Below are 105,959 nucleotides of genomic sequence, written 5' to 3' on the forward strand. Positions count from 1 at the left end.
AGATTTAATTCTGAAGTCTGCAGAAAGTGTTCTTTTGGTCCTTCTGGGTTTCCCAAGACAGAAGATAACATGAAGGTGTTCAGTAGTTATGTACATAAAACATCCAAGTACAATGGACATAACAAATTAGGGATGGGGAGTTAACACTTTAATGGTTTACTTCATATCAATCAGCAGTTCAAGTCACCTTGCATACATATACATATACATGGATTGTCCGTGCTTTTATTACTTGTTTAAAAGATCAGAAGAAGTTTTAGTTATGTAATTGTTGCATTTTGTACATTGACATTTACAAATTTAAATGAAAAAAAATTACCAATAGCCTCTCAGATAGAAATGTCCCTATTATGGGTGTATTTGTACATATTGGGTGCATTTTTTTTTCTTCTGTAATGGGCACACTTACATTTACCTATTACAGGTATTTCTGGGAATGTCTGTTAAAGGTAAATCTGCCTATGTTTGTGAGGCTTATACCTGTACTTATTTTTGAGGAATATGCCTGCTCTTAAGTGTGGCAGAAGTACTTATATATGTCTGTGAAGAACGTATATACTGGATATTGGCAGGTATATTTATAATTGTAGTAATAAGTATTTTAGCATGTATCTGTAATGGATAGCTTTGATAATTTTCAGTGGACAACATACCTGGAATTTTCTGTTATCTGTACACTGCATTTGCCAGACATGTGTACTGTACATCTATAAGATTAACATATTATATACCTGTGTATGTTTATGATATTTGTTTGTAGATGTCTTTTATAAGTGTACCTGTATTTATCTGTGTTGGATGTAGTTACATTTGTTGACTCCAAGTCTGCCTGCATATTTCTTTGATGTTTGTACCAGTACTGTATTGTCTATGACACATGCACCTGCCTTTGTTTGTGATGGGTATTTCTGTTTTTTGACTGTGACAGGTAAACCTGTGTTTGTGCATAATATGTGTACCTCCATTGTTTGTTACAGGTTGACCTCTATTTGTCAATGGGTGGGGGGAGGGGGGTGTTCCTGTATTTCTTGTAATGAAATGTGTTCCCTCATCTGCCTGTTATGTGTGTATCTCTAGTTGTGATGTGATGGATATATTCTTCTGTGACATTTGCATCTGTAATGATGATGACATTCTGTCCTATAATTGCCTATGACATGTATTTTGTGTGATGGCTTTACTTGTTTTTGTTCCGTAATGTTATACCTGTATTTGTCTATGACATGTGTCCCTGTACAGGTGTACTTGCATTTTCCAAGATGTTTGTACCTGTATTTGCTGCTATATTTGTATTTATATTTTCCCATCAGTGTACCTGTAGTTTCTTGCTAATGGCGTAATTGTATATGCATTTAATCAATATAATTGTACTTGTTGTCTAATTTTCAAAGTAACATTATATTACTTTTGTTCTTTGTTGGCTGGAATCAGGTTGTTCTCAATCTCTCTATAAGACAGATGTCAACTCAAGCTTTTCAGCAGAGCAAACAAGAGTCTTTTTGCAAAATACTGACAGAACTTTACCACTTAGCACAGTAAAGACAAGTCCGTGAACAAAGAATATATTGACTTTCTTCTTGAGACAGGGAATTTAGTCTTTAGTTTGATAAAATCAGAGTACAATCTATACATTTACTGATCTAGTACTTTCCTGTATGAATAAGGTGTCAGGAACTAAAGTCAATTATAAAGCCTGGTTTCTTATTACAAGCAGCTGCCGTGCATTTTAGAGATACTTTTCAAAGGAGATAAGTCTGGAATGTTTGACAAGACAGGCGGTGAGTGAAAGAGAATTCATACTGCTGACAGTCTGATGGCTGATGACAGCTTGGTCAAGAACAGTGAAGGCGATGGATGACTGCTTTTCACAGCCACAGACACTATGTACAAGGTTCAGTTAAATGCATCAGCGTTTTTTTAAAAAAGAAAACCTGTGTTGCTGAACAGAATAACAACAAAATTTATAACAGAAAGATAAGCACAAGTTACTTCATATAAAATATAGATCATTGATAAGTCAAAATCTTCTTTATTTTAATTATTCATGAGATGTGAGCATGTATAGCAAGTTCAACATTTATACCCATCCTTAATTGTGCTGGGGAAAAATGGTGGTGAGCTGATTTTTTGAATACCAAGTACCTGTGGTTTAGGTAAATCCATGTACCTTTAGGAAAATAGTCACAGGCCCTTGGCTAAGGATCAGTAAAGGAACACTGAGAAATTTACATGTCAGTATCGTGTGTCGCCTAGAATACAACCTGCATGTGGTGGTATTCCCATGTACATGTTGCTGTGGTTGCAAAGGTGATGGGAATTTCCAAATTAAGATTTGGAAAATGTTGAGGGAGCTTTGGTAATTGCTTCATTATTTGAAGAGTTGTGAATGGCATTATAACAGTACTATCATCATTCCATCTCTAATCTTACGGTTGAGGAAAAGCCATTGCTGAAGCGGCTGAACACAATTCGGCCTGGGATATTAATGTCCTTCATCAGGATAGTGTCCTTCTTTTGAAATACTCCAACAACTACAACTATCTTGCTGTGCTGGGCATAGCTACAATCATTTGGGTTTTCTCTGATTCCTATTGACACCAGCTCCTTGATGCCACACTCAGTCGAATTAGATGAGCAAAGGAGATACCCTCAAATCTCTGGAACTAACTTCTTTTCTCTGTGTGTGCCTTGAGAGCTGGAGGCCCCATTATCATGTAATGAAAACAGAAAGTATTGGAGAAACTCAGGAGGTATGTCATCATCTATGGAGATAGAAAAATAGAGTTAACGTTTTGAGTTCAATAACTCTTCCTTGCAGCAGAGAAATTCCAGCGTAAACATTCGTTCTGTACTACAGCATGGTCTCTTTTTCTTTCAGAATTCCAACATTAGCAGTATTTTGCTTTCATTTGCACATTTCAACCTGAATGAGCTTGCATAACGAATTGATGAAGTGACAGTGTGACTATACCTTGAACCAGTGGCTCTGAGCTGGTGTCTCAAGTGTTCTTTGCTATGAGTGCTTTGTAGGAGGTAACTTTTGAGCAAAAAGGAACAACTTTATTTCCTCGTATACTGTAAACCTTTCACTGCTAGCCTCACACCCAAACCGTAGTCGTATTAATCTGTGGTTGTGGTTTTCTTAAATGTTTCTTGGACTTCGAACATTTGTAGATTTAGTCAAATGGCTTTGCCTCATAACGTGAAGATTTCAAACTTCCCCAATCCAGCTCAGAACGTGGAATGTTCGCTGGCTTGCTTCGCAAGTTACTGAGGGAAAGATTCGTCCTGTGTAATATACCTGGTAGCATCCCTTTCTCAATATTTCTTTCAACGTGTTTGGGTATTGTTCGACATCACCTTTCTCTAAAATACTCAGAAAGCGGTTGGCCCGTTTGGTCTGATTGGTTCGTTTGCAGGTGGAAAGAACAACGTCTTTTAGAGGATGAAATGTAATCCTTCTCCTGATGGAAGTTGTTAGTTTATCTGATATTGGTGTCGTCGTCAGCACCTTCAGCAGATCCGTGCGGAAAGACCGAGAAAGGGTACGGAAAAGATCACAGCATCAGTATTAAACTAGCGATACAGCGAGATTAAACGCGTAGTTCATGGAGCTAGCCAGAAAGCGAGATGTATACGGAATCATTATTAATGTCTGCAAAACATGTACATAAAGCACAAATCTACAACAGAAACATACACTGTCAGTACTGTAGTACCTCCTTGGCTTTGAGACAGCTTTTGTGTAGATATATTCATAACATCCCTCGTTTTACCTGACTGCTTCCGGTGATTAATTGCTGTATTCATGACCACCAACAATTGGTAAATCGAGAGGAAACATCTTTCAGTTGCTCTGGACAGCTTCGAGGAAAAGAGACAGTTTGTCTTTAAAGAAGGGGTGGGGCTTATTTCTAGTATTTGGAGCGCAGAAGAAACCAATTAACCCAAAGGAAAAACAGCCAATTGAGGTTTTCTTGAGAGAAAACGGCAAGATCCATCTCATGCTGTTTTAACGCGATAGTGGGGAGCCAATCGTGAGTGAGTACCACTCTGTGAGTGCTTCGGATGAAACCTGAAGGAGACGCCAGTTCAGAAGGTTGTACAAGAACACATGGCACAATCTCACAAATAAACGGTGTCATGTTCAATATTCACGCCTTCATCAACATCGCAAAAAAACAGATCATTTGATCAATATCACATTGTTAACCACAATCCAAATATTTTTATTAAGAAGTTAGTGAGATGCGGATGTTAGTCTGCAATGGATCACCGTTCTGTAATTACTAAGGTTGTCCCTACTCCCCTTCTTGAACAAGGGGACACCATTTGCTATCTTCCAGTCTTCTGGCATTATTCCTACAGATAATTACGACATAAAGATAAAAGCCAAAGATTGTACAATCTCCTCCCTAATTTCACAGAGAATCCTTGGATAAATCCCATCTGGCCCAGGGGTCTTATCTAGTTTTACACTTTCCAGAACACTCTGTGGGAAGCTAGGGAAGTAATTGCTGGGCCCCTTGTTGAAATATTTGTCTCATGGATAGTCACAGGTAATGTGCTGGAAAACTGGAAGTTGGCTAAAGTGATGCCACTATTTAATAAAAGTGGTAAGGACGAGCCAGGGAAGTATAGACCAGTGAGCCTGACATCGGTGGTGGGCAATTTGTTGAAGGGAATCCTGAGGGACAGGATGCACATGTTTTTGGAAAGGCAAGGACTGATGAGGGATGGTTAACATGACATTGTGCATGGGAAATCATGTCTCACAAACTTGACTGAGTTTTCTGAAGAAGTAACAAGAGGATTGACAAGGGCAGAGCGTTCGACATGATCTATATGGACTTCAGTAAGGTGTTCGGCAAAGTTCTCCATGGGAGACTGGTTGACAAGTTTAGATATCATGGAATACAAGGGGAACTAGCCATTTGGATACAGGACTGGCTCAAAGATAAAAGACAGAGGGTGGTGGTGGAGGGTTGTTTTTCAAACTGGAGGCCTGTGACCAGTGGAGTGTCACAAGGATCAGTGCTGGGTCCACTACATTTCATTATTTATATAAATGATTTGGATGTGAGCATAAGAGGTATAGCCAGTAAGTTTGCAGATGACAACAAAATCGGAGGTGTAGTGGACAGCAAAAAAGATTACCTCAGATTACAACAGGATCTTGATCAGATGGGCTGAGAAGTGGCAGATGGAGTTTAATTTAGAAAAATGCAAGATGCTGCATTTTGGGAAAGCAAATCTTAGCAGGAATTATACACTTAGTGGTCAGATCCTAAGGAGTGTTGCTAAACAAAGAGACCTTGGAGTGGAGGTTCATAGTCCCTTGAAAGTGGAGTCGCAGGTAGATCAAATAGTGAAGAAGGCGTTTAGTATGCTTTCCTTTATTGGTCAGAGTATTGAGTACAGGAGTTGGGAGGTGATGTTGCAGCTGTACAGGATAGTGGTTTAGCCACTTTTGGAATATTTGCATGCAATTCTGGTCTCCTTCTTATCGGAAAAATGTTGTGAAAATTGGAAGGGTTCAGAAAAGATTTACAAGGATGTTGCCAGGGTTGGAGGATTTGAGCTATAGGAAGATGTTGAATAGGCTAGGGTTGTTTTCCCTGGAGCATTGGAGGTTGAGGGGTGACCTTATAGAGGTTTATAAAATCATAAGGGACATGGACAGGATAAATAGACAAAGTCTCTTCCCTGTGGGAGTCCAGAACTAGAGGGGCAAAAGTTTAGGGTGAGAGGGGAAAGATATAAAAGAGACCTAAGGGGCAGCTTTTTCATGCAGAGGGTGGTACGTAGATGGGATGAACTTCAGAGGAAGTGGTGGAGGCTAGTGCAATTGCAACATTTAAAAGACATCTGGTTGGGTATATGAATAGGAAGAATTTGGAGGGATATGGGCTGGGTGCTGGCAGGTGTGAATAGATTAGGTTGGGATATCTGGTCTGCATGGATGAGTTGAACCAAAGGGTCTGTTTCCGTGCTGTACATCTCTATGACTCTATGATTCCAATTGCTAACACCTCCACCTTGTGAACCTCATTCTGTCTATCTAGTAGCCTGTATCTCAGTATTCTCCTCAACAACGCTGTCTTTTTCCAGTGAGAATACTGATGAAAAGTATTCATTTAGAGATTCACCTATCTCTTCGGACTCCATGCACAACTTCCCGTTACTGTCCTTGATTAGTCCTAATCTTATTCTAGGTATTTGTTTATTGCTGATATGCCTATAGAAAGCTGTAGGGTTTTCCTTTATCCTATCTGCCAATGACTTCTCATGTCCCCTTCTTACTCTTCTTAGTTCTCTTTTTAGGTGTTTCCTGGGCTAGCTTGTAACTCTCAAGCACCCTAACTTAGCTTTCATGTCTCAACCTAACATTCTTCTTCCTCTTGACAAGAGATTCAATTTCCTTCGTTAACCAAGGTTCCCTCACTTGACCACTTCCTCCCTGCCTGACAGGTACATATTTATCAAGTACACATGGTAGCTGTTCCTTGAACAAGCTCCAAATTTCAATTGTACCCCTTCCCAGCAGTTTCCTTCCCCATCCTATGCATCCTAAATTTTGCCTAATCACATCATAATTGCCTTTTCCCCAATTATAACTCTTGCCTTGCAGTATATACCTATCGCTTTCCATCATTGAGTAAACATAGCTGAATTATGGTCACTATCATCAAAGTGCTCACCTACCTCCAAATCTGTCACCTGGCCAGGTTCATTACCCAGTACCAAATCCAACGTGGCCTTGCCCCTTGTTGGCCTGTCTACATACTGTGTCAGGAAACCATCCTGCACACATTGGACAAAAACTGATCCATCTAATGTACTCGAACTATAGTATTTCCAGTCAATATTTGGAAAGTTAAAGACATCCATGACAACTACCTTCTTACTCTCGCTTCTATCCAGAATCATCTTTGCAATTCTTATCTTTATATCTCTGGAACTATACAGAGGCCTATAGAAAAATCCCAGCAGGGTGACTCTCCTTTCCTGTTTCTAACCTCAGCCCATACTATCTCAGTAGACAAATCCTCAAATGTCCTTTCTGCCACCATAATATGTCCTTGACTTACAATGCCACACCTCCCCCTCTATCACCATCTTTTCTGTTCTTACTGAAACATCTAAATCCTGGAACCTGCAACAACCATTCCTGTCTCTTCTCCATCCATGTCTCTGAAATGGCCACAGCATCAAGGTCCTAGGTACAAACCTATGCCACAAGTTCACCCACCTTATTCCAGAATCTCCTAGTATTGAAGTATACACACTTCAAACCAGCTTCCTGCTTGCCAGTGCACTCTTACGACCTTGAAACAATATTTTTGACCTCATTACTCTCAACCTCCTGGATACCGGAATGACAATTTAGGTTGCCATCTCCTTATCGAATTAGTTTAAACCCTCCCAAGGAGAATAGGCAAATGCACCCCCCCTTCCACCACTCACCCCCACCAGCACCCCATCCCCCCAACTCCCACCCCCAGGATTTTGGTACCCCTCTGGTTCAGGTGTAGACCATCATGTTTGTAGAGGCCCCATCTACCCTAGAATAAGCCCCAATCATCCAAGTATCTGAAACCGTCCCTCCTGTTCCATCCCTGTAGCCATGTGTTCGACTCCTCTTTCTCCCTATTCCTCACCTCGCTAGCATGTGGCATGAGTAACAAACCAGAGGTAACAACTCTGTTTGTTCTAGCACTAAGTTTCCACCCTAGCTCCCTGATTTTCTGCCTTAAGTCCCAACTCTTTTCCTACCTATGTTGTTAGTACTTATGTGGACCACAACTTGGGGCTGCTACCCCACCCTCCAAGGATCCCGAAAACACAATCCAAGACATCATGAACCCTGGCTCCTAGGAGGCATGACACAAGTCCCGTTCCTACAGAATCTCCCATCTGGCCCCCTAACTATGGAGTCCCCAGTGACTAATGCTCTGCTCCTCTCTCCCCTTCTGAGCAATAGGGACAGATTCTGCACCAGAGACCTGTGCCCCATTGCTTACACCTGGTAAGTCACACCACCCACCCCCACCCCCTAACAGTATCCAAAACAGTATACTTGTTTTCGTGGGGAACAGCCACAGGGGATCCCTGCACTGTCTGCCAGCTCCCTTTCCATTACTCAACTGTAACCCATGTGTATTTTTCTTGTACCTGATGTGTGACTACTTTTCTATAACTCCTCTCAATAACCATCTCCGCCTCCCGACTGATCTGAAGTTCATCCAGCTCCAGCTCCAGTTCCCTAACGCGATTTTTGAGGAGCTGGAGTTGGGTGCAATTCCTGCAGTTCAAGTCAGCAGGGACAGTAGTGGTTACCCTTGCCTCCCATGTTCTGCAAGAGGAATATTTAACTGCCCTAACCGCCATTCCCACTATTCTAAATTCCCAAAGAGACTATTGAAAAATAAAGAACATAGACAAAAAACTAGTTACCTGACCAATACCAGAGCCTTTCTTTGGCTTAGAGGAGGAGGATAGGTGGGAGACACTACCTAAGTAGTGTTTCAGGTAAAGAAACCACCCAAATATATTATTTCACTGACTCACCAGTCCCGTGTCCACACCTGCTCAGCATGCACTCTACCTATTCGTGAGGTAAGTTTTTAAAGCAGTTACTTACCTTCCTGGCAGCCCCAGCTCCTCTCTCCCTCTCTCCTCGCTGCGCCCAAGACAATGGAGGTCTGACTCTCGAGGTAACTCCCTTTTAAGTGGGACATTTACCTTCCCAGCAGCTCCTGCTCCTCGCTCCCTCTCTCCTCGCTTCTCCTGAAACAATGGAGGTGTTGGAAAGAATGTAGAAAAGAACTACTGGGATAATTCACATGTAAGCCATCTGATTTTAAGAAAGCCGAGAAGTAAGGACTCTATGTTTTAGAAAAGCGTAAATTTAGTGCTCAAAGTTTCAAATATGGGGAAAGGAATAGGTTGGTTTCCAGCTGACAGGTTGTTTTAGTGAAATAGACTAAGGAGAAATCAGGAGTCAAAATTTTATATTAGTCCAGCTCAAATCCAGCTGTTAAAGGAGGACCGTTGGGATAGGCTGCCAGGTCATGAGGTAGCCATCAATTCACTCAGTTCTTTCAAGGGAAAACTAGGTCTGTTTCTGACTGGATCAGCCAACACTTCTTTTCAACAATTAGCAATTGTAGAGAATTTTGGTATAAGACCACCCCCTTCAATAAGTTTGATGAGACATAAATATTGCCAATCATGCCCCATTTTACCAATTCAGAAGGACAATGCTAATATTGTCATAAACAAGGCATTGTAATATTATGAGTTGAAAAGTTTGGCACTGGAAAAAGCACATCAGGTCAGGCAGCATTCGAGAAGTAGGAGAGTCGATGTTCCAGGCATAAGCATTTCATCAGAAATGTGGAGGGAAAAGATGGCTGAGAGACAAATTGGGGTTGGGGACGGGACTGTGGGGAAGGTTGGTGGAATGGTGATAGGTGGATTCTGGATTAGTGGTGCTGGAAGAGCACAGCAGTTCAGGCAGCATCCAAGTAGCTTCGAATCTGAACTGCTGTGCTCTTCCAGCACCACTAATCCAGAATCTGGTTTCCAGCATCTGCAGTCATTGTTTTTACCTTGGTGATAGGTGGATGCAGGCAAGAGGTGATTGTAATAGGTCAGTAGGGAGGGTGGAGAGAATCAGTGGGAAAGAAGATGGGCAAGTAGGTCAGGTCAAGTGGGTGGTGAAGAGTTGCAGGGTTGGATCTGGGATGAGGTGGGGGCTGGAGAGATTTTAAAACTGGTGAAGTCAATATTGAAGAAGATGCTGAGGAAGAAGATGAGGGCTGTCATAGTGAGACTGCTTTGCAACGTGGTTGAAAAGCTACAAGGCAGAGAGGATGTCATTGGGGGCTGCAGTGAGTGAGAGATACGGTGAGATTCTTATGGAGGGAGGAGGAGAACTTCTACAAAGTGGGCATGCTTGGAAAAGGTTTTGCAGTATGGTTTTCAGCAACCAGAAGAAAGTGAGAACTGCAGATTCTGTAATATTATGGCACAGCTTTCCCTTTTGTTAAAGTTAATGTGGTCTTTTTCAGCATATTTGTGGGGAGATGATAATATCAAGTGTTCAGGTTGTACAACAACAAAGTGATGCATTCATTCCAATAGTCCTCAAAACATAAAAGAAGATTATACACAAAAGAGATCATTCAGTTCATCATATATGTATTGTCTGAACTCTCCATTTTCATTTTTCAGTTTTGGACTGAAATTAAGATGTATAGCAATCTCAACCGCAAACCATTATAACAACAGATATATTAAACTTCAATACAAGAAGTTTACACATAAGTGTTTAACATTAAATAAGATATAATAGACAGAAATGTCATGACAATGTTAGGTTTTTGATTACATATCAATAATATTCAGGGCAAATAATATAAAAGCAAAATGCAGCAGATGCTAAAAATAAAAAAAATCATGAAATACTAGAAATGCTCTGTTACTCAGGTGGCATCCCTGGAGAAAAGAAGCAAGACTAATTTTTCTGTGTAATTACTTTCTATACAAATGAGATGGACAGCTTTTATGTATCATTTGGAGATGTTAGTGTTGGACTGGGGTGTATAAAGTTAAAAATCACACCACACCAGATTATAGTCCAACCAGCTTATTCAGAACCACAAGCTTTCAGAGTGCTGCTCCTTCCTCAGTACTCCACAACCACCTCATGAAGGAGCTGTGCTCCGAAAGCTAGTGCTTCCAAATGATCCTGTTGGACTGTAACCTAGTGTGGTGTGATTTTTAGTTTTTAAATAAACAGAAAGCCAGTGAAAGTTGGAAAAGAAAATAGCAAAAAAAGGAAGGGATTTGAGAGAAGGGAAGTTAAGAGTGATTAAGTGACAAAAGGGATGGTGAAGACATGACAGCACAAGGCAATCTGGGCAAAACTGGCACCCACACGTGAACAAAAGAGCAATTTGGAGGAAGCTTCACAACTGGTAAGTGTTGATTTTTAAATTTCATACATATGAAATATTCAAAGATATTGAGGTTGAGCAGGGTAGAGTCAATAACACCTGTATGACAACAGACTTCTGTGGCTGAATTTAGACTCCAGCGCTTGGTTAGAAAGATATAGCTTCAGTTCTTACCTTATCAAATGGTGAAAGGTCATTACCCTAATACATTCACTTGCTATCTCCATACATGCTGCCAGACCATTTACAGCATTTTCTGTTTTCAACACCTTGTTCACACAGGTTGGATGGAACTGCAATTCTACTAATGAAGATATAACTGCACTTTGTTTTTTGCACAACTGCAAAAAGCCCCACCTTCTGATATTTGCACGTTCAATGCTTAGATACTGTTATGGTTGCATCTGCACAATCCAGACAAGAGAAATAGTTGAATGTAGGTTTTTTAAATGCCTGGACTTCATCTGGATTCTGATATGACAGTTTGATACCACAATAGAGTTACACCCTGCATACTGTCAATTGTGTTTCCAAAAATATACTTCATTCATAAAACTTGTAAATGTACATTCCAAAACATTTTGAATTAGAAAATTATAGGAAGTGCAATAAAATTCCACCTGTCTTTCGGTGCTTCAATACAATTGTAGTACTCTTAATATGTACAAAATATATTTTGTGTCAGGCATCCAACCTGGGAGCATAACATTTCAGATTCAAATTTACAACAAATTCAGTAGAGTCAATTCTTCCCTGTACAGTGTCTTCCAATCTGAGATGAATATAAGTTCAAAAATGTTGATGTACATTTTTTGTCAGGCATGCAGTCCTGGACGTTTGAGAATTGATAAGTTTTAGACAACATATGAGACTACTTCATCCTAGCCACACTAACGACATCGTCATCAAAAATGCATTCCAGCTTGTGGATTATACAACTCGTGGGTGAGTATTAGTAGCCTGAATGATAATTTATTGTCCTTTAGAACTTTCAGGAAAAGGTTACTATCCACTCATATAAGAAATGGCGGTCTGACCAATAGATTATTAAAACAAAATAACCAAGTTACAAAAATTAGGACTTCAAATTTGAATCCGGATAAATCAGAGGAGACAGAACCCAGGCTAATGATTGGTGGACACATCCTCAAATCCCCAAGGGCAGCTGGAGGTATTTAAATTAAGTTCATAAAATCTGGAATTGAGTGCTGCTGTGGTGCTGTCCTACCTCTAGTGCAGAAGTCCAAAGTGCTATGGAGGTTTGACACAACACATCTGAGCAGGTTGATTTAAACTATCAACAACATCTGAAATTAAAAGCCAGTTTTGGTAATGGTGGCTGTGGCAATTGTCACTGCTGGTTGGACTAACATATCTGGTTCAACAATGCCCTTCAGGGGGAGGAAAACTGCCATCCTTACCCAAGACTGGTCTACATGTGACTCCAGACCCAGAGCAATGTGGTTAATTGACTCTTAACTGCCCTCTGAAATGGCCTAGAAGAAAGCGAGGACTGCAGATGCTGGAGATCAGAGCGGAAAAGTGCAGCGCTGGAAAAGCACAGCCGGTCAGGCAGCAACCCAGGAGCAGGAGAGTCGACGTTTCCAGCATAAACTCTTCTTCAGGAATCCTGATAAAGAGCTGATGCTCGAAACGTCAACTCTCCTGCTCATCTGAAATGGCCGAGCAAACTGCTCAGTTCAGAGGCAATTAGGGATGAGCAGCAAACGCTGGCTTTACCAGCGACACTCAAATCCTACAACAGAATAAAGATAATTATTCGAATGAGGTGCTTGATTAGTAAGCTGCAGGCCAAATTGCCTGCCAATTGGACCCAGACTGGGAAGGATTACTGTGTGTTAAGCCACTGAACCAGATGCCTTCCTTTTTGGGAATGTCTAAGATTAGATTTGAAGATCTCGAAGATTTCTGTGAGAGTCTCGAGTGTTACACATAGCATCTCAAGACTGCGCTCAGCCGCTGCAGATGTCATTGCACGGGGCACTTGCCTGTCTCCCTATATGGTAACACAGAGGAGCGTTCAGTTAAAAATAAATAACCCAGATATATCGTTTCTGCTGAGGCAGCACCTTCTGTCGTGTGAACCCGCGGAATAAAACGGGCCGAGTAATGCTGTTTTTGGGAAGCAAGGTTACCAAATGTAAGGCACATCCCCCTGAGAAATTCACCGAAATGAGTCCCAGTAATCAAACGAAATATCATCCCCTAAAACAGGTTGAAATGAGCATTAACGGCGAAGACAGACTTTGCGTAACTGATTTGCTACTGCACTTCAAAAAAATTGCCTGTTAAGTCCGAACTCCAAAAAAAAGGACGGCAGTAGAGTAAAATTGACGGTGGAGTTTGTGTTAGTTTCGACAGAGCTAGCATGCTCATAATTTCCCTCCATTTATTCAATGGGCAACTGGTCCATGAAACATAAAACAGCGCATATCAGCCGGAAATGATCAACTTCATAAGCAGGAGTGACAAATCCATCAGGAGAGACTGGAAGGGTTGGTTCTGTAGCGGATTGAGGGTCACTTTCACTGCCTGAGGATTTCATTGATAGAGTAGGCCTTGGTGATTTGGATTAACCGAATACTGTGCACTGAATTGTCATTACTTTCACAAATTAAAAAAAACATTGCTTGTGCTGGAAATGTGACAACTAAAACAGGAGTTGCTGCCGATCTGGCCGTATTGATGAAGAGAAAAAGAGGGTTGAAGCTTTAGGTCAAAAATCCCGCAGAAAGAAGGATCGTTAAATATGTTTCTCTCTCCACAGATATTGCCATGCATGTTGGCTATGCTCCATTGTTTCTGTTTCTATTTAATTATTTCCCATTTCTGATAAGTGCAGACATAATGACTGTACAAAATACGTTGTACTACTAAACTCTCAGGTACCTTTCGCTTTCTGAAAGGCATAAGAAAAGAATATAAACAGAGTCCTTAGGGCCAGTGACCGCATTACCCCAGTATTCAATACCTTCTTGACTAACCCTTTCCTTTCAATTCCACTATCCTGCCTTCTGCTAGACATCTTAGTTCCCCAAAAGAACATCGGCCTGGCTCAACTTTGAATATGGTTGGTGATGGAGCATCTATAATTCTCTTGGATAGAGAACTTTAAAGATTGACAACACTCTCAGTGAAGAAGTGTCTCCTTTCAGTCTGAAATGATTAACTGTGCCTCTCCAAATGTTCTAAACTCCCAAGCCAGTTTCTCAGTGACTACCTAGCCCAACCTCTTCAGAACCGTTTGTTTCAATGAGACTGCCTTTCATTCTTCTAAACAGGTCAAATTCACTCAGTTTCCATTCACAGCCCAGACCATTCATGTCATGAACCAACCTTGTGAATATTCGGTGCTGCTTTCAGTACAAGATCCTTTAAAATTGACAATGAGACAGAGCACAATATTCCAGGTATGATCTCATCAAACCCTTATACAATTGAATGTCATCAGTTCAAGGAAGGAGTAGATAAAGCTCATGTGGCTTAAGGGATCAAGGGAGATGGGGAGGGCGTGGGACTGATCTAGATGATCAGCCATGAGCAGGCTTGAGGGGTCAAATAGCTGACTCTTGCTCCTATATTCTATATTACAATGAATCAAGACCATTCTTATACTCTAGGCTCCTTGCAGTGGAGGGGCAACATACCATTCACCTCTCTTGTAGGTGTACACCAAAGTCTCTTGGAGCATCTGCAAAATGTTTTCCTTTTTAATCCTTACTGTCAAACCTCACACTTCCCCACATTTAGCTCATCTTCCACCTTGTTGTCCATTCAATAACATGTGTAAGACTTTTGGCAGCCTGGGTGTCCTCATCACTTCTTATGTTTCTTCCCAGCTTTGTATTATTACTCTCAGCATCTCAGCCTAATTCATGAATATAGATTGTAAATATCAGAGGCGCCAGCACTAATCCTTGTGACATTCCACCAGTTGCAGCTTGCTAACTTGAAAATGCCCAGTTTATCCCTTACTTTATTTATTCTTCCACAGTATGTGGGCAACAGCAAGGTCAACATTTGCTGCCCACCCTTAATTATAGCTTCACAGTCACCAGTACTGAGATGACCCTTCAATTCTATTCAATTTCAATTTCAATTCCATCCATGTCTTCAGAGCTTTACCTTTGGGAACTTAGAGTCATATTGTTATAAAGATGTACAGCATGGAAACAGACCCTTCAGTTCAACTTGTCCATGCTGACCAGATATCCTAAACTAATCTAATCCTGTTTGCCAGCACATGGCCCATATCACTTTAAACCCTTTCTACTCATATCCCCATCCAGATGCCTTTTAAATGCTGTTATTGTACCAGCCTCCACCACTTCCACTGGCAGCTCATTCCATACATACACTACCCTCTGTGTGAAAAAGTTGCCCCTAAGGTCCCTTTTATATCTTTCCCTCTCACCCTAAAGCTATGTCCTCTAGTTCTGGACTCCCCCACTCCAGGGAAAAGACCTTGTCTACTTATCCTATCCATGCCCCTTTTGATTTTATAAACCTCTATAAGGTCATGCTTCAGCCTTGGAAACTCCAGGGAAAACAGCTCCAGCCTATTCAGCCTCTCCTTGTAACTCAAATCCTCCAATCCTAGCAACATCCTTGTAAATCATCTCTGAACCCTTTAAAGTTTCACAACATCCTTCCGATAGGAATGAGATCAAAATTGCATGCATATTCCAACATTGGCCTAACCAATGTCCTTCACAGCTGCAATGTGACCTCCCAACTCGTATATTCAATACTCTGACCAATAAAGGAAAGCATACCAAACACCTTCTTCACTATCCTATCTACCTGTGACTCTACTTTCAAGGAACTATGAACCTGCACTCCAAGGTCTCTTTGTTCAGGAACACTCCCCAGAACCTTACCATTAAGTGTATAAGTCCTACTCTGATTTGCTTTTCCAAAATGCAGCACCTCATATTTATCTAAATTAAACTCTATCTGCCAGCTCTCAGCCCATTGGCCCATCTGATCAAGATCTCATTGTAGTCTGAGGTAACCTTCTTCACTGTCCACTACACCTCCAATTTTGGTGTCATCTGCAAACTTACTAACTATACCTCCTACGTTCACATCCATTGTTTAATGATGTCACTACAATATTGCCATGTCCTCCACTCTTGGCTTCCTAACCATCAGACAATCTCCATAAATGCCAATATATTAGTCTTAACTCTGTGAGCTCTCCTTTGATCACAGGTAAGTGGTCAGCCACTTCTGAAGTGCTCTTTATAGAAATGAAATGCCAAAATCCATGCAACTGTTAGCTCCTGATACACTGTGAGTTTTGACAGTTAAAAATAAAACTTGTATTCGCGTGTCATACCTTTTGCACCACAAGACATTTCAAAGCACTTCAAAGACAAATCTTTTGAAGGGCAGGAGTATGTAACTTGGCACAAAACATATCTCCCACATACAACATTGAGGAAATGCCCAGGTAATTTGTTTAAATGATATTGGTTGAGGGCTAAATAATGACCAGCACAGTCAGCAGAATTCTAAAGAAGTCACGCGCTCTTTTTCAAATTCATTTGAAAGTGTAATTTGAGTCTTAATTTAATATTCAAATCAACATTGCTTATCTACTGTGGGACATGAATCTGTAAAGTTCTGACTTAAGACAGTTCTACTATTCCCAATGTGCTGATATCTTAAGTATATGAATATTTAAGATTCCAAAAACAATAAATAAGTTGTGATTGTGGATGTTTCTGTTGTCATGCAGCTTGAAAAATGGTGCAGTATTTTTGTAGCAAAAAAGAAGCTTTTCATTTTTCATGATTTTGAGATCTGTCAATAAGGTACTTTTGAAATGTCACTGTTCTACAGAATTTATATTGCATTCATTTTCATTACAGGGAGAATTTGTTGTAATCAGTCATAAGGTCAGATTAAGTTTATTTAAATTAATTATCAAGGTGTATGCATTGCTGACAAAGCCAGCATTTATCATCAGTTTATAAGTTGCTATGAGATGTCATTGTTGGCCACCTTCTTGAATCGTGGAAGATACTCCCGTATTCTGTTACAAAGTTCCAAACGTGTGGCTGAAGAACAATGGTAAAGTAATATATATTCAAATGATAATAACATGACATTAAAACAATAATGTTCCCATATGACCCCTGCCCTTGCTCTTACAGGTGGCAGCAGATTAGAATTTCATAAGAATTGCTGGTGGTTAGTTGCTGTGGCATTTCCAATGGTTAATGCACGATGTGCTAGTAGTGGAAGGTGTAAATATTTAGACCAGTGCATGTCATAGCAATCATGCTAATCATTTGTCCTGAAATTTGCCAGGCTTTTTGATTGTTGTTGCAGCTGCAGTCAAATAGACAGGAGGAGACTATTCATGCATACCACTGAATGGTCTCCTGCTCCTCAGATTTTGCCTGACCAGCTGAGCTTTTCCAGCACCACACTCTTGACTCTGATCTCCAGCAGCTGCAGTCCTCACTTTCTTCCTGCCACTGAATAGTTGTTGATAGGCGGTGGAGAGGATCTGCACAGTCAGAGGTGACTGTATTTGTTTTGTATCTTCACCAAGGTGTTTTATTTCTTTGGAGCATGGTAGAAAGATGTTGCAAGTTCAGGATGATTATCAACCTGTTTAAACCTTATCATGAATGTTCTTCCACGACCAACAGCTCCTTGAGTGGGACTTGAACTCAAGAGATTCTGGCTCAATGCAAGGAACATTATCTCCTGAACCAAGGACATCCACCAGGGGGTTGAGTTAATCACTGTGGAATCCACTGCTTGATTTCTTAATCAATGGTGACTCCTTCATATTTTGATGGTGGGAGAATCACCAATAGTAATGTAATTAAACATAATTAAGAGAACACAATGAAATAAATTATACCACTTAATTAATTTGGCCTATTCACTTAATGTTGCAGTTTAGATTGTTCTATATCAAGAGAGTTTATGTTATGTTAATTCTATGTCACTACTACAAAATATGTCATTCTGAATTCATTACCAGTTTATAAATTGTTTTCTGGCAAAAAAGTTGTCATCTCAGATGTTATTAAACTGGAAAGGGTGCAAAATGATTTACAAGGACATTACTGAGACCGGGAGGTTTGAGTTAAAAGGAAAGGCTATTACTTTTTTCCCTAAAGCGTAGGAGGTTGAGGGGTGATCTTATAGAGGTCTATAAAATCATGATGGATATGGATAAAGCACCCAGGATAGGGGAGTTCTAAATCAAAGGACATAGATTTAAGGTGACAGGGGAAAGATTTAATAGGGACCAGAGGGGCAACTTTTTGACACAGAGAGCAGTGCATGTATGTGGAATGAGCTGCCAGAGGAAGTGGTAAAGAAGAGTACAATTACAATGTTTAAAAGACAATTGAACAGATACATGAAAAGGAAAGGTTTAGAGGGATATAGGCCAAACACAGACAAGTGGGACGAGTTCAGTTAGGTAACCTGGTCGACATGGACAAGTTAGGCCGGAGGCCTGTTTCTATTTCAATACTGTATACCTCTATGACTTTATGACTCCATAACTCAGTAACCGTTGATATTGCAGTTTTATTTTATATCGCATTTGGCAACTGGTTTAGTTCAGTTGGTTGGATTGTTTGTTTGCAGAGTAGTGTGATGCAAACAGCATGGGTTCAATTCCCATCATTGGTTTGAGGTTACCATGAAGGACTCTGCTTTTCAACCTCTCCCCTTTGGTGGCTCTCCTGTTAAATTACCACCAGTAACTTCTCTCTAATGAGAGAGCAGCCCCTATAATCTGATAAGACTATGGTGACACAACAAATATTGTGTTCAGTTTAGAAATTCAACTATTGCAACATCCGAAGTCTGCATCCTAATTATTTGACCAGATCATTATATGTCTAGATATATTCATACTTTTGTGTATTCTGAAACAAAAAATACAGCATTTATATATATTTCCCTCCTCTAGTTTTTCTACATTATTGCAATGAGTGGAGGACAGACTGAAGACTGGAGGATAGCAAATGCTGTTCCCTTGTTCAAGGAGAGTAGAGACAACCATAGCAATTTTAGACTAGTGAGCCTTACTTCCATCATGGGTGAAGTGTTGGAAAAGATTATAAGAGATAGGATTTATAATCATCTAGAAAGGAATAAGTTGATTAGGGATAGTCAATACAGTTTTGTGAAGGGTATGTTGTGCCTCACAAACCTTGTTGAGTTCTTTGAGAAGGTGCCAAAACAGTGGATGAGGGTAAAGTGGTTGATGTGGTGTATATGGATAAGGTGTTTGATAAGGTTCTCCATGGTAGGCTATAGCACAAAATATGGAGGCATGGGATTGAGGTTGATTTAGCAATTTGGATCAGAAATTGGCCAGCTGAAAGAAAACAGAGGGTGGTGGTTGATGGGAAATGTTCATCCTGGGGTTCAGTTACTAGTGGTATACCACAAGGATCTGTTTTTGGGTCCATTACTGTTCGTCATTTTTATAAATTACCTGGATGAGGGCAGAGAAGGATGGGTTAGTAAATTTGCGGATGACATTAAGGTCAGAGGAGATGTAGACAGTGCCAAAGGATGTTGCAAGTTACAGAGGGACAGAGACAAGTGCAGAGCTGGGCTGAGAGGTGGCAAATGGTGTTTAATGTGGAAAGGTGTGAGGTGAGCAACAGGAATAAAGAGTACTGGCTAATGGTATGGTTCTTGGCAGTGTAGATGAGAAGACAGCTCTCAGTATTCATGGACAAAGATCCTGAAAGTTACCAACCAAGTTGATAGGGTTGTTAAGAAGGCATACGATGTGTTAGCTTTTATTGGTAGAGGGATTTTGCTTTGGAGGCATGAGGTCATGTTGCAGCTGTCCAAAATTCTGGTGTGACCACACTTGGAGAATTGAGTATAGTTCTGGTCACTGCATTATAGGAAGGATGTAGAAGCTTTGGAAAGGGATCCGAGGTGTTTTACTAGGATGTTGCCTGGTATGGAGGGAAAGTTTTATGAGGAAAGGCTGAGGAACCTGACCCTGTTTTCATTAAAGTGCAGAAGTTTGAGAGGTGACTTAATTGAGACATTTAAGATAATCAGAGAGTTACAGAGGGTGGACAGTGAGAGCCTTTTTTCCTCAGATGGTGCTGGCTAGCACTATGGGACGTAGCTTTAGGACAGATGTCAGAGGTGGTTTCTTTACTCAAAGAGTAGTAGGGGTGTGGAACACCCTGCCAGCAATGCAGTAGACTCGCCAATGTTTTAATTGAGCATTGGATAAACATATGGATGAAAATGGAATAGTGTAGGATAGATGGGCTTGAGATTGGTTCCACAGGTCAGCACAACATCAAGGACTGAAGGGTCTGTAATGCGCTGTAATTTTCTATGTTCTACATAATATCACCCATCATGTGATGAGATCAAAATTAAACATAATGGTACAAGTGAAGCCCGACAAATGTTATGCATAAGGATAAAATAATGCTCAAATCATAATTAATTAGGTTTTGAATCCACCATTCCATTTGTTCTTGTTGTCACTTCAAGGCACTGTTCCTATTCCCTCAAGAAATCTTTATGGTCGAATACTCAAAGCTCTTTTATTCTCCCCTCCTACTGTCAGAGCAATGGGTCAGACATCTTTAGCCCTTAATTCCAAAATAGTTTTTCTGAACATAAAGGCCTGCGATAGAGGCAAGAGAACTACAGGTGTAAAAATTCCACCTGGGGACTGATTTATTGTAACATAGTGAGTTTTGTGAAGATTTATAGTTCAGGTTAAGGTTTTGGATGTAGGTTTGCTCACTGAGCGGAAAGGTTCATTTCCAGACGTTTTGTTACCTTACTAGGTAACATCTTTAGTGGACCTCACGTGAAGCAATGCTGAAAATTCCTGCTTTCTATTTATATGTTTGGGTTTCTTTGGGTTGGTGATGTTATTTCCTGTGGTGATGTTATTTCCTGTGGTGAAGTCACTTCCTGTTCCTTTTCTCAGGGTATGGTAGATGGGATCTAACTCCATGTGTTTGTTGATAGAGTTCCAGTTGGAATGCCATGCTTCTAGGAATTCTCGTGAGTGTCTTTGTTTGGCTTGGCCTAGGATGGATGTATTGTCCCAGTCGAAATGGTGTCCTTCCTCATCCATATGTGAGGACACTAGTGAGAGAGGGTCATGTCTTTTTGTGGCTAGTTGGTGTTCATGCATCCTGGTGGCTAGTTTTCTGCCTGTTTGTCCAATGTGGTGTTTTGTAACATATTAGGGAAACATCAAATAGATTAGACTGTCATCTTTCGGCAGTACAAAGACAATAAGGGACAGATAACCCCTGCTCATCAGCAAGTGCTGCATGTTTACTGGAATGGATCAGTGGGACTTAATACTTCCATGTGTACCATTCAAGCATCAGCATGTGAAAGGACCTTCCTCTTGTCACCCTGTGTTACAGGTAAATCAGAAAGTCTCTCACTTTGAGTGTAACAAACAGTTAAAGAAATAATCAGGACAAAAGTATTTCCATCAGCCTGCAAAACCAAGAATCTCGAAAATCGACCATGCAACTGCAATAGTCATTGTTTCTGGTACAGCCTGCTAACAACATCATACCTGGACCTCACACAGTACAAATACTGATCTGTATAAATTTTCATTTTTACTATTTTTGGACTCACCTCATTTCGTGTGTGTGTGTGTGTTTGTGTGTGTCAAACCTGTGAAAGCAGTGTGTGTGCATGTTGCATTAGCATTTCTTTTTGAATGTGGTAATTAATACATTCATTCTTTTTATTAATTCAAGAAATACTGGTTAAAAATTGGGTCCTTTTAAACCATTTACATATTTGGGTCTGGAGGAAAGAAGTCCAGAATGCAAAGGATCTTTTGAAAATTAACCTTGTTGCAATCAACCATGGGATGAGTGAGTAAAGAAGGGGGCCAGTTTATCCTTCTCCACCCAGTAGTTTGTCTATAACCATAAGGAATCAGGGAACATGAACTGAGTCAGGTAATAACACTACAAAGCTTTCTTTGAAGAGTATATGAATATTTACTTACACCAATGGATTTTTGCAATGGATTTGTGCTTCCACAAGTGTACAGAGCTTTGCTCTTTCTGTTTCCATTGTTCAGTGCTGGAAGACATGAACTATGTTTAATGAAAACTAAAATGGCAACCTTGAGTTCTTTTTAAGTTGTGACTTTCCATATGATCTAAGTTATACTGTAACTGATACAAGCTAATCTATTGCATGCTGTTCATGTACACAATCATTATATTGCTGACAAACTCAAAACTTTATTGCCATGATCACATTCATGTCCAAGCAAACTCTTCCCATTGTTGAGAAAGTAGTCACGTAGCAGGCAAATGGAACTTTTTACATGTACTTTATGTCCATAGAAAGAAGAAGCTTCCATGCATATATACATATATATAGATCATTTCTTCATCTTGGGATGTCTCAGTGTAATCTGCAGCCAAGAAAACACTTTTGAAGAGCAGTCACTACTGTTTTTATAAGAAACACACAGCCAATTTTCAGTCAGTGACATCCCACAAACAACTATGAGATTAATGACTAGTTAAGCTATTTTAAGAAATGCTGGATAAGTGACACCAATAGAACATTCCTGCTCCTCTCCTTATAGTATTAATGGATACACCTCCAACAAAATGGCACTCCTCTGAAGCTGTAATTCAGTGTCAACCCAGATTTCGTGCTCAAATCCCTGTTAATTAAGATGTAGCAGCAAAAGTAAGCCATTCAGCCCATCAAGTCTGCTTTACCATTCAGTGAGGTCATAACTGATCTAATAATCCTTAATTTTACTTTCTTGCTTTTTCCCCATAACCCTTGATTCCCTTACTGATTAAAAATCTGTCTATCTCAGCCTTGAATATTCTCAATGATCCAGCCTCAACAGCCCACAGGCTCATTACCTTCTGAGAGAAGAAAATCCCCCTCTCCCTGTTTGAAATATATGACTCCTTACTCTGAGATTATGCTGTCTGATCCTACACTCTTCAACAAGGGGAAACAACCTTTCCACATCTACCCTGTCAAGTCCCCTAAGATTCTTGTATGTTCAATAAGGTTTCCTCTCATTCATCTAAATTCCAATGGGTATGGGCTTGAACTGCATGTTACCTTGGTAACTCACAAGGCCATGGTTCCTTGGGGTAACTTGTGTACAATATTAATATAGTACATATTAGTAATATAAAGGGGTAGAAATGAGGGGAGGCTGAAAGTTCAATGAGAATGGAGGGGTAATGTCGAGAACGTGGAGCTCAAACCGTACAACTTTTTTGCCAAATTCAACTGCTCAACAGTGAGATCTCAAATGGCTGCCACTTCATGTAGTCTGTTGCTGTTTTTCCTACCAGGGTGTGGGTAAGAGAAAGAGATGTTGGGAATATAAATCTTTACAAGCGAGGTCCTGCTGGGGGCAATTGTATGCATTGTGCATTCACAGATTAATGAATTTTGTTCTTTGTGGATCTTCAGTGTTGTCCTTGATACATTCAATCTGGTTTCCAAGAGTTGATTTGCATATCTTCTCCATACTACATCATCTCACATCTGTACCAGTCCAGTCTGTGTGACAATGATGCCTGGTGCTAACTTCCCACCCATGTTGTAATCCTTCATCGTTACTTCTTTCTTTTGAAAACTTAGCATTTGGCCTTGTTCTCTCATTGTAAAACTCTCTCATTCTCTCAATTGTTTCCTGTCATCAAAGTAATTTGTCATGGGGGGTTCAGCAAATTAAATATTGTATGCAACTGATGCTTTATCGTGAACAATGCTGGAGAACTTTGAGTTGTTGAGTAGATTGTTTCCGATACGTTAATAAAAATGAGATCAATCTTTTGGATTGCGATCTTTGTTCTCAAGTTACCCTTAAGGAATATTTCATTATCTGAACCAACCTATCTACCAAATTGTTTGTGACTGGGTGGTAATGAGCTGGATACCTTTCTGCTTTAGTCTGTAAACTCTTGTGATGTACGTTATGTGCACTTATCACTAACTATTCATTCTGGATGACCAAACATCACAAAAATGTCCCCCAATCTTTCAATGATTTTCTCTGAACGTGTCATCTTCATGACGGTGATTTCAGACCTTTCATGAACGTATCATTCACTTTGATAAACATTCATCCTTGAAAGGTCCAGTGTAGTCAATATAGATTCTTTGTCATGGTCTTTCTGGCCATTGTCATGGTGTAATGGTGTAATGGTGTGAATGGAGGTAGGTTGCGAACTCTTGCATAATCTGCAGATACACCTTCTCCTCAATTATGGAGTCAAGCCCTGGCCACCAAAAATAACTTCTGCTATCACCTTCATCTAGTTGATTTAACACATGTTGCCTTAGCTGTGGTGGAACAATGACCCTCATTCCCTCTAGGAAACATCTTGCTTGTATAGATTGTTTTAATTTCCATGTGGCATTTGGTGTCCATTCTGGGTCCATTTCTATAATTTTGCCATGTAGTATCATGTCCACCACTTTTGATAGTAGTGGATTATTTCTTGTGTATTTATTAACTTTGCTATCACGCATATGCTCTCTATTTGGTTGAAGTAGAAAATATCTACATAACGACTGTTTGTAGTTCTCATTTCATAAAGGTTATCTAGGAAGACTATCAACATTCCCATGTAAGTTGTATTGCCAATACTTAACCGAATAAATGTGAATCGATAGCAATAACGCCCACCTGTGTTGGTGCAGACTCGTTGGGTCAAAGGGCCTTTTCTGTGTTGTATGTCTCTATCTTCACATTTAGCTATTTTGTGGAGATATGAAGATTATATGTCAGAGTGAGAAAGGTAAATGTGATTTATTAAATCTTCCATTAAACATTTAGGCCATATCATTGATGCTAAAGACTATACAAATCATCTAAAAAAGGAAAAACCATATCACAATGAGGCATAACAACTATCATTTTTGGACTTGCTAAATTACTATGGCAGTTTTGTTCCAAATCTTACCAACCTCAGTGCTTCCTGTAAGTAATGTACAAAATGGGTGAGTGCTGATTCATGAGTCAGGATGGAGGGTGTTGGTGCTGTCTTGGCACATTGTAGTGACAGGGAGGTTCACTGGTCAATGTTTAAGCTCCTGTCATGAGACTTAATTGGGTCCAAAATGAATGTTGAGGATTCCCATGGCAACTCCCTCAATTTCTGGACTCCACACATGTGCAGACCAACAAGGGAGTCCAAAAGTTACCATCAACTACTCTGCATTGTTGACTTCAATTAACTACAAATCAATTGATTAGATTTTCCACTATGATGCTGTAGGATTCACTAATTACACCTTGTTGAATTAACTATTAGAATTTTAATGGTGTTCTCCTAATTATAACTAGGTACCCTCATTGACTCCAAAACATTTATTTTGTATTTTTAAAATGACACATTTCTCCATAATATTAAGAATCCCTCTTTGTAAAATGTTTACTATTATTTTAGTTGCCATGTTAATCCAATCATAACCATTGACTTCACTATCCAAAAATTCAAAAGCAAATTTTACATATTAACTGTTTTTAAGATCCTGGTTGCTTACATGTAAATGCTTCAAAGTGATTGGCTGTCTATATACTGGCAGACAGCTTGTGGACCAAGATATGTCTTTGACTTGAGAGAAAAGGAAACCATTTCACAGGGTAGCTTTTTTTGAGGCCAGTAGTGAATACAGTTTATTTCACTTTTGGTTATAAAATCTGGTTACAAATGCAATTTTTGGGAGTTGATTAGCTCAGTTGGCTGGAAGGCTGGTTTGTGATATGGATTGATACCAGCAATGTGGGTCCCATTCACATACTGCCCAAGATCACCATGGAACTCTACCTTCTCATGGTTGCCCTTTGCCTGAGGTATGGTGATCCTCAGATTAAACTCACGACGAGCCATCACTAATTGGAAATGAGCCTATGGTCCTCTATGGGACTATGCTAACATGTGATTGTTCTGATTTTGAACCATAATTTCATAGCCAGAGTTGATGAACAATGGAATAAATCAAGCTACGGAAAGCTATTTTTTCCAATTCATCTATCATCTGGAAAATTCACATGCAAGTTACTAAAGCTCAAGAAGGGTTTCTGTGGAAATCAGAGACACCTTGCTATGTAGAATTATGCATCTCTAAACAGTTTGATAGGTTGATCTCAGGATAAAACTGGAATGTATTATCATTCGTTAATACTCCTTTTATTTTAAAATAGGTTTCTATTTAGTTTGACTTTTGACATTTGATATGAGCCTTAACTTCATAGTTTGGCAATGTAGTGTTTTCTGATCAGTTCAGAATGGTCTGGAAATTATGAAGGCATGCAGCACTATTTGCAGTGTATACTTGATGGGTTAGAGGTTCACTGATAGTTACCACTATCCCAGACATTTCACACGAGATCACATTTCAGCTCATAGGCTTGGCTGTGAACGCTCCCTCTATGGGTGGGTTACGCTTCGGCGGGGCGGTGTGGACTTGTTGGGCCGAAGGGCCTGTTTCCACACTGTAAGTAATCTAATCTAATCTAATCTAATCTAAACACGCTGGATAAATAGCAATGGGAAATTGCAATATTATGAATTATCACAGTAAAGCTGAACATTTTGTAAGGAACAGCTAAATAAGAGTAGCTGAATTTTTAATCTGGAGCTGATCTATTTGAGCATAATTAACTACAGATAAACAACAGTTTCTTCCAACAATTTGCACTTGCTTCTTAATAATATTAATGCAAATTTATTCTGTTCAATGTTTCTGGGGGGCTTGTAAACTTTTACCATCTGTTGGAATTGAGATTTGAAAAATGTATTCTGTAATTTTTTTTAAAAAAATCAAATTTATACAATTAAGAATGAAAATACTGATCATTCCATTACCAACCATATATTAACTCGGTGTAATCTGCATGAAATACTTCACAACATGAATTAAATGAGGCTTATAAATTAATCTAATTAACCACTTAAAAATGTATCAGGAATATTTTGCACTTAACTAAGTCCCTGAAATCCTATAAACTTTAATGAGTGGTATATTTTTGCATGTCTATCCAAAAGTTATTTTTCACTCTGTCTTAACACAGCTCTGTTGATGGCACCTAAATGTGTGCAAATTGCCTCCTATATTTCCATCTGCACTTAATAAAAACTTAATTGGCTGTAATGCACTTTGGGGAACCCTGATAGCATGCTCAGCAATATTTAAATGCAAGTCTTTCTTTCCCTCTTACTTTGGTTGATCACATTCATGTGTTTACAAAATAAATAAAATGTGATAAGCCCACAGTACAAAGACATTTAGCAGCTATAGCCACGGCCGGCACTGGACGTACGACTCAACTCTGGAAACTGGCTTATTCTGAGAATTGAACAGGGCTCCAGTAGATGGTCTCGCTTTATAAGTGCCACCTCAATGCTTGTGAGTTCTATAATGTTGCCTATTCATTTACTATTGCAGTTAATCTACACTATTTTATATTCAATTCCTGGATAATTTCACACATCTGACTCAAAAAGGATTTGCCCCCTATCAGAATCGCTTCTGCAAGCAACGTATACACTCATTCTCTGACAACTTTTTTGCTGAGTGAATCCACAGTTGGTTTCTAAATTGATCTGGAATTTGAAAGCAGAATTTTTTCTGGATCCCTGAGATTATCCTCGACTGAGGAGAGCGAGGCAGCACTTTGTGATCAGGCACAGCGATGAAAAAGCAGTACAGGCCATAGGTTTTCAGTGTCATGTAAGAAATGATGGGCAAGTTGATGCCGAGTTCAATTATAATGAATCCGACAAACTTACAAATAATGTAGCGATTAATATGCTGGATAGAGAATATTATGTGGATTGCACCAGTTGAAATTTGATATGTCTTGCCCTGGGCTGCATTTCTGACCCTTGGGATGCATTTGCTAAACATGAAGGCTGTGTAAAACAAATCCTGAAATACTTAAATCAAATTGTTTTGTAATGTTTTTGTTTGCAAATTTTATGAATAAAGTATAGTTTTGAAAAAAGAAACAAATGTGAAGCAACATTTGCAACTGCTGGAAATTTGAAACACAAATAAATTTGTTAGAAATACAATGGGCTAGAATTGAAAATTATACTCTCATCTATACTGTATTTTGATTAGGTGTTTTAATGGTGTTTCTCTTTCAATGAATAAATAGAGCAGAACGTTTTGTAGTTTTCACAGCATTCATATATCCTCCTTCAACTACATAAACAGTTTCCATTCCCTGTCCAGTAAAGGGGAGCTGATTGCAGTCAAGCCAGACTTCAATAATGTTTCTCAATCTAACTTGATTATTCCAAAGATGTTTTCTAACTAACCTTTTCACAGACGTTATTACACAACTCTAGAAGAGATGGGAATTGAACCCAACCTCCTGTCTGCTACTGCAACACAAGAACCCTTCCAATGATTATTGCATATTAAAATTCCATGATGTTATACAGTTGCATTGAAACAGTGAGGGAATGATTGGAACTTTAATCATCTGCCTGTATTGTCCTTACATGTATGTATCTTTGAAAAATGCAGTCCAGAAATATATTATTTTCTCAGACAAATTGTCAGACCAGTTGAAGGATGGTAAGCAATCCTGGTGTAGATCATATGCCAGCATGAAATTTCAATTCATAACTTTGCCATTCAGTGTAAGAGTGATATTACTGAATTCAACTGGTATCAAATCATCATTTCATATGTATAAAAACAAGGTGCATGGTAAAATGATGATTACAGACAATCTTTTATATATATCATTGTGGTATTTTTCTAAACCACTAATAGAGATGACATGCTAGTGAAATGTAAGGTCTGTTACTTCTTGGTTCAGAGAGATCAACCACGACAGGCATAGGTAAAATACCAATCACTTAATTGATCAGACGCCTGTGAAAAACATTTGTCTGCAGATACAATTTCACAGAGACATAGTATGAAAACATGGTACAAATATCACTCAACGCCTAAGGTCAAATTTCATCTATGAAATCAAACACATCTCGACAATGTATACGTATCAGCTTAATTTTGTTCAACCCTTGAGTAAATGAACAAATACAAATATGCATTGTATAAATTAAGGTTATGTGTGTACAGTGGGCTGCACTCATTGAATAATTACATAGGCATATATAAAATGAAACTTAGGTACCTTGGTAATATGTTAAACAATTATAATGTCTTATTTTGAGAATAAATCTACATGTGAGCAGCATTTGACTTCTGGTCTCCTCCTTCATCAGAGACCTTTCACAGGTTTAACAGCAAATGTCTCAGTTTTCATGTTGTACGATAAAGCGATGCAATTGGTGTGTGCGAGCACATGTTAGCTCACTATCAATAAAGCAAACACTGGATTTTGCATACACTATGCTGCAGAGTGATAGCATTTGGCATGTGTTCATGATGTCCCCCACTTTGCTTTTGACTCGACTGAAGGATAATTTGTATCTGACTTTCAAACATCTAACAATGTGTGGTGTGGAAACTAAGAAGTTAAAAGCACCTCATTACCCTACACTGTTAATTGACATTTATTTCATTCGGAAACTTCACAAATGTATGAAAATACAAACTAAAGTAAGAATAAGTAGAACTTTAAAAAGTTCTCCTTTCCACATTTTTGAACAAAAATTGTTAAGACATAATATTCCACAATTATAACATTAGCTTTTCTGGAATAGTAAGGATGTTTCACAAGAATAATGAAATTAGCACATTATTAAAAACTAGCATGAGGCAAAACTCTGTCAAGGCTTTTATAACAAGTCTTACAATAAAAGCAGAAGTTTTCATCAATTCATGATTGCAATGGAGAAAATATTCTAGGAAGACCTCAACCATGCACACTATGAAGGATATTGTCAGCTTGAATGGTGTGATAACAAATGCCTCTATTACCAAGCAATAAAATTGGGCAATTGTTTAACAGAGCACATTTAATGTGCGGAGGAACCAAGAAAATCTTCAAAGAAAAGCTGACTTGAGTGAGAGAATGAATAAATTACTCTCATGCAGTTATCATTGGAAGGTTATGAAATATGTTCAGCAAAGACAACGAGACCAGAGATCAGAAAGACTTTTAACAACTTGGCTCATTTTATCCACAACTAGCCCTTTCTTTCAACAATGAGATCTCTCTCCACAATGTTGCAAGGCCATGCTGAATTTCTCAAGCATTCCCTATGTTCCTTTCAGATCCACTGTATTTGTTTTTATTTTGAGATATGTTGTGCAAACAATTTGGATCTGCCTACAGACAAATGTTTCACAATTTCTTTTGACAGAAGCAGGATCAATTCATTCCTGCTGAGTAAAGTAAAATCTTTCCCCATAATGATGATTCATACATGCTGCCTAAATTTTACTATTTATATTCAACCCTGCTGTGTATACATAGAACCATGTACTGTCTGCATGAAGAGTTCTTGTCAGCTGCAATTCATTGATAATACAGGTCACCAATTCACTGAGCAGAAAATCTAACCTGACACTTTAATGGATCATTAAGGAGCTGCTGCCTTTCAGATTGAGACACCATCCACCCTCCCCATCTTTATTTTAATTTTAATCCCTCAGTACCTTAGCAGCTTTTTTTATACTCTTCAGCAAATCAACAAAACAATTAAACAAATTCACTGATTAACAGCCCAGTAAAAGAGTACTGTAATAAAAATTAAATATTTGACCAACAAATCATTACACGGTACTAAATCCCAAATTTCTCACCACAACCACAAACCTCATGGTCACACTGCTCAAAAGAATGAGAAGGTCTTATGCTATGATTCTGAAGTAGAATAGAGCAGTTCCCCTGGTTCCATGACTAATATTTTACCTCAATAAATAAAACAGAGAGATTATCTGTCCATTTTCATGTTGCTGTCTGTAGAAGCATGCTTTGTGCAGATTGGTTACAAATTTTCCTACATTATAGCACTGAATGCACCTTAAAATTATTTCATTGGAAGTGAAATTATGTGGGATGTGCTGAGGTCATGAAAGATGCAATGGAAATCTTTTTTTGTGGTGTTTCTAATATCAATACAAAATGCCTTACAGATCATTACACAACCAGAAAAATGTACTTCTCATGTATTTATTCATTTAACCAACATTTAGCACTACTCAGTAATCAACGAAATAATGCACGCATAATGATCTAAAACCAATCCTACAATCGGTTTTCCATATTTTCATGCTCCAAATGGACACAAGGGTTAAAGTTCATTTATGGCCTGCGGATATAAATATTGAAAACAAATGGTCAACAAGAGTGTGTACGGTGTTCATTTGTAACATGCTGATAAATATACAATCAGCCACATCGAGACCCTCAATTCACCAAATGTGACTGATGACTGATGCGTTTGATAACACTGAGTAAGTGTAGCAAAGTAATTGTTCGCCAGCAAATAAGAACTACCGCTGGATGGCAGCAAAAAACATTCGAATTTTCATCTATTTTATGTACTAATATTTATTTGTATCATTGGCAATGACAGCAAATTCATAACAATGTTACCTCCAGCCACATGAGCACAACCAAGAAAAAAATCTAGGTCAGTCTCTCAGATTTAGTGGGGATCAATGGCACTTTTGGCTTTACTTTAACAAAATATTGTTATGGCCCAACCCCAGGAAATTTATTACAGCAATAGAAAAGATACCCCAAACTATTAAGGCCCCTGTTAGGGGCAATGGGAATGAACTGGCCCCATAGTTATTCCTCTGCACTCTCAGTTGGTTGCAATATGGTTAATTCATAAAGGATCCCTTTTGTTGTAATAACTTTTTACTCGATCTAACTGAAATTTCAATATTCATACATTTCAAAAATATACTTTATTCATTAAAGTATCTTTGTATACATATAGTCACTAAAGCAACTCAGTTCTGTACGGTAACACATGAAGAAACAAACATAAAATATTTTAAAGCAAACCTATCCTTACTGCCTGAACAGTTACATTTTTAAAACCTTCATTGAAGGTCAGAGGACATGACCAACTTTTCAAGCAAGCTGACAGAGTCATTGAGATGTACAGCACGGAAACAGGCTCTTTGGTCCAACTCGTCCATGCTAACCAGATATCCTAAATAAATCTAGTTCCATATCCCTCTAAACCCTTACGATTCGTGTACCCATCCAGCCTCCACCACCCCTTGCATGAAAAAGTTGCCTGTTAGGTCCATGTTCTAAATCAGTGCATAAAGGCTGCAAAAACACCACTTGTGCAGTAAGCAATTTGTGCTAAAAATATGCCATCTTTTGCATCAGCTGTGCTGATTTTGGTTGAAATGGGCTATCTGTTGAAATCTGTTGTGTCACAAACAATGGGCACTGGGAATGAGAAACATAACCCACCTTCAATTGTTCCAAGAGGAGGAAGAAGAAATGGAACAAATTCTGTCAGCAATATCAAAATATCTCAACAAACTATCAAATAGTATGCCACAAATGATAAACTTGGCTCAATATTAACACTCTTGCCACCAGATTAGAGAGCTTTTCATTCAAACCTCATCCTAGAGATTTTTGGATAACCAGTATTGAATGAATGCAGCACTGTTAGAGATGCCGTCTTTCAGATGAGATAATAAGGCAAGGCAATATTTGACCTAAAACAAACAAAAGCAGAAATAGCTGAAGAAACACAGCAAGTCTGGCAGCACCCATAGAGAGAAAAACAGAGTTACGATTTCGATCCTGTGACCCTTCCTCCACAAGGTTCTGAGGAGGGTCACTGGATTCGAAACGTCAGCTCCATTTTCACTCAACAGATGCCATCAGACCTGTTGTGCTTTTCCAGCAATTTATGTTTTTTGTTTGTTTCCAGTATTCACAATTCTGCTTGATTTCAGTGACCTCTCAGGTAAATGATCTCACAACATGATTTGAAAAGCAGAGGAAAATTGGTGTCCTGCTCACTATTTGCACATCAACACCGTAATGTTAGGTAAGGGGTAAATGTAGGGGAATGAGTGGGTTGTACTTCGGCGGGTCGGTGTGGACTTGTTGGGCCAAAGGACCTGTTTCCACACTGTAATGTAATCTAAACACCTAATTAAACATTGTATGGAGATGCTCAATTGGTTTATTTTCATTTTGTAAGTAAGACTTTACAGCATGTAAACAGGTTGCAGGATTTCTAACAATGTCTACTCTTCAAAAGCAATTAATTGACTGCAAAGTACTTTGGGATATCCTGAAGTTGTGAAAGCTGCTAAATGAATAAGTTATTGCTTCCAACTTTCGGAAACATCTGCCAAATGTATAGTTGGAGATGTGTCTCTAGGACCCGGCTCATCAGCCACACAAAGGCCCACAGAACCCATGACCAGTTAAGCAGAATTTCCAAGGCGGACATTTGTTAACAAGTGATTGCTAACATACAGAATTTATTTATACACATATATAGGTGAACAGTAGGGTGGTATTTAGTTTTTAAGTGCACCCCCGAGAATTTTTCTGCACTTTTAAAAATAGCATATTAGCAATGACAACAGGAAATGGATCTTTGGTATATCCATTCTGTTTTCTGTCTCTGTGATACACTGTGTACTGTAGCAGTGTAATAGAGATCTGTGTAATGGCAGGTCCTCTGTTTATTTCTCCATACCTTGTGGTCTTTTATTTTCCCTTTCAATTGTTTGTTGAAGTAGCCCATTAAGTCTGCACCGGCCCTCCAAAAAGCATCCCATCCATACCCCTACTCGATCCCCTCAATCCCACGTTTACCATGGTCAATCCACATCATCAGCATACGCTTGGACTGTGGGAGGAAACCGGAGCACCTAGAGGAAAGGCATGCAGGCAAGGGACAAAAATGAAAACTTCAGACAGACAGTTGCCCAAGACTGGAGTTGAATCTGGATCCAGCAATATTGAGCAACCATGCTGCCCCAACTAGTCCCTCCAACCTTCTCCAGTGAGCCTGTGGAGTTATATTTGGCAGAGGTCTTTTGAGGCTGAGCCTTGAGTATACTTAATGGCCAAGATAGACAGATTTTTAATCAGTAATGGAATCAAGGGTAATGGGGAAAAGATAAGAAAGTGAAGCAAAGAATTATCAAATCAGTCATGATCTCATTGAATGACAGAACAGACTAGATGGGCTAAATGGCGAACAAATACTTCAAAATCTTATGATCTTACAGAAACATGTTTGGCAAATTTCTAGTCTTTAGATATCTGCTTTTTCTTAAGATCAACATTTCAGGCCCAAATGAAAAGGTACACAGCTTTGATAATTATTTTTTTCAGGAGTTTTACTCATTCATGTTCTGTGCAATTCTTTATTTACAGAATATATTCTTTGCCATTGGTGTTCCAGCCCCCTTTCCTTGATGGTCTTCTGACAAGGTGCTTCCCAATACCTATCCCAACTACTGACCATTGATCTTGCTCTCTGATTTCCCACTATTGTTCTTCCAATATTCATGATTATTCCGACATATGGGTTGAATGGCCTCTTTGTACACCTTCTGTGGTTATGTTTTATATGTTCCTTTCAAACAGTAAACATTCCCTGATTTGGTTCTTCTGCCTGTATCTATGGTAGACCACGAAGGAACAATGCAGTGAAACCCAAGCTTGAGCTCACAATCATCAGGTGTTTTGTGAATGTGGAGAGACACCAAGAAATCCCAAACACTACAGATTCGCAAGAACACTGAGCAGAATCAAAGTGAATTCCCAAGAGCTGTGGCACACCTTGGTTTAGTCTCAGTTCCTGACAGATACAGGGAGATACTTGGAGTTGAAATATAAATAGAACATGGAATGATCTATTGATAATTTTGGCCTTAAATCACATAGGTTTATGAACTACAGTGTTAAGAACTTGCTACTTTTAATTCTTGTCCAGAACCTCTTGTTAACATGCAAAACCTAGTGGAGTAATTCTTTCAGTTAATAACTGAGAGATCCAATTGCTTTTTAAAAGCTAATGGTCTCTCTTGAGGTTATAACACTGCAGATCTTCTGCACTACTGACCACAGAAAAAGTTCCAGCTCTTGCTTTAAGGTATGCAATAGGTCCATTGTACATGGCCATAATTTGTACCAGAGTTTCATTATACTCAGCAGAAGGGAATCACATTGTGACCTTTAAGTCTAGTCTTATACAACTATGGGGAGATGATGGCCTAATGATATCATTGCTAGGCTATTCATCCAGAAACTCAACCAATACTCTGGAAACCCACGATGGCAAAATTTGGAATTAAGAATCATTGTCAATTGTCAAGAAAAACCTAACTGATTCACGAATGTCCTTTCAGGGAGGAAATCTGTTATCCTTATCTGGACTTGTCCATATGTTAATCCAGGTCCACACCCAACCCCCAATGTGATTGACTTTCAACTGCCCAATGAAATAGCAAGCCATTTAGTTATATTAATTGCTATAAAGTCTCAACAAATAAATGAAACCAGACATATCACTTCACATCGACCTAAGTACCAAATGATCCTTGAGCTAAAGCCAGAAACATCCCTGTCAACCTTGCACAGTCCTCTTTCCTAACATCTGGGGGTTTGTACCTACATTGGGAGATGAGTTTCAGACAAGGCGAGCAACAGCCTGACATAGACATACTCATAGAATCTTACCTTAGTGATAGTGTCCCAGACACCATCATCATTATCCCTGGACATGCCCTGTCCTACAGACCTAGTTGAGATGGCAACACAGTGGTGTACAGTGGGAAGCAGTTGCCCAGGGAGCCCTCAACATTGACCCCCAGACCACTTGAAGCCTTATTGCTTCAGGTTAAACATGGGCAAGGAAATCTCCTGTTTACCACATTTCGATCTCCCTCAGCTGATGAAATCAGTACTCCTGAATATTGAACAATGCTTGGAGGAAGTGCTAAGAGTAACAAGGGCACAAAATGTGCTCTGGATGGGGATTTCAACATCCACCATCGAGAATAGCTGGGCAGCAGCCCTACAGATTGACCTGGTCAGCTACTAACGGATGTAACTGCTAGGCTGGGTTGGCAGCAGGAGGTGAGGGAACCAACAAGAGGGGAAAACATACTTGACCTCATCCTTACCAATCTATCAGCTGCAGACATATCTGTCCATGACAGTATCGGTAAGAGCGACCACCACTCATTTCTTGTTGAGGTGAAGTTCTGTCTTCTAATTGAGAATAACTGCCATTGTGTTGTGTGACTTTATCACCGTGCTAAATGGGACAAACATCAAACAGATTTAGCAACTCAAAGTTGGGCATCCAAGAGATGCTGTGGGCCACCAACAGCAGTAGAATTTAACTCCAGCACAATCTGTAACCTCTTGGCCTGCCATATGCCCCACTCAACCATTACCATCAAGCCATGGGGATCAACTCTTACTCAATAGAGAGTGTGAGAGGGCATGACAGGAGCAATACCAGGTATACCTGAAAATGAGGTGTTCACCTGGTGAAGCTACCAAACAGGATTATTTGCATGTCAACAGCATAGGCAGCAAGTGATAGTCAGAACTAAGTGATTCTACACCAGTGGGTGGGATGTAAGCTCTGCAGTCCTGCTAATTACAGTCAGGAGTGGTGGTGGACCTTTAAACAACTCACTGGAAGATGAGGCTCCACACATATCTCTAATGATTGTGGAGCCCAACATATCAGTGCAAAAGATAAGGCTGAAGTTTTTGCAGCATTGTTCAGCCAGAAATGCAGACTGGATAATCCATTTTGGCCTCCTGCAATAGTCCTCAGTATTACATGTGCCATTCTTCAGCCAATCAGATTCACTCCACACTAACAGTTGGAGACACTGTATCCTGCAAAGGCTAAAGGCCCTAACAACATTTTGGCAATAGCACTAAAGACTTGTGCACCAGAACTTATCGTTCCAGGAGCCACAATAACACTAGTATCTACATGACAGTGTGGAAAATTGCCCAAGGATGCCCTGTACACAAAAATCCAACAAGGACAACTATTGACCCATCAGTTTATTTGCAATCATCAATAAAGTGATGGAAGGTGTCATCAACAATGTTACCAAGCAGCACCTGCTCAGCAATAACTTGCTCAGTGACGCGCAGTTTTGGGTTCTACCAGGGCCTCTCAGCTCCTGATCTCATTACATCATTGGTTCAAACTCAAGCAAAAGAGCTGAACTCCAGGGGTGAGGTGAGAGTGACAGCCTTTGGCATCAAGGCTGCATTCTACCAACTGTGACATGAAGCAATCCCAGTAAATCTGGAATGAATGAGAATCCAGAGAAAACTCTTTGGTGGTTGGAATCATACCTGGGTCATATGAAAATGGTCATGGTTGCTAAAGGTCAGTAAGCTCAGCTCAAGGACATCTCTGTAGGTGTTCCACGGGGTAATGACTTCAGCCCAACCATCTTCAGCTGATTCATTTAAGACCTTCCCTCCATCCTAAGGTATCTACAGCACATGGACCACAGTTTCAGAGAGTCACAGAGTCATAGAGATGTACAGCATGGAAACAGACCCTTCGGTCCAACCCGTCCATGCCGACCAGATATCCCAACCCAATCCAGTTCCACCTGCCAGCACCCGGCCCAAATCCCTCCAAACCCTTCCTATTCATATACCCATCCAAATGCCTCTTAAATGTTGCAATTGTACCAACCTCACCACTTCCTCTGGCAGCTCATTCCATACACATACCACCCTCTGCGTGAAAAAGTTCCCCTTAGGTCTCTTTTATATCTTTTCCCTCTCATCCTAAACCTATGCCCTTTAGTTCTGGACTCCCCGATCCCAGGGAAAACACTTTGCCTATTTACCCCATCCATACCCCTCATAATTTTGTAAACCCCTATAAGATCACCCCTCAGACTCTGACGCTCCAGGGAAAACAGCCCCAGCCTGTTCAGCCTCTCCCTATAGCTCAAATTCTCCAACCCTAGCAACATCCTTGTAAATCTATTCTGAACGCTTTCAAGTTTCACAATATTTTTCCAATAGGAAGGAGACCAGAATTGCATGCAATATTCCAACAGTGGCCTAACCAATGTCTTGTACAGCCGCAACATGATCTCCCAACTCCTGTACTCAATACTCTGACCAATAAAGGAAAGAATACCAAATGCCTTCTTCACTATCCTATCTAACTGCGACTCCACTTTCATGGAGCTATGAACCTGCACTCCAAGGTCTCTTTGTTCAGCAACACTCCCTAGGACCTTACCATTAAGAGTATAAGTCCTGCTAAGATTTGCTTTCCCAAAATGCAGCACCTCACATTTATCTAAATTAAACTCTGTCTGCCAGTTCTCAGCCCATTGGCCCACTGGTCAAGATCCTTTTGTAATCTGAGGTATCCCTCTTCGCTGTCCACTACACCTCCAATTTTGGTGTCATCTGCAAAATTACTAACTGTATCTCTTATGCTCACATCCAAATCATTTATGTAAATGACAAAAAGTAGAGGACCCAGCACCGATCCTTGTGGCACTCCACTGGTCACAGGCCTCCAGTCTGAAAAACAACCCTCCACCACCACCCTTTGTCTTCTACCTTTGAGCCAGTTCTGTATCCAAATGGCTAGTTCTCCCTGTATTCCATGAGATCTAACCTTGCTAATCAGTCTCCCATTGGGAGAATGCCTTACTAAAGTCCATATAGACCATGCCCTGCCCTCATCAATCTTCTTTGTTACTTCTTCAAAAAACTCAAGCAAGTTTGTCAGATATGATTTCCCCACACACAAAGCCATGTTGACTATCCCTAATTAGTCCTTCCCTTTCCAAATACAAGTACATCCTGTCCCTCAGGATTCCGTCCAACAACTTGCCCACCACTGAGGTCAGGCTCACCGGTCTACAGTCCCCTGGCCTGTCCTTACTGCCCTTCTTAAACAGTGGCACCACGTTTGCCAACCTCCAGTCTTCCGGCATCTCACCTGTGACTATCAATGATACAAATATCTCAGCAAGAGGCCCAGCAATCACTTCTCTAGCTTCCCACAGAGTTCTCAGGTACACCTGATCAGGTCCTGGGGATTTATCCACCTTTACCCATTTCAAGACATCCAGCACTTCCTCCTCTGTAATCTGGACATTTTGCAAGATGTCATCATCTATTTCCCTACAGTCTATATCTTCCTTATCCTTTTCTACAGAAAATACTGATGCAAATACTCGTTTATTATCTCCCCCATTTTCTGCGGCTCCTTGCTGATCTTTGAGGGGTCCTATTCTCTCCTTAGTTACACTTTTGTCCTTAATATATTTGTAAAAGCCCTTAATTCTATTTGACAAAGCTATCTCATGTCCCCCTTTTGCCCTCCTGATTTCCCTCTTAAGTATACTCCTACTTTATTTATACTCTTCTAAGGATTCACTCGATCTATCCTGTCCATAACTTACATATGCTTCCTTCTTATTCTTAACCAAACCCTCAATTTCTTTAGTCATCCAGCATTCCCTATACATACCAGCCTTTCCTTTCACCCTGACAGGAATATACTTTCTCTGGATTCTTGTTATCTCATTTCTGAAGACTTCCCATTTTCCAGCCGTCCCTTTACCTGCGAACATCTGCCTCCAATCAGCTTTCGAAAGTTCTTGCCTAATACCATCAAAATTGGCCTTTCTCCAATTTAGAACTTCAACTTTTAGATCTGGCCTATCCTCTTCTATCACTATTTTTAAACTAATAAAATTATGGTCACTGGCCCCAAAGTGCTCCCCCACTGACACCTCAGTCACCTGCCCTGCCTTATTTCCCAAGAGTAGGTCAGGTTTTGCACCTTCTCTCATTGGTACATCCACATACTGAATCAGAAAATTGTCTTGTATGCACTTAACAAATTCCTCTCCATTTAAACCTTTAACACTATGGCAGTCCCAGTCTATGTTTGGAAAGTTAAAATCCCCTACCATAACCACCCTATTATTCTTACAGACAGCTGAGATCTCCTTACAAGTTTGTTTCTCAATTTCCCTCTGACTATTAGGGGGTCTATAATACAATCCCAATAAGGTGATCATCCTTTCTTATTTCTCAGTTGCACCCAAATAACTTCCCTGGATGTATTTCCAGGAATATCCTCCCTCAGCACAGCTGTAATGCTATCCCTGATCAAAAAAGCCACTCCCCCTCCTCTCTTGCCTCCCTTTCTATCTTTCCTGTAGCATTTGTATCCTGGAACATTAAACTGCCAGTCCTGCCCACCCCTGAGCCATGTTTCTGTAATTGCTATGATATCCCAGTCCCATGTTCCTAACCATGCCCTGAGTTCATCTGCTTTCCCTGTTAGGCCCCTTGCATTGAAATAAATGCAGTTTAATTTATTCGTCCTACCTTGCCCCTGCCTGCCCTGACTGTTTGACTCACTTCTGTTCTCAACTGTACCTGTTTCAGATTGATCTCTTTCCTCACTATCTCCCTGGGTCCCACCGCCCCACCTTACTAGTTTAAATCCTCCCGAGCAGCTCTAGCAAATTTCCCTGCCAGTATATTATTCCCCTTCCAATTCAGGTGCAATCCGTCCTTCTTGTACAGGTCACTTCTACCCCAAAAAAGATTCCAATGATCCGAAAATGTGAATCCTTCTCCCACACACCAGCTCCTCAGCCATGCATTCATCTGCTCTATCCTCCTATTCCTACCCTCACTAGCTCATAGCACTGGGAGTAATCCAGATATTACTACCCTTGCGAACTTCCTTTTTAAACTTTTGCCTAACTCTCTGTAATCTCCCTTCAGAATCTCAATCTTATTCCCTTCCTATATCATTGGTTCCAATGTAGACAATGACCTCATGCTGGCCCCTCTCCCCCACGAGAACATTCTGCACCTTCTCTGAGACATCCTTGATCCTGGCACCAGGGAAACAACACACCATTCTGCTTTTTCACTGCTGGCCACAGAAACGTCTATCTGTACCTCAGACTAGAGAATCCCCTAACACCATTGATCTCTTGGAACTTGATCTACCCCTCATTGCATTAGAGCCAGTCTCAATACCAGAAACTTGGCTGTTCGTGCTACGTTCCCCTGAGAATCCATCACCCTCTACATTCACAAAAGACTCCTGCACTGGGTGCCTACCTCTCTTACCCTTCCTGGAGTTAACCCATCTATGTGACTGTATCTGAGACTTTCCCCCCTTCCAATAACTGACATCTACCACATGTTGTTGCTGTTGCAAATTCCTCATCGCTTCTGTATCTCCAACCGATCCATTCAATCTGAGAAGATTCGCATCCAGCAGCATTTATGGCAGATATAATCCACAGTAACCCTTAAACTCTCTTTAAACTCCCACATCTGACAAGAATTATATATCACAGTGGTTCAAGAAGGCAGCTCACCACCACCTTTCTCAAGGGCAACTAGGGGCGGGCAATCAATTCTAGCCTAGTTCACAAAGTCAAAATTGGACACAGTTTTTTTTAACCTCAGGAGAGACCAAGGCTTATTTTGTTTCAAAACACCTCGCCTTGGGCTGGATAGCACATAGAATCAAAAATGTTCTTACCGAGCTGCAGTTAGCAAAGTTCACCATGATATGGCATTTACTGGATTAGTGGTGCTGGAAGAGCACAGCAGTTCAGGTAGCATCCAACGAGCAGTGAAATCGACGTTTCGGGCAAAAGCCCTTCATCAGGAATAAAGGCAGTGAGCCTGAAGTGTGGAGAGGTAAGCTAGAGGAGGGTGGGGGTGGGGAGAGAGTAGCATAGAGTACAATGGGTGAGTGGGGGAGGAGATGAAGGTGATAGGTCAAGGAGGAGAGGGTGGAGTGGATAGGTGGAAAAGGAGATAGGCAGGTCGGACAAGTCAAGGAGACAGTGCTGAGCTGGAAGTTTGAAACTAGGATGAGGTGGGGGAAGGGGAAATGAGGAAGCTGTTGAAGTTCACATTGATGCCCTGGGGTTGAAGTGGTCCGAGGCGGAAGATGAGGCGTTCTTCCTCCAGGCGTCTGGTGGTGAGGGAGCGGCGGTGAAGGAGGCCCTGGACCTCCATGTCCTCGGCAGAGTGGGAGGGGGAGTTGAAATGTTGGGCCACGGGGCGGTTTGGTTGATTGGTGCCGGTGTCCCTGAGATGTTCCCTAAAGCGCTCTGCTAGGAGACGCCCAGTCTCCCCAATGTAGAGGAGACCACATCGGGAGCAACGGATACAGTAAATGATATTAGTGGATGTGCAGGTAAAACTTTGATGGATGTGGAAGGCTCCTTTAGGGCCTTGGATAGAAGTGAGGGAGGAGGTGTGGGCGCAGGTTTTATAGTTCCTGCGGTGGCAGGGGAAAGTGCCAGAATGGGAGGGTGGGTCGTAGGGGGGTGTGGACCTGACCAGGTAGTCACAGAGGGAACGGTCTTTGCAGAAGGCGGAAAGGGGTGGGGAGGGAAATATATCCCTGGTGGTGGGATCTTTTTGGAGGTGGCGGAAATGTTGGCGGATGATTTGGTTTATGCGAAGGTTTGTAGGGTGGAAGGTGAGCACCATTGCATAGTGACAAGCTTACTGACTGGTTGCCCGTGCAGAATCTGGGCTGAAGCGTTTAATTTGGTCCTGGCTTTACTGTCTGCTTGCGTTATTCGAATTGTTATATTCACGAGAGTAAGCCACATTGCGTCTGAAAAATGTGGTTTGAAAAACAGAACCAGTTGAGGGACCTTGATTGGCCTGGAACTTTCAGATCCATGCCACTGCCCCCGCCCGCCCTCCCTCTCAAAAACGAGCCCCCAAAGAAAGGTCTAGTGAACGTGTCGTGCTTGAAGCCTGGAGCGACACCGCGTACTTCTCTGCATAAATCATTTTCACCATTGGCAAAGCAAAGTTCACTAGTCCGCTTAAAAGGTTTGGGTTTGACCGTGTATCGCCTGTGCTGTTTTGTCATGTGAAAAGGCAGAAGAGGGAGTCAGAACCAATCCTACCTATATTGCACTTACAATGTGTGGAAACGTCCAGGACCCGAGCTAATTGTTGTTCACCAATTTGCTCGGTCCCAGCCTTCACTCTCATACAAGTTGTCGCTCTGGATTGGTTTTAAAATTCTCCATGTTACACCCGCGCAGCTTTTTCTCTTGTGTGCCTCCTGTTCTTGCTTCCTTTCTCTCTCCCTCACGATCTCTGCTGGGGTCTTCTTCCCTGGAGATTTCCCCCCTCTCTCCCTGTCCTGCCCTGCCCTGCCTCCCACGGGCCAGTTGGTGGCAGTGCGGGTCAGGGGAGGATCAGGGAGGGACTGAGTTCAGGAACAGCCCCATTCCCGGGAAGTGGACGGGCCCGCCCTCAGCACTCACTGGGAAAGCTCAGCTCAGCGCCAGTGCAGGCAAATAAAGTTAAAAGTTGCGTTCTTGCAAGTTCCTGCACGTTGTTGATTCTTACTCCAATTTGTTTCTGGATATCTTGAGAATCCCGGAGGAACTGTGTGGGATTGTGCAATTACAACACGAGCCGAGAGACGCCATCAACGAACAGTGTCGCGGGGTTAGCATTGTAAAGTTTGAGTGTGTTCCCAACTTCCAGGCTGCAGCAGCCCCTCGCTGTTCAAGGGCCTCGCTGGCTGAAGCATGTTCAGCAGCAAGTTCTATCTCGAGACCTAAAACCAGGCAAAAGCCCAGGCTACTTGATAATTGATTGACATATCCACGTTCGAGGTACATTACTGCCTTCATGGCTATGTGTTTTTGAGTTTGGAGACAGTCGCTGGTTTATGTTTACTGTTCCAAGCTGCCACTTTTGGGATTTGTGTCGTTTTGTTTGTTCACCCGTGGATGACAAATCGGGCTGGGGAATATTCAGAGAGAAAAAGTGTGTTGCTGGAAAAGTACAGCCGGGCAGGCAGCGTCCGAGGAGCAGGAGAGTCGACATTTCGAGCATCAACTCTTCATCGGGAAAATTCATTCCAGAGACGGTCTTCCTTTCTTCTAAAGTAGTTCTTTTCAAATAAGGTACTTGCGGCCCCCTCCCAAACTGGGTTTGTGGTTCAGTGAGTCACAGCATTAAAGCTCTCCGGCGGCAAATTAATTATTCACTGGAACTACCACCTCATTGCCCTGACTTCAAACCGAGCCCAGTGAAATCTGGGCACTGAGCGGACCACTTTCCTGGTTGATAAGCAGGTTCTCCTGTTGGGACCTCGTGAGATTTCTGCAGCATGTCACTGTGGACCCCTCCAGGATTGAATGATATCATTGTAATTTCTCGCCCCACATGTACGCCATGTTACTCTGATTCTGTCGGCGTCTATTGTACATAACTGATTTCTCTTCTCCCCCCCCCCCCCCCCACATCCAACCCTGTCAAGAAGGGTGCAGTATATCACTCTAGTCTTTTCAAAGTGTTTTGGTCTGTAACTGCTATATTTCAATTGTGAAGTGGAATATATGATATTCACCCAGAGTTTTATGTCACAATAACCTTTCTCAACAGCCAATGTCTTTTCCTGTGTTTTATGTTTGAATTACTAATGCATGGTTTATGTCATACCATCCCACTGTGTGGGCAGTGACCTGGACACAGTGTTTTACTTTGTTTCTGATGTAATTTTCAGCATATGATGTGGCATGGCCTCGAAAATTCTACACAAGTTTAGAAGGAAGGTTAAAAAACACAATACAACTGAGGAAACGGTGGAAGATTTTCCAGAAAGATCAGAACTCGATGATGACACAGAGGGGTTGTCAGCGCGTCTGAGTGGGACATTGAGTTTTGGAGATGTCGATGTGGCAGATGAGGAGTGTACCCAAGCAGACGCAGCGAACAGTGACTCTGACTTTTTACAAAGTTTTGAAAGTGGTGGGACGGAATGCACAGGTAAACATTGCTTTGAAAGATATCAGGATAAATTCTTAACATTCTAATTTTGATGTGACTGTTATTCTTACTGCTGAAGAATATGACATATATGGTTTACATCGATATTTAATTTGTGTTCAAACTTGCTACTGTGAACGAAACTACTGGAATAGTTGATGGTGGAAATTCTGAAAATAGCTATTTTGTAGTTTCAGAGGGTTCATATGTAGAAAAATTGGAAATAGTGCAGTAAATATAGCTTCAGAAGATGCAACAGAAACAGACATTGCTGGAGAAACTCAGCAAGGTCTAGCAGCATTTGTGGAAAGAAAACAAAGTTTTCCGAGTCTCTTTAGGATCACTGGACTGGAGATGTTAACTGCTTTCTCTCCGCAGATGCTGTCAGACCTGATGAGCTTCTCCTGCAGTTTCACTGTTCATGTTTCAGATTTTTAGCATCTGCAGTTTTTTTGTTTTATTTCAGAAGATGCAGTTGATCTAAGTGGCAGGTTGAACTATTGGCTCTGATTTTGCAGAGTGAATAATGAATGGCTTGGTGCTTACAATTCTCTGAAGCAATTCACAAAACTCTGGCATTTGCACATATGTAGTTTGACATTGAAATCAAGGTATTGCTGTTCTAGCTTTTCTGCAATCTGGTTGAAGGTGCACATTGTTGTTTATTCCTGCTCAGAGATACCCCAACTTCACTGACGAGAAGGTCTACTAATATGGCTCTTCAATTCGCATAACACGTGGTACTAAAACCCATTCAAATTCTGCTACTGACCAAGAGATCCCATTCGATATACATTCCATTTAAGCAATGATTGGATAATTTGTAACGCCTAAAGTTACTGATTTGAAATTGTGGTATACTGTTTTCGTTGCATAATGATCTACAGTGATATTGTCTTTTTTTTAGTTTTTGTTTATGTTGTGTGGTCATCTCTGGCAAGGCCAATATTTGCTGTCCATCTTGAATTGATCCTGAACTGAGTGGTTTGTTAAACCATTTCAGACAGCAGTTAAGGGTCATTGCTCATTGCTAAGAGTCTGCAATCACGTATGGGCCAGACTGGGTAACGATGGTGGATTTCCTTTCTTAGTTCCATCTGATTCACTAATGGAATTTATCAGTGATCATTATCACACTTACCATGACAGAGACTAGCTTTATATTCCAGATTTATTAATGGAGTTTAACTTCCACCATCTGCTATGGGTGGATAAGTGTTTTAGCCTGGGGCTGTGGGTGGTTTGTCCAATGACAACACCTTTGTGCTAACATTTCTCAAAAGAAAAAGCAGAAGTCTAATTTCAGTTATGTTAGATTTGCATTGCTAGTGTGTACCTACAACAAAAGTTTCCTTCCAGGTAAACTAGGCTGAAATATTGATTTACAATTATGGTGGAGACAGACATGGCTTCTAAACAGCAGGATTAATAGTTAAAATTCTCCTAAGGGTAACACATTGGATGCACAACAGAAATGCCAGTTGCTGTTCAAGCTCCTTCAGCTGTCAACACTTCCTGTTTTTTGTAAATATATTTATTAGTAAATTTTTTTAACTTTACAAACATATAAAATTATTGAAAAATACAATCAATAACAAATATCAGTATAATAAAAAGAAAAAAAAACATAAATTACAGTACAGCTACTGTCTATTAACTACTAATCTACCTTATAGTACAAAACAAGCCCTAACACTGTGCAAAGCAACACCAAAAACCCCCCACAAAATACAGAACAGCTATGTGCAAAGCTCCCAAACAAAGGAATGGGAGCTTAATATACCCGTATTAACTCAGGAGACACCCCCCCCTCCCCCCCAACACCCAGGGTGCATAGCTTGACAAATCTGACCATCTTGGTTAAACAAAAGCCCTAGTTAAGATCACTGACAAATAACAAATAATCAATAATCCAAATAACTCAAGTAAGGCTGCCATGTCTTATAAAAATGGTCTGTTGTGTGGTGCACCATGTTTGTAAACAAGTCCAAGGGAATGTGCTCCATAATTAATTTCTGCCATCCCAGCAAGCCCGGCGGGTTCTCAGACACCCAATTCATCAGAATATTCTTCCGTGCACAGTATGCAAAAATATTTAGTAGTTTCTTCCCATGCCTGTCTAAAGATGGTAAATTCAGGAGACCTAAGAGAGAGATATCGAGTCTACTTTGACTTCAGTCCTCAATACCCTCCCTATCTCTCCTGCCACAGTGCTCCAATAAACGTGGAGCCTGTGGCATGTCTAGAAGCAATGGGTAAGAATACCTACACTTATTTTACATTTGGAGCACACTGATGATTTTAAACTTTGCCAGATGAGCCATGTGCAGAACTTTTAATTGCATAGCGCATGTCCTATTACAGATTGGGATCTTTCAAGTATTTTCCCATATGTTCTCGCATGTTTCAGGAGAAATCTCCACTCCTAACTCTTGCTCTCAGACCTCACATAACTGGTTAATATCCTGCCAGGTCCTGCCACCCAGCAGGCAATAGAGGGCACGAACCGAAAGGGTGTTTGTACTCCAGCCTTAGGCCAGAAAAAAAAACCAAGGAGATGATCCTTAAATCAACAGAAAAAAGACAAAGTCAGGATGAGCAATCCACCCATCCCTGGCTTCATGTCACCCCTACTTGTGACTAAAAGAGAAACAAAACAAACAAAAAAAAGGGGGAGAGACAACCACAAAATTTCCAATCAGAAAATCAAGTTATTAAAAAAAAAAGGAACAACTGATTGCAAGGTCTTTTCCCCCCTTTCCAAAAAGGAAATTATTAGGGAGGAAGAAAGGAATTAAAAAAAAGGAAGGGAAAACATAGGGAAAGATAGAAAAGACAATAAACAACCGTATTCTTCAGGCCCATCCATCTATTTTAAAGTGTCCACAAAGTTTTTAGCTCTATCGCTGAGTCAAATGTATAAACTGAGTCTTTGTGGCTGAAACGAAAGCACTGTGGGGTATCTCATGGAGTATTGGAAGCCCAGGTTCCTCAGCTTCTTTTTAACTCCATCAAAGGACTTGCCCTTTTGAATTGCAGCTGCAGAGAAGTCCTGGAAAAACATGATTTTTGACCCCTTGTACAGCAGTGCCTGCGGATCATTTCCCAGTAATCTAGAAGCTTCTATCACTTTTTGCTAGTCCTTATATGAGTGGAAATGCAGTAGGACCGGGTGGGGGCACTGCACTGGGCCTGACCTGTGCACTGTAACCTGATAATCCCTTTCAATCTGTAGCCTGCTGGACTCGATGTGAAGGCCCCAAAACTTCAGCAGCCAGCTTTCAAAGAAGCTGACTGGCTGCTCACTTTCCTCACCTTTAGGGAGCCTGACAATTCGGAGATTTATCCTCCAACCTCAATTTTCAAGGTTGTCATTATGGTCTCGCAAGGCCCGCACCTCTCACTCCAGCATCTGGATCCGATTGGATGAGGACTCCATTGCAGCTTCCTATGCCTTAGTTCGACCCTCTACCTCCTCCAGCCTCTCCCCAAGACCCTGGATCTCCTGCTCATCCTTCTGCAGCATGGATGCGATAATTGGACCTGGGCGCGAATCTCCCCATGGATCTCCTCAATTGCAGCCCCAACTTTCAAAGTAAGTCTCTCCATTGCCCAGCCAATTTCTGTCAGGTCCCCGGGGGGGTTCAGGAGAGCCTGCTGCTGTTGCAGTCTCTGGTGTGGTAGGTGCTGCAGGGGAGTGTCCTCCCTGCTGTTGTTTGCTCACCCCTTTTCCCTTTGGCATCCTTCCCACTCCCAAATATTAACAAATATGTGTTCTGTAAGGTTTTAAACTAATAATTCCACCACATAAGTTGGCCAGGAATGGCAAAAAAACACCAGTATGCCTTGGCTGTATGGCAGAGCTGTCCACAGCAGTTCTCCAGAATCGCCGCCATCTTGCCAAGTCAAACACCTGTTTTATTTATTCACAAGATGTAGGTGTCACTGGCTGGGCCCGTATTTATTGTCCATCCCTAATTACCCAGAGGGCAGTTAAGAGTCCACCAAATTGGTGTGGATCTGTCGTCATGTGTGGACCAGGTAAGGATGGTAGTTTCCTTCCCTAAAGGACATTAATGAACCAGATAGGTTTTTCTGTCACAATCTACAATTGATTCATATTTCTAGATTTTAATTGAATTCAAATTCCACCACCTGCTATGGTGGGATTTGATCCTGGGCCCCCAGAAGATTACCTGGGTCTCTGGATTAATTGTCTAGCAATAATACCACAAGGCCATCATCTCCCCCATTGTCTAGGGCATGAGGTTTTTATGGAGTTCCCATGTCAAACAAGGTAGATCTGAGGTAATCTGTCAAAATATAGAAACGCAAACAAGAGATTCTGTTCAAACAGTAGTTTAGCCTTTTGACCATTTTTTAACTTTGCATCATACCTGGAAATCACATCATTTCCACCTTCTGAAAAGTAGCTGGCACTGAGTCTAGGTGAAGAGACTGATTGCTTCACACTCAGTGTTTCCTTCAATCAAACTAAATAATACTGTATATACCTAGCTATGGAAGTGGCAACGTTAAGGAAAATCTTTCTTTGAACCAACAATGAAAAGTTGAACAAATTTCCAAGAGAATAAATTAAATTTGATGTACTTGAGGTACCAGCAGCAGCTATTTTAGCGTGGAGTTAGCTGACAAAATGAAGTTATTCAGCTGGTTGTAACCTCATACTGACAATATTCAGTTGTACAGTTAACACATGAAGGCAGAAGCAGAGTAAACATTTCAAATCAATAACCTTTCATCATAATGTTTGCTGATGGGGCCATGTCAAGATGTCCCCCAAAAGCTGGTGAAATAATGAGATACCAGCTGACTGCCTGCTTAGCATTAACATTATGAAATATTTTCCTTGAAACATCCTAAAATCTTTTGAACTTTTAAGTTTCCATTCTTTAGGCAAATGGTGCTGTATCTGATGTTCAAACTTGATCAACTGTAGCTCGTTGTGAAGGATGTAATAGCAGAGAATTTAGAAATGCAAAATATGATCAAACACTGTCAACAAAGCTTCACAAATTTATTACACTTCTTTAAGGGAGTAACAAACAGGATAGATAAAACGGGAGCAGTGGATGTAATATATATATAGATTTTCAGAAGGCATTTGATAAAGTGTCACATGTTAAGCTGCTTGATTAAGTGCCCACAGAGTTGGAGTTAGTATACTATTATGGATAGATGATTGGCTAACTAATAGACAATAAAGTTGGGGTAAAGGAGGCATTTTCAGATTGCAACCTGTAATTAGTAGAATGCCACACAGATCAGTGCTAGAGTCCCATTTATCTGAGCATATATACAGGAAAGTGAATATACTTTTGCCAGTTTTGAATAGGACCCAAAAAAAGGTGAGAAGCCAAGTAGTGAGAATGGTATAGAGTGTAAAGAGATTAAGCAAGTGGACAAAAGCTAGCATATTGAATATAATCTGGGAAAATGTGAAACTGTGTACTTTGTCAGGTGGAATTCAGAAGCTGAATATTATTTAAATGACAAAGGACTGTATTAAGCTACAGCTACAGCACTGAGAGATTTAGGAGACCTGGTTCATAAATCTGAAAAAGCCAGCATCCAATTTCATTGGATAATAGGGATGGCAACTGAAATATTGACCTTTAGCTCAAAGGCAATGGAATATAAAAATAAGGAAGTATTTCTCAATCTATAGAAGTACCTATCATACCACAGCTGTAATACTTGCCTGAGGAAAGATATAGCGGCATTGGAGGCAGTCCAGAGAAGGTTCACCAGGCTAATCCTTGGTATGAAGGAACTATCTTTTGTGGAGAGATTGAGTAAGTTGTTTCCCCTTGTTGGAGAGTCTGAGACCAGATGGCATAATCTCACAATAAGGAGTTTACCTGTTAAGACAGTGATGAGGACAAAGTTATTTTCTGATTGTCGTGAATTTGTGAACTTCTTTTCCCACAGAGGACTGGATTGATAAATATATTCAAAACTGCGACAGACAAATTTTTATTTAGTGAAGGAATGGAAAAGGTAGAAACTGGAGTTGAAGATCACCAGATCGGCCATGATCTCGTTGAATAGCAAGGAAGACTCACTGGGCTAGATGGCCTGTTTCTGCATCGATACATTTTGGTCTTATTAACTGACATATAAATCCGAGAGCAGGATTCTTCTTTCTACACTTGACTAAAAGGTGCATGGTCAAAAGTACGGAAAGGATTTTATACTTTGACTTCCTGTTTTTTAAAATGAACACAATTATGTTCAGTGAGTCAGTTTTTTATCCTCTTATCACCAAATGCAAATATTGCTGGAGATTGCTTAATGGCTTTAGTCCTTATTTACAGAGTATGGAATTGCCAAAATAATTAGTGCAGGGTATATACAGACAACAAACAATTTAATCCAGAGCATTTACTGTCAATTGTTTACATCTTTTTAACACACGGTTACTTTTTTTCCTTTCAGCATTTGTAACTTGCTTAATGTCAGTGACTGATGTTCATCCTGCAGGTCTGAGGCCAGTAACATCTTTGCCAGAGATTGATAAACAAAGTAATCTGTCACATATTCCCCTGATAAATATCACTGCATAATCTGAGGTTTATGTGAGATTATAAATAATGTGTGGATTTCCATCATCAAATCTACAAGGAAGAGCTTGAATTTAAACAGCACCCCTCATGCTCTTGAGTTGGTACAGCCAGTGAATTAGTTTTGGAGTGTGATCCGTACTGTAATATAGGAAAAGGTAAGCATGATCCCACATACAGCAATGAAATCAAATGTACCTTAATAGTGTTGGTTGAGGGATGAATATTCTATAACCTTTCCGCAAACAATTTCATGGAATCCCCATGATTGGAGAATAGAATAGACAATGGGAAATTTTAAAAAATCAGAGGGTAAAGAGGCTGATGCTCCAAACAGTCTTCTCCCACTACATAACAGGACCTGAAACATCAGTGATGAAGAGCACCTGCATCCTGTCTGGTTGAGGATCACACATAGGAGAAAGATTTGGAAGGAGAGAAAAACACATTGCAAAATATAGATTATCCAAATGTTTTTATTAGATGTGTCAATTTCTGATTTATGAGCAGATGATTACTCTGCCCTGCACAGAATGTAGCCAGTTTTAATCTTGAGGAGAAAGTGGGGACTGCAGATGCTGGAGATCAGAGCTGAAAATGTGTTGCTGGAAAAGCACAGCAGGTCAAGCAGCATCCAAGGAACAAGAGAATCGACATTTCGGGCATAAGCCCTTCTTCAGGAATGGACTTATGCCCAAAACGTCGATTCTCCTGTTCCTTGGATGCTGCCTGACCTGCTGCGCTTTTCCAGCAACACATTTTCAGTTTTAATCTTGAACATGGTAAAGTTGCCATGGATTAATTTGCCACAGTGGTATGAATGCGGACTGTCATGTAGAAGGGTTATTAACATCTTTTATAAATACTGTCTTGTAGCTTCTCGATTGGATCTGAAAATTGATGCACAATAACAATGACCACTTTGAATGTTTAAGTTCATTAAAAAAATCATTTACATATAGCTTTCTTAGATGTGCAGATATTCTGACATAACTAGTTTTTGTGCGGCATGCTCCTACAGATAGCAAATTAGATGAATAACCAATCTATCTTTGGTATTAATCAAGAAAGAAAAGTTTTTTTGGACACTAGAGAATTATTGTTCTTTACGGGACCTTTAACATTCACCAGAACTACCAGAATAGGCTTCGATGTAACATCTGAATGAACTTCAGCAAGACATTCAACAAGGTGCCGCATGGTAGACTGGTTACAAGGTTAGATCACGTGGATTCGAGGGAGAGCTATCCATTTGGATACAAAATTGGCTTGAAGGTAGGAGACTGTGGTGGTGGAGGGCTGTTTTCTAACTGGAGGCCTGTGACCAGCATTGTGCCACAAGGGTAGGTGCTGGATCCACTGTGTTTTGTCATTATGTAAATTATTAGGATGTGAATATAGCAGAAATGGTTAGTAACTTTGCAGATGGCACTAACTTTGGTGTAGTGGATAGTGAAGAAGGTTATCTCAGAGTATAATTGGATCTTGATCAGATGGGCCAAGGAGAGGCAGATGGAGTATAATTTAAATAAATGTGAGGTGATGTGTTTTGGAAAGGCAAATCAGGGCAGGACTTATACACTTAATGGGGACCTTGGGGTGCAGATTCATAGTTTCTTGAAGGTTGAGTCACAGGTAGACAGGGTAGTAAAGAAGGCATTTGATGCACTTGCCTTTATTGGCCAGTGCATTGAGTACAGGAGTAGGGATGTCCTGTTGTGGCTGTATAGGACATTGGTTTGGCTCCTTTTGGAATACTGCATTCAATTCTGGTCTCCCTGCTGTAAGAAACATGTTGTTAAACTTGAAAGGATTCAGAAAAGATTTACAAGGATGTTGCCAGGGTTGGAGGGTTTGAGCCAAAGGGAGAAGCTGCATAGACAAGGCTATTTTCCCTGGAGCATTGGAGGCTGAGGAGTAACCTTTAATAAAGGTTTGTAAAATCATGAGGGGCATGGATAGGGTGAATAGCCAAGATCTGTTCCCCAGGGTAGGGGAGTCCAAACTAGAGGGCATAGATTTAAGGCGAGAAGGGAAATGCATAAAAGGGCCCTAAGCGGCAATATTTTCACACAGAGGTTAGTATGTGTATGGAATGAGTGGCCAGAGGAAGTGGTGGAGGCTGGTACAATTGCAACATTTAAAAGGCATCTGAATGGGTAAATGAATAGGAAAGCTTTAGAGGGATTTGGATCAATCGCTGGCAATTGGGGCTAAATTAATTTAGAATATCTGGTTGGCACTGAGAAGTTGGACCAAAAGCTATGTTTCTGGACAACTCTGACTCTAATATGTCACCTCCATCAATATCTGGCACCTTTAAAACTATACTGTGTTGCTGACCAAGGTTCCATTTGTGGAGGAGCAGGTTGGGGCTTGAACACAGAATCTAGGTTTAAATGCTGCCTATTGATCAAGTTCACACTAATAATCTGTTTTGTCCTCGACTGAAGAATTCAAGATGTTACTGACAAAGAGAAAATGTAACTGGTTGGCAATGGAACACAATTCTAAAGTGCATGAGGGTCATTGTGGATTTTATCTACGGAATAATAGATTAGGTTACTTACAGTGTGGAAACAGGCCCTTCGTCCCAACAAGTCCACACCGCCCCGCCGAAGTGCAACCCACCCATAACCCTACATCTACCCCTTACCTAACACTACGGGCAATTTAGCATGGCCAATTCACCTGACCTGCACATCTTTGGACTGTGGGAGGAAACCCACGCAGACACGGGGAGAATGTGCAAACTCCACACAGTCAGTCGCCTGAGGCAGGAATTGAACCCAGGTCTCCGGCGCTGTGAGGCAGCAGTGCTAACCACTGTGCCACCGTGCTGCCCAAATTAAATTTGAAGATTAAAGTCCATCTATTCTATGTGTTCTATAGTTTCCTTTTGGAGATTTAAAATAAACTATCTATTTTTCCCAATTGACAGTCATATAAGCTTGAACAGGATATCGATAGGAGTTTTCATAGAAATACTTTGACTAATTTGAAGCTAAAAAAGAGAGACAGAATTAGTTTAGCCTTGATCGGCTCATATTCAAGGAGTAGATTTGTCTGTTATGGTAGGTTTTAACAACAAATGAGGAAATATTTAACTTGCCACAAGTGTGGATTGCTGTGCAGAAGTCATATTTGCATTATTTGTAATGTGGGTAAGTCTGGTGAGACCCGTGTTTATTACCTATCTCTTATTGTTCTGGAGCAGTTTGATGGTAAGCTGTTTCCTTGAACCACGGCAGATTAGTGGTGTAGTTGAATCCACAGTGCTACTGGGAAGGGCATGCCAGCATTTTGAGCCAGAAACACAAGAACTGTGGTGTAGTTGTAAGTCAGAATGGTGCATTTTAGAAAGAAAGTGGAACATGGTTCTCATATCTGCTTCTCTTGCTCTTTGAGGTCATAAAAGTCACAGATTCTAAAGGTACAGTCAAAGAAACTCCATAAATTATTACTGTTTTAAAATGTCATTCCCATGATTTACACATCTCTGGCAAGGCCACCATTTATTTACCATCCCTAGCTTCCCTTGAAAGTAGGAATCAGCTGCTCCCTTGCACTGTTCCGTCTTTATGGTGAAGATTTGAGCATAAGGAGTTCCAGGAATTGAATCTATTTGATTATCTGCCTAAATCAGGATTGTGTTGTACTGCAAGGGGAACTTGGAGGTAACAATGTTTCCTTTCACCTGTAGTTTTGTGCTTTGTGAAGTTGTAGAGTCATACAGGATGCAGCAGACCCTTCGGTCTAACTTGTCCATTCTGAACAAGTTTCCCAAACTAAATTAGTCCCATTTGCCTTTGTTTGGCCCATATCCCTCCAAGTCGAAGAGAGTGGTGCTGGAAAAGCACAGCTGGTCAGGCAGCATCCGAGGAGCAGGAGAATTGATGTTTAGGGCATAAGCCCTTCATCAGGAAGGGCTGATGAAGGGCTTATACCTGAAACATCAACTCTCCTGCTCCTCGGTTGCTGCCTGACTGGCTGTGCTTTTCCAGCATCACTCTCTTCGACTCTGATCTCCAGTATCTGCAGTTCTCACTTTCTCCATATTCCTCCAAACTTTTCCCATTCATCTATTTGTCCAAATGTTGTTTAAATGTTGTAACTACCTTCATCTACCACTTCCTCTGGCAGTTCATTCCACATTGAACCATCCTCTGTGTGAAAAGATTACCCCTCTGGTCCCTTTTAAATCTTTCTCCACTCTCCTTAAAATTACACCCTGTAGGTTTTAACTCTCCCACCCTCGGGAATAGACATTTTGCTATTTACCTTATCTATGCCCCTAATGATTTTACAACCCTCTACAAAGTCATCCCTTAGCCTCCTATGCACCAGTGAAGAAAGTCCCAGCCTCTCCTTCATAACTCAAACCTTCCAGTCCTGGCAACATCCTGCTAAATCTTTTCTGAACCCTCTCCAATTTAATAATATCCTTCCTATAGCAGGGTGACCAGAACTAGACACAGTACTCCAAAAGTGGCCTCATCAAAGTTCTGTACATGATATCCCAACTTTTATACTTTGGAGGTCTGAGCAGTGAGAATAAGTGTGCCTTCTTCACCAACCTGTCTACCTGTTTTTAGATTTGGGAGTTGGTGTTGAAGATCTTTTAACCAGTTTCTGCAGCACGTATTGTAACTGTGCTACACAATTGATTCTGGTGTTTGAGACTGTACCCATCCAGGAAAGTGAAGAGAATTCCATCGTGCTTTTGACTTGTATATAGATGCACATGCTATCGGTTGTAGTTTGCTTTGTAATGGATTCATGGTGAAACAACGTTCTGGTTGTTATGGGCGAAAATATATTTTGAATAAACTTCTGATGTATGTTTATCGGGTGGTATCTGCATTCTTAATTTTGCGTTAAAAATCCACTGCATGGTCTTGCATTTAATTTTACACTCTAATGCAGGAGTGAGGAAGTGCTGCATTGTTGCAGGATCAATTTTTTTTTGATTAAGTATTCAAACAAAGATCTTGCTTGTATTTCCAGAAGATTGTGAAAGGTCTTGGAACAATATTTCAATAATGTTGTAAATAAATCATATGTGTCTGGCTCCAAAATGATCAGGCTTGAGAACCAAATGGGCCAAACACTTCGAAAACACTGATGATATGTGTTTCTTCCTCCTCCTTCAATTTTGTTGTTTTTTTTCTCCACTTCTGCAAGGATTCACTAAAGTCATAGAGATGTACAGCACAGAAACAGACCCTTCAGTCCAGCTTGTCCATGCCAACCAGATATCCCAACCCAATCTAGTCCCACCTGCCAGCACTCGGCCCCATATCCCTCCAAACCCTTCCTGTTCATATATCCATCTAGACGCCTTTTAAATGTTGCAGTTGTACAAGCCTCCACCACTTCCTCTGGCAGCTCATTCCACGCACCACCACCCTCTGCGTGAGAAAGTTGCCCCTTGGGTCTCTTTTATATCTTTCCCCATTCACCCTAAACTTATGCCCTCTAGTTCTGGTCTCCCCGACCCCAGGGAAAAAAACCTTGTCTATTTACCCTATCCATGCCCCTCATGATTTTAAAAACCTCTATAAGGTCACCCCCTCAGCCTCTGGCGCTCCAGGGAAAACAGCCCCAGCCTATTCAGCCTCTCCCTATAGTTCAAATCCTCCAACCCTGGCAACATCCTTGTGAGTCTTTTCTGAACCCTTTCAAGTTTCACAACATCCTTCTGATAGGAAGGAGACCAGAATTGCACTCAATATTCCAGAAGTGGCTTAACCAACGTCCTGTACAGTTGCAACATGACCTCCCAACTCAAGTACTCAATACTCTGATCAATAAAGGAAAGCATACCAAACACCGCCTTCACTATCCTATCTACCTGCGACTCTACTGTCAAAGAGCTGTAAACCTGCACTCCAAGGTCTCTTTGTTTAGCAACACTCCCTGGGACCTTACCATTAAGTGTATAAGTCCTACTAAGATTTGCTTTCCCAAAATGTGGCACATCGAATTTATCTAAATTAAACTCCATCTGCTACTCCTCAGCCCATTGGCCCATCTGATCAAGATCCGAGTGTATTCTGAGGTAACCTTCTTTGCTGTCCACTACACTTCCAATTTTGGTGTCATCTGCAAACTTGTACATCTATACAGGAGAGAGTGCAGTTGAACACGTGGCTGCAAGGATGGTGTAGGAGGGAGGGCTTCAGATATTTGGACAATTGGACTGCATTCTGGGGAAGGTGGGACCTGTATAAACAGGACGGGTTGCACCTGAACCAGAAGGGCACCAATATCCTGGGGGGTAGGTTTGCTAGCACTCTTCGGGGGGGTTTAAACTAATTTGGCAGGGGGATGGGATCCGGACTTGTAGTCCAGCAAGTAAGCTAGCTGTGTGTCAGGATGTCCAAGACTGTAGGGAGGCTGTGGAGAAGGTAGCACTGACAGGGACTACTTGCGGACACAGAGATGGGCTCAAGTGCGTATACTTCAATGCAAGGAGTATCAGAAATAAGGTGGGTGAACTTAAGGCGTGGATCGGTACCTGGGACTACGATGTTGTGGCCATCACGGAAACATGGATAGATGAGGGACAGGAATGGCTGTTGGAGGTTCCTGGTTACAGATGTTTCAGTAAGATTAGGGAGGGTGGTAAAAAAGGAGGGGGGGTGGCATTGCTAATTAGAAATGGTATAACGGCTGCAGAAAGGAAGTTTGAGGGGGATCTGCCTCTGGAGGTAGTATGGGCTGAAGTCAGAAATAGGAAAGGTGCAGTCACCTTGTTGGGTGTTTATTATAGGCCCCCCAATAGCAGCAGAGATGTGGAGAAACAGATTGGGAAACAGATTTTGGAAAGGTGCAGAAGCCACAGGGTCGTAGTCATGGGCGACTTCAACTTCCCAAATATTGATTGGAAGCTCTTTAGATCGAGTAGATTGGATGGGGCGGTGTTTGTGCAGTGTGTCCAGGAAGCTTTTCTAACGCAGTATGTAGATTGTCCAACCAGAGGGGAGGCCATATTGGATTTGGTACTCGGTAACGAACCGGGACAAGTGGTGGGCTTGTTAGTGGGTGAACATTTTGGTGATGACGACCACAATTCTGTGACTTTCACCTTGGTTATGGAGAGAGATAGGTGCGCACAACAAGGAAGTTTTTACAATTGGGGGAAGGGAAATTACGATGCTGTAAGACAGGATTTGAGGAGCATACGTTGGGAGCATAGGCTGTCAGGGAAGGATGTGGTGGAAATGTGGGACTTTTTCAAGGAGCAGATACGACGTGTCCTTGATATGTATGTACCGATCAGGCAGGAAAGAAATGGTCGTGTGAGGGAGCCTTGGTTGACGAGGGAGGTTGAATGTCTAGTAAAGAGGAAGAAGGAGGCTTACATAAGGTTGAGGAAACAAGGTTCAGACAGAGCAGTGGAGGGATACAGGATAGCCAGAAGGGACCTGAAGAAAGGGATTAGGAGAGCTAAGAGAGGGCATGAAAAATCCCTGGCGGATAGGATCAAGGATAACCCCAAGGCATTCTATGCGTATGTGAGAAACCTGAGAATGACGAGAACGAGGGTAGGTCCGATCAAGGACAGTGGTGGGAGACTGTGTATTGAGTCGGAAGAGATAGGAGAGGTCTTGAACAAGTACTTCTCTTCAGTATTTATGAACGAGAGGGACCGTATTGTTGAAGAGGAGAGTGTGAAATGGACTGATAAGCTTGAAGAGATACCTGTTAGGAAGGAAGATGTGTTGGACATTTTGAACAACTTGAGGATAGACAAGTCCCCCGGGCCTGACGGGATATATCCTAGGATTATGTGGGAAGCAAGAGAGGAAATTGCAGTACCGTTGGCAATGATCTTCTCGTCTTCACTGGCAACTGGGGTGGTACCAGGGGACTGGAGAGTAGCGAATGTTGTGCCCCTGTTCAAAAAAGGGAATAGGGATAACCCCGGGAATTACAGGCCAGTTAGTCTTACTTCTGTGGTAGGCAAAGTAATGGAAAGGGTACTGAGGGATAGGATTTACGAGTATCTGGAAAGACACTGCTTGATTAGGGACAGCCAGCACGGATTTGTGAAGGGTAGGTCTTGCCTTACAAGTCTTATTGAATTCTTCGAGGAGGTGACCAAGCATGTGGATGAGGGTAGAGCAGTGGATGTAGTGTGCATGGATTTTAGTAAGGCATTTGATAAGGTTCCCCATGGTAGGCTTATGCGGAAAGTCAGGAGGCATGGGATAGAGGGAAATTTGGCCAATTGGATAGAAAACTGGCTAACCGGTCGAAGTCAGGGAGTGGTGGTAGATGGTAAATATTCAGCATGGAGTCCAGTTACAAGTGGAGTTCCGCAGGGATCAGTTCTGGGTCCTCTGCTGTTTGTAATTTTTATTAATGACTTAGAGGAGGGAGTCGAAGGGTGGGTCAGTAAATTTGCAGATGATACAAAGATAGGTGGAGTTGTGGACAGTGAGGAGGGCTGTTGTCGGCTGCAGAGGGACTTAGATATGATGCAGAGCTGGGCTGAGGAGTGGCAGATGGAGTTCAACCCTGCCAAGTGTGAGGTTGTCCATTTTGGAAGAACAAATAAGAATGCGGAATACAGGGTTAATGGTAGGGTTCTTGGTCAGGTGGAGGAACAGAGGGATCTTGGGGTCTATGTACATAGATCTTTGAAGGTTGCCACTCAGGTGGATAGAGTTTGTAAGAAGGCCTATGGAGTATTATCGTTCATTAGCAGAGGGATTGAATTCAAGAGTCGTGAGGTGATGTTGCAGCTGTACAGGACTTTGGTTCGGCCACATTTGGAGTACTGTGTGCAGTTCTGGTTGCCTCACTTTAGGAAAGATGTGGAAGCTTTGGAGAGGGTGCAAAGAAGATTTACCAGGATGTTGCCTGGAATGGAGAGTAGGTCGTATGAGGATAGGTTGAGAGTTCTCGGCCTTTTCTCGTTGGAACGGCGAAGGATGAGGGGTGACTTGATAGAGGTTTATAAGATGATCAGAGGAATAGATAGAGTAAACAGTCAGAAACTTTTTCCCGGGTACAACAGAGTGTTACAAGGGGACATAAATTTAAAGTGAAGGGTGGAAGGTATAGGGGAGATGTCAGGGGTGGGTTCTTTACCCAGAGAGTGGTGGGGGCATGGAATGCGCTGCCCGAGGGAGTGGTAGAGTCAGATTCATTGGCGACCTTTAAGCGGATTTGGATAGGTACATGGATGGGTGCTTAATCTAGGATAGAAGTTTGGCACAACATCGTGGGCCGAAGGGCCTGTTCTGTGCTGTATTGTTCTATGTTCTATGTTCTATACTATCTGTAAGAATTTTTATTTGATCTCAGGATTAAGAGAAAATGAGGGAAGGAGATTAGAGTTCCTTTTTTTTCTCCATACAGACAAGAAGCTCATCTTCACCAGAGCAGAGTAAGAAAAATGACGTACTTAAATTTTTTTTATTCTCCAGTTAATGCATTTGTACAAATGATCCTGGATTTCTGCTCAGGGAGTCTGCAACTAGGTTTTTTTTTTAATTGCTTACAGTGTGGAAACAGGCCCTTCTGCCCAACAAGTCCACACCGACCCTCCGAAGAGCAACCCACCCAGACCCATTCCTCTACATTTACCCTTTCACCCAACACTACGGGCAATTTAGCATGGCCAATTCACCTAACCTGCACATTTTTGGACTGTGGGAGGAAACCAGAGCACCTGGAGGAAACCCACATAGACACTGGGAGAATGTGCAAACTCCACACAGTTGCTTGAGGCGGGAATTGAACTCGGGTCTCTGACGCTGTGAGGCAGCACTGCTAACCACTGTGACACCGTGTCGCCCATTAGTGTGTGGAATGAACTGCTAGAGGAAGTGGTAGATATAGGTACAGTTAGAACATCTATAAAACATTTGGACAGGTACAGGCATTGGGAAGGTTTATAGGGATATGGGCCAAATGCAGGCAAGTAGGACTAGTTTAGTTTGGGAATGAGGTCGGTGTAGACTAGTTGGATGGAAGGATTTGTTTCTATGCTGTATGACTATGATAGTAAACAATCACATTAAGTCATTATGCGGCATTGCAGTGGCTCTGAGTATATACGGGAGGCACCTGAGTGCTGTAGGTGAGCATATTTTCTTAGTGGACCACTGATTTGTTGAACAATCTCTGTCAGAACATCTAATGGAACAAAGTATTTGGCCTGTCTATCTAAATGGGAGAGTTCCTACTCTTGGTTGTACAGTGATGATCCTTGTTGAAGTATATATTTCAAATATAAAGAAGCTTGGTTAGACCACATCTGGAGTCCTGTGTGCAGTTTTGCTCTCTTTATCTCAGTAAAGATATTGTTACCATAGAGAGTGTGCAAGAAAGGTTCACCAGATTTGTTCTCGGGATGAAGACCGATTGAGCAAACTGGGCACTTATTCTCTAACATTTCGAATAATGAGAGATGATCTCATTGAAACCTACCAACTACTTAAAGGGATCAACAGAATAAATGCAAGTAAGATGTTTCTCCTGATTGAGAATGTAAAACCAGGCCATACAATTTAATATTAACGACATGTCATTTGGGACTAAAATGAGCAATAGCGTTTTTACCAGGAAGTTGTGATTCTTTGGAACTCTGTAGCCCAGAGCACTGTACAAGCTGAGTCTTTGATTATATTTAACGTTAAGAGATTTATTGCATCATACATAACCCAAAATTGAAGAGTTAAGTGAATAGTATGGGTAAAAGTCATTGAAGTATTTGATCAGCCAGTTTTCCAAACTAAACTTGTCCCACTTGCCTGCGTTTGGCCCATGTCCCTCTGAACCTTGATCATTGATTAGCATGCTGACACTTTTTGACTTGTGGTTTCAGAATTCACTGTTCTGCCCAGACCTCCACTATCTGTGCAGAAGAGAAAGAAAATTAGAGAGAACGCAGCATCAGAGAGGGCAGTACTGATCTCAATATGATTCTTTCCTCCTCCAGAGTTCAACCATGTAGGTCATAGAGATGTACAGCACGGAAACATACACTTTGGTCCAACTCGTCCATGCCGATCAGATATTCCGACCTAATCTAGTCCCATTTGCCAGCACCCAGCCCATATGCCTGCAAACACTTCCTATTCATATACCCATCCAGATGCCTTTCAAATGATTCAGTTGTACTGACCTCTACCAGTAGGTTCTCTGGGAGCTCATTCCAAACACATACCACCCTCTGCATGTAAAGATTGCCCCTTAGGTCTCTTTTATATCTTTCCCCTCTCACCCTAAACCTATGCTCTCTAGTTCTGGACTCCCCCACCCCAGGGAAAAGACTTTGTCTATTTATCCTGTCCATGCCCCTCATGATTTTATAAACCTCCATAAGGTCACCCCCTCAGCCACCGACACTCCAGGGAAAACAGCCCCAGCCTATTCAACCTCTCCCTATATTTCAAATCCTCCAACCCTAGCAATATCCTTGAAATTCTTTCAAGTTTCACAGCATCTTTCTGATATTAACTTAAATTTTAGTTGAAATTAAGTTGAATGAAATGAGAAGGAGAAAACATCTGAAACATGGTGATGATATAATGATTAGAAAAGACACCGGTTTTTAAAATGTTTGTGTTAAGCTGAAGGAACGTGTGTGTTTAGATTGAATCATTATGAGTCAGCAATAAAGGACTGAACTGTCACAGTAACTCTGGAAAAGGTTGAGGTTTTGTTTAAAACAGAAACTGAATCAGATGTGATATTCAACATTCCCTATAATCTTTGTCATGCATGCCAATTGACCTTTGCCTGTGTAGCCATTAAGAACATTAGAGGGAACTTGTGATAACGTGTACTACAGGTAGTTCTCCTATAATGCAATGAAACCTTGCTTAACAGAAAACCACTTAATTGAATAAAATGGGGTCTATGGGAAAAGTGGGGTTAGAGGCAAAGCAGGAAAAAGCGTCACTCCTGATCGCTCAAAAATCACCCAAAAGCCAACACAAAGTATAGACAGCCTGAATGAAGGTTTAAATCATATTTATTAACAAAAGTAAATGTAACACATTACATTCAAAAATATTGTTAATGCAGGAAGAGATGGTCATCATCACCACCTTCGGGTGCAGTTGTGCTTGCAGAAGTGGATAGCTGTGTTTCATGGTCTTCTGACTGTTTCTTGGGGTTAGGTTTAAAAAAGACATCCAGTTTTTGCTGCTTTGCCCTTTTTCGTCTGTCTTGAAGAAGCTGTTCATAAGGTGCCAGATATATCTTGTTGAACAAACTGCTACCCTGCTGCATTCTGGGTTGTAATCATAGTCCTTTAAGAGCTGCAACTGCCTTTCAGTTTCCCTCCGTGTAGAAGAGGAAAGAGAAGTGGAAAACTCTCATGGTGTTGTATCCTGGACTTTCACTTGCCCCTCAAGAATATTCTCCTGTCAGAGGGACAGCAATGAACATTCATTAGTCTAATTTTTGAGATGAAGCTACTCAATGTATGGTACTCTCACATGCTCTGACGGCAGCTGACATCAGAGCATGTGCAGAACGAAGCATGCAAAATAATCGTTGCTAGAATCGGGCTATTGTGAACAGAAGTAAGCATTCTCAAAAATTCCATTATAAATCTTCAGCAATGTTATAGCCAAATCATGCTGCTGAAGCACACCTTTATCCAAGAACTATCTGTACTTATCAACTCAATTTGTATTGTTATGGAACTGTACATTGTAAATATCATACAGTTGATTGGATAACATAAAAGTGGTCAACAACAAAAGCAAGCCAAGTTTTATGTCAAAGTTCATCAAGGTATGAGCATTTTTCCATGAGCAAATGTTAATGAGTTAATTGAACAAACTGATGTGGAAAACATGACATGATTGTGATGTTTGCCAGTGGTCAAATTGATCATATGCTGGAGACTGGACAATGTCAAGATGCAAAGTTTCTTTTTATGGAAAGAGTATAAACCAACTTCCCTCAAAGAAAAGTTTAGCTACCTCCTGGAAGAGGTTGATTTATCAATGACTAAAAGCTGAGAAGGAGTGGATCTGTTCTGTCTGATGTTCCGACAAATCCATATACAAGGGTTCACTTCTGATTTTAAGCATTGTATGGGTAAGATTTGTGTAGATTATTTTTGCAGTGAACTTCGCTTTAATTAGGGAGATTGAGTATATTCCTTTCTGAGGACTGCCTTGGGTTATTGATATCCAGAGTAAAACCAATAGACCAGGGAAAGTGAAAATAAAAGCTTAAGACAGCTTATTGAAACCTAAAGTTTAATCTCATGCATAGTTGCTGGGCAGGACATAGAGAATGAGGTTTGTCTCTTGAATGGTATCCCAGCATGGGACAATGAGTTCAGGAAGGGAAAGAAAATAATCTGTTTTAAAAAAATTGAAGGCTCATGACCAACAGCTTGGTTTGGTTGTAGATGTAGAGATTGTAACGAGCCAAGTGGCCCTCATACAATGTGATTACTCTGAAAGGAGCTGCAAATCTGGTGCAATCAGTGATCCCAGGCTGACAGAGAAACAGGAGTGTCAGAGGTTGTGTTGACTCTGAGACCTGGCTCTGAGGAATCTGGATCAGTGTCAAGGACTTACCACGTATAAATAAAGGGTGATTTGGTGACAGGATTCCAGCTTCTGCAGAATTATTTCATGAACGGAATTTTTTGCTTTGATTTGTTGCAAAACATCTTATTTAAAGCCATGACCAATGGTTGCAGCTAAATTAGAATTTTCAGTTTTGGTACTGCTCTTTGCAGAAAGCGGAAACGAGATAACATCAACAGTGGTTAAGAAGTGAAGTATTACAGGGTTTTGTGCTCTGCAGCCCATGGCTGCTTTTTTACAAAGTAGTATAGATACGTCCAGTTCCACCCAATGTTTGGCAGTGGGATGCACGCTTTCCTCAGCAAAGGAGGAAGTCTTGCAGCAAAGGAGGAAGTCAACTAATCTTCATGAGACTGAATTATGTTCTCTGGTTGTGCATTGTTGACAAGATGGGAGTTTAGGCAAATGAGGACAATTTGTATTACATTCCCTTTGATTGAAAAAAAAGTACTTCCTAAAAACACATCTATAACTTAAAATGTAAGTTTCTTTGTAATTGCAGAAATGGTCTCTTGAATGAAGGAAAGATCTATATTTTAATGGAACATACTAACTTTTCTTTCTACAAACAAAGCTAACTATCTGTAAATTACCTTACAGGCAGTTATCAAACTATTCTTGCTATTAAACTGTTTTTCTCTCACATATTAGCATAAGATATGATTCCTTTCAAGTAATCATTTGCATTTTAGGTTTTTGATTGTCATGAATGTTTCACAATTAGACTGTTCACTTTTTGTATGATTTGTGGTTTCAAATATTTGATTCAATTGGTAACTCCATTGCCTCCAAGTTAAATGGCTGTGGATTCAAGCATTGAGCACACACTCTGACTAACAAAATCACATTTGAGCAAATGCTGCTCTGTCAGCAGTCCCTTTTTCATATGAGCTGCTAAAATGAGGTCCTCCCTGCTTGCATGGATGGTTGTGACTGATCCCACAACATGATTTGAAGAAGGAATCCTGGCCAAAATTTTATTTTCAATGAAAACAAAAGATCCAGCCACTCAATAATGCAGTAAGCTGTTTGTGGATAGTGTGTTCATATTGGTTATTGTATTTGCGTACCTAACAGTGACTCCTTTTAATCTGGTAATCTGGCCTGGTCAGTTCATTTTTTGATAACACCTGCAATTAATAGTAGTTTATGAATGCAATTTGTTTCTTGACTTGATTTTCAAAGTTAACACTGTTCCTGATGTTGGCACCTCCTTTTTACCTAAAGGTAGGCATTTCAACTCCTTATGCATGGAAACACTGTGATTATACATAGAAGTTTCTAGTGCAGTGTCTAAGACCTCTGTCTCTTCACAAGCTCATTCTAGACTGATGTCTTCTTCACTGATGTTATGACATAAGTGATATTGTTATAATTTTCATGAATCTCAATACCATATCTTCTCCAGACTGATCTCTGATTGGTCTATCTTATTGCAATAATTTGCTTTTCCTTACAAACTTTTTGTAGTGATTAATAACATTTATTCCTTTTCTCATCAATATTACCATTATCATTTTCTCTTGTCCAGTTTTTGTCAAATTGTTATACACCGTCTTAATCTTGAGAGGTTATGCTTGGCTTGAAGTTGTATTCTAGATCTGGTAAATCCAGTTTTAAACTCCTCTGCATTTAATAATTTCACTGTTGAGCAGCCAGAATTGAATGGTGTCAGTCTGAACTCTCTTGACTTCCTTGTTGTTCAGTTAAAAGATAGAGTGGAGAACTTCACAGTTGCTCAATGCCTGCCTTCAAAGTGAACTTCCTACAAATTGAGGTCTTTGTCCAATACTAATTCTTCTGAGAAATGTATGTTGGCAAGATTTTTTTCATGCTCTGATCACTGATTCTTCTGTGGTTGAATGACTCTTGTCATTTCAATTGATTTTTGAGTAATAATTAAATATGATAAATATGTCTGTCTTCCAAAATCAAACAAATCTATTACTAGCACAGATTTGATATGATGAAATATAATCCAGTGTATCTTGTGAAATGCTTGGCCATTGTACAGATTGCTGTGCTGTGCATTTTGTGATATCTCTATGTCCCCATTGAATTTCTATAGGTTTTCTATTTACACTGACTTTGATATATAACTATTCTCATATAACTATAAGTCTTGCACTATTGACAAATGCTGTCTTTGCTCATGTAACCTTTCTAAGACTTGATCTACTGGACCATATATCAAACACCCTTCAAGACAGAGTCATCCCACCTTGTGCACTCCTTGTTAGATTTTTGGGCTGCATGAATTTCAAGTTTCCCTCAGTTGCCAGTAAAGTGTTGGCTATTGCCACACAATCACTACTACTTCTACAAGAATAAGAACTTTTTCCACTCTCTTCATGGCTCCCCTTGACAGTGTATCTGTCATTACTTATGGTTTGTCTGGAACATCCGCTGATGAGATATAACTACAGCATAGTCTGAGCTTTTGAATGCACAGAGGCATTTTTGAGATTTCCTCTAATCTAAATAATATTACAATAGAATTTTGGAGTTCTGTTTTAACACCCAAGTCAATTATAACTAGACTGAGTTGAGAGAGTCAATCTAAAAGTTAATTTTTCCTGCTTTGTAACGAGACCCATTCCTCATATAAATGTGTTGCCAAACATTGCACAGAGTTTAAGTTTGGCCTCATAAATAGGAAAAAAAAGGATATTCAGTAAGAGCAGTGGTTTTAATTTGTTCCACTTCTGGACATCAACTTGTGTTTTTGGTTGACTGGGCACAAACCATGAAGAATCACTGGTAAATATTTTCTGATTGACTTGTTCAGCAATCTAGATGCATGTGTTTGTTTATGGCATTGTGGTTGGAGTGCCATTTATCAACCCTTCAGAAAACGAACAGGAAATGACATCACCCCATCCAGGAGAAAGATATAAATAGAAAGCAGGAGACAACAGCTTCGCTTCACTTGGAGGTCACCACTGATGTTGTTACCTAGCCAGGTAATGAAACATCTGGATATCAAACCTACAGCTCAGCGATCAAACCAACACATTGAACTCATGACTTAGAAGTAGGGACACTGCCAGTGAAAGTTTCATATATCCACGTAACTGTTAACACTTCCTTCTCTTGTTGACCTCTAATCAGTCTCATGAAACATCTCAATGTAAAATAGATTTTTTTTGTGTTCGGCAGTTTGCACTTTAATAAGGATGACTCTTGGTTCTTGTGGACTGAAGTGAGTAAGACTGGATTGTAGCTTGCTAAAATCTTGGTAGAAAGTAGCTTCACTTTAAACATTGCAAAAGCTGTAGTCTGCTCTTGATACTAATACTATTGTTGACTTTTTTCCGAAAGCTCATTTGTGGAATTGAGCAAGGCTGGCTGGTTAATTTGGGGACAAATTTTTCCACTTGTTTTACCACACCTAAGAAGCACTGTACTATATTTTCACATGCTGGTGTAGAAAGCGCAATGATGGTTCTAGGCTTCCATTGATCCACTGACATGTTGTTCTGGGATATTGTGTCCTAGAAATATAACCATTCTGGAGAATTTACAATTCTCATTTGGGAGGCCTGGGTTTTGACATGCCTTTCATCTTGTATTATCTTCATTTCTCCATGAACTCTGATGTCAACCATTTGGTAAAGGATTCCGTGTTTCCAAACATTCAATTTTGGAAAAGTCTGTGGTGCAAATGAGATTCTCTATGGTAGACAGTTAAAGCAATACATTCTGAATTATGCAATATATGTAGTTGACAATCTTGATTCTTGGATTGGTTTTTGCCAGAACCTATTATTGGCAACCATTTTTGTGAATAACACACTTGTCAATTTTACCAAGCTATAGATGAAATAGGATGGATTTTCCTACTTAGCTCTTTGTTTAACTAAGTGAAATCCTTTGGCAAAAGTGAGGACTGTAGATGCTGGAAACCAGAGTTTAGATCCTGACGAAACATTGATTTTCCTGCTCCTCGGATGCTGTCTGACCTGCTATGCTTTTCCAACATCACTCTGATCTGAGTGAGATCCTTGCACAGTCTTAATTCTCCCTGTCTTTAGGGGTCAGCTATTAGCTTAGAACACCATTGTGTTGATTTTATCACTGCTGCTAAAACCTTGCTTTCAATCATGCTGTCTGACTGAGATTTTACATTGCCAATCTTCATCCTTTGACCAGCAATGTACATGCTGATGAGTTAGGGTTTTCTTGAAGAATAATGTGGTAGTCTACTTCAAACTGCCTAACCATTAAATAACTTTGGAAATTCTTGCTGAAATCCTGTCTTGTCTTCGTTCTGAAGTATTGTATCCACTTTCTCAAACAGACTTAAGCAAACACGTGCATTTCTGTTCAGCACTGATGCATTTTGAATCCTCAGTATATGTAATATGTCACTTGAGTATATATAATATTTCTGTGACTAAGCTTTACAGTAATTTTCCCACACACTTGAAAATCAATATCTTCTTGACCTTGGGGTTTAATGTTTGCCTGTCTGACTCAGAGACTTTAGTCATAACAAGCTCTCTGCCAATGTTGAAACAGCTGCTTCCACATCAACCTAACTTCTGTTTCAAACCTTTGCACTTCTGACCATATTAGAATAATTCCTAGTGTTTCCTTGTTTGATTTTGGACCTTGACTTCTGCCTCCATTGTGGATTGAATTTCCTGTTCCAGCATTGAATCCTCCTTGGAATGAACAAAGTTGGTTAACTTCTCACCAACTACTATTTGGTCTCTAATTAATTCCTTAAAACTACGTATCTGCAATATCCTCCTACATCATATAAATCAGTAAAAAAGGTTTTCGTTCCATGAAAGGGATTCTCTCAATCGCTGATGTCACTGATGAACTCTTACTGGAACAGCTATTGTACCTACAGTGTATAGAATACTTTAGCTTGGTAATGTTTCCGCTCGTGAACCTGAAGCCGTTTTATATCGTTTAAACTTCCTTCCAGAGCTCCCACTTTTGGCCTTGTTGTATGATTGCTGCATTATCAAATGATTAAAGTAATGACAAATCCACATCTCTGTACTACTACAAATGACTGACGTGGTTGAGTACTTGGGTTTTTCTTTCTGACTGTTCAAGTGCTCCAATCCCGTCTGTTTCCACTCCAGAATATTGCAGGCTTTTAGCTTGGCGTCAGATTCTGCTGAGGTTCTGTTTTTTTTTTGCCGTTTGTGGTTGTCCCACTCTAGCCCTGTAATCAAAGTCTTCCAAGATTTTTGTTTTCCTGCCTTTGGAATTTTCTCCTTTCTCAGCTTTATGTCTTATGTGGCCGTGGCCTGCTTTCTGAGACTTCCCGATGTACTCTGTCCTTTGGACTCTCCTTTTGTCTTTAGATTCAGGTTCTGGAAGAATTACTGCTAATTGCACTTTGAGATGCAGTCTGGGGTACTATGAGTTGTGGATGTCTGCCCTTGCACAATCTTTGAGGCTGTTTGCTGCTTACCTCTACAAAAGGATCTTCAGTGCTTGAAGTACTCCAATCCTCCCTTATTTGCACTTGTTCATAGTAGGTTCTCAAACACAGCATACCTTTCTCTTCACATGCTTATTCCAAACTAGTGTCTTCTCTTGGTGATATCAGTCATGTGATCAGTTGCATCATCATGATCTACATGTAACTCCTTGCACCATAGAGTAAGTTCATACGTTGAATTCAGAGCTTCTTGACTTAGGCTACTTGTGGATTGTTATCCTAATTGACAGCAACCTGTTTTGCAGAATACCAATGCCGATGCAAGCAGGAGATTCGGAGAGAACGCAGGTGGAATTCTGACAAAGGGTCACTGGACTCGAAATGTTAACTCTGCTTTTCTCCCCCCAGATGCTGCCAGACATGCTGAGTATCTCCAGCATCCACAGTTCTTTGTTTTATTTTAGAGTACAAAGCAGGTTGAGTTCCAGACCTGGGATCACTGGTAGCCTGGGATCTATAGCATTGTCAGTTGAGAGTATGTCTGATGTAGATCTAATTTGTTTTTAGCCTGTTTGACCTGAAAATCTCTGTTAAAGAAACAGCAAGGAAAATGGCTTAAATATTACCAAGGAACAAAACATCCATTGGAAAACTCTTCTGACTGTTTCCTCGATGAACTTAGAAGCAGGGTTGAGAAGTTGGGTGTTCTGTGTGGCTGGGGGCAAAAGTGCACTGCAGTTGGCAATAATAGCAGGTCCAAAGTATTTGTGTACACCATGCAACAATCGGCAGACAGGGATGTTCCCTCCCAGTTGGGGAACACCTCACCAGTCAGGGACATTCAGCCTCTGGTCTTCAGATGACCATCCTCCAAGGCTGACTTCAGGATACACAACGCAGGGTGGCTGAGCAGTGGCTGATAGCCAAATTCAGTATCCATGAGGATGGCCTCAACCAGGATCTTGGGTTCATGTCACACTACAGGTGACCCCACCACACTGTACACTCACACACATGCACATACTCACACACTCATGCAGACCCTCTCATACACACACTCTCTCTCAGACACACACAAACACACGGTCTCACAGACACTTTTTCTCGATCTCTCTGTCTCCCGCATGCGTGCACACAGAAGTCTAAAAGGTTAATTTGCATTTGCATAATTAATTGCAGAAACGTTCTATTTTGTTCAAAGAGCGCACAATCTGCAGGCAGTCAATCCATGTGACATTACATAAATTCCTACTCTGGAAATAGAACCAGTCTGACTCAAGATTGGGATACAGACCGACTCTAACCTCACACCTTTAATGCATTGTCCGAGCTGAGATGTCACCTTTTTTTTGTAAAACCCTCAGTTATCTCGAGAATGTGATTTGAAAGAAGTTCTGTGATTTACATATTAATGAACCAATACCTGCAACCCATTCTAAAAGATGAAAGATTTAACAGCCATCTAGGTTTGTTCAATAATATCATATCAGTTGCATGCATGACACTGTGATCTTTTGCTATAAGTTCTGGGTCTTATGATTCTGCTCCACAGTTACCTGATGAAGGAGCAGCGCTCTGAAAGCTAGTACTCCTAAATAAACCTGTTGGACTATAGCCTGGTGTTGAGAGTGTGGTGCTGGAAAAGAACAGCAGGTCAGGCAGCATCCAAGGAACAGGAGAATCAACGTTTTGGACATGAGCCCTTCATCAGAAATGAGGCTTGTGAGTCCGGGGTGGGCTGAGAGGTATTGAGAGGGGTGTGGGGCTGGAGGTATATAGCTGAGAATGCAATAGATGAAGGTGGGGGAGAAGGTGATAGGTCAGAGAGGAGGGTGGAGCGGTTGATGGGAAAGATGATGGACAGGTCAAGAGGGCAGCACCGAGTTGGAGGCTTGGGACTGGGGGGTGGGGTGTGTGTGTAGGGGGGAGAGAGAGAATGAGGAAGCTGGTGAAATCCACATTAATCCTGTGTTGTTGCAGGGTCCCAAGGTGAAAAATGAGGCATTCTTCCTCCAGGCGTCAGGTGGTTAGGGTTTGGCAATGGAGAAGGCCCAGGATCTTCATATCTTTGGAGGAGTTGAAGTGTTTAGCCACTGGTTGGTTAGTGTGGGTGTTCCAGAGATGTTCTCTGAAACAATCCGCAAGTTGGTGTCCTGTCTCCCTGATGTAGAAGAGACCACATTGGGTGTAACGGATACAGTAGATGACATTGGACGTGCGGGTAAATTTCTGTTAGATGTGGAAAGATCCTTCAGGGCCTTGGCCGGAGATGAGGACGGGGTGGGCACGGATTGGGGGGGGATAGTGTGGGCACAGGTTTTGCACTACTTGGGGTAGCAGGGAAAGGTGCCAGGTGTGGGCTTGTGGGGGGGCCTGTATCTGACACGGAAGTCGCGGAGGGAATGGTCTCTCCGAAACACTGATAGGGGTGGGAAGGGAGATAAATCCCTGGTGGAAGAGGCGGAGGATGATGCAATGTATACAGAGTTTCTGCCCCACCAAGCTTCCAACTTGAAAACACCCTCTTGACCTGGCCATCGTCTTTTCCCATCTATCCGGTCCACCCTTCTCTCCGTCCTATCTCCTTCTCCCCCACCTTCATCTACCTGTTACATTCTCAGCTACCCCCTCCACCCCAGCCCCACCTCCCTCTCATTTATCTCTCAGCTCCCCCCACCACCACCACCACCTCAGCCCACAAGCCTCAGTCCTGATGAAGGGCTCATGCCCGAAACGTCAATTCTCCTGCTCCTCTGATGCTTCCTGACCTGCTGTGCTTTTCCAGCACCATACTCTCGACTCTGATCTCCAGCATCTACAGTCCTCACTTTCTCCTATAACCTGGTGTTGTGTGATTTTTAACATTGTGCATGTGCATGTTAGGATTGAAAGCAGACTGATCTGTGTTGCTAGTTGATCGGTCTTACAGAGTGAGTAACTGAGACAAATGGATATAGGTTTCAGGCAGATGACATTCAAAACAGGGAGGTCATAGTGTATGGGAAAGATGAAGGAAAGAATGAGTGCTTCTGGAGAAGAAATTGAACTGGTCACAAAGATTAGAAAGTGAGGCAAATGGAAAATCAGATTGTTAAGTATGGATGTTGCCAAGAAAACCATTTTCAAGGATTTTAGAATATGGTAGGGATAAGACTATGACTAAGAAATATTTTATAGAAATAAGAGGCCACCCACTTCATCCTGACCTCTACTGACTGAGAATCTGCAATTTAATCTAATTGATGTCAGGAATGTATATGTGACAATGTTAAATTATATTCCCAAAGTAATATCCAAACAGCAGCCTCAAAAGGGACTGGGTTGTTTTTGCAGAAAACATCATGACTGTTTTCCAGGTTGCAGCCTACTCATTAATAATGCCATGGGAGGTCCTCTCATCACTTATTTGCTCTTCAGATAAACAGAAAATTAGTCATTGACTGGAATTCATCCAGTGGCTTGTCACATTGATCTCCAAGTCTAAGGAAAATGTTCTCCGTTAGCATTTTTGAACAATGAATCAGCAAGGGTTCTTTGTGAATGCAGATTAGCATCCTTACCAGTTCTGCAAGCAGATGGACAAACATAAAGTAAAGAACATATTGTAGGATTCTGATCAAAGTGCATGATAGCTTATTGAACAGTAAATCCTTTGTTACTTTTCGCTGTAAGCAATTCTTTTCATTTTTTTCCAGGAAGCAGAAACAGGAAATAACCTTCACACAACAGAATATTCCCTAATGAGGTTATGAGGTTTGATGCCAGTGTGATGTTAGAAATGCAGGCCATGTCTTCCAATGACAGGTGGTTTGTTTCAACAGCGAGTCCATTCAGCTATTTATAGGACATAAAATACTGACCACATTTCTGAAGAATGTTTAATGGATATGAAACATTAACTCTGCTTTCTCTCCATGGATGCTGCCAGACCTGCTGAGTTTTGTCAGCACACTCTGTTTTCATTGCCGATCTTCAGTATCTGCAATTCTTTGTTTTGTTAAGATACTGTCTGTACCCAACCCGCTTGCGCTAGCAAAATTCACAATGCATTATTCAACATTAGATGTGGTGCTGCAGTTGGATCACATTTGCTATATCGTCGAGAGTGAGTGGAGAATTACATTGGCAATCAGTTTAGGATTGTTAGTTGAGCTCGCAGTATGGTGCATGTTTGTGTATTGGAAGCCACATTAGATTAGATTAGATTCCCTACAGTGTGGAAACAGGCCCTTCGGCCCGACAAGTCCACACTGATCCTCTGAAGAGCAACCTGCACGTTTTTGGACTGTGGGAGGAAACAGGAGCACACAGAGGAAACCCACGTAGATACGGGGAGAATGTGCAAACCCCACACAGACAACTGCCTAAGGCGGGAATTGAACCCCGGTCTCTGGTACTGTGAGGCAGCAGTGCTAACCACTGTGCCACCCATATTACTCTTTGGGACCGTGTACTTTGCAGATGCAATATTTTAACCCAAGGACACAGATGGCAGCCATTCTCTTGTTTATTTCTCAGGGTAATGCCTTCACTAATCAGATTCAAAGTTAAAAATCACACAACATCAGGTTATAGTTAACAGGTTTAATTGGAAGCACTAGATTTTGGAGCGCCGCTCCTTGGGTTCATGTCGCAATGCAGGTGACTACCATTGCAACACACAAAAACACAAACACACACACAAAAACACAAACACACACACACACACACACACACACACAAAAACACACTCACACACAAAAACACAAACACACACACACACACACACACACACACTCACACACACACACAAAAACACACACACACACACACACACTAAAACACACACACTCTCAAAACCCCCACCCCAGACACATACACAAAAACCCACATGCACACATATTCACATGTGGGGTGAATTTGTACTTGCAGCGTTACATTGTACTTTGCTCAAAAACTGCATCAATTCATGTAAGACTCTGTTAACTCACTTTTTAGATTAAAATCAGTCTAAACCTTATGGCACAGACAGGGAACACACGGGGCTAACACCTTCAACATATTATCTGGCTAACACCAATTGTTACAGTTAACCTGAGAATGTGACTTTTTAAGAAAAAGATTTCTGATTTACGGATGAAAGAAGTGAAACTATGAAGGTATTCGAACAGATGAAAGACTCAACAAACAATCCAGGTATTTTTCAATGTATAATTTCAGTTACATCACACTGTAAACTTTTGCTATAAATTCTGTGTCTTACAATTGTGTCCTCCACAAACACCTGATGAAGGAGTGGCGCTCCAAAAGCTAGTGCTTCCAATTAAACCTGTTGGACTATAACCTGGTGTTGTGTGATTTTTAACTTTGTACACCCCAGTCCAACACAGGCATCTCCAAATCATAATCAGATTCATTGTGCCTTGTCTAAAATTTCAACAAAGCTTCATGGTTTACTGTCAGTCATCATTAATTGGTCCATTCTCCATGTCGTTATCTTTGAGTCCACTTGCCAGCCAATCAGCTGTCCTTTCATACAGGAACAATGCTTTTACTTTAATTTTTCTTGCAAAGTGTGCAAGAAGGAAAAGCTTTGACAAATGCATCTTTTTTTCAGCAATATTCAAGTTCTGTGCTATCAAATGACTATTCCCTCCTAATTTAAACGACAAAATCACTTTTATTGTAGAAAGTTTTATTTTTATTCACAATTAGTCATAGAGCCATACAGCGCAAAACAGACCCTTCAGTCCAATTCATCTGTGCCGACCAGACATCCCAATCTGACTTAATCCCATTTGCCAACATTTGGTCCATGTCCCTCTAAACTCTCCCTATTCATTTACTGTTCCAGATGCCGTTTCAATGTTGTAATTGTACCCAGCTTCATCACTTCCTTGGCAGCTTGTTCCATACACGCACCACCCTCTTCATGAAAGATTTATCCTTCAGGACCCTTTTAAATCTTTCCCTTGTCACCTCAAATCTATGCCCTATCGTTTTGGACTCTCCTACCCTGGGGAAAAAAAGACCTTGGGTATTTACCCTATTTATGCCTCTCATGATTATATAAACCTCTATAAGGTCACCCCTGAGCCTCCAATCTTACAGGGAAGTGTATCCTGGCCTATTCCGCCTCTCCGTTTAATTCAAAGGCTCCAAACAGGGTAACATCCTTGTAAATATTTTCTGTCCCACAAAGAAATATCATCACAATATAGGAAGAGAAATTTGAGACCAGTAGAATCTAGCATTGTGGTTTCAGATTGTTAGCAAAACAGGAATTGACTTGGAGCACTGACTAATTTTAAAATCATGATTAGTCAAGTATTAACAGAGATAATGATCTTAACAATAGTCTTAATTCCTGCTGCATTAAAAATAATAAATATATTATAAATGGTAATATCCATTTCTGCTCTTCCCAAACCCCACCCTCACCTTCCCTCAGTTTGGCCCAAGGAGACTGGGAGCAGCTGCATGCAAATCAAACTATATCAGAGCACTTTTACCACACAAGGACAGCAAGTCAAACCAAATCAGCTTCAGTATGACTGAAATAACAACACAGTGAATTTAAAATATTCTGTGATCTTCAAATTTGCTCAATTGTTGCTCGCCACACCTTATAAATAATTGATCTTGGATACAAAGATTATATGTTAAACAGTTAATTTTTTTGTTTATTATTAAGAATGTAACTTTAGCAAAACTTATATAAAATGTAGCGCAATCTAATTAATATCTGTGATCTAGGACTGAATGTCTTTGATCGTAAACCCACTCCTCACTTTCTAGTTATCGCATATTTATCTGGCCATCCTCTTCTTTTTTTGGGGAAGTTTTCTGATACCCTTGCATAGCTCTACACAGTCCATTCTTAAGATAGTGCTCTGGAACGCTATCTGCTTGTACCTCAGTATAAGTTGACTGTGCTAATTTATATAATTCAGGATCTGTTTTCTGTGCCTCAACCAGTGATATGAAAAACTCCCTCCGAAGTATCTACACCTTTCATAAAATTTCACCTATCCTTTCATTGTTTGTGGTGTTGTATCAACTGTTACTGTATTTTGTTGAATTATTGCTCTGGCTGCCCCACATGGGGAAAATACCTAGAACCTGTTCCTGTAATTGTTCTATTTCTTGAACTGCCTTTGGGCAAAGCTATGATCTTTAGTCCTGCCAAATCATTACTCAGAAGTAAGTCTACACCCTGGAAAGGTAATGTCTTTAGTACTCTGACAACTACTTCTGTTGATAGCTAGTCATCTGCCAGTTGTGCTTTATATAATTGAACTAGAATATATTCTCTGTAAATCCCAATTATTCTTAGTTCCCGTCAAACTTTCTGGAGGGAAGACTACGTTTTTCTCCAGTAAAAGTGATTATCTTGCTCCTGTACAGTTGAGTGTTTAGCTACTTCACCTAAAGATAAAGGAATCACATTCTTTTTGCACAAAAACCCTCTATACCTCTCATCTGTCTGACATATTTCTTTGCTGAAAACAGAATTTACCTCAGTTCTTTTGTTCTCAATAGAGCTACAATCTTGTCTGCAGTGTTATCTTTTTGAGTTCACTTCTCTAACTCATTTTTACTAACTGCTGCACGGTCCCTTGGTTTTACCTTGCAAATTCCAATTTTACAAATAAACGTGGCCCACCGTATTACTATAGAAACATTTAAGCTTTCTAACTTCACCTCCACCTTCAACTCTTTTCTTCCTAGTCTGAGGAAGTGTTTTTGGGACATTCCCTATTGTCCGTTATCCGTCTGAATTACCTGCCTTCCTTTCACTCTCCTATTTCTTACCTCTTTCAAACTTCTGGGATGACAGAAAACAGTGGGTGGCACAATGGCTCAGTGGTTAGCACAGCTGCCTCGCCAGGGACCCAGGTTCGATTCCTACCTCGGGCAACTCTCTGTGTGGAGTTTACATATTATATTCTCCCTGTGTCTGCGTGGATTTCGTCTGGGTTCTCTGGTTTCCTTCCACAATACAAAGATGTGCAGATCAGGTGAATTAGCCATGCAAAGTTGCCCATAGTGTTAGGTGGATTAGTCAGGGATAAAACATAGGTAGGGGACTGAGTCTGGGTGGGTGACTGTTTGCTGTGAACTTGTAGGGCCGAAGGGCCTATTTCTGTACTGTAGTGAATCTAATCTAAGACAGGTTTACAGATCAGTTCATAATCATAAGCTATTATAACTGTTTACCTTGCTTTTGCTACCCTTTGGTCTTCTACGTGAATTACAAGGTAGGGAAATTTTCAATTCTTCGAAAGGAATGATGTCTCTGAGTGCATCATAATTATTTGCAGTGCTCTTTAATGCTCTTATCTACCTATCAAAATTATTTTGTTTAACTCTCAAACTCATTGTACATTTGTACAGGTGTAACCATGAGTTCTGAAACCTCTGCCTGCATAATACTTTCTCAAATGACTTTGCTTCAAATTTTCAGAAAATTTACAAAGTTAAAATATCACTTGTCTGAACCACAGTTTATGACTCGTCCTGTCCACTTCCAAGCTCTCTCAAACTTCTGGTTTAGCTTTCTTAAGCTACAACATTTGGTAATGTAAATTTCCTTTTGCTTTTTCTGCACTTCCTTTGTCAATGTCCTTTTTAGCTTCCACACTATCCTCTTCATATTTACCAATTTTCCTAAGTTTTGTGTCATCATTTGAACTTGTCCCCTGCATACAAAAATTTAAAGCATTTAGAAATTATAGGAAAAACAAAAATGTCAATACGAACCTAGGGGAACGTCCCTATAAATCTTCTCCATTTTTATCTCTCAGCTAATTTTATATCCATGTTATTACTGTTCCTTTAAATTCATGACTTATAAGTCTATTCTCAATAAATGGAAGTCGAGGGCATTGCATCAACAGTACTTCCCTCGTAACCCTCTCTGTTATCTCTTCAAAAAACTCCAGCAAGATACTGAAACATAATTTTCCTGTAACAAATCCATGCTGGCTATTCAATTTTGGCAATTTTGCACTTGACAATTAATCCTATCCTGTCCTATCCTATCCTGTCCAGTAGAAGGCGAGGACTGCAGATGCCAGAGATCAGAGTCGAGAATGTGGTACTGGAAAAGCACAGCAGGTCAGGCAGCATCCGAGGAGCAAGAGAATTGACGTTTCAGGCATAAGCCCTTCATCAGGAATCCTACCGATTCTCCTGCTCCTTGGATGCTGCCTGACCTGCTGTGCTTTTCCAGCACCACATTCTCAACACTAAATAATTATTTGCAGAGTTTTTCCTACTGTTTTGACGTTCTATAATACTGGACCATCTTGGCAACCTGTTTTTGAACAAGGACATGAGGTTTGCAATTCGCCATCCTCTAGCACCATCATCCTGGGAATCTTGGGAAAATTGAAAGATAGTTGTCAATACCTCTGAAATTTCTTAATATTATTGGATGCATCTGGTCCCATTGTCTGATCGACTTCAAATGGTGAAAGCTTATTGAATACCAACTCCTTATCAATTTTCCTCAATTGTAGTGACTGTTTCCTCTTCTGCCATCATACCATGGGCAGAATCTGCTTCATAAATGAAAACAGATGCGAAGTATTCATATAACATGCCTATTGCCTCCATCTGTAATTCCCCTTTTTGGTCCCTGCTTAGCTCTACTCTTTTTTTACAATTTGTGTGCTCATAGAATACTTTGGGATTTTCCCTGCCAGTCATTTCTCTGTTCCATGTTTGTTTCCTCACTTTCCTTCTGAACCTTCTGTATTCATTTTGATTCCTAACTGTACTTACTGCCTGACACCTGTCATAAGCGCACTTTTTTCCTACTTTATCTTAGTTTCTATCTCCTTTGTCATCCAGGAAGCTCTGCTTTTGTTTGTCTTGCCTTTCTCTCTCAAGGGAACGTTCCTTGAATATGCCTAAAGGTAGCCTGTTGTTCAGGTACTGTTATTCCTGTTAGCCAGCCTTTGGTTTTAGTCCATCTGGCCCAGTTCCATTCATGCCATACTGAAGTTAGCTAACCACCAGTTGATTGTAACTATTCTAAGTGCTTTGTCTGCTGTCTTTGTGGCAAGATTAACATTCACTTTGTGTTTTTCAGAGAGCCTCTGGGGCGAGGCGAAGCACTGCAACATGCTTACTAGACAGCTTCAGGAAAGTTGGAAGAAATCTAAAGGGAACCACATCGTAGAAAAACTGATTTTTGAAGTCACTAGTGCCAATGTAGTTCAGGACGCGTCCTCCAAATATGTGGTGAGTGTTTAATGTTGTTGAGGTTAACTGTTGAATAGATGTCTTCGTTTTTTTGATGAAAGGCATTAATGTGTCAAAAAAAATCTACACCTTATTATAGTCTAACCATTGAGGTGAATAGCATAGACAAAACTAAAGGAAAATGAGAATATCATGAAAGGGAAGGCATTAGACAGATTTTTTAATACAGTGAGATCAGTTAAATTAGATTGACCCTTCTCTGGAAATTTTTCTCTTTATCTGTCCCCAAATAGCTCCAATCTGACATTGCCATAGATTCACTGATGTTAAATCTAGAATCTGACAATAAGTTTGAAGAATGAACAGGATCTGAACAGTTTCTTACAACATAGTAAAGTGGCAACAGACTGAGATCACCAAACCAGGCCACTTGGAACTAGGATTCAGCAACTCGGGGAGTTTTGCTATTCTGTCAACTAGAACCATTTTGAGTTAATTTCTTGACTTGATTTGATGGGAAACTTGAAACATGCTCTCGCAAATACATTTGGATTTCATTTTGACCGTAAATGAACAAACGCTCAAACACTCAGACGTGGAATCCATTTATGGGTGGTGTGTGTTCACATTGCTGCTGCCCTTTATAATTCTCACAGCCACACACGTCCTTATCTGGTCTGGTCTCATGTGACTCCAGACCCACAGCAATGTGGTTGGCGAGGACATGGAGGTCCTGGGCCTCCTTCACTGCCGCGCCCTCACCACCAGATGCCTGGAGGAAGAACACCTCATCTTCCGCCTCGGAACACTTCAACCCCAGGGCATCAATGTGGATTTCAACAGCTTCCTCATTTCCCCTTCCCCCACCTCATCCTAGTTTCAAACTTCCAGTTCAGCACTGTCCCCTTGACTTGTCCGGACTTGTCCAACCTGCCTAGCTCCTTTTCCACCTATCCACTCCACCCTCCCCTCCCTGACCTATCACCTTCATCCCCTCCCCCACTCACCCATTGTACTCTATGCTACTCTCTCCCCACCCCCACCCTCCTCTAGCTTATCTCTCCACGCTTCAGGCTCACTGCCTTTATTCCTGATGAAGGGCTTTTGCCCGAAACGTCGATTTCGCTGCTCGTTGGATGCTGCCTGAACTGCTGTGCTCTTCCAGCATCACTAATCCAGAATCTGGTTGGCTGTCAACTGCCCTGTGGGCAGTTAGGAGATGGGTAACAAATACTGGCCTAGCCAGCAATGTCCACATCCAGAGAATGATTTTTTTTTAGAAAAGTGGATTTGCTTTTGTTTCTTGTCTTTCATCTTTCTCAAGCAAAAGTATGTTTTACTTTGTAAAAAAAAACATTTTTCTGATAGAAGGTCTCAAGTTAGGAGTTCAAACTCTTCAAACTTCATCTAGATGCTTTTCTTTTCGATTGGTAAAAACTGCAACATAATTGTATCTTACACTTTTCTTATTGACTAATGTTCCTAAACTGAAGTATATCAGTTACAGACTGGAAAGTTAAGCAGTTTTTCAGAGTCCATTTTGTTCCTTTTAAAATTCTGAACATATGCATCTTCCTATAAATAACTGAAGTTTTTAAAACAATGTGTAATTACTTCTTTAAAGTGTACCAACAGTTGGAGGGATGTATGAGCTACCATATGTCAATGTGTCCTACTAATCTTTCAGTTCATTTATAGTAAAGGATCTTTTTAATCACAGAATGCCACAGTTACTTGTACTCTATAATTATATATTGAATACAAGTCATTATCTAAACAGTCTCCTGTGCCAAAGGTTTTTTTGCTCATGTTCTTCAAAGATCTAGGCAACAGTATTAATTGTTGTTTGGGTCACAAATGACACATTGTGTAATCCTGTATCAATTTAATCTTCCTTTTAAAAATTCAAACAGGCTTCTTGCATTTCTAATGGTGTTAGGTTTGTTAATTAAAGCAGAAATAGAAATGACAGGCAGCAGCAATCCAGTGTTACGTTAACTGACCCATTTAGGAGTGGCTTAACTAGGGTGATAGCTAGTAGTGCTCTTCATTAGGGCACTATGATTCCAGATATAGCTGTCTCAACAACAGGGTGCGACAGTAGCTATTATTAGTAAACTATGACAGTGGCTATTAATAGATAAAATGTCAGATCAGTGGGAATTGCTCAAAAATGATTTGATTATGATACAGAAACAGTTTATACCCAAAATGGATAAGAATGTTACCTGACAAAGAAAAAACAGATGACTAAAGAAGAAAGGTTGTACAGAAATTTCAAGAAAAGATGAAAATGTGTAAACCCTGGTGAAAAGAAGTGCACAAAGAACAACAAAATAGACAGTATATGCCTTAAAAACAGAGCTTGAATATGAACTTGCATGAGACATCAAATTCAATACAATTGTTTTAAAGTTCTATTTGGGGAAACATCAAGAGTATTATTGAAGCTAATAATGATAATGTTCCTAATTAAAGTAAGGAATGATTGGCATGTTGGTGAATTAATGGCAGTCAGTATTTTTGGTAGATGATAAGGAGGTGCCATTTCATGCAATAAAACTAATCTTGTATCAGGGACAAGGACTCACCATAATTCACATGAGCAAAATAATAGTACTGGAGAAAATATGATGGTAAAAAGTGACAAATCCTCGAAATACATTGAAAAAAGAAGTTTAATCTTTGGTATTGCCCTAACTATAATTCTCTAAATTTCTTGCAATTCAGAAACTCTTCCTTTGGAGCAGAACATTGCAAATGTTATGCAGCTCCTGAAGAGAGGTGAGAAAGGGAAACCAGAAAATTATAAGCCAGAAATAGATGGTGACACCTTGCAAAATGTCCATATTACAGAGGAGGAAATACTGGATGTCTTGAAATGCATAAGGTGGATAAATCCCCAGGACCTGATCAGGTGTACTCTAGAACTCTGTGGGAAGCTAGAGATGTGATTGCTAGGCCTCTTGCTGAGATATTTGTATCATCGATAGTCACAGGTGAGATGCCAGAAGACTGGAGGTTGGCTAACGTGGTGCCACTGTTTAAGAAGGGTGGTAAGGACTAGCCAGGAAACTATAGACCAGTGAGCCTGATGTCGCTGGTAGGCAAGTTGTTGGAGATAATCCTGAGGGACAGGATGTACATGTATTTGGAAAGGCAAGGACTGATTAGGGATAGTCAACATGGCTTTGTGCGTGGGAAATCATGTCTCACAAACTTGATTGAGTTTTTTGATGAAGTAACAAAGAGGATTCATGAGGGCAGAGCAGGAGTTGTGATCTATATGGACTTCAGTAAGGCATTTGACAAGGTTCTCCATGGGAGACTGATTAGCAAGGTTAGATCTCACAGAATACAGAGCGAACTAGCCATTTGGATACAGAGCTGGCTCAAAGGTAGAAGACGGAGGGTGGTGGTGGAGGGTTGTTTCTCAGACTGGAGGCCTGTGACCAGTGGAGTGCCACAAGGATCAGTACTGGGTCCTCTACTTTTTGTCATGTGAGCATAAGTGGTACAGTTAGTAAGTTTGCAGATGACACCAAAATTGGAGGTGTAGTGGACAGCAAAGAGGATTACCTCAGATTACAACAGGATCTTGACCTGATAGGCCAGTGGGCTGAGAAGTGGCAGCTGGAGTTTAATTTAGACAAATGTGAGGTGTTGCATTTTGGGAAAGCAAATCTTAGCAGGAATTATACACTTAATGGTAAGGTCCTAGGGAGTGTTGCTGAACAAAGAGATCTTGGAGTGAAGGTTAATAGCTCCTTGAAAGTGGAGTCGCAGGTAGGTAGGATAGTGAAAAAGGCGTTTGGTATGCTTTCTTTCATTGGTCAGAGTACAGGAGTTGGGAGGTCATGTTGCGGCAATACAGGACATTGGTTCGGCCACTGTTAGAATATTGCGTGCAATTCTGGTCTCCTTCCTGTCGGAAAGGTGTTGTGAAACTTGAAAGGGTTCAGAAAAGATTTACAAGGATATTGCCATGGTTGGAGAATTTGAGCTATAGGGAGAGGCTGAACAGGCTGTTTTGCCTGGAGCGTCGAAGGCTGAGGGGTGACCCTATAGGGATTTACAAAATTATGACGGACATGGATAGGATAAATAGATAAAGTGTTTTCCCTAGGATGGTGAGTCCAGAATGAGAGGGCATAAGTTTAGGGTGAGAGGGGAAAGATATAAAAGAGGCCTAAGGGGCAACCTTTTCACACTGAGGGTGGTATGTGTATGGAATGAGCTGCCAGAGGAAGTGGTGGAGGCTGGTACAATTGCAACATTGAAAGGCATCTGGATGGGCATATGAATGGGAAGGGTTTGGAGGGCCGGGTGCAGGCAGGTGGGACTAGATTGGGTTGGGATATCTAGTCAGCAAGGATGGGTTGGACCGAAGGGTCTGTTTCCATGCTCTATGACTCTATGACTCTATTTTAGCATTACATCTGCTGTGAGGAAATTACTAGTCTATAATTAACCATAGAATAACTGAACACATGAAATGTTTAGCTGCTTAGTAACAGTGCCAGCCTAAGTTTATAAAGGGTGGGTTAAGCCTGAAGGACCTGACTAAATCTTTTGAAAAGCTATCTAATAAGTAAACACAATTGTAGCAAATAGATTCCAGTATTGAGGCCAGAAAATAGATAGATCTGAGTACCTCCATAACGGTGAAAGACTAAAATCAGTATCAAACAAGTTTATAGTCAATGTACTGGCCATTAAAATGTCATAGGCAGCTATCAAAAAAAAATTACAAGGTTACTAGAATGCTGGCTTTCACATCTACAAGTAAAGAATATAAGAGGACTGAAGTCCTATGAGATGCTTTAACTGTTTTAAGTCCTTTAGGAAGGAAGAAACAAAGTAATAATTTTGTATAGAATAACAAGGCAACAATTCAGAAGGACGTTAATCAAGAGCGACAGCATTGTTTTACTGTATTCTTCCTTGAGATGTGGATATTACTGGATGGGCATTTGGGTGCCCATCCCTAATTACCCTGATTAGCTCTGTGGTCCATTTCAGGGATCAGCTAAGAGTCAGACATATTGTTGTGAATCTGGAGTCACATGTAGGCTAAACCAGGTACAGAGAGCAGATTTCCTTTCCTAACTGACCTCAGTAAACCAGATCAAAGTTTGCAATGATTACCTGGTAATGTGATCCTCTGCTATGTGGAAAAGCTGCTTTCTGACAGATCAAGGGTGCTGTTGAAGATCTACGACCCCTCAAGAGGGGCCTCTTGGTTCGAGATCGGTCAAAATAATCAACCAATGCGGTCCATTCAAAAAGCAAAGGTCATTAGTTTATTAAATTAAGGTACCTTCACGCAATTCTATCCAGCAACACAGAGTTTGAAGCTTCTGTGTTCCGTGGTGAAGTTGCGCAATTACATTTGAAAATTACAGATTATTTATTATTTTTTAGTAATAGTACAATCTTAATGACAAGAAAGACCAATCACATATAATAAGGTGACATGATTTACAACAAGTTAATCCAATGATATTTCCTGGGAAAGGGTTCTTAATTTAAAAAAAGTCTAATCAACTGTAATATGGTGATGTGATTGAAGACAGGCTAATCCAATGGTATTTTTTAAGAAGGATATCTTATTTATGTAAATTGTCATGCCGTGTATCAGTTTAAGGTTAGTCCAAATGGTCAATTCATGTGTCAATATTCATGTTATGAAAACTCTATTGTCCTCTTATCTTTGAACTGCAACTTAATTCTGCAAATCAGCAGTATGGTTCACAGGCCATTTTATAGTATTCTTTTAAATTGAGAAACCATTTTGTTACAATAAAAATCTACATATTTTTGTTGCCTAAATTCAAATCTTAGATCCTAACTGGTGATGGCAGAGTATGTGGTTATTTTACAGAAACAATTGTATTAGCCATACAAGTACAGGTAGTTCTCAGATAACGTGCATTCCAGCAGCACGATTTGTATATAATGTTGCTGAGGTTGGAATTGAACCCAGGTCACTGGTGCTAAGCCACTGTGCCACCCCATATTGTCCTTGGTTTTCTTTCAGAGGAGTCATGAAGGCAGAAGTTTCAATATGTCTGGAAATATCTACTTGAGAAAGTTTCTAAGTTTTCTTTTAAAATACTTGTACAATGAAAGGGGAGTGGCCAGTTCTCCCAGTTCAGGTTTTGGTTTGGTTGCTGGCAAAAGAAACAGTTCCATGGTGATCCTCCCCCTCGCTCACTCTTTCTTTCTCTCTCTGTGATCTTATCCCTGTCAGAACCTGTGTTTGATTTTGCTGTTTTTTTGCCAAGGGAGTGTTAATGGGATGTTACAGGTACTTGGAACAGCATCATTAAGTTGCGATGGAGTCACTTGGGTTTTTGAATATTTATGTTATTCTAAATTTGGTTTTCTTTTGTTAAATAAATTGTTTTGTTTAAAACTAAGTGGTTGGGCCAGCTGCATCACTGTTGGAATATCCACTTTACATCTGCTTAAAACAACTAGAAAAGTTAGGGTCTGAGCTACCTCCTTGAAATGTTTTGAGGGCGTCTGGCCTGGTCTATAACAATAGTGACAAGAATGTTAGCAAGAAGAGTCCTGGTGATAAAATTGCAGGTGGTGAATGCAAAAGAAAGGCTTTAACACTGGATGAGAAGCTAGATATTATAAAGTGTTTTGAGCATAATTAAAGAATGTGATCTAGCTCGCTTAACAGGAATGAGAGAGTCTATATCTTATGCACCATGATGACCGTCTGTCCCTGCATTAACAATATTTTTTAAATGCTCTGTGTTAAATTTACTTTTATTTCGTTGATATATATGATGCATATCTTCATTCAGGCTGTGCCACACTATGCATTTGACCTTTGGGTGATTTTTGAGTGATTGTGAGTGATATTTCTTGCTGGTCTACCCCTAACCCCACTTTTCCCATAGGCCCTGTTATTTGTATTAAGCGATTTTCTAATAGGTGAGGTTTTGCTGGAACGCAACTATGGCGTTATAGGAGAACTATTTGTAGCACACATCTCTGAACAGAGAGCACATGTTTAATACGACTGGATTTCCACTCCCAAAAGTATGTACAATTAAAGCCTGTAGAATTAAGGGCAGTGAACTGATGTGAATAAAAATTTGGTTGGCAGACCCCAAAGAGTAGGAATAAACAAACCTTTTCCCAGATAGCAGCTAGTGGACTGCTGGGACAGCACATTGGATAAGTAGTTAGCGTTGCTGTCTCTCAGCACCAGGGACCTAGATTCGATTCCAGTCTTTGGTGTGCGGAGATACCTGTTCTCCATGTGGGTTTTTGCCGGGTGCTCCAGTTCTGTCTCAGTCCTTGGATGTCCAGCTTAAGTGGATTGGCAATGTTAAATTGTCATTTAATGTCCAGGGATGTGTGGGTTAATTGCAGGGTTATGGGGAGAGGGTGGAGGGGGGTTGAGTCTAAATGCTCTTTGGAGTGTCAGTGCAGGCTTGATGGACCAAACAGCCTCTCTTTGGATTCTAGAATTCGATGATTTCTGTTACTGCTGGGATCTGTGTTTTGACCCCAGCTATTCACAATAAATATTAATAATTCTGAGGGAACTAAACGTAACATCTCCAAGTTTTTGCAAATGACAAGCTTGGGTGGGAAGGTAAACTGTGAGGAGGATGCAGAGATGCTTTTGTTTTTGTAAAAAATGAGTGAGTCCCCAAATGTAGGTGAAGTATCGGGTGAATACATGTGAGGCTATCCACTTTGGTAGCAAAAACAGGAAAGCAGATTCATATCCGACTGGTGATAGATTGGGAAAGGGGGTGGTGCAACAAGAAGTTGCTGAAAGTCAGCAGGTGGTGAAGAAGGCCAATGGTATATTCACCTTCATAGTGAGAGGATTCAAGCACAGGGACAGGAATGACTTGCTGCAATTGTACGGTTTTGGTCTCTTTACCTGAAGAAGGATGTTCTGGTTATGGAGGGAGTACGTTGAAGATTTACCAGATGGATCCTGGGATGGCAGGGCTGCTGTAGAAAGAGAAAATGAATCAGTTAGGACAATATTCACTTCACTGGAGTTTAGAAGAATGAGCAGGATCTCATAGAAACTATTAAATTCTAACAAGACTGGACAGGATAAATACAGAAAGGATGTTCCTAATTACCATGGAGACCAGACCAAGTCTTAGTCGAAGGAGGCCAATTTGGATTGAGATGAGACATTTCTTCATCCAGAGGGTGGTGAGTCTGTGAAATTATCTGCCACATGTGGTGGTTGAGGCCAAAATATTGAATGCTTTCAAGAAGGAGTCAAATACAGTTCTTAGGGCTTAAGTAAGCGAGAACAGGTACAATACTGGGTTAGATGATCCTTCCTGACCATATTGAATGGCAGAGCAGTCTCGAAGGGCTGACTGGCCTACTCCTGCTCCTGTTTTCTATGTTTCTTTTTTAAAGAAAAAGCATTCCTACTTTTGATAATTCCTAAAAGTGCTGACTATATCCATACTATTAGGATACTGCACACTCAGAACTCTTCTGTGCTTTGTAATTTCTTGCCAATCTGGAAATGCTGTTTCTAATGTGTAACTTTAAAGATTCCTAAGTCTCTCCCAATCTGATCCTCAGCTATTCAAACATATTCCCCATTTCGCAACCATTTTCTTTTCAATGCTTTGTTTATATTTTGATTAATTATGTTCTGCTATTGCAATGTCCCTGTTAGGTTGGTATCATCTGCCAATTGGATTAGTCCTCAATGGGGATCCCCTCTGGTAAAGGCAGCCAGGTCAGATCGGCTCACTGATATTTGATTTGATTTTACTGTCACATACAGGAGCACAGGTGAAAAGTGTATATTGCCACACAAAGCATCATCCTAGATACTAGCACCTCGGTACAGAATCTAAAGAACAAGGTAGAAAACAAAGGAACAAAGTTAAACATTGCAGTAATTATAGTAAAGCATAAAAACATACAAAATAAGGTTAAAGGTTACACACTGTAGACCTTATACAATTAAGCAGAAAATAAAGAAGTAAAGTTGAAATTTCAAACATTACGGTCTTTCTTATTTACATAGCCACAGTGGGACCACACTTCAAAGAATCACCTCCAGACGGGTCCTATCTGGGAGAAAGTGCTAGCCAGTTTCTATAATTAAAAGTCACTTACTGTGCCATCTGTACTGACAGGGCGAATTCCAGTTCAAGGGAGGTGCACTCCCAGCAGTAGTGTGAGCCAGTGACAATGCTATGAGCAGTGAGGTCAGTCCCTGGGGGCCTCAGTGATATCCCTGAAGGGATTTCCCTTTACGCCCATGGCTGTGTACATGTATGAAAATAAATTTTGATTTACCTGCCTGTGAACCCAGGTTTCCTATATTTCTCAGTGGCAAAGGCCTCTCCCACTGGCGCTGCTGCGGGTTTAGAGCTGTCAGCTCCATGATGGGGCAGGCAATTAGGAAGGTATCTGGGGTAAAATTACTGAGTGGTTCTGCTGTTGGCAAGTTTAACCAAATTTTCACTCTATTGTTGGGATCACCGTTCAACAGCTGAAACTCAGCCTCAAGTTTCTGAATTCAGTCATTGATGTAGCTCGAAAGTGCTGGTAATTCCAACATGAATCACTGGGGTATCTCGTTTTATACTGTCACTACTGGCATGCTCAATTTGATACGATTCTTCTAACCACTTCTCCACTATTTTCCATTTTTCTTTTAACTGTTGTAGAATTTATCATTGTTGACGTAGTTTGTCACTTGCCTCATTTGAATCTGAGGTTGGTCAAGCAGAATTTTTTCTTTTGCTGTTCACAAGATTTCTGGTCATTCCTGACAATCAATTTCTTATGGGATTGAAGTAAAGCTGATGCCTGTGCGGCTGACTTTAACTGTTTTGTTACCCTTTATGAATTTGTAACCAAATAATAGTCTGTTTGTAGTCAACTGATACTTCCCTGGTGTCCATCAATTGCAATGTAATGATTATTTTCACTTTTTATTTGAAATTGGACATTTTGAATGGAAAATACCATAAACTGTTCTTCCCTGGAGCAATGTAGTAACTAATTCTGGAATCAATGATAGTCCAATGGCTCAGGCTAAGAAGCTGAATGTGCCATAAGCACCTAGTTACACATTTGGTGGTATTAAATACTTGAGGGAAATATTTGGAGTCCAGCACCAATAATGAGGAGACAAGGACTTGTGTTTCTGAAGTGCCTTTGAAGACTTCATGATGTTGTAAAGGGGCTTTACAATGAAATAAGTATTTTTGTAGAATGTCACATGTGGTGTGCCACAAAGCAGCCAATTTGTACACTGTAAGACCCTAATATACAGCAGTGTAATGTTGACTGAATATTGATTAAAGTTATTGGTTAAGAGCCAAACTTTGGTCAGGACGCCACAGAAATTCACTTGAAAGTAATACCTTGGAATCTCTTCCAGCGACATGAAAATGCAGAGGTCATGATTTAATGTCTCATCTGTAAAACTACAGATGTGACACTTGGCACTGCTCTATAGTGTTAGCACAGATGTTGTGCTAGTGTCACTCGAGTAGGAAATAAAACTACAGCCTTCAGAATTAGAAGAAAAAGAGTCACCAAGAGCAATGAAGAGTGATCATAATGCCTGTGTGTTGGACCGGGGTCATTGCAAATATAGCTTACACATGTAACTCCATTATTCATTGTTAAAAATTGTAACAAATGCCTATAAGGAAGGTCGTTAATAGATCTTTTCCCTTTCCTCACAGGCCTATACCATACATGTTATAAAATCAGGCAGCTTCGATGGCAACAAGGCAGTGATTATTCGACGTTACACCGATTTTGCAAAACTGAATGAGAAACTCCATAAACATTTCAAGGAGGAGATGAGCAACGTAGTATTTCCAAAGAAGATCATCAGGAAAAACTTTACACACGAAACCATAGCCAAACGCAGCCGAGCGTTTGAGCAATATCTCCAGCACATACACTCAATCACAGACATTCGCAGGTCCAAAGTATTCCTGGAGTTCTTTTATCTGCGAGATTTAAAAGCTGGTCAGGGGTTATTGCGGGGTGGGATGTGTGAGGACGCTATGGAGACGCTGATCAATGCTCTTCACTTGCAACAGAAGCTGGGGTCCTGGGACACTGAGCACTTACTTTTCACTCAAGCTTCTATTTCACTTTGTTACCAAGAACTGGATCACTTGGAAGAAGCCCAGGCCTACTGTGAGCAGGCCTTACAGACAGTAGACAACCAGGAGAATCATCCACTACTGGTACCTTTACTTCATTCCAACATCAGATTGTCCTGGAAAATAGCAAAGGACAAACGTCAGTCAGAAGCCAAACTCCAGCAACTCCAAGAATCAGGGTTAGATATTTTAAATCAACCTAGCCTTAAAGAATATCTTATTAAAGATTTTTAGATTAAATTAAACACAGCTTGATGCTACATGAGGGTTAGAGGGAGACCACTGTAGGTACATTTCAGTTTCATTAAAATTGATTTTTTTATATCTCCAAGAATTTTAAAAGGCACCAAAGTTTAGTCAAAGAATCTCCATTTTTTTGGGTACTGTATGCAGCTTATTTCACCTTTCCTAAATCAGAAAACAAAGGTTATAACACCTAAAACATAACGTTGTAAAATAAAACCTTTTATATTTAGATCCATTTGTCTAGAAGGAAGATTTACTGGAGACTCACCTGATCATATTGTGATCTCAATCTTATTCTTTCTTGTTTTGAAGACCATACTTTGTATTGCACCCAGCCTGATGTGGATGTAGGCATGATGGCAATATTCATTAGGAGGTGAAAGTTACATTAAGGTTACAATACTGGGTGAATTGCTGATTTAGTAGCTTCAGTATTATTGCAAGATTGGTCTTTGGAGTTGTTCAGTAACATGCGTTGAATTTCTTTAATAATAAATATAAAGGTCGCAGTCTATCTGTTAATGTCCCTTCTATATAACCTTTGTCTCTAATTCTCAGAGCGGTTGCTATATATTCTTCACTCTTCACACTGACCCAAACTAATCCAGCGTAACTTTCAGAGAAAGATTAGTTTGACTGGTTGGACAATAGAGAGAGAAGTGTGCAATGCTATAAAGCTATGTTGTTTTCAAGAAAGGAAATAAATACAAGCACTCCTACCGAGCTATATTAGACCAGGGAGCATAAGGTTTCACCTTACCAGTCATAATTAGCCTCAGTTTTCAGCTATGCTTACATTTCATAAAAATAGGAATGGACTCTGGTAAAACCCTCATTGTGGAACATTTTATAAATATTTAATGGCAATGGGCTTATGTGAAAATTGCCCTTTGTGAACTAATGGAAAGCCTGTGGCACTGTATCCTATTGTGAGATATTAGTCTTCCAGAAAAATTGCAAGTGTAAAGCAGAGAAGTATTTTCGGAGTTTCAGTTAACCTTGAAAAATAAAAGATAGAACCTGCAAAGTTGAGACAGTTTAAGGTGTAGGTTTGCTCGCTGAGCTGTAGGTTTGATATTCAGACGTTTCATTACCTGGCTAGGTAACATCATCAGTGTTATGCATGTTTAAATATGTAGAGCTGTCCAGGCAGCTGTACAAGATAGGAGAGAAATTTCCTCCAACTAAGCCTATGGGGTGACTAAAAAGGAGCATACCTATGGGAGTACCACATATTCGAATGCTGAAGCTGAACTTTTTATGAACAGTACATCAGAAAAAGGACATTTTGCTTACAGCAAGCAACATATAGCACTTTAATATTGGATATAGTGTTTGTAGTGAGAGGCCTGTCAATCAAATAGTTGGAGTGTTTGGAAATGTTTGCATGTTAAACATTGCTATCTGTATGTTAGTTTCCTTTTATTGCTAATGCATCACAAAATTGGTCATCTCCACTTTTTTGTAAGTTTTAAAGTAGAAAGAGAGCTCAAGAAGGTGAGAGTTTAAAATGTTTCTTCTTGATAGCCAGCATTCTGAACTGATAAAACTGGACCCTGATGGCAAGAGCCAAGCCTGGGACAGACAAATGACTGTCAGCCCTGTGCTAGTAAAGAGAATTCTGGCCCCTGCCATTCCTTGCTGCTGCTACTTTCTCCTTTCACAGTGTTCACCCCATGTGTCTCAAAGATACTGACCAGAAGTTCAGTATTACCCTCCACCAAGCTGCTCATCCAGGGGCAAGTTGTTTTGAAGAGTGGATGGGAAATAAAATTGGGTGGTGTGAAGGGGTGCAGGTTTTTTGCCAACCTACCTCTGATGGAAGACCAGGGAAAGTGTTAAATGGCTGACCACGTGGCCGTTAAGAGCCACTTAAGGGCTTGGCAAGGGTTCAGGATGCCCATGCCATGTGGTGAGGGACCCAGCAAATCCTGGTGGCTTGTGTCAGGTTGGAGGTGTCATTCCTATTCAGGCAATCTCACCCCGAGGGTACATTGTATCCTCTGCTTCTCCCCACCCAGCTTTACCAATGGCAGTCCCAACATTCCTCACCAGACCCTGCCAGACTCGCCCCAGCAGCTCCCCCCCCCCCCCCCCCCCCCACCACCTCACCTTGTTATCTGGATCTGTTTGGGAGTTGTCTGCAGTCCCAGCAGTGGCCACTGCTAGAGGTGTTGCTGGAACTGGAAAATTGTTGGCTGCCTCATTGGTCAACAACTCTCAAATGCAGCAACCTCCTCCCTAAAGGGGTGGAGTCTATCATACACCAAGAAATGGCCAGTGACCTTGGAATCAACATGGAGCTTCCCAGACCCATGGTGGTGGGCTCACCCCTAAAGAGAAGAATGGGGGCCAATGCCTCCACGTAACATTCCGACCGGTGACATGTTCGCTTATTCTGCCCATTTTATCAGGAAAATTGACTTTTTCAGTGATTATTTAACAACAGGTGATATCAGAAGTAAGTCTAATTCCAGCCTGCACAAATGAAGCTTTGCAACAGGAGCTGTAAGATAGTGACCTGAAGTAGAGGGAGACAAGAGTTGGCTTATTTTCTTTTTAACTCCTCATCCTGTGGGACTGTAACTGATTTGTAGTTCTCTAATGCTGAAATCAGCTAATTCAAAGCAGACCAACAATTGGTACATATATTTTTGTAATGCATCAAATTATTTATTTGCATAGAGCAATTTTAGGAAGTTCTATTCCTTTCATAGTTCAGACATGCTTTGCCCCTAACCTGTTCCTATTAGGGGCGGCACGGTAGCACAGTGGTTAGCACTGCTGCCTCACAGCGCCAGAGACCCGGGTTCAATTCCCGCCTCAGGCGACTGACTGTGTGGAGTTTGCACGTTCTCCCCGTGTCTGCGTGGGTTTCCTCCGGGTGCTCCGGTTTCCTCCCACACTCCAAAGATGTGCATGTCAGGTGAATTGGCCATGCTAAATTTCCCGTAGTGTTAGGTAAGGGGTAGATGTAGATGTAGATGTAGGGGTATGGGTGGGTTTCGCTTCGGCGGGGCGGTGTGGACTTGTTGGGCCGAAGGGCCTGTTTCCACACTGTAAGTAATCTAATCTAATCTAAGTATGCACAGGGATCCTTGGATATAGAGCTCCATTTGTGTGGAAGATTGCTAATCCATTAGCGATAGGTTATGTATGCAGTTCTGCAACTGACTTCATTTGTGAAACTTAACAAATTCAAAACTTAGCCTTGGCATTCTATGGAAAGTTTAACAGCAATATATTGTCAGCCAACTCTCTCAATAATATACTTCCAGGATATTAAACAATATAAGGCCAATTTAGAAACTAAGAACCACTCTGTTCTTATATCAAATCTTCACTCAAGAAAGGTCTTGAAATCGTTAAACTCTGAGCTAATTTGTCAGACTAGAGCTATGCTCATGTAAATTAGGATTGGTATTCATTAAGAGCTGGGTGGTATGAGTCACCCATGTGTAGCATAAGTCTGGCTCTTGCAAAGGGACTTCATGGAAAAATAGATGGTTTACATTATAACAGTAAGTAGAAGGCAGTAAGCCAATGTATTTTTAAAATAACATTTTCATTGATTTAAATTCCAAGCAACTTTTTGGAGGACTTCTCCCTTTTTCACTCAAACCTGCAGCTGCTACTTGCATTTATGGAGGCTGGAATGGATGACAGTGTCCTAGACCTTCAGTTCAGATCTAAAGCATTTTTCCATACTCATAAAGATCCAAGAAGTTTTCTCTAGTTTTAATTTTTTACACTTATTTTGCTCAAAGTCCTGACTGATGTTGAGATCATTTATGTCCTGAGTTGGCTCTGAATGCTCATTATGTGAAGCAGTACTGTAAATTATTGGGCAGATCATGATGCTGGCTGTTTCTCTTGGGTATTTACAGCAGTGCCTTGCACCCAAACCCCATCTAGTGGGAAGAGAGGTAGGCCTCAACCAATGGTCTTCAGGGCCTAGATGTCTCTGGTCTTCAATTGGCTAGCAGCGTGTGCTAAACCAAGATAGCATGGTCAAGGCCTGTGATAGGACAAGAAACCTGCCTGCGTTCACCAGTTAAATTGTGATTAGCACATGATCGGGTGAATTCTTTTGGCAGTTCATAGAAACCCTACAGTGTGGAAGCAGGCTATTCGGCCCATCGAGTCCACAAACATCCCACCCAGACACCCCCCCACCCTCCTATCACTCGGTGTTTCCCATGGCTAATCCACCTAACTTGCAGATCTTTAAACCGTGGAGGAAAGCAGAACACCAGGAGGAGACTGTGCGAACTCCATACAGATAGTCACCCAAGGGTGGAATTGAATCCAGTTCCCTGATGCTGTAATGTAGCAGTGCTAAGCTCTGAGCCACCATGACATCCTTAGGGAAATACATTAGTCACCACCTAAATGCTTGCCCCCACACTTTAATAAATATTGAAAAGCCATACTCTATTTTAGAAATCATCATCAGAGTGATATAATTTTCAGTTTAATTCACAGTAAAAGAATACACCCATCAACTTAAACCTTCAATGCTTAAGGGCTGTTATCCTATTTTCTGACTGAAATGTCCATGTTAATGGCTGGACTGATTATTGCAGTTGGAGTAGATTACGAACCTTGTTTTCGTGAATTTTCTTTTAATAATGAAAAGTTTTTGAAAGGTCTGATTCACTACAAGTCGAAAATGTGGTGCTGGAAAAGTCACAACAAGTCACATAGCATCCGAGGGGCAGGACAGTCAACATTTCAGGCAAAAGTCCTTCATCGGGAATGACTTCCACCCTAGCAGCCAACATCAGACATTGTAAAATCCTATTATTGTGAAAATTTAACTTGGAATATTATCTGCAGTCAAATCTTTTGCACTAGAAGTCTAACGCTCATTTTGGAATAAAAGGTGACTTATATAATATCACAAATTCTTTGAAATATTTTTCATGGTCATGTTCAAGGCTTTTTAAGCCTATATGTCTTAATTTCACAGTAAAGTTAGCATTGGCTAACTAAAGCCTAACTTGAGCATTTATGCATGATTCTGGGAACCCCTCCTTTCCATTTCATTTCAAGGAAAAAGCCACATACATTCTGGAATTTGGATAAAAGGAAATTGCTATTTTTTTAAAAGTTCTGCAATATAAAGTTTCTGATACTGGCTATGAAGCCCTAGATTAGCAATAAGTTTTAAAATAAGTGCTCATTAAACATATCCTGAAAGATGACCAGGCAAAGAATTTTAAAAGTTAATGGTTTGCCAAATCTGATTATACTGACCTGCACTAATGGTCCAATTGCAGACTACAGTCAGTGTGAAGTTAAGTTGCTGGAGAACCGTCACAAAGTAAAGGATCTTTCAGAAACTTGGGTTTGTTATTTCTAGTGAAACACTGAATGTTTTTGTTTACCTTAGTCTCTTTAGCTACTAATTATAATTGTGTTTTATTTAAATTTGTATAAAATCATAAAAGAAAATTCTCTCAATAGCAATAATAATGTATCTTACGTGCAACAATAAAGTTGGATCATAGAATCTTGCAGATTAAATCACCATCAAACTCTTAATTGTCTGATCACTTTTTTAACACAGCCCCAGCTATATATTCCAATCAAAAGCCTCTAATGAATTATAGATATTGAATGATTTTTGATTTTTAGCTACCATTATTCTAAAGTCTAGTTGATTACTTAGTGATATTCAGGACATCACTGGGATATGTTTCAAAATATATCCACGCTGGGACTTATCACTGAACTCCTTTGTCAAGTAGGTCAGAATTTGAGGTAACCTCAGAACTTTGCCTGATTTGTTTCAGTCGCACTTTTACTAATATTCTATTGTATACGCGACACTAGATTCAATATGAGCACGAAGCAGGTCCCTTGCTTTGAAGCCTTTCAAGAAATTGAAATTTGATCAATTATATCAAAAACTAGCACTATTTAAACCATCTATGGTTTATTTCAAAATATGTTAAAGCCAGGGTTTATTAACAACTATTTTGTGACATTATTTGTGTAATATGTTACTCAGGCAGCAAGTAAGAGGTATACACTCAATCAGGCATTTCAGTTCACACCAACATCCGTGACAACGCACATCTTGAAATTTATCTGAACATATATAAGTTTTTCACTTGCCAAGTAGCAAACATTTCATGCCAACAGTGTGCAGGCAATGTTCTAAATTATTATAAACATGCTTTTCAAACTGCCTGCAAATGTCAAAAATCCTCCCTCCTGCTCAGGCATTTTTTAAATGTGGTTTTACACAAGATTAGATTCACATCACTGCACAATTGCAAAGTGCTGAGTTAGCATCCTGGGAGGGCCTTAGAATCTTTGGCTTTCAGAAATCACTTTTGCCTTAACGTAAACGCAGACCACTTTTCTTTATTGCAAAACCAACAGTATAACCACAACCAGTATTCAGGCCACTCCAAAGTCTGTCAAGCTAATTGAAAAACAGACATCCTGTTTTCAAGCATTGTTGCATTACATTCAATGCAAAAATCATGTCAATAACAATTAATAAGGACTAGAAAGGAGAGTAGAGCAGCGATCTAATTTTCTGTCCTTTGTTTGGATCACTTGATTTATTCAAAAAACTTTTGGCGCACACTATTTTGCTATCCCAAGGATATTTTCTTTTCCTACATTCCACTTGTGTTCCAAATAGTTTTTCTGTGCTGCTAATTTCATGGCTCCAGAAAGCATTTTCTGGGTAAAAGATCCTGCTCCATCTGTCGCACCCAATATCAACAAGGTATCTGAATTATTAACAAAGGCAATGATTTTTGGATTTCTGAAAACTCACTGCTGCTTCAAACAAAACTGCAAGCACCCAGCTGAATTCCAGTAAAGAGCTGGATATAAGCATCCATTGGTACTGCAAAGGGAAATCTAACTCCAACTAATTAAAATAGATTTATTTATTTATTTCATGGTTCATGGGATCACATTATATACAAACTCTGTTTCCTGGCAATTAAAAAATATTTGATACAGTGATCAAGAGGTGATACATAAATGCAATTTCTTTTGTAGATATATATTGGGATTCTTGAGCAATTGAGTTTTAAACATTTATGTTCTCCAGTCTGCTTTTAGTTTTATCCACACTAGGTTTTGTCAGATCAATTTATGCATGTTAAGGGAAATTCAAAATAGTTCCCAATATTATAAAAGGCACTTTAATAAAATGCAGTAGTTTGATTTATATAAAAGGCACTGATATTTTGCTATATTAGACATGGAATAACTTTAACAATTATAATTCTAAATAATTATGTGTATCTTAAAACAGGTTAAAAAGTGAAAGAGTTGAACTAAGGTACAAATTGGAAATATTCCTTTGCAATGTGTATTAACTTTCTGTTCAGTCTTAAATTTATTATAGATTCCTAGTCATACAGTATAGAAACAGACCCTTTTGGCCAACTAGTCTACATTCAAACTAAATTAATTGCAGCTGCCTGCATTAGGCCTATACCCCACCAAATCTTTCCTATTTGTGTACTTATGCAAATACCTTTTAAATGTTGTAATTGTACCTGCATCCATAACTTTCTCTTGCAGTTCATTCTACTAACCACTCCATGTAAAAATGTTGCCTCTCATGTGCTTTTTAAACCTTTCTCCTCTCAGATTAAAAATATGTCTCCTAGCTTTGAACTCCCTCGCCGTAGGAAAAAGACCTTTGCTATTCAGCTTATCTACGCCCCTCATGATCTTATAAACCTTGGAGGTCACTTCTTACCTTATTGTTTGATATTTCCTGTAACTAATTACTCTGTATTCAATTATTTTCTGTACATTTATTTACTATTAGTTTGTTCAGAATTTTATGTCTCCACCAACTATTAATGCATCTCTGTATCTGCATTTTGAATAAATAGATTTATGTACTATTAAATATCTGCATGTGCTTTGATATATAAAAATGGTAAAAATAAAGTGGATCAAATGTTCCATGTAGACAAATGAAATTTTGTTAATGATCATCTAAGATAATTTTGTTTGATTTTAATTCTGAATTTTCTTTCTCTAGCATTGTAATTGTTAAATGTGGTTTAATTTACATAATTCTTAAATATTTCTATTCAATCATCCACTAATCTCTGATCCAATGACAGAGAAAAATGCAAAGCTCAACAGTTTGGGTTTGAGCGTGTACAGGCTTTCTAGCACCAAGGGAAAATAAATGTTGGGGAAGCAGATTTATGAACAGCAAGTAACCAGCCAATGGTTATGCCAGGGCTGTAATATAGCAAAAAGATGTGTCTGTAGCACCAATGCACCCTGAGCAATTGGCAGAGGTATTCAGTAACTTACAAAAGATAATTTTGACTATACTTCAAAGTGCTATGATGGAAGAGGAGTGGAATTAACTGAATTACTCTTTCAAAGAGCCAGCATAGACAAAATGGATTCCTCCTGCACAATACAGTTCTTTCACGCTGAATTTGAGGGTAATGTTCAGACCTGTTTTTGCCTCATCCAGCTGCATGGACAAAGGTTAGCGAGGGGAAGACAGAAAATACTCACATCTTCAGGGAGTTGTATCGCACCAGGTTAATAATCCAGAATCACAGGCTAATATTTTGGTGAATGTGGGTTTGAATCACACTGTGGCAGATGGTGAAATTTGAATTCAATACAATATTAGAATTAAAATTTAAAAAACTAGCCTAACGAAAATCTAATAGCGAACCTGAATCCATTATTTTTTTTTTAAATTCACCTCATCAATAATGTCCTTTTGAGAAAGCAATCTGTCGTCATCACTTGATTTCCATGTTAAGACCAGACCACTAATGTGATTGACGCTTAACTGTGTTTTCAGCAATTGAGAAAGAACAATAATTTTTTTTAAATTCAGTCAGGGGCATCATTGGCTGGGTCAAGATTCATTGCCCATCCCTAGTTGCCGTTGAGGTGGTGGTGGTGGTGAGCCATCTTCTTGAACCTCTGCAGTCCATTTGGTATAGGCAACCCCTTTATACAGTTTGAGAAGGACTTACAAAATTTTGATCTCGTGACACAAGGACTGACATTATTTTACCAATACTGGATCCAGAGTGGCTTGGAAGAGAAAGTGCAGGTGGTGCTGGTCATGTGTGTCTGTTGTCCTTGATGGTAGTGGTCATCAGTTTGGAAAGTGCTAAGGAGCTTTGGTGAATTGCTGCAGTATATCGTGGTACTTCGGAGTCCAAATGTGGGTGGAGTTTGGTGCCAATCAAGCAGGCTGCTTCATCCTGTACGGCACAGATGAAGGATTGGCTGACCAATAGAAGACGCACAAATAAAAAGATTTTTCAATTCATAACTACTGGATTGGCGACAGGGGATCAGTATTCAGCACTAAATTATGTACAATGTATATTCATGACTTAGAAGACAGAAGTGAAAGTATTGTCACTAAATTTACAGATGACACAAATAGGTGGGAAGGCAAGCGGTAAGGTTGACAGCCTACAGACATATAGATGTCCTGGTTAAGCAAGTGGGCCAAAGCTTATCAGATGGAATATAATATGGGAAAATGGGAGGTTAAACAACTGGCAGGAAGACTAAAGGATGAATATTATTTAAATTGAGAAAGATTACAGAAAGTTGCAGAACAAAGGTTTGTTAAGTCCTCATGCTTGAATTACACCAAGCTAGTTTCTAACTTCAATGGGTAATAGGGAAGGCAAACAGAACATTGAAATACGAGGATTGTGCTCAAACTATATAAACCACATAGTGGAATACTCTTTTTATCCAAGGAAAGGCATACCAAGGTTGCAGGCAGTCAAAAGGTTCACTCAGTTGATCATGGATATGGAGGGCCAGTCTTAAGAGAGGTTGAGTAGTATAATCGTTGACATTTATAAGCGTGAGAAGCAGAAATATTGAAACATAAAAGATTCTAAAGGGGCTTGACAGGACAGATGAAGAAAAGTTGTTTCTCCTTGTTGGGAGTTTGGAAGCGAACAGTATAATCAAGATTAAGAGGTCATTGATTTAACATGTGATTCTTCCACATTCCCCCTACACCCAAGGATGGTGGGAAGCTAATTACTGAAGACAGCTTCAGAGGCTGGGCTATTCAATATATTCAAGGCTGAGATAAACAGATGCTTAATCAGTACAGAAGGCAAGGGTTGAGGACAAAGGGGTTGAAATTATTAGGTCAGCCATAAACTTGTTGACTGGAAGAGCAGAATCATAGAGTTGTACAAAACTGAAACAGACTCTTTGGTCCAACTTGGTAAAAACAATGACTGCAGATGCTGAAAACCAAATACTGGATTAGTGGTGCTGGAAGAGCACAGCAGTTCAGGCAGCATCCAACGAGCAGCGAAATCAACGTTTCGGACAAAAGCCCTTCATCAGTCTTTGGTCCAACTTGTCCACACTGACCAGATATCCTAAACTGATCTAATCCCACTTGCCAACATTTGGCTCATCTCTCTTTAAACCCTTCCTATTCATCCAAATGCCTTTTAAATGTTGTAATTGTAACCACCTCCACCATCACCTGTTTATTCTATACACTTCATGTCCCTTTCAAAATCTTTTCCCCTCTCGCCTTCAACCTCTGTCCTTCAGTTTAGGATTCACCTACTCTGGCAAAAGGTGAATGGGTTGAATGGCCTATTCCTATATCTTATAACATGGAAATAAGACCATTGGATCAATGCCAGCATTATGATTGTATTGGAACAGCTTGGTTAGGCTTTTTTGTGCAACACAATCTTCAGTACTGTTTTTATTAGTTTCCATAATCTTTGCAGTATCCACTGTATTCAGCCATTTGTTGAGATCACGTGGAATGAATCTAATCGGATGAAGCCTGGTAAATGTGATGCTTGCACCACAGGGATGATGGATTATACACATGGCACTTCTCACTGAAGACTGTTGTAAAAACTTCAAACTAATCTTTTGCATTAATGTGCTGAGCTCTTACATAATTCAGGATGGTGATACTTATCGAATATCCTATAAAAATAGTAAAACCTGATGCTCATGAAAATTGTACTTCAAAACCATGGACGTGAAAAGGAATGAATGAATGAAAGAAAGAAAGAAAGTGAAAAATAAATGTCATCCCTACTCCCTCCACACCATCCTAATAATCGAAGGGAGGATACTGAGACAAAGTTTTCAAACTCTAGAATGGTTTTAAAGTGAAAACAAAAGATTGTTTCCATACTAGAAGGCAAATGGTATTGTGGATAATGAGGATTACCACAGATATAAAAGAGGAAGCCATAGGTATTATCCCTCGAGCATAATACTAAAATAAATTCAAAGTTTGTGAGAAGATTTGTAGCTTGTTGTGGTTCTGTTCACCAAGCTGAGAATTTGTGTTGCAGACATGTCGTCCCCTGTCTAGGTGACATCCTCAGTGCTTGAGAGCCTCCTGTGAAGCACTTTTGTGATCTTTCCTCCGGCATTTGTAGTGGTTTGAATCTGCCGCTTCCGGTTGTCAGTTCCAGCTGTCTGTTGCAGTGGTCGGTATATTGGGTCCAGGTCAATGTGCTTATTGATTGAATCTGTGGATGAGTGCCATGCCTCTAGGAATTCCCTGGCTGTTCTCTGTTTGGCTTGTCCTATAATAGTAGTGTTTGTCCTATAATAGTAGTGTTGTCCCAGTCGAATTCATGTTGCTTGTCTGTGTGTGTGTGGCTACTAAGGATAGCTGGTCATGTCGTTTTGTGGCTAGTTGGTGTTCATGGATGCGGATCGTTAGCCGTCTTCCTGTTTGTCCTATGTAGTGTTTTGTGCAGTCCTTGCATGGGATTTTGTAACTATATTGGTTTTGCTCATGCTGGGTATCAGGTCCTTCGTTCTGGTGAGTTGTTGTCTGAGAGTGGCTGTGGGTTTGTGTGCTGTTATGAGTCCTAGTGGTTGCAGTAGTCTGGCTGTCAGTTCGGAAATGCTCTTGATGTATGGTAATGTGGCTAGTCCTTTGAGTTGCGGCATGTCCTTGTTCCGTTGTCTTTCCCTTAGGCATCTGTTGATGAAATTGTGCGGGTATCAGTTTTTGACGAATACATTGTATAGGTGTTCTTCCTCTTTTTGCAGTTCTGGTGTACTGCAGTGTGTTGTGGCCCTTTTGAATAGTGTCTTGATGCAACTTCTTTTGTGTGTGTTGGGGTGGTTGCTTTCGTAGTTCAGGAATTGGTCTGTGTGTGGCTTTCCTGTATATCTTTGTGGTGAATTCTCCGTTCGGTGTTCTCTGTACCACGTCTAGGAATGGGAGTTGGTTGTCCTTTTCTTCCTCTCTAGTGAATCAGATTCCTGTGAGTGTGGCATTGATGATCCGGTGTGTGTTCTCTATTTCTGTGGTTTTTAATGATTACAAAGGTGTCATCCACATATCTGATCCAGAGTTTGGGTTGAATTTGCGGTAAGATTGTTTGTTCTAATCTTTGCATTACCGCTTCTGCTATGAGTCCAGAGAATGGGTGAGCCCATGGGTGTGCCACTAATTTGTTCATATATTTGGTTGTTGAATGTGAAGTGTGTTGTGAGGCACAGGTCCAGTAGTTTCAGTATGCCCTCTTTGTTGATCGGTTCAATGTCCTGTTGTCTATTCTGTATGTCCAGCAGGTTGGCCATTGTTTCTCTGGCTAGGGTTTTGTCGATAGAGGTGAACAGTGCCATTACATCGAATGAGACCATGGTTTCTTCCTTGTCTATGTGTATATTTCTGATGATGTCCAAGAATTCCTGTGTTGATTGTATAGAGTGTCTGGATCCACTGATCAGGTGTTTCAGTGTCTGCTGTAGTTCTTTAGCCAGTTTGTGTGATGGTGTCCCTGGTAGTGATACTATGAGTCTGAGTGGGATGTCTGGTTTGTGCACTTTAGGTAGACCATAGAATCTGGGGGTGTTGCTGCTTTCAGGTTTCATTCTTTGTCGGTCAAACCTGGTTATCTGTTCATTTTTTTTGTAAGTTCCTCAGTGTGTTGTTTATCCTGTTGGTGAGCTGTGGGGTGGGGTCAAACTCCCTCTTTTGGTAAATGTTGCGCTTTTTGGATGTAGTCTGCTTTGTCCAGGATGACCGTCATTCTGCCTTTGTCTGCTGGTAATATGATTATGTTCTTATCGTTTCTTAGTGATTTTAGTCCTTCCCTCTCCTTGGTGTTGAGGTTATGTGTTTGTCTTTTCCTTGTTATCAGGGGTACGATACTTTGTCTCACTGTTTGTTGTGTCTCTTCTGTAAGTCCATTGTTCCTGAGTGTGCATTCTAGTGCTGCTAGGAAGTCTGCTGTCTTGGCGTCCCTGTGGTTGTAGTTGAGTCCCTTGGCCAGTATTGTTCTTTCCATGTCTGTGAGCTGTCTGTGGGAGAGGTTTCTAACCCAGGTGTGTGTTGTGGTGTCCTCTGTGTTGTGTTAGCTTGGCCATTTTTTCTTTTAGTGCCGTTTTTTTGCGGTGTGTGGTCCTGTTCTGTCCTATGGTGACGGCCTGTTCTATGGTCCGGGTCCATTCCTGATTGGTGGTTTTTGAAATTAACTATTTTTGGCATGCAACTTCTTGTCTGTATTTGTGAGCGTCTGTAATCATTACCTAGATCATCCTGAATCCATTCTGTCTGGCTGTGTCTCTGGCTTGTGGGTTGTTGACTGGTGGTCTGTATCTAACACATGGTGGAAGGATTCGACACATGGTGGAAGGACAAGCCAAACAGAGAACAGCCAGGGAATTCCTAAAGGCATGGCACTCATCCACAGATTCAATCAATAAGCACATCGACCTGGACCCAATATACCGACCACTGCAACAGACATCTGGAACTGACAACCGGAAGCGGCAGATTCAGACCACTATAAATGCCGGAGGAAAGATCACAGAAGCGCTTCACAGAAGGCTCCCAAGCACTGAGGATGTCACCTAGACAGGGGACGAAATGTCTACAACACAAATTCCCTTGGCGATCAGAACCACAACAACTAAAATAAATATTGAATTAAGTATTATAAAGGGATTAATAGTTTAATTAACTAGCACCAGCATATTAAAAAAAGTGCTGTCATTATTGCCTCCAGATATTTCA

At 40.5% G+C, this 105,959-nt stretch overlaps 1 protein-coding gene and 2 long non-coding RNA genes across 5 annotated transcripts; 1 reads left to right on the plus strand and 2 right to left on the minus strand.

Annotated features, from left to right (window-relative positions):
* Positions 1-8,677: 8,677 nt before the first annotated feature.
* On the minus strand, positions 8,678-24,714 carry LOC140463161 (uncharacterized). The gene is made up of 3 exons (XR_011954620.1): positions 24,685-24,714; positions 22,009-22,085; positions 8,678-8,790 (listed from the first exon to the last, which is right to left on the minus strand). It is a non-coding gene; the product is annotated as an uncharacterized lncRNA (long non-coding RNA).
* Positions 24,715-29,689: 4,975 nt separating this feature from the next.
* Positions 29,690-43,088, minus strand: LOC140463160 (uncharacterized). The gene is made up of 3 exons (XR_011954619.1): positions 42,897-43,088; positions 36,069-36,202; positions 29,690-31,243 (listed from the first exon to the last, which is right to left on the minus strand). It is a non-coding gene; the product is annotated as an uncharacterized lncRNA (long non-coding RNA).
* Positions 43,088-92,274, plus strand: snx21 (sorting nexin family member 21). Of its 3 annotated transcripts, none has more exons than XM_072556927.1 (4): positions 43,088-43,898; positions 44,501-44,763; positions 80,410-80,561; positions 91,247-92,274. In XM_072556927.1, exons 2-4 carry the CDS (start codon positions 44,514-44,516, stop codon positions 91,910-91,912), a joined length of 1,068 nt encoding a protein of 355 aa, XP_072413028.1. In that variant the 5' UTR covers positions 43,088-43,898; positions 44,501-44,513; the 3' UTR covers positions 91,913-92,274. The 3 variants fall into 3 exon arrangements, with proteins under 3 accessions (XP_072413028.1, XP_072413029.1, XP_072413030.1); XM_072556928.1 differs by having other exon boundaries at positions 43,088-43,604; XM_072556929.1 differs by lacking the exon at positions 43,088-43,898 and adding an exon at positions 43,908-44,143.
* Positions 92,275-105,959: the final 13,685 nt, after the last annotated feature.

Source organism: Chiloscyllium punctatum, chromosome 37, assembly GCF_047496795.1.
Source record: "Chiloscyllium punctatum isolate Juve2018m chromosome 37, sChiPun1.3, whole genome shotgun sequence".
NCBI lineage: Eukaryota > Metazoa > Chordata > Chondrichthyes > Orectolobiformes > Hemiscylliidae > Chiloscyllium > Chiloscyllium punctatum.

What these genes read in the sequence shown, in the direction of transcription:
- snx21 (XM_072556927.1), top strand. Translation starts at nt 44,514, where the DNA reads ATGGCCTCGAAAATTCTACACAAGTTTAGAAGGAAGGTTAAAAAACAC. An exon ending in TGGTGGGACGGAATGCACAG is followed by an intron (nt 44,764 to 80,409) that starts GTAAACATTGCT and finishes TGTGTTTTTCAG; the next exon opens with AGAGCCTCTGGGGCGAGGCG. An exon ending in ACGCGTCCTCCAAATATGTG is followed by an intron (nt 80,562 to 91,246) that starts GTGAGTGTTTAA and finishes CTTTCCTCACAG; the next exon opens with GCCTATACCATACATGTTAT.